General features: G+C 50.9%; 3 protein-coding genes and 1 pseudogene across 4 annotated transcripts; 2 read left to right on the forward strand and 2 right to left on the reverse strand.

Moving 5' to 3' along the window:
• Window positions 1-919: 919 nt before the first annotated feature.
• On the reverse strand, window positions 920-29,593 carry Coro2a (coronin 2A). Its single transcript, XM_032904138.1, has 11 exons — window positions 29,377-29,593; window positions 12,681-12,797; window positions 9,938-10,087; window positions 8,655-8,834; window positions 7,809-7,925; window positions 6,183-6,287; window positions 5,454-5,550; window positions 4,325-4,437; window positions 3,968-4,058; window positions 2,624-2,895; window positions 920-1,493 (listed from the first exon to the last, which is right to left on the reverse strand). Exons 1-11 carry the CDS (start codon window positions 29,575-29,577, stop codon window positions 1,362-1,364), a joined length of 1,575 nt encoding a protein of 524 aa, XP_032760029.1. The 5' UTR covers window positions 29,578-29,593; the 3' UTR covers window positions 920-1,361.
• Window positions 29,594-54,784: 25,191 nt separating this feature from the next.
• On the forward strand, window positions 54,785-58,795 carry LOC116898848 (serine/arginine repetitive matrix protein 1-like). The gene is made up of 3 exons (XM_032900242.1): window positions 54,785-54,790; window positions 54,898-55,977; window positions 58,692-58,795. Exons 1-2 carry the CDS (start codon window positions 54,785-54,787, stop codon window positions 55,618-55,620), a joined length of 729 nt encoding a protein of 242 aa, XP_032756133.1. The 3' UTR covers window positions 55,621-55,977; window positions 58,692-58,795.
• Tbc1d2 (TBC1 domain family member 2) lies at window positions 58,789-105,975 on the reverse strand. 2 transcript variants are annotated; one of them, XM_032904161.1, is made up of 13 exons: window positions 105,420-105,975; window positions 101,334-101,475; window positions 93,097-93,241; window positions 85,683-85,816; window positions 84,056-84,252; window positions 74,574-74,954; window positions 70,183-70,293; window positions 68,952-69,136; window positions 67,876-68,352; window positions 62,619-62,739; window positions 60,208-60,393; window positions 59,668-59,789; window positions 58,789-59,262 (listed from the first exon to the last, which is right to left on the reverse strand). In XM_032904161.1, exons 1-13 carry the CDS (start codon window positions 105,780-105,782, stop codon window positions 59,055-59,057), a joined length of 2,772 nt encoding a protein of 923 aa, XP_032760052.1. In that variant the 5' UTR covers window positions 105,783-105,975; the 3' UTR covers window positions 58,789-59,054. The 2 variants fall into 2 exon arrangements, with proteins under 2 accessions (XP_032760052.1, XP_032760061.1); XM_032904170.1 differs by lacking the exons at window positions 93,097-93,241; window positions 101,334-101,475 and having other exon boundaries at window positions 84,056-84,255; window positions 85,683-85,879; window positions 105,420-105,577.
• Window positions 86,277-86,740, forward strand: LOC116901924 (annotated as a pseudogene).
• Window positions 105,976-116,625: the final 10,650 nt, after the last annotated feature.

Consider the following 116,625-nt stretch of genomic DNA (forward strand, 5'->3'; position numbering starts at 1 on the left):
GGGGGTGTGAATGGACAACGTGGGTCGAAACCTGTTAGCCTGGATGGCCCTTGCAATTCTCCCTTGAGCTCCAGCCTGACCCTGAGTGATGGGGAAACACTATCTGTCCTGGGGGGGATGGGGGTGGGGGTGGGGGTATCTACTGTAAACCTTGTCTCAAGTTCTTCTCAGGCACCAGCTGGGCTTGCTGTACAACAAGAAAGAAAAGAGCCTCAGAATTGGGCACAAGACACACAAGGGAGGGCTGCAGGCTTTCAGACCAGGTGCCATCTGGACCCATTTTCTCACCCAGTGCAGTCAAACAGAGCCCTTACTGGTGGCTTTGTCACATCCAGTACTGGACACCCCCCACCTCCCAGAGGATTTTAGATACCCTGGGTGGAAGTATGTTTCTGCCCTCCTGGAGACAACAGACATGGACACAGCTCTGAGGGTCTGTGTCCCTACCTATGGAACATTCTACCCACACGTGGCTGATTCTGGTTGGAAGGATGGGTTTGGCCGCCTGTCTGTGGTTTAGAATCGGGCTAAATCTTCACTCATTCCTCTCAGATTGAGCCCCTCTGCCAGAGTGAATTTCTGCACTCAGTTGAGGTCATCACGTCAAAGGATACGGTCAAAATCTAGTCTCTGGTGGAAAGTCACAGAGTGGGCAGCTCATTCGAACCTTCCCCTTGCTCAAATGGAAAAACCGAGACCAGAGAGAAAAGCATTCGGTAAGAGGTTATCAGATAAGTCCGGACACAGCTGCAGGCAGAACCAAAGGATCTTAGTGGGGACTGGGAACAGCATTGTCAGACAGACCCAGACGGACAGGACCTCAGTTCAGCCCTGCCAGGAAACAGATCTTACTTGTCTCTCTCTGGACCTCAGTTTCCTTACTATAAAATGACCAGTGCAGTGGTTTTCAAACTTGTAAAAAATAATTTAGCTGTCAAAGTAGCTATTCCAAAGCCGGCTGATGGAGCCGGGGGTATCTTCTGGAATGAACCCACTGACCAAAACTGCCTCTTGTCTATGGCCGGAGTTGCAAACCACAGGCAGGTTGACCTACCCAAATCCTTCCAGCTCTTTCAAGTTTTTCCCCTCTGGGAGGTCATAGCTCCTCACCAGCCCTTAAAATCAGAATTCAGCAGAAGGTAGGGTGTAATCTAAACCAGCCAGGGCAGGAACTGCAGCTTCGAGAAGGCGACAGGAAAGCGGCACCACGTCCCAGTGGGGTCTCTTTCAGAAACAGAGTTTTGTTTTCCTGGTATAAAATATAGAAATAGTGGTTGTTCTCGGGGACCTGCGGTTTGGTTCTGGACCTCTCCACAGAGCCTAGCGGTGTCCCTGAGGGCAAGGATGGAGGAGACCTCTGCTCAGAACTGTCCTAAGACCATCCGCAGGTTTTTGATCTCCAGTTCCAGCTGTTTGGTCTGGACCTCTCTCTGGATTAACAGCTCCCGGAGCCTCCGGATCTCCTCCTGTTGCCGGTAAAACATCTGCAGCAGCTGCGGAAGCACAGTGCAGAGTGAGGTCATCTGGGTGGCTGGGATAGGCAACGGCCCAGAGGCTAAGCCGCAAACTTTTGACTTGGTGACAGAGGTTATATTAACAGGGGACAGCCATTTCTCAGCCGTGGCGAAAGCCTCGATGGCTTTACCCAACAGTGAAGTTCAAATAACACCGTGTTTGTATCCTATTTCTCCTCCCCAGATCCCTGAGGGGTAGAGCAAAGGGCATTTGGACCCGAAGCCTGAAGACTTGGGGTGGTTTGTCTGTTTTCTTCCATCACAAGACTATGTGGCTAATATTAACCTATCGGGATCTAGAATCACCTATGGAGTTTCTAGACCGAGTTAACTGAGAGGGGGAGGACCCACCCTAACTGTAGGTAGCATTAATAAATGGGCTGGGATCCTGGGCTGAAAGTTGAGTGCCAGCACCCGTCTCTCTCTGCCTCTGGCTTGTGGAGGCCACGCAGCCCGCCGCCCTGAGCTCCTGCTGCCGTGCCTTCTCCACCATGCTTCCTTTAAGTTGTTTCTGCCAAGCCTTTTGTCACAGCAGCAGCAACAACAACAACAGTAAGAAGTTGCTAATACCCAGGCAAGTCACCTCACCTGCCCTATGAGTCAGTTTTCTCCTTAGGGAAGTGAAAACTAATCCCTTACCATAATTACCACTGTACGAAATAGCCCTTAGGTGCTGGCGAGGGTCTCTGCTATTCCCCAAAATGCTTGTGATAGCTCCTCAGGGGGGCAGTGTTAGTACCTCCCTTTCCAGTGTGGGAACTGAGGCTGAGGCTGTTCCCATTAGCAGCCTGTCCACAGCGGTTGTCCACCAACCCAGCGTACAGCAGAGGCTGAATGCATGCTGCCTCGAAACACAAGTCCCAAAATCTCAGTGCAGTACTAGGACCATAATGGCACCAAGCCATGCCCTTCTGCATTTCAGAACGTTCTCACCACTGTATTCTACACATCCATCATCTTGGTCTATGGCTGCTGTTCAGAGCCCATGTGGTGATTAAATTCCCCAAATGAGTTAAGGCCCAGCCCAGGCCACCCAGCTACCTGCCCTTGTCCTCATTACCCTCGCAGCCCACCACCCTCTCCCATTCTGCAGGCCTCTCCCCTCCTACCTCATTTTCTGTCTTTGGTGGCGGGCATTCGAAAATGTCAAAGCCGTTGGTGAGCCAGGACTTCTCCTCCAGCTGATGCTCCGTGGTCCACTTCGTTACCTTCTCTTCCAGTAGAGAGAAGGGTGCCTGGTCACCATCTTCGGCCGGCTGTTTCACGGGTTCTAAGGGCTGAGGTGAAACTTGGACCACAGAATTGGAGAGGAGTCTCTCCGGAGGCAGTGCCTGAGGATCCAGCAGCTCGGAGCCGGGTCTAAGGGACATCATGATAGGCCCTGGGGGTGGAAGCAGGAGGCTGTGAACTGACTGACCATGGGTAGATGGCGTGGACACAGGCAGGCACTTAGAACCATGACAGAGGCTTCTGAGGATAGTCGCAAACCCATTCTAGGACAATCAGGTACCAACATGTGAAGCACATGTGTGGGAAAGGAAACCAGCAATGTACGAACGAACCGAACAGCATAGCGCACGTGCACACCCTGGAGCTGCCTCCAGATGCTTGAGTTCCTCAGATGAAGCCTGGCTTTCTCTCTCCCTTCTACCCCTAGACAGGGTCTTGCTCTGTAGTTCTGGGTGGCTCTATACTCAGTCTTCTTGCCTCAGCTCTCCCAAGGGCATGAGCCACCCTGCCTGGCCTTGGCTTTGCTTTGTAAGGAAAAGACCCACTATCTTCTGCTATCTATCAAGCAAAGTAGTGGTTTTGTTTTGTTTTGTTTTGTTTTTGACATCTTCAGACAAGCGTTGTAGACACAGGAGATTAGGGGCTGGTGGGGGGGACGAGCAGGGCCTACGGAAGGGTCTGAGAAGAGGCATGTAGTAGTAGGCCTCCCGTGCTCTAGGGATGCGTGAAGTAACGTGGGGGCGTTGCAGAGGTGCAGACAGAGCCTGCATTGCAAGAATGGGGCAGAATCCAGTCAGGCAGTGGTCTATTGCTTAGAGAATCTTGGACCACAGAATAAACCAGAGGAAATGGGGAGGATGGAGGAGTGTGGCTGAGGCACCCAGACACTCTGCAGCCACAGTGGCAGTTTTTCCCCCTTTTTTTTTTTTTTTTTTTTTTTCTTTTTTTCGGAGCTGGGGACCGAACCCAGGGCCTTGCGCTTCCTAGGCAAGCGCTCTACCGCTGAGCTAAATCCCCAACCCAGTGGCAGTTTTTCTATGGAGTGACGTCCTTTTCACCAGAAGGGGTTTTAGGGACCAGGTCACAGGGTTGGGGGGGTGGGGCAGGGCTGGCCGACCAGGACACAACAAAATAAAGATCCAGGCCAAATCTCTCAGTTGCTTGGGACCTCAAGGACTCCATTTTCCTACCCTAGTAGCCTGCTCCCAGCCTCCTTCACTCACCTCTGTTCATTCCGCTGAGCCACTCGTGGGCCGTCAGGGAGGGCTGGGCGGATGCGGTGGGTGGGTAGATGTCCTCTTGGTAGGATTCTGACTGCAGAGGAAATGGGGACAGTGAGGGCTGAGCCTTGGAGTCTCTCTCTCTCCCTCTCCCCCAAACCCTGCTGTGAGGAGTCCAAGCAGGGACACAAGGGCACAGCAGAGCGGGGGATCAGACTCAGCATTCCAGGTCCGAGGGCCGTTCACACTGACCCCGAGAAGAGCTCCCACAATATCGGACTGGGATCTGGGATTCTGACACCCCCGGGCTCTGTGCCCTTCTAGGTGAATATGTCCCTGAGACAGGCCCACATCGCTTACCCTCCGGGGTACAATCATGGACACCGGCTCGATGAGGCTTTTGGTTGTGATCAGTTTGTAGAAGCGGAAGATCTCGCAGGAAGACACATCGAGACCTCTCTTTGGCATGATACCTGTGGCCAGATGGGCAAGGAAATGTGAGAAATCCTGGCACGGCTAGGGCTGCAGAGACCCAGTGGGCAGCGCGAAGGCAGACTGCATGTCTATGATCAGAAACTGCCCTCCTCCCATGTCTCTCCTCTGTGGGTAGCTCCTCGCCAATAGCTGAGCCGGGCTGCCCTGAGCCCGGAAACAAAGCGGGATCCCATAATTATGCAGAGCCTCCATCTTCAAGGTTTATTATTTTATTTCTTATTTTTATCATTTTAGCTGTATCCTGAAGCCGGTCTACTCTGCTCAAAGGCCCCTACTTCCATCCTCACAGAACCTAAATGCTGACTTTGTATTTTATTTTTCGAGACAGGATCTCATAGAGCCAATGCCGGCCTCAAACTTGTTATGGAGCAGAGAGTGCCTTGAACTCTTGACCCTCCAGCTTCTATCTCTTGACTGCTCGGATTACTGGTAAATACAACACAAACCCTCATTTGTTTGGGTTTTTTTTTTTTTTTTTTGAGGCAGGGTCCTGCTGTTATATAATCCAGGCTGGCCATCACCTTCTGATACTTGGGCCTTGGCCTCCTGAGCCTAGGATTACAGATGTACATTGCTAAACCTGGCTTTCTAAATGTTCCTGACATGGCCACTCCAGTTCTTTTTTCCCCCTCTTTTTCTTTTGTTTGTTTGATACAAGGTCACAAATAAGCCTGCCATGACCTTGAGCTTATGATACAGATATGGATGACCTTGACCTCCGGATCCTCCTGCTCCCATCGGCCAAATGCCTTGCCCTGCCTTAGGAATCTGGTAATATGAGAGGCACCGCCAGTGGCAACCCTCTTGGAATTCTAGAGCCAAGAGCCCCAACATGCCAAGCTTGTCCCAACTCATCCGAGCTTCAGTACCGACACTGGCATCAAGAAACAGATGGATACAGCCCACAGACCCCTTTGTCACCCCCTGATGTTTTCCTGCACCAAGGCCTAGCCCTGGTGCCCTGACCCCCACATGGCTCTGGAGTGCCACTCACCGATCCCCTTCTGTGGGTTGTAGGAGCGGTACTCAGTCAGGTAGGTCAGGTGAGGCTTCTCAGTGCTCACCTCATAGTAGCGGATGTTCCCGTCTCCCTGGGGAGGGCAACCCAGAGAGTCAGTGCTGGGCCACCAGTGCTGCACCGGCCCTGGTGACTAAGTACCAACACCCTGACTTTCAGAGTGGACAGCTGGTGAACCCATATCATACAGGGATGCCGGGAAGCATCCTTTGCCAGTTGCCAAGGCTAAGTCCCTGACCAACAACCTGGCCCACCTACGTTTCTCTAGTGCAGAAGCCCTAGGAAAATTCCCACATGACAACCAGTCAGGATGACTGGCCTCAGAGACCACCCTGGCTCTCAGCCAAGAGGACATTTTACATTGTCAGAGTCACTCGGAAGACTGAATAGGGAAAAGGGATTCTAGATACAGGACATCCCCACCCATGGAGAGCTACTCTGATTCAAATTCAAAGACTCCCCATTGAGAACCACCATCTGGACCATGAGTTTGGGAGGAACAAGCTTGAGTGGGGTCACACCAAAGCCCCCGGTTCAGGTGGCCCTAGGGGAGCTAGGAAGGAAGGGAAGGCCAGGTGTCTTCTCCACCCTGTACCTCCCAAGGACCCTAGGATGTTCTCTGACCATCCCCGGAGCTAAGCTTAGCATATCTCATCTGCTGTATCAGCGGTCCAGAGGACTGCCTCCCTCCTTGGCCAGACTGACCTTCCCCACAATGTACAGCATGCTGGTGTCCGAGTCGAAGAAGGGAAATAGCACACCAGAGGAGCCATCCAGATCCTCCTCTGTGAGGGGCACAGAAAGGTTGTCCTGCAAGGGAAGGGAGACCATCACGTCTGGAGGACCACTCCTGGAACCCCCCCATTGGTCCTGAGATTCTAACTGCTGCCCTGGCTGCCGTGGGTGTATGAGTGCAGTTGTTTGAGATAGAAAGCTTGCTGTTCTGTGTGACAAGTGTTGGAAAGAGGTCCTGGTCTTCAAGACAGAGTCTGTGGATTATTCTCTGGAGGAAATGATATTTAGGCAGCACTTCCCCACCCCACAGTCAGCCTTTTATAAAAATATTTATGCATTTTTTTATTTTATGTGTGTGGGTGTTCTGCCTGTATGCATGTCTGTGCACCATGTGCATGCAGTGCCCGAGTAGACCAGCAGAGGGCGTCAGACTCTCAGAAACTGGAGTTACAGTTGTGAGCAGCCACATGGGTGCTAGGAACCGAACCTGGGGCTCTGCAAGAGCATCAAGTACTCTTAGCCCCTGAGTCATCTTTGTCAGCAGTTTTGTTCTTCACAAATCGTTTTGAAAAGTATTTGATACGGGGCTTCACTCTGTAGTCTACATTAACCTTGAACTCAGAGCAATTCTCCTGTCTGGGATTGTAAGCATGACCGACTACACCTGGCTGTTTTTTTGTTTTGTTTTGTTTTGTTTTTTTCTCCTTTTCTTTTTTTCTCCTTTTCTTTTCTTTTTCCAGCATTGAAAATTAAACCTGGGGATTCATGATATTGGGAAAACACCCCGCCACTGAGCTACATCTACACGTCTCTTTTAAAATTGAGAACTGGGCTGGAGAGATGGCTCAGTGGTTAAGAGCATTGACTGCTCTTCTAAAGGTCCTGAGTTCAAATCCCAGCAACCACATGGTGGCTCACAACCATCTGTAATGAGATCTGGTGCCCTCTTCTGGTGTGTCTGAAGACAGCTACAGTGTACTAACATACATAAAATGAATAAATCTTTAAAAAATAAGAAAAAAATAAAATTGAGAACTGAGAGGTGGTGTTGAGGCTAGCCTTGAACTCACTGTCCTTTCAAGGCACATAAGTTTTCACATGCTGGACTTAACTCAATATGTAGCTCTCAGTCCTCCTTCATCGCTAAGTGCTAGGTCCAGCTACCCATTTATTTTAACAAAATGAAGGAGACAGATCTGCTTTACCGCAGGTAGGTGGGAGGCCCTGCATTCTGTCCCCAGCTCTTGAAAACACAGAACAGCCCTGCTTACCTTCCAACCACAGTGGGCCTGTGCAAGCCCTGGACCTGCTCTCCGGATGTCCCCCGCCTTGCTTTAGCCCCTCCCCAGAGCCTCTCTTGGGACCCCACCTCCTTCCGGAATCAGGAGATGTACAAGCCTGGCTGGCTGGTACTCATCCCTGGCCCCCAGCCCTGCTGCCCACTGACTGAGTGCGAAGCTGAATGAAGAGAGAGGTGTGTGTGTGTGTGTGTGTGTGTGTGTGTGTGTGTGTGTGTGTGTGCGCACGCGTGCGCATGTGAGCAAAGGGAGGCGGGGCTGGGCTGCAGGGTGATGGAGAGGCCAGGTACAAACTCACCTGGTCCCACAGGGCCATCTGCCGGTTGTTCCAGCGGGACGTACCCGTGGATAGCAGCTTCTTGAGGTTCCCCAGGAACAGTACTTTGTTGGCCCGATGCCCCTTGTAGCTGGCTTCCTGGAGGTCAGTGGATAGGTGTGGTCAGTGTTGGGGAGCTGAGGGGAGGGGACTCCCAGCTGCAGGTGGGGTTCCTGCCTCCCTCTCCACTTGGCTCCTGCTGCAACCTTGCTGTCAGGTTCTTCCTGTCCTCAAGTGAAATCTCTCATTCTACCGAGAGCTGCTTCTGAATAGAGTCAGGCAAACCTCTCCCCTCTCTGCTCTTTTCTTGACACAGGGCCTTGTGATGTAGCCCAGGCTGGCCTTGAACCCTCACTCCTCCTGTCTCAAGATTACAACATGTGCCATCATACCCTGCTCCACAGTGAGCACTTGCCCTGAGCCAGGCAGGAGGGCATGGTTATGTACTGGCGCTCGAATTGTCCTATTCAACTTCAATGAGGAAGGATGAGTGGACCACTGCAGCTTCTGAGCAGAGGCTCAGAAAGCAGAAAGTACTGGCCTAAGGTGGCCCCTGACCCCTGGCCAGTGACAGCGAAGAGGCACATGACCAGCTCTGAGGTCAGAACAGGTTCACAGCCCACCTCTCTACACAGGCTAATCATTTCCTTTCTCTGGCCTTAGTTTTCTCATCTGTAGAGTGGACACAGCATATCTCAACACCCCCCCCCCTCCCATGATGCTGAGGCCAGCTAGGGAGGCTGCCTCCAGAGGCTGAGCCCAGCTGCTGACAATGCTGTCTGTCACCCCATTCCCAAAGTATCCCTGGAACCTCGGCCCAGCACAAACCTGGAGGACAATCCCTAGTCGGGGGTCAACAATGCGAATCTTGCGGTCCTTACAGGTGGTGGCCAGCAGGCTGCCGTTGGTGTTGAAGGACATGGAGAGGATCACATCTTGGTGACAGTTGATTGTCCTCACCGGCCCAGAAATTACAGAGTCCTTTGTGTCCAGGTTCCACACCATCACCTGCCCGGCAGAGTGCTGTCTCTGAGCACAGTGGCCCTTCCTCCCAGCCCCCACATCCACACAACAGCAGGTGGCAACAGTGGCAGCAGCAGCAGCAGCAGTGGTGAAACACAGTACTCCCAGGAGGGAAGGTGCAGCTGGCAGCCAGGGCACTCCTGAGGGGTGTGGCTGAGGCTGTATGCACAGCCGGGATGCTGCTGGGAGTCAGGCTGTCTAATTGAAGAAAACCACCACCAGCCTTTGAGCAACAAAACGTTTATGTTGGGAGGACCTGGGCTGTGAGGTTTTGTCAGGAGTAGTACACCTTGCTTTCTGTTCATAACCAGGGATGTCAAAGGAGCCTGTAGCCACAGCCTAAGGTGTGAGTGGCACTTCCAGAGATGTAGCCACCACACACACACATCTCCAACAACAGATAAACAAGCCTTTCTGACCTGAACCTCCCAACAGCTTCTGCCTCTTTTGGATCTGAGAGGTCCCTAAGGTGCTTCTGCAAATCCCAATGGAGTCAGCAGAGAAGAAATGAGAAACCATTGCAATGGCCCAGCAACCCGCTGTGTGCAGACTGGGGCTCAGGACCCTAGGAGAACCGTGGGACATTCCCATGTGGGTCAGAGATGAGCTGCCAAAGGCTCTGAGAGTCTCCGGTGCTGGGAATGGTGGGTCGTAGTCACCATGGCCCATGACCTCTGGGCACTAGGTGGAGATGGGGGAAGTGTCCGGTGAGCCCAGCCCACCCCCCTGAGGTTGACTGAGTGCACTGAAGTGTGTCCTGATCCTGTCTACCTAGAACCTCAAATGGGACTGTCTGTCAACAAGGTCTTGACAGATGTAGTTAGTAGACAAGAGGTCACAACAGACGAGGAAGGGTTCTCAATCTAACAGTGAGAGGAAGCAAGGACACACACACACACACACACACACACACACACACACCACACGCACACACACCACACTCACACGGAGGCAGTCAACAGTAAGGCCTGTGGAAGCAGTAGGCTGCCAACACCTTGCCTGAGTCTTTCTAGTCAACAGAGCTCTCAGAGAAGCTTCTAGAAGTGCCGCTGTGTGTGGTTTCCTGTGTACGGGAGCCTCAGACCCACCTTGTAATCATAGCCAGCACTGAAGAGAATGTTGGCAGTTGTGGGGTGCCACTCCACCAGCCCCACCCTGCGTGCGTGACCCATCAGCTCCTTCCTGTAGGTTGTGAGGTTCCTGGTCAGCAGCTGCTTGGGGATGTTCCAGATCTTAATCTGGAGGGGAGACACAGGCAGGAGTGTGAGCTGGGGGCATCTCGAGGCTGTTGCTATCATAAGCCAGAGAGTTACTAGCGCCTGGCAGAAGGACCTTGTTGTTGCTCTCCACTGGGGCCCCGACTGCAGGGTGAAACTGGAGACTCCCCAAAGCCCTCCACTTATAAGCAGGGCTGATCTTGACTAGAAGACAGGCCTTACTCTCAAACTTGCCCCAGGGGCTTTGACCATCACCATGACCTGAGCTGAGCAAGCAGGGTGGACCCAAGATGGAAGGGGCTACAGGGCAAAGGGTAAGGTCACGGAAAAATACAACACAGGACCACAGGGAAAGCATAGGACATGGAGCCCAGGAAACGCACTCGCTCTCTCGTGTTCTGCTGGGTTCTCGCTGGTGTTCAGATCCTATCCCAAAGATACGCAGGTTTCCCATAGAGCTTTGCTTGCAGCTCAGGGACATTTCCTGGTGTTGGCCATGAACTCTACCTGCTCTGTGTGTGGGTCTGGAGGGAGACAGGTTCTGGGCTTAGGAGGGGGAGGTGTGTCCTGAAGGAAGTGGCACCTACCGTGTCCTGGGGAGGAGGGGCAGGGAGCACTTTGCAAGGATTCGTTTACATGCAGTGGGGGGAGCACTTTGCAAGGATTCGTTTACATGCAGTGGGGTTGTAGTCACCCAGTCCCCCCAGTCCCCCTAGCCCCCCATCCCCCACCACCACCCCTGCCCCAGCATCCTGTTCCTTCCCCTCCCCCAGAGCACGCAGAAAGAAGCCTTTCAGGAAGACCTGGTAGGGTGTGGTGGTTCACGCCCGTGATCCTAGCACTTGGGGTCCACAATGGGAGGATTATAATTTTAAGGTCAGCCTGGGATACGCTGTGAGACTCTGTCTCAAAACACCCCCCCCCCCAGTTAAAACAAAACACCCCATTTCTAATATCTTTTAGGGGGATTTTTGGAGGTTTGAGGAGAGCAGCTGTGTTTTGCATAAGCCTGAGGGTTGGAGACCAGCCAAGTTCTCAGGCCTGACCCCAAGCTCCTACCTGGAACTTTCTGCTCTGAGACAAAGTCTTGCATACAACTGAGGACGAGGCTGGCCTTGAACTTGAGATCTTCCTGCCTCAGCTTCCTCAGAGCTGGGATTCCAGGTGTGCACTACCAACCAGCTTTCTCAGTGTTCTCTACCTCCCCCCACCTTGCTTCCTTCCATAATAAAGTCTCTTTCTCTTTTTGCCTCAGCTGTCGAGCAGCCCTGAGTTAAATTTAGGAACTCAGTGGCTGCATCCTGCAGCACTGACATTTCTAGCAGTCCATCACTTCTGCTCTATGTGGTCATTTCTCTCAAGGGAAGCGGCGCAGTTGTGGGACAGAGAAGAGGTTCCCAAAGTCAGACAGGCCTCAGTTTGAAGCCAGTTCTGCCACCTGTGCTGTGCAATGTTGGGAAAATTGCTGTGTCTCTCTGATCCCCAGCTTCTCTATGAAACAGCCTACTCAGTAGGGTGCTGGGAAGACAGAGTGATAGTCAGAATACAGCAGGGTGGGCTGGAGAGATGGCTCAGTGGTTAAGAGCACTGACTGCTCTTCCAGAGGTCCTGAGTTCAAATCCCAGCAACCACATGGTGGCTCACAACCATCTGTAATATACATTAAATAAATAAATAAATAATATATATATATATATATATAATAAAAAGAATACAGCAGGATGACAAGAAAGGCTGACTGTGGCTTTTATCCACACCCAATTACATTGCCCTTATTTATTGAGTGTGTGAGCATGCACACTTTTGCTTGCTGCTGGGTTTATGGAGTTCTGTGGACTTGTCAGTTCTCTCTGGCCACCATGGGAGTCCATGAGATGGATACACGGGGTTGTCAGGCTTGGCAGAACCCCCTCACTCCCCACCCCCGTCTCTCAGGACCATCCATACTTTAATTATTGGCTTATGACTGCGCCCTTTGTTTTAAGTCACGACCACTGTATCTTTGAAGTGGGTACCAGAGGGACAAAAACAGTGCTGAACATTGTGTGGAAAAGTGTGTGCTCCTGGCCTGGGCCATGAGCGCAAGCTCACTGGGGGCTGGGTGTATCGAAGACTGCTGTCTATGCTCCCAGCTTCTCAGGAGCTCGGAACACGATTGCTTGACTCCAGGAGTTTGAGATCACCCCCCAGGGACACAGATTTGGGATTGGTTGGCCTCTTGGGATGGTTTTGGGTCTGTGTTCACATAAGTCCCTTCCTTGTCCTTCATTCATTCATGGCCCGATCTTTCTTGGTCTCCTCACAGCATCTCCAAATCCCTAAGGGTCGAGCTCCCCTAAGAACACTAGTCTCACTGGGTCTTCATGAGATGGGCAGAAGCTATTACAGCCATTGCATTTTACAGGAGGGGAAACTGAGGCCCTTAGAGAGGTGCCATGGATCCCAAGTCCCGCACACCCACAATGTCGCCTCCAGCTCTCACTTCCTTCCTGTGACATCACCTCAGCCTAGTGTTATGGAGACCAAGCCAGGACTGGTCTCTGAGGGCAGGCTTGGGTACCTGCCTTCCATTCTCCTCCTGGCATTCCTCTGCCCCTGACGTGTTGGCACTCACCGTGGCATCTTCTGAACAGGAGGCAATCTCAAAGTCATCAAAAGGATTCCACTTGATGTCCAAGACGTTCCCTCTGTGCCCACAGACCTTGGGGTAGTGAGGGTCCAACTTTCCTGTCTGTAAAACAGTGTCACAGGCATCAGGAGACTGTCACAGCATCACAGGAGGCTGGTAGGATGGACCGTAGCGTCAGTCAGATAGTCATCACCAAGCAAGCAGGAAAATGTAAGGGGAAGAGTCAGGGCAGCATACCTTTCCCATGTCCGCTGTGTGACCCCGGGGAAATCATTTAACCTTTCTGAACCTTCCCATCCTCCTTGGCACAGGGTAGGATGTAAGGGGTGTTTCACAGGCTGGACTGAGGACCATGGGAATGGTCTATCCCAGTGTCCAGTGCCCAGTAGGTGCTCAGTCTGGGCCTTTTCCATCCCATGCAACTGTTGGAACTAATGTGGTACAGACATTTCTGAAAATGGCATGGTTATTAAATGCTGAGAGGTACCGAGTGACCCATCAAGGACCTAGATGCATCCCTGAGAGAAATGAAAACAGGGGTCCACTTGAGACTCATCCATTAGCATCTACAGCAGTACTGTTTATGACAACCAAAAGGAGGAGGCAACAGCAGCATTGTCTATGACAACCAAAAGGAGGAGGCCACCCAGATGCTCACCAAGTGACATGTGGGAAACGCAATGCAGAGCATGGTTATTATACAGTGGAATTTTATTCAGCTAGAAAAAGGAAAACGGTGAATGAACCTTGAAGGCATCAGTCCAAGTTGAAAGGCTACTTATAAACAGGAGAGGTGGCACATACCTGTGACCCCAGCACTGGGGAGGCCATTTTGGACTTAAACATAAAATCAGATATTAGTTAGGCCTTGGTCCTACTATCCCAGCCACTTAGAGGCTGAGACGGGAGGGTCTCTTGGGCCCAGGAACTGAAAGGAAGCCTGGACGACGCAGTGGAATGGTCATGCACACATGGGAAACAGGGAAATCAGAGGCAGAGCACCTGCCCGGCATGCTGAAGACCCTGGGCTCAGTCCTTACCAGCATCGAGGAGGAAGGACGTGTACACGCGCGCACACACACACACACATACACACACACACACACATACACACACACACACACACACACACCCCAAATGGGAGTTGTATCATTTGCTAGTGTTGCATGAGGCGATAGAAAGGGTTACCATGCTCAGTTAGATGGCTCTGTCTCCATTGTTGGAAGCAACAGCCTCCTGGACAGGACAGGCAGGTCATGTCCCCTAGGCCTCCTGTGAGGGACCAGTCTTAGCTCTTTGCCCAGCCTCTAGGCCATTCAGTGCACAGTCCCCAGAGTGCACTGGGTTCCCCAGCCCACCACCTATATATGCTGTGTTGCTCAGGCTGGCCTTGAACTCCTGATCTAGAAGGCATTTATAGATAAGCACCACAACTGGCTCTCAGGGTGAGGTTTTGAAAATTAAAATCCAATCACGTCCTCTACCTATTTTCACTCCGCGAGGCCCTTCCTCAGGTTTGAAATGTAACAATCTCTTCCTTGTAGGACTGCAAAGGGTTAAGTGAGAGAGGAAGTGAGAAGCACAATCAGGGAGGAGCTGAGGTAAAGGCTCAGCACTAGTAACTATGCCCAAGGCAGAAAATCTGTATCTCAAGGCTGAGGAAAGGAGGAGGAGGAGGAAGAGGAAGGGGAAGGAAGGAGGAAGAGGAAGAGGAGGGAAGGAGGAAGAAGGCAGGAGGAAGAAGAGGGAAGGAGGAGGAGTAAGTAGGAAGCAGCAGCACTAACAACTGTAGTCGTGTGCAGACAATGGAAACATGGACTTCTTTTAATCATTTTCTTTCCCCCCCTTTTTTCTTGAGATATAATCTCTTGTAGCCCAGGCTGGCCTTCAACTCATCATACAGCAAATTTTTTAAAATTTATTTTATGTATATGGAGCTCTATCTGCAAGTGCATCTGCGTGCCAGAAGAGGGCATCAGATCCCATTATAGATAATTGCGAGCCAACATGTGGTTGCTGGGGATTGAACTCAGGACCTCTGGAAGAGCAGTCAGTGCTCTAAACCACTGAGCCATCTCTCCAGTCCCTAGTTTTGTACTTTTAATCCTCAACTCTGCTTCCTATGTGCTGAGGTTATAGGCGTGACTACTATTATTCTTTGAAAGCAATTTTCCGTGTTTTTGGCACAAAACAGAAAAGGCATTTATTTCTGTAATCCCAGCACTTGGGAGGCAGAGGCAGAAGGACTGAGTGTCCATAGGCTGAACACAATCTGATCTATATATCATATCAAGTTCCAGATCAGCCAGGACTATGAAGTGGGAACTCATAACTACATTTCTGAACAGATGGTCCTTCTAGGGTTAGCTGAGGTTTGGTTCTCGAGTTCAAAGCATTTTCAGGCATGTAGGAATGGTGAGCACACAGGCCAGGCTTTCTAATGCTATACCTGTGGCAGCCATCACTAATGGATCACAATACTCTCAAGCAGACTAGAGGAGGGACACTTTCAGGGCCATTGGGACTCAGAGGAACAGAGCCAGGCCTCTGTCCAACAAGTCGAAGTGAACTTCTGGTGGACTTCCTGTACTCTGAGGAATGATTGCCCTGGCCCTGCTTCCTACATTCTTTCCCCACTTCCTGGGTCAAAGGGTACAGCAATACAGAATCTTTTGCTATAAGTCTGATTGCTCTGGGCCTTTATCTTTGTTCTCTGGCCCAGAGCCATGGCCTTATTTCTGCCCTGCAGGTTTCTCAGGAAATGCCAATTGCAAGGCAGGTCTTGGGCTAATCCTAGGCAAGCAGCCAACAGGCCACTTACACCACACCCTCATCCTCACCTCCTGTAGAGTCTGTTGCTTCAGGGCTAGGTTGACCATCAGAGCTGGGCTCTTCTGGGGGGGGGGGCCCAGAGCCGAAGCCACATCAGCCCACTCTCCTCCCACTCAAGACCCAGAGCATTAGTGACATTAGTTGTCTGAAGCTATTGACTGGGCTGCTAAAAGCCTGTCTGGGAGGCATTCACAATTAGGAGGCTGTTTTTACCTTTCTGTCCATTAGATCTGCACTCAGCCAGGGAGAAACTTCTGGTTTATTGGAACACAAAACTTTAAGTCAGGGGTGAAAGTGCTGCCTCTCTCAAACCTCAGCCAGGCCTGGCTGGTTACAGGAGCTGGCTGCCAAGACTGTGTAGAACTACAAGTCAATGGGGGCTGCCCTGAGACAGGTGGAGAGGGTAGAAGTTAGGATCCCTACAAGGTACAATAAACAGCGCGGGTGGGACAGCTACAGATCCAGGTTCTGGGATGGGGAGAGCTACGGTGGGCCTGGGAGCATGGCTCTACCTATTACAAGAGAGCTTACCGCTTCAAGCTCCTCCCAATTACAAAGTGGAGCCCGAGCGGCCTGGGTGGGGGAACAGAGAAATCACACAGTATGGCTGCAGTTCAGTTGAGTCCTGTTTCCTGGGTTTGAACCTCTGCTATACCACTTTATTACTGTTCAAGCTGGGCCTCTGAGCTCGGCCCAGGGCCTTGGTTTCTTCCTCTACAGAATAGGGGAATTGAAAAATTCACTTGCAGTGTGTGTGTGCGCGCGCGCGTGTGTGTGTGTGTGTGTGTGTGTGTGGTGTGTGTGTGTGTGTGTGAGAAGTGTGTAGTAAGGACTGAGAATTTGCTGGGGCATAAGGCTCTACAAAGCAGCCTGCATCGGTCCATCTGAAGCCACTGCGACTATCCACCCACAGTTTTGTAGGGTGCTGGGGAGGGAACTTGGGTGTCATACATGCTAAGCTGCCTTGGGCTACACCCAAAACACACCCAACTTTAATTGTTGCTTGGTATGTTCCAGGGCCCAGGGATATACTTAGTGTGAGAACAAACTGTTCAAAGTGGTGGGGGTAGAGTCAAATACCCACACAGACACACAAACTTACCCACCAATATACACATGAACACATGTGCACACACACAAGCACATACATGGATATATGCAAACATGTGCATACGCACATACATATACTTTTGCATATACTTGCATACATGCACACAGAAGACACACAAACAATGCACATGTATGGAAAGACAGACACATGCACGCAGATAAACACACACACATGCACACACACACACATGCACACACACATGCGCACACACAAATGTACATGCGCACACACATGTGCACACACATGCGCGCACACACACACACACACACACACACACACACACACACCACTTCCTATACCAGTTTAAGAACCCAGTGAATGGTCCTCTCCATTTCTTCTAGACCAGCACTGTTAAGGTGATCATTTGGACCCCAAGTCCCAAGCTCCTTTGATCTGGTCTTTGTATATCAGTGTCCCAGGGCCTACCTCCTGGGCTCTGTCTGTTTTCTCCTTTCTTCTTCTATACCTCACCCAAAGTTCACATCCCTCATGCCCTGGGAGGCTCTGTCTGGTACAGGCCCAGGCCTCAAAGTCCAGACCTTCTATTCCTGTTTGGAGGTTCCAGGCAGCTTCTGCACACACCTCGCCATTCCCCTTTGTACCCCAGCAGGCTTCAGTTGCCAAGGCTGCAGGGTAGGTTGTGAAACGCACCCTTCTGGCCTTCTTCCAGAGGCTCACTGCTCCGTGCACAGGGGAGAGGCACCTTGCCTGAGGTGGCACCCTTTCTAAGCCTTGAATCTCTGCGTGGGAGACACTCTGGTAATATCTAGGACAGGAGGCTAAGGCAAGCTGCGCTCTGCCCTGCACTTTCAGTAGGGGCAGTGGGGCTATACTGCTTTCACTCACCCTTGTGCCCACACTTCTCTGGGCCTGGCTTGGTGGCAATCTCTGAACCAGAGAGATGCCAAGCATAAACAGGCAGTGAGCTGCCGCTGCAGCAGGGAAGGGTGGATTAGGAGATCAGGAGACTTTCTTGCCACACCCAGCCCCAGGGTTCTCATCTATAGCTCACAGGGCCCCAGCAGCCCATCTAGACAATGGGTAATACTTTTTCCAAACAGGCCAGTGTCGGTGAGGCGCCAGTATGTGCAAATACCCTACATCTACTATGCTAAAGTGGCTGCTATGCTGTTGACTTCTAGGAAGCAGGGCACTGGTGGGTCCCCATCCCTTTCTCTGCATTTAGTGCCCGTTCAGACTTACTGGATGTGGCCAGGTGTGGTGGCTTATGCTTGTAATCTCAGTCTTTGGGAGGCCGAGGCAAGGAAAAACACCAGCTTGAGGCTAGCCTGGGCTACATAGAGAGCCCCTGTCCTAAAGATATATTAAAAAAAAGAAAGAAAGAAAGAAAGAAAGAAAGGAAGAAAGAAAGAAAAAGGGAAAGAAAAGAAATATTTATATTTCAGATCCTCAACAAAAGGTGGCTCACACCTGTATCTGAAGCACTTGAAGCTGAGGCAGGAGGACCGCCTCCACTTCAAGGCCACCTGGGGCTACCTGGTGAGCTCTGCCTAGTCTGGCTGGGTGCGATGGTAGACCTCATCTCAATATCCACTTACCCACCAAAGAGGGAAAGAGTTGTGAGAAGTTTAATCTGTTTCGGTTTTAAAGATGAGGTCTTACTCTGCAACCCAGGCTGACCTTAAACTCTGGGCAATCTTCCTGCCTCAGCCTCTGGACTTCTGGGGTTACAGGTGTATGCCGGCACACCTACCCTGCAGTTTCTAAGAGCATTAAGTTCATGGCTCCCTTATGATGCGGCAGCCGTCTTTAGCGTTCACAGAGGAAGTGATCACAGAGAGGCAGCTTCACTCAGAACAGCCCTGAACTGGAATCAATCAGACGCTTGGCTTGCTTGGTTTGTTGCGGGACAAGGTGTCCCTGGGTAGCCTGGGTTGGGGTTATCCTTCTGCTTCAGCTTCCCAAGTGCCACAGGTGTGGGTAGTAGTTTTAGACTACCAAGTGTGTGTGTGTTGTGTGTGTGAGTGTATGTGTTGTGTGTGAGTGTGTGTGTGTGTTGTGTGTGTGCGTGCGGGTGTTGTGTGTGGGTGTTGTGTGTGTGAATGTGTGTTATGTGCATGCATGTGAATGTGTTGTGTGCGTGTGTGAGTGTGTGTGTGTTGTGTTTGTGTGTGTGTGCCTGTGTGTGTGTTTTGTGTGTGTGTGTTGTGTGTGTGTGTTTTGTGTGTGTGTGTGAGTGTTGTGTGTGTTGTGTGTGTTTTGTGTGTGTTGTGTTTGTGTGTGTGTTGTGTGTGTGTTTGTGTGTGTGTGTGTGTGTTGTGTGTGTTGTGTGTGTGTTTTGTGTGTGGAGTGTGAGTGTTGTGTGTGTGTTGTGTGTGTGTGTGTTGTGTGTGTGTGTTGTGTGTGTGTGTGTGTTTTGTGTGTGTGTGTTTGGTGTGTGTTGTGTGTGTGTTGTGTTTGTGTGTGTGTGTGTGCCTGTGTGTGTGTGCTTTGTGTGTGCCTGTGTGTGTGTGCTTTGTGTGTGCGTGCCTGTGTGTGTGTTTTGTGTGTGTGTGTGTGTGTTGTGTGTGTGTTTTGTGTGTTTTTTGTTTTTTGTGTGTGTTGTGTTTGTGTGTGTTTTGTGTGTGTTTGTGTGTGTGTGTGTTTTGTGAGTGAGTGGTGTGTGTGAGTGTGTGTGTGTGTGTGTGTGTGTGTGTGTGTGTGTGGGGTTTGGCCCAATGCCTCATGTATGATAGGAAAGAACTCTCCACTGGCTTTATCCTGCCTCCTACTAGGTAGCTTTTGGTGGGTGAATGGTTAAATACCCTATTAACTGCAACTGAGGCAACTTAGAAAAGCATAGGAAATTAAGCGCACAGGAGAAGATAGCAAAGCCCCTTCAAGATCTAGTTTGTCTTTCCTGGTGGCCGAGAGTCAAGAAATGTCCCTCCCCCCCAAAAAAAGCATGACGCCAAATTGCCTACAGGGATAATGTATGTTTTCTGGAAAGCATCTCGAAGGATGTTAAAGCAACAAAGAGAAAAGAAGGAAGAAAGGAAGAGAGAGGGAGAGGTGTGGTAGTACACACACCCACAGTCTCAGCACGTGGGACGGAGAAGCAGGAAGATCACAAGTAGGAGGCCAGGCTGGTCTACACAGGGTGTTCCAGGTTAGCCAGGGCTCAAGCCGAGCCGAACCGAACTGAACCGAACCGAACCGAACCAAATAAAAAATGCAACAACAAGCTGGGCGTGGGGCACTTTAATCCCAGCACACACGAGGCAGAGGCTGGATCTCTGTGAGTTCCTGGCTAGCCTGGTCTACATATGGAGTTCCAGGTCAGCCAGGGCTACACCGGGACCCTGTCTCAACACCTGGAAAAACAAAACAAACAAAAGAAAGCGAGGGCAACAGCCAGTGAGTTCTGTGTACTTAGGGCCGGAAAGTATCTGGCCTTGACTTTAGTATTTCAGTGTTCCTTCTTCATTTTTAAATGGTCTTCCTCAGAATTGAATTTCCAAGACAAAATTCTTTAAGAAAAATAAATAGCCCAGCTCATATAGCTTACTTAGCTTTCAACTTCAAATCTTAAGGTCTGCTTCATCTTTAAATCTTGTAAATTACATCCTTTGAGAGTTGTAATGGCACAAGATCATATACCCAGCTGCCGTGAAGACAGGTGAGGGGAAGTAACTTTCTCTGAAAAGCACGGACAGTGTCGGGGGCTGTCCTGTCTTCTGGTAGTCACCCAGCCCATACAGGTTACAAGGTCCCTAAGTCTGCCTCACTCTGACGGACAGGAAGATCAGCTATCTCTGAGCAGAGGTCTGGGGGTGTAGGGAGGGGAGGGTTGTAGTGGGCTGTGCCTCCCTGCCTCTGCTGACCCAGCACCCTGGATGGGTTTACAGAGAACCACACTCCTAAGTGAAAACAGGCGAGTCCAGGTGCAGCTCAGAGCTACCCCAGCTGAAGGACTGGGGGGAGCTGGGAGGGGGGCCTGGGTTGAGCTTCCAGTGCTCCAAACTCAAAGAACTGTCAGCCGTATTAACACAGCCTTAAAGTGATAACAGCAATGAAATGGGGAACAGATCGGGGCCAGTCAGGGGTCACGGAGGAAGTGGGGGTGGTGAGGAGTGGCTGTGCAAGGGAGGGGCAGGGAGAGGTCTGTGGGGTGGCACTTACGCCCAATAGTGACCTGGACATCCTTATCAAGGTTGTGACACCGAACTGCAGTGCTATGGGTAGCAGATAATCAGTATAAAGTCACCCAGGACCCCACTGTATTATTTTATACGCTTGCTTATGAATCTGCGAGCATCAAGAATGAAGAGTGCAAGGCCTCCAGGATCGCAAGCGATAAGAGACCCACTTCCTCCATATACGTGCTGTGGCAGAATCGTACACACACACACACACAGAGAGAGAGAGAGAGAGAGAGAGAGAGAGAGAGAGAGAGAGAGAGAGAGAGACTGGAGAGAGAGTTCAGTGGTTAAGAGCGCTGGCTGCTCTTCCAGGGGACCCAGGCAGCTCACAACTATCTGTAACCCCAGTTCCGGGGTACCTGACACCTTCACACAGACATACATGGAAGCAGAACACCAATGTAAATAAAACTTAAATTAAAAAACTCTGTGTGTGTGTGTGTGTGTGTGTGTGTGTGCGCGTGCGTGCGTGCGTGCATGTGAAAGTGCTTGTAGTTAATGTGAAATACTCTAGCTGGTTGTCACGAGTGCTGGCAGCTCTGGAGTAGGCTGGGAGTGCCTGGCTACACTTGAACCTTATCTTTATGGTCCCACCACGGTGTGATAGGCTCACAGGTGGCACTAGTTGTTGTGCCTGTGTTCACGGACGTCTGAGACATGTCCTTGAACTATGCGTGAGATTGCAAACAGCCCAAAGGACCTTAGGTGTGACGATACACTCCTATAGTTCCAGCACTTAGGAGGGTGGGGACAGCAGGCTCAGAGTGCAGGCCGGTGTGGGCTGTGAGGTTAGATGAAGGATTCATAAATCTTATCTAAAACCAGGCTGAGTTTCAGTTCCAGTGGCTTCCCACTGGAGTCAGATAATCCCAAACTTTCTGTGGCTCAAATCACCTTCTTGAGAGTCTCAGCATGGCTCTGCCACACTCTTGCTCCCCTGCCAGGGTCTTTGCCCTTGCTTTTGGTTCTGCCCGAACGCTTTCCTTAGAGTTGAAGCCATCGTCTAGGGCTACCTCCCCAAGAAGGCCTTCCTGGACCATCCCGTGTGATGCAGGCCCCTCCCCTAATGCATATCATCACTCGTCACACAAACTTGATGTCTGTTGTCTGAACATGTCGGGACTCTCATCATCAGCTCATGCAAAGTACAAAGAATCTGAGTAGGAAAACCCAGGAACCAGCTACTTCATTCTTTTTTCAACTCTGGGAATCAAACCCACGGCCTTGTGGACTCTACTAGCCAGCTACATCCCCTGACCTAATTAATTCCTTAATTAGGGAAGAACTCGGCTCATTTGATGGACAGAACCTCTTACAGGTGCTCAGGGCTTGGGAGAGGCTTGCAGGAAGTGAGGAGCATCCGAGCCTCTCTACCTCTGACCTGTACCCAGTCTCCCAGCAGTGACCAGCAAGTCTCACTCTGACTCATTCTTCTCCAGCTCCTGAACCTCTGTTTCCTTGGAAACGCATTTTCTGTGTCTTTCCCTGGCAGTCAAGGCCCGTCTCAAATGGCCCCAGTCTGCTTCTCCAGGGCTTTTCCCTGCTTTGCTTCCAAAGACTGCTCAAGCGTTCTAGTCAGACCGTGGTTCCACCGCGCAGCTCTCTCAGGCCCTTCCTTTAACCACTTAGAATCACACTGCCTAGCACCATAAACAATGGTTAGATGGTGTGTTTAGTCCATGGAAATCTGTGAGTCAGCAACCAGTACAGGGGTAAACAAAGCCCGGGCCTCTCCCACACCGTTCTAGGAGGTAGGAGCAGAAGCAGTGAGAGACCAGGGCACCGAGCCCCAAGCAGGAAATGCGTCGTGCCCTGTATCTTAGGAAGGGACAATGAATTGGGCCTCGGAAACAGGCCTGTACGTAATCTCTGAACAGGGGAGGTGGAGGCTGGGGCTCGAGATTCACTTTAGCCCCAGAGTGGTTATCCATGAACATGGGATACATTTCCCCTTAATTCATATCCCCTTCCATGAGTCCTGTAATGCCCTGTAATTCTCTAAGTCTGGCTTGTCCATTCGTAGGAATGTTTGTTGTTGTTTGGTTGGTTTTTTTGAGACGGGATCTCACTGTGTAGCTCTGGCCACCCGGGAACTCACTCTGTAGAGCAGGTTGGCCTTAAACTCACAGAGAGCCACCCGCCTCTGCCATCCAAGTGCTGAGATTAAAGGTGTGCGCCACCATGCCCACATGCGGTTTTTACTAGAAATGCTTAGTGACCTTCTCCGTTTCCGGGAGGTGGAAATGAACTCATTTTTTGAATTCTGAGTCCTATATTCATCTTTCTTCCAAATGCTGTTTTTGAATTGGCTACACAATCTGTTTAAAAATTTTAAGATCATATTTACTCATGTATTGCATGTTTGGACACATGCTGCAGTACACGCCACGTGTGGGAGTCAGAGGACATTTTTCAGGAGTGGGTTCTCTCCTTCCAGCATTTGGGTGCCAGAGATCGAACTCAGGTTGTCAGTCTCGACAACAGTCACCTTTATGCACCGCCATCTCACCAGCCAGCGAGGGCTATTTCTTTTCAACAAGTGGCTCACAAATATTCCCTTGAGTGTTGTCATGTTGGCTTTATTTATCAAAGCTAACAGCCCAACAGCGGCAAGAGGACAGCCTTGTCCCATGATGCAATGAACCAGAAGGGCACAAATGAGTGTATATAGTATTCCTGACCCCCATACACAAATCACAGAAACAACCTGACAAATCTAAATTTAGCCACAGTCCACAAAGTTGCTATTCTTTGCTCCTTGAATATAAAACATTTAAGATCTTCAAATGAAGACAAGGAGATACAAGAACTAAACATAATGTGTGATCGCCAATCGGCATCTCGATCAGATTGAAAAAACGGTGTAAGGACTGGTTGCTCTCACACCATCACGGCACATTAAATTTCCAGTAAGTAGTTATCGAGAAGAATGGCCCTGTCCTTGCAGTATATGATAGATGGGCATTACTTAGAGGTGAAAGGTCAGATCTGTGACTGTTTCCAAGCACACGTACAAATGCATGCACAAACGTGCAAGCACTTATCGCAAGGTGGCAAAGGTTAACTACTGGGAAGCCACATCCAAGATAACCAGGGCTTCATTCAATTGCACTTCCCAATTTTCTGTGTAGTTTACAGAGCTACACAATTACCTTTATTCCTACGGCTACACTTTGGGTCTTAAAAGTCCGTGCTGTGCAGACGAGGACCCAGGGAAGTGTGACTGTGATGTGGTGGAGTCTTAGGAGGAAGAGCCTAATACGTTGTCGTCTTCAGGTCCTGGGGAGCAGTGGTGGTGCATGCCTATAATTGTAGTACTCAGGAGACTGAGGCAGGAGGATTGTAAGTTTGAGTCTAGTATGGTCTACACAGGGAGATCCTATCTTAAGAGAGAAAGGGGTGCTGGGATTGTGGTATTTGCTTACTGGTGATGTGGTGAGCAGAATTACCTGGCATGTGCTTCCCATGTAATTATTCACCTTCCCTAAGGCCCATATGTAACGGGGCCAGTGGATTATGGGCTGGAACCACTCGAATGGAGTTTTAGCTGCCTCTTTCTGCATCCACGGGGATAACTGCAAGTGCCTCCTTTCAGCTGCTAAATGATGCTTTTCCTAGCAAGCCACCGTTAGATTCTGGAATAAATCCACTTTGACCCTCTTGTAATCCCACATGTAGCACCTCTCTCTCTCTCTCTCTCTCTCTCTCTCTCTCTCTCTCTCTCTCTCTCCCTTCTCCCCTGCCTCCTTCCCTTCCTCCCTCTCTCTCTCTCTTCCTCATTCCCTCCCTCCCTTTTATTGAAATACTGTCTACCTCATATATCCCAGGTTGGCCTTGAACTTGCTCTGTAACTTTAGAGTGTGGGCCTCCTGCCTTCACCTCCCGAGTGCTGGGGTTATAGGCATGCTCCACCACACCCAGTGTCTGGGGTATCAGGTGCTGGGATTGAACCTGGAGCTTCATGCACACCAGGCAAGCGCTCTTCCAACTAAGCCCCACCCCCAACCAGCTGTCTTCTCTGCATGGGAGGCACCTTCGCCAGTCAGGTTGCATTTCTGCCTGGAGCACAGCTGATCCACACATTTCTCTTCGTCTGTCCTTGTCTGCTTCGTTATAAAGGTTACGGGCTCCCAGAACACCAAAGAGGGAGGCCCCTTTTTCCTATTTCTGGATGAGTCTATAACAGTGTAGAGCAATCACTTCCTCGAACACTTTGTAGAACTTTTATTTTAAATGGTTGCCTCATTTTTCTTTTCTTCCTTCCTTTAGTTCCTTTCTTCTTTTCTTTTTAAGATTATTTATTTATTTATTTATTTATTTATTTATTTATTTATTTATTTTTGCATTGGTGTTTTGCCTGCACGTATGTCTGCGTGACAGTGCCACATCCCCTGGAACTGCAGTTATAGACAGCTGTGAACTGCCTTGTTGGTGCTGGGAATTGAACTCAGGACCTCTGGAAGAGCAGCCAGTGTTCTTAACCGCTGAGCCTCTCTCCAGCTTTGTAGGACTTTGTGGCCGTATCTAGGCCTGATGTTCTAATGTGTATTTATATATGTGAAACGCAGCAAACATGTTCCAAAGTGCATGGACTGAAATGTACAGCCTCACGAATGCTCGGGCAGTAGATCAGCAGAGCAGTGGGACAGCGGGACAGCGGGACAGTCCTCCCAGGTCCAGAAGCCATCATTAGCGGCCAAACCACTGAGGTGTCTGACTTCACAGCCACGCCCACTTAACTATTCAATTCCTGCAGTACGATTGTTTCTAACTTCAGGGGATGGGATGATAGAATCTGTACTTTGTTATCTCAACATGAGGTCGGGCCGTCTGTAGCCATGTGCTGTGCATGTGAAGTACGGTGGACAGGAACTTATCTACTGATAGACGGGGTTTTCCAGCTTGGTAATAACAGAAATAATGCCCCTAAACTCGTTCACTTGTTTGCTCTTTTTTTTTTTGGACAGGGCCTTATGAAGCCTAGGCTGGCCTCAAGCTTGTGGTAATCCTCCTGCTACAGCCTCCCAGGTGCTAGGATTACAGTCAGAACCAAGCTGTCTGGTGCCTGGCTTCAGGAAGTGAATTTTGGTTTTATTTCCTTTTTTTTTTTTTTTTTTAAAAAAAGGTCTCACGTAGCCCAGGCTGGCCCCAACCTCCTTATACAGTCAAGGATGGATCTTCCAGACCTGGTGACCTCACTTCTTGTTACTGGATTACAGGTGTGTACAACCATGCAGAGTTTATGCCGCACTGGGAGCAAAGCTCAGGCAGGGCCTCATGTCCAACAGAGCCGAATCCCCAACTGCACGAGCGGCGTTCTTCACTAGGTAAGCACCCTCAGCTGGGTGTGGCGGCTCACACTGGAACCCCAGAACTCTGGAGGCACAGGCAGGCTGACTGCTGTGAATCTGAGGCCAATTGAGGCTGCAGAGTGAGACCCTGTCTTGAAATGTGGGGAGGGGTAGTGCTTGAGAGATGGCTCAGTGGTTAAAAGCCTAGACTCCTCTTGTAGAGGACCGGAGAGCTTAGCCTGCAGCTAACAACTACAACTTGCCCTCCAGAGGAACCGTTGCCTCTGGCGTCCACGTGCACAGACACACGTACACAGCACACACACATTTTATTTTTAAAAAAGAGAATATGTCTTTTTGATTTCACAATTTACCACCTCTTTCCAAGATTTCTGTGAGGGAAGTGTTTTAACGCTCTGTTTGTTAATGGTCCCAGGATCACACAGGCTGTGGATCCCTACTTGAGTCAGTAATACAGGAGTCTGCCCGTTTCATCCATGCTTTCAGGCCGCTGATGTCGGCAACCACTCCAGTGGCTCCTCTGGCTCTCACAGCTCTGCTGCAGGCTGAGCTGCCTCTGCTGCCTGAGGACCGTCTCTTACTGTCAGTCAGTCTTTCCAGAGGCCACTCAGTTTATCTTTCAATTTGTTTCCATTTAAAAACATTTTCTAATGCATTTTTGAATTATCTTTCCTTGGTTTCTGCTTTTTTTTAAAACTTGCATGTGCACATATGCACGAGAGCATGTGTGCATGTGTGTGTGTGTGCATGTGTGCATGTGCGTGTGCGTGCGTGTGTGTGTGTGCGCGCGCGCGCGCGCGTGTGTGTGTGTGTGTGTGTGTGTGTGTGTGTGTGTAGCTACCTGTGGAGGTTGGTTATAGGCACTGTGAGTTGCCAGAAGTGGATGTTGAGAATCAAATTTGAGTCCTCTGGAATTGCATCATGGGTTCTTGGCTGCTGAGCCATCTCCAGCCCTGAATCCTGCCTTTTATCACCTTTTCCCCCTTGAGTTTTCTCTAGGCTTGCTCTATTTGCTTACCCACTAAGTTCTTAGGTTGGATGTTTCCTCACTAACTTCAGCCTTCTTCTCTTTTAATGTAAGCATCGGTACTGTGACTCCCTGTCTGGATTACACCCCCGAGTGCCAGGTGTTTTTGTGTACATCTGATGGTCACTCAGTTCCACGTGTTTTGAATTTGCATTTCATAGGGGTTGGGGGTAGAGTGGCTGAGCACTTACCCAGCATATACAAGGTTTGATCTAGCTATTAAAAAAAAAGAAAAGGAAAGAAATTGGGGCTGGAGAGATAGCCCAGCAGGTAAAGCACTACCTGTATGTATTAATCAGCATTCTCTAGAGGAACAGGACTGACTGAATTACACACACACACACACACACACACACACACACACACACACACACACACACAGTAGTTTTCAGGCTGTGGTCCAGCTGGTCAGGAGATCCTTTAGGGCATCACTTGGTGCTCCCATGTCCTGTGATTAAAGTTAATGGGAAACTACAACAACACAATCCAGGCAGGATGACGAAGGGCCTAGATGCTTCCGGCTGTGCAAGATTAACAACGTGAATTTAATTCCCAGAAGCCACTTAAAAAGCTAGATGTCGGGGGCTGGAGAGATGGCTCAGCGGTTAAGAGCACCCGACTACTCTTCCAGAGGTCCTGAGTTCAATTCCCAGCAACCACATGGTGGCTCACAACCATCTGTAATGGGATCCAATTCCCTTTTCTGGTGTGTCTGAAGAGAGCTACAGTGTACTTATATATAATAAATAAATAAATCTTAAAAAAAAAGCTAGATGTCCTGGGTATGATGGCCCATCCCTTTAATCCCAGCACGCGAGAAGGACAGGCAGGTGATTAAGGCTAACCTGGTCTACATAGTAGGTACCAGTCAAGCCACGGCTACCTTGGCTGTAACTTCATGAGACCCTGTCTACAAAAACTAGATAAACAAAAACAAACAAGCAGCCCCACCTAAACAAACAAACTGCTGGATGTGGCAATGCTCAGCTATGACCCAGCACCTGCATCCTAGGAAATCGGAGAAGGAGACAGAGAATCACCAGGCGTTGGATGACTGGCTGGTCTGGAGTAAGCTGCACAGTGCTAGAAACAATAATGAAGACCCTGCCTCGCCTCATGAGGCCCGGGGCGGGAACTGACTCCTGGAAGTCACCCTTGGATTTCTACATTTGCATTGTGGCATGCAAGTGCCTCCCTTAACTCCCCCACGGAGGAACACATACACCACAAATAAACAAACAACAATAAAAAAATAAGCAAATCTTCATTTTGGGTCCCCCTTTGACTCACAAATTATTTAGAAGTGTGGCACACAACCGTAACTCACGGTGAGGAGGTGAACTTAGGAGGATGAGGTCAAGGCCAACTTGGCTACATGGTAAGTTCCAGAGCTGGACTACAGGAGATGCTGTCACAAGCAAACAAGCAAGCAAACGGTCCACACCAGTGGGCACACGGGGCCTCAGTTAGCTGGTCTGCTGTTACCGGCTTCTATACCTGAGGTACTGTGATGAGGGAGCGGTCTCTGAGCTCATCTCCCTCCAGGCTTTGACCGCACGGGTCCGTCAGTGCTCCAGGGCTGCTTCTGGCCTTTCCTCAGACTCTCGATCGCCAGTCTTTGTGACTTCCCAGGGTCCTTATCTAAGGCTGTGGGCTCCTTTCCTGTGGCCAGGCTCCCCGAACACCTCTCGTGACATGAGTAGGAACACAGCCTGGGATCACCTCTCTCCCAGGCCTCTTCATGAGTTCTGCTGAAGGCAAGCTCAGCTCTTGGATCCCACAAAGATCCCCTTTAGGGTAGATCTATATGAAGATGTCACTCCATGGGTCCAAACACTGGGCAACGGCGATAGTTCCCGGGGCAAGCATGCTCTCACTGCTGGCTCTAGGGATAAGCATTCTCCTTTCTGCCTACTGCTTTCGAGCCTCCCACTCTCACCTCCTGACAAGAGGAGGTGGCTTCCGCAGTCTCCCCAATTTCAGTTGAGCCCAGCTAATTGTTCTAACAAGCATATCTCATTCAAGAGAGAAAAAATTGGAGCGAGCACTATTCTTGCGTGGATAAGAGACGGTCCTCTAAGTGGGCTAGCTGCTGAGAGCCCAAGAAGGAGACCAAGGGTCTAAGAACTGGCTTACGCGAAAGCTCACACAACTAGGAAAGCAGGCCAGTCTAGGTCTTCAGTCATATCAGCACTGGGGATCTGGGCTTCCCACCTTGTCCATCTGTCCTGTAGGCCTCTAGAGGCTGGGTCCTTACCTGGTGCAAGGGGATGACAAGGAAGGCGCCCCCGCCGGCACATTCAGTGACCACAGCGATGAAGTGGGGGTTCACGGCACAGAAGTGGTTGTCGTGGACGCTGCGTGTGATGGGCACAGAGTCGTAGCAATTCTCCTTGCTGGCGGGCTTGCCGTAGACGTGTCGGAACTTGGAGCTTCGGTACTGGGGGTGCCATGACATCTGCAGGGGATGGAGGGACCGATAGTATAAGGCCCACCACCTCATCACGGAGCACAGTAGAGAGTACTTAACAGGCACAGCCTGGGCAGTGGTCTGGTCTCACTGCTGATTCTTTTTGAGGCAAGGTCTTAGATCAGGCTAGCCCGGAACTCACTGTATAGCCCAGGATGGCCTTGAACTCATGATTGTTTTGCCTTAACCTCTTGAGTGCTAGGATTAGAGGCTGTGCCACCAAGCCTGGTGTTAGTGGCCAATTCTACAAAGGTCTGCCCTGAGGGACAGCCAGGGGAGCAGGCTATCACAGTGGTTATAGAGACTATTGGTCATTACTATTCATCCGTTTGCCGATCCATTACAGCCTTTCAGTTTTTTTCAAGTATGAACCCCCAAAACAGAGGGACCACGGAATATTTGCTACAGCCCCCTCCCCCCACTTTCCTCACCAGACGAGCTCTCCTGCCAACCAAGTGAGAACCAGTGTTGTTCTCTGAGGCTAGCCAGTCTGGCCTCCAGTTCTAACTTTGTCTCACGGTGACTTAACTCTGATGACTTAACCCTCAGAGTCTCCGTGTTCTTGTCTGTAAAATGGGACAACACAAGTCTGCCTCATAGACTTGTGTCTCCCCTCTGGAAAGGGAGCTGTTGGCCCCCATGAATGAAACCACCCAGTCCAGAGCAACGTGACCGAGACCGTCAATACCCATCTGCCCCACCCCAGGCTTTATTTCTATTGCCAAGGTTTGTCCAGACCTTTGAAATGGGGGAGAGGTCACAGAAGTGAGGGAGGATGGCATCTAGTAAGGTCAGGGCATGGGAGTGTCTGTATGGTGTGACCATGTGTGCATGAGCCTGGCATTCGTCCATCACCGAGCTCTTGGGTGCTGGCGTTGCCCCAGGAGTGTCTGGGACCTTCTGCTCAGGGACCCGTTTGCACAAGGCTTTGGTGACTCAGCAACTCTGAGCAATGGTTTCACTTCCCCTGCCAGCAGGCTTTTGTCTGCCCTGCAGGCAGGGCCTACACCCCTCCACAGCAGCCTTCCCACCTCGTCCGTCTGTCGGTAGTCCTGTGGCTTTATGTCATGGCATTAGGCTGGGGGCTGGGAACCGCCACCCTGAGAAGGCTTTAGTTGGCCCTAGGCTTAACACTCCTAGGAGTCATTTCTCTTAAGTCTGGTTGTGGACTGGCTGGAGACTGTCTCATCCCCTACAACCCTCCTGAGGTGGGGGCGTACTAACCGTATCTGAGGATGGGAAATGGAGGTGCAGGGGAAGCTACGTGATAGAAATGGCACTGACATGAGCAGCAAATTGAGAATTCAAAGTTTAGCTATCTTCTTCCTGTGGGGCGAGTGTGCATGTGCACGTGCATGCGTGCGTGTGTGCGTGAGTGTGTACGAGAGTGTGTGTGTGTGTGTGTGTGTGTGTGTGTGTGTGTGTGTGTGTGTGTAAGGGTACTGTTGTGGGGTAAGCAACAGGTTTTCCTGCCTGCTCTCCATGGCCCTCTTCTTCACCCAGCCCAGCAAGTAGCTGATGTGGAACCCAAGTCGGGAGGGGCGTGTTCCCTGGTGCCACTGCGGGTGGCTTCACCGTGAGTAGGACATTACCTGATTTGGTTTGAGCAGAGGTGGGCTGGGCCGGAGTTTGCTGTTGCCATTCCACATCTGCTAGCTCAAGTTTTTCTTTTGTTTCTTCCTCTTAAAATCTGACCTTGTGGGCACAGAGGCCGCTCCCTGTAAGTGCTTTGTGGGAGGGTCTGAAGCACCACCTTCTAACATAGCCTGGTTGATAGAGGGAGATTAGAAGGGCAAGATAGGTGTGGGACAGCTGCTCATAATCCCAGCGTGAGGGCCAAGAGTTTAAAGTCAGCTCCAGCTACACAGTGAATTCAAAGGCCAGCCTGAGGTACACAGCAAATTCAAAGACTAGCCTGGGCTACTCAGCAAGAACCTGTCACACAGAACCAAACCAAACCAAACCGAACCGAACCGAACCAAACCAAACCACACTACTTTATTTGAATGTGATCTTCAAAGACCAAGAATTAGTGCAATAAAACCTGATTAGAGGCGCACCCCACGCGGAGCCAAAAATCCTTTGCTCTTACCCACACAGAGTGCATCATGGCCCTGACCATGTATGCTCCAACCCAGATGAGAAATCTCCCCAGTGGGATCAGAGGACAACTTTTGGTAGATGATTCTCTCTTTCCAGCTTGTTGAGGTAGGTGTTTTATCTACCATGATGCCATAGTGGCCATCTGCAGGCCACAGTGGCTCTCAAGCTTCCAGCTGACTCTCCTGCCTCTGTTTCCCATCTCACTGTAGAAGTCTTGGCATCACGGGTGTGAGAGCTGTGGCATCTGGCTTTTCACAAGGGTTCAGGCATTGAACCCAGGCCACCAAGCTTGCAAGGGAAGCTATTTTACCTGCTAAGCCATCTTGCCAAGTCTCTTTTTTAATACACCCAGAATCCCTAGTGAAGGCCCAATCCATACCGGATGGGGTGGGACAGCTAGCCTGTGGAGCCAATCAGAAAGCCTTAGAAGTCGACCCCTCCCCCCAGGTCAAGGCTATGTACTAATGCCTCTGCTTCCCCTCCCCCAGCCCCCCAAGTTCTTTCTCATGGTGTCTTTCCTTCTTACAAGGAAGAAGGAAGAAACCACAGGTCCTGGCTCCTGGTAAACGTCGTTTTCTCAATACAGAGTCTCTCAATCTGAGGCCAAGCCCTAACTGAAACCACAACTTCTTGGCACAAGACATTTTCAAATTCTGTCTTCTCTAGGCCAGCAATGAGCTCAAGTGTCACAGGGATCAGGCAATTAGGACCTCAGTTTCTGCCCCCCTATCTCAAAGGAACAAGAGGCCTGGTTCCTCCTCTACCAGTCTGCCAGGGACCATGGACAAGGAGGAGTTCTTGTGCTATAACTATGGAACCAAGGTAGAAGGATTTCAGGTTCAAGACCAGCCTGAAAAATGTAGTAAGCATCTGCCTCAAAATAAAAACACCAGAAAAAGGTTGGGTGTGGTAGCCTGACATCTGGATTCCAACACTGGGGAGGCTCAGGTACGACTGCCACAATTTGAGGCTAGCCTGGACTACACAGTGAGAGTCCCCTCTCAGGAAACAAACAGAATGACAAGAAGGGTTTGGGAGGACAGCTTAGTGGCAGGATACTTACCTATCATGCGCAAGTCCCTAGGTGTAATGTCTAGGACTGCAAGAAAAATGAAAGCAAACCTAAAACCCCAAACCTGAGGACATTCCAGACACACAGGGACAAGTTCGTCGCTCTACCACAGGCTGTGGGTAAGTCCCCGAGAGTTCTGACTTTGACGACTCGTCTGTGAAAGAGAAAGCTATGGAAACGAGCGAGTCCAGCATCCTAAACCAGAGACTAGAACATTCTAAAGCACAAAGTTCCAGAAGGTCTGTAAAGAGGTGACTATGATTTCATTCAATCACCAGTCCCTACCCAAGGGCTGGCTCAGGGCTTACTTAGTACCCAGGGCTGGAGGGCAAGGAATGAATGTCTGGGTTACTACTCTCATGTTACCGTTCTCTGAGGTCGTCCATTTTCTGGAAGTGCCATGTCTGAGAGGAGACGTGGATGGTGAACCCGAGGGCTGACAATAGGGTCGGCATGGCTGGAGACTCAGAACACTGGGATCGACTGAATTCTACCACTGGCTGGACATAGCCGTTCAAGCCTCTCTAATTCTAGCACTTGAAAGGCTGAGGTGACAGGTACACAAGTTCAAAACCTGCCTGAGCCACAGAATTGCCTTCCCTCCGAAAAAGTAAACAAAACAAAACAAAACAAGGAAACCAATCCAGCGCACCCTCAGGTCCCCAGGAGATTCCTGTGTGTATTTAGTATAAAGATAACAGAGACTTACAGGGACTGGGGACACAGCAGCTCATGGTAGCCTCCAAAGAGTGACATCACCAGAGAGCTTGCCAAAACCTTATGTTCTTGGGCCCTGCCCCACCCTACCCAGACAGAATCTGGCACCCCAGGATGCAGGGCAGAACCTGTTGTATCTTAATTAGTCTTCCCCACGGCCTCATGCTCTGTAATCAAGTCTGAGGCTTAAAGATATAATGGAGCCCTGAAAACACGGGTCAATCTTAGCAGCACAAGAGCTAAAAAAGCAGCCATTTTGTGTCCCGTTCCTTACAAAGAGACCTTGCCAAAACCCGAACCCAGCGCCAAGCAAGACAGGGCTTCTCTGTACACTGTCACACCAAGCCGGGCGAAAGTGTTCACCAGGAGGCAGTTGGCAATCTCCGGAACACAGGAAATCCTGTGGGTTGAAATTTCAAGCAACTCGAAACGACTCAAAGAGCTACACCGAAGGACCGAAACTATAAAATGCTTTGAAAAACAAAAGACCAAGCTCAAGGTACTAGATTTGGTGGTGACCAAAAGCAGTCAACAGGAGAAAAGTCAAACTGGACTCAGGGGTCTTAAAGAACATGTAAAACACTCATGTATCAGGGACACTATCGGTCGGGTAAGGGCAGCAGGGATGATGGAGAGGGATCTAGGACGAGGACTTGGAAAGGGATTGACAGAACAAACAGAATCCCTCAAACCCAACGACAAAGAGGACAGAGAGTCCACCTGGCTTGGTGGCAAACACCTGTAATTCCAGCACTCAGGAGGCTAAAGCAGGGGGATTGCTGTGAGTCGAGGCTAGCCTGGGCTACAGAGTGAGACCCCCGTCTCAATAGAGCAAAACAAAAGTGTGAAAAAAACTGCCCGGTTTTTTCAACAGGTGATAAGGCCAACGGAACTGGTCCAGACTGGAAGAGGCTCCATGGATGGCATGCCACATGGAGTGGCAAACCAGAATCCTGATCCACAGCATCCTGCCACAGAAACCCAGTCTGAAGCAGCTGAGCAACTGGACTGACAGTATTAAGTGATGTCACTAACTGTCTTCAGGGGTGATGGCAACACCGTGGCTGTCAGCCTGATCTCAGAGATGTATGCATAAGAGTCACCGCTTAAATAGCACAGCACCGGGGGCTGACTCTGAAACAGGACAGGGGACTGGAGAAGTGGCTTGCTTAGCACGTGCAAAGCTCCGGGTCCCATCCTCGGCACCACATAAAACCTGGTGTGTGCTACAACAATATTCCCAGTGTTCAGCAGGTAAAAGCAGGAGGATCGGGAGTTCAAGGGCAACCTTGGCTAAATCCATAGTTGGAGGCCAGCCTGGGGTATTTGAGACTCTGTCTCAAAAAAAAAAATAATAATAAAAGAAATAAAGGCTCCAGGCTCAACCCCCAGCATCCCCACAAATTATAATCAAGTAACCCAGTAGGAGGTGGGTGACAGACTGCAAGATTTTCATCCAGACTCTAAGGGCTCTGCCCAACAGAAGCCTTTAGAAAAGTATTCTCAACCTGTGAGTCGTGACCCATTTGGGGAGCCCAAACGCCTTTCCTCAGGGGTTACCTAAGACTATCAACACAGATAGGTACGTTACAGTCCATAACAGCAAAATTACAGCTATGAAATAGCGACAAGAGTAATTAATGGTTAGGGGTTCACCGCAGCATGAAGTCGCAGCACCAGGAAGGTTGAGGACCATTGGATCTCAAACCGTACAACTTCTACACTAGCGTGAAAACTCACCATATTAAATAAAACCCCAAACTCAACTGGGCAGACACAGCAGCCACGCCCTCCAATGCTCAGTGGCCACACCTGTCTCTGAATGGAGTGATCACAGGATGTCACCACCGTGCTATCTAATGGCACTGTTCTCCCACCTCCTAGCAGCTAACACACACGTTTCTTTCCCCCATTGGTAACATCAGAGCTGACAACACCCTGCGATAAGGACCGCTTACCCTTGTGTCACGTGTTGGGGGTGTTCCAGGTATACACACGGCCCTACAGCAGCCATGGTAATGAGATCTCCTCACTTTACAGATGAGGAAATCAAGACACCGAGAGGGTAAGGCTCTCCCGCCGGGCATCACGCAGCTAGTTAGGGACTGAGCTGGAATGAGAGGCTGCGCCGCTCATTATCAGATCCAACACTTCCGTAGGGCTGGCCTGAGATTCACACATAAATCACCACGAAGGGATAACTGACGCACACCCAGCGCTCATCTAACAAACCTTGGTTGAGACCGCAGCATTTGGGCTATAGGCCAGTCACCTGACTTAGTCCAGGAAAGGTTTGTGTCCAGCTCTGAGCATTTAAATCTGAGAATATTCAGATTGGAAAGTGGCCTCTATGCACGAGCTGCTTGAGGGTCTGACCCTTGGCACCCCACACAAGTATGGACACACAGACGCACATATGTTCGATGCTAAGGAACAAGCCCCACTGGTCAGGAAGAGTTCAAAGATGGAGGCTGTACCAGCTTCCACCTGTGCCCTGAGGGCTTCGGGGAGATGCTGGGTTAGGGAAGCTCTCCCGCTTGTCTATCAGCACAGCCTAGGGCGGATTCTGGGATCCCTCCAAGGCATCGTGCATTCTAGTACAGGCAGGGGCATCCTGCAGCCAGCAAATGCACACAGAACCCAGCCCAGTCCTCGGGTCCGTCCGCTGCCTCCCCTCCCCCTCCATCCTTCTGGTCTGGCACAGATGCCTGCCACAGGCCCATAGGAAACACAGATTGAGCTGGCGGCAGCCAAGAGAGAGCCTTTCTTCTTGATGAGATTAGGCTCATCAGGAGAGAGAGCCTCCCCCTCCCCCTCCCAACAGCCCAGAGCTGGGGTTAGCTGGCAGGGCAGCTCCAGAGATGACCAAGGCATTCCACAAGCTGAGTCCTTCTGTTCACGCCCTGCAGCTCCAGTTGCTGTGTTCTCGGGGAGGGGTCTGTTCTCTCACATGTGAGTTCCCATAAACCTCACCATGAATCCCCCTTATTCCTCAAAGGCTTCTGCTGGACTCGGGTGGTGGGTCCCATGCACCCCCACTCTCGTGCTGTCTTCCCTGTACCCCTGAGCACTATGCCTTTTGGATACCCAATCTTGGCACATACCTCTTCTCCCTGAACGGTCTAGAATAAAGATAATAAGGGCCAGGTCTTTGGCTGGCGCGCTCTGGGCTCCGAGGATGCCCCTGCCTCTTTTCCTCTGTTGCTCCAAGTTCCAGCATAACACCCCCACTCCAGATCACCCCATTATATGAAAAACTCATCTTCATACTGGGGGTGGGGTAGCCAAAGCAGGGAGAGAGGTGCCAGGTTTAAGACTGTACCCTTTTAGTGGGCCTACACTTAGCATCTCCCTGCTCTGTTCTGCCCCCCTACGTTTTTTTTTTTTTTTTTTTTTGGACAGGGTTTCAATATGTAGCCCTGGTTAGCCTGAAACTTACTATTTAGACAGGCTGGCCTTGAATTCACAGAGATCTTCTTGCCTCTGCCTTCTCAGTGGGAAGTGACATTATGTCCTGCTTAGCATGTGCTTCTTAACAGGTTGTTCTAAACAAATCCTGGTAGCAATCTCAGCTACTTGCCAGGAGGATCAAAAGTTCAAGGCCTTAGGTTGAAGAGATGGTTCAGGGGTTAAAATGTGTGCTCTCTCCCACTGGATCTGAGTTCGTCTCACAGTACTCACTTTGGTGGCTTATAACAGTCTGTAACTCTAGCTCCAAGAGATCAGGCCTCTGTGCATCTCTGTTTCTGTCTCTCTGTCTCTCTGTCTCTGTCTCTCTGTCTCTGTCTCTTTCTCTCTCTCTCTCTCACACACACACACATATCACTTAGGAACATCTCTGTCTCTGTCTCTCTGTCTCTGTCTCTCTGTCTCTGCCTCTCTGTCTCTCTGTCTCTCTCTCTCTCTCACACACACACACACACACACACACACACACACACACACACACACACATCGCTTAGAACAACCAACAGTCCTACCAAGCTAGGACACCTATGAACCACTTCAACGACCACTGCAGCATACCCTGTGCAGTAGTGGCACCAATACCTTGGCTGTAACCAATGGTTCTCTAATTGGACTTACCCAGTTAAAAAAAGGGAAGCCATGCCTGGTACTGGAGACCTAGCTATCTACTCAGTGCCAATGAAACCACTGTTATTACATAAATCCATGGTTACATAGAAACCATTGTTATTACATAGATAAAGTAACATTATATTGCTGTGGGAGGCAAATCTACAACCACTAATTTACTAAACCAGTGTAATCTCTCTAATGACAACTTTAACATTTGTCTTTATACCCATAGATAAGAGTATTCTCCATTCCTTATCAAGGAAACGTCTCTGTTTGATAGACTGAGAGCGCCACGTAAAACCACAGCCAATCAAAACGCAAAGTTGTGGAGCCCTGTCTCTATGGATACATCTCCCAAATACCTCTGTACTTAAGGCTCAGGGAACACTGTGGAAGAGGGGGCGGAAAGGCTCCATGAGACAAAGGACCAGGGACTTTGCTCTCAGATTATATCTCTTAGTAACAGAAGAAGTCACACCCATGAACTCTCTGCAACATGGCTGCTCGAGCCTGAGCTAGACAAAGACGACACTGACGAGCGTTCTAAACCCAGCGGAGGAGACCTCGATGCTACACAAAGCAACCGAGGAGAGCTGGCAGTGGAGGAGTGGCTCTCCCCAGGGAAGGGCACACTGGATGTCCAGTGCCAAAGGGCCCACCTGAAAACATACATAAAGTAACATTATATGGACTCAACATATATGTATATGTGTATGTACAAAAACACATACGCATGAAATAACAACTAGTGACAAAAGAGCCATGATTAAAAGGAGAGTGGAGGGATTGGAGATTTAGCTCAGTGGTAGAGCGCTTGCCTAGCAAGTGCAAGGCCCTGGGTTCGGTCCCCAGCTCCGGAAAAAAAAAAAGATTAAAAAAAAAAAGGAGAGTGGAGATGGGTATATGGGAGGGTTCGGAGGGGGAAAGAGAAGGGGGAAACATAGTAATTAAATTACAATCTCATTTTTTTTGAAAAATAAAACTGAACACAACAAATATATATATATACATATATATGTTCACACACACACACACACACACACACATATATATATATATATATATATATATATTTGTTTTTGAGATGGGGTTTCTCTGTATAGTTCTGGCTATCCTGGAACTCACTCTGTAGACCAGGCTGGCCTCAAGCTCAGAGATCTGCCTGCCTCTGCTCCCTGAGTACTGTTATTAAAGGCATATACCACCACTACCCAGCCACAAATGTGTACACACACACACACACACACACACACATACACACACACACACACACACACACACACACACACATTTAAAAAAAGCGAGCTTGGACTACAGAGTGATTGAGGTCAAAGCCAGCTTGTGAAATTCTGTCTCAAAAAAGTAAAAAGAGGGCTAAGGACCCAGTTTGACAGTAGAGTGCTTGCCTATGTGTGAAGCACTGGGTTCCACCCACCGACACACCTATCTTGTTATTTGTCTCACAGGCAAGAGAGGCTCTGGGCCTGTACCTAGAGGTTGGGGTAGGGAGTGCTGCAGCTGGCCAGGGTGCTGAAGGTCAGCCTGGGACTTGGTGTGTAGAGGAAGGGGTCATCAAGATTTGTAAGTGGAGACGTCATGTGGTCAGAGCTGCAGATGTCCAGCTTGCCTTCAGAGGGCTGAGAGGGGATTTTTCTTTCCTCAAACCAGGCTGGTCTAAAGAGAAACCAGCAGGTTTTGCCTCATGTGGACTGGTTGCTGCAGCTGCTGCAGAGCGCAGAAGTCTGAGGGCATCCTTGGCTATGCGCAGGGTGACCTGGGACTAGAGACCCCAGATCTGAACACCTCAACCCTCAGCTCCCACAAGGAGGGTGATGGGAAGTTCTTCCCTGCTTCTCTCTCACCTGCTTGTCACCATGGTGATAAATGCTGCTGGTCAGACTTAATTCCCCAGGCAAGCCTGCGACAGCTGACAGCACCTTCTGCTTCCTCCTCCCAAGCTCCACCCAGATCCTTCCAGCAGGCTGGGCCTGGAGACTTGGAGGCCGGAGGCCAAACAGCATTGCCTGCCAGATTCTAACTGTTATCAGCCAGGACCTGGGGGTGAAGAGTTCAGGAAAAAAAGAGTGTTGCCTGGAGGAGGTGTTTCTGCCCCAGGATAGCAGGTTAAGTGTGTGTGTGTGTGTGTGTGTGTGTGTGTGTGTGTGTGTGTGTGTGTGTGTGTGTGTGACAGCACTTGGTTTACATGTGTTTTCCGGGGCCTGAAATTTGAAACCCCTTGAGAGCTGACTCTAGCCATATGGACACCCCACTCTACAGTTTCTGACTCAGGGTCTGGGAACCCACATTTCTAAGCTCCAGCAGCCACGAGGCAGCTGGTCTGGGGACCATACCTGAAGGACTGCTGCTCTGTGTCCTGCTTAGGATCTGGGCGGTCCCTCCAGATCACCGTCCATCTTTCTCTTCACCACCGTCCTAGGAGGGCAGAGCTGGGTCACACCCAGTCTTCCTTGGTGGAGGGGACAGCGTCAGTCTTCCCACCTACTTCCCTGCTAAGCTCCCAACTTCCAGCTTTTCCTGGGCCTCTGAGCCAGTTCCTAATGGGCTCTTATTAGAGGTGGGGGCTGGGACAGGCCGCTCCTCACTGAGACAAAGCTCCTGCCTTTGTCTTCCCTGCTACTCAGGGCTTGGCAGGGAACTTGGCACAGGCATCCTGGTGGCTGAGGTGTCTCCTCTGTTGCAGGACATGACAGAGGGACCTCCCCCCCAGGTCCAGGCAGTAATGGCTCCTCCCAACCACTGTCCACCATTGGAGAAGGGCAAGCCCTGCCTCCTGTACTCCATCTAATAAAAGAGAACAAACAGCATGGAGTATCCAGGCCCTCCTGAGCCTGCAGGGAGCCTTGTGAAGGGAGACTGGGCGGAAAAGGGCTCGATTTACTTAGGAAACGGTGATCCTACCAGGACTCAGTATGCCGCCATTAGGGAGGTGGCTGGGAGCCCACCTGCTAGGCTCAAACCTCATCTCACCATGCATGGGCCTAGAGACCTTCCTTTTCTTCCTCTTACTTGGAAGACACTTTAACATCTGTCAAGCCCTTGGCACCCTGCCTGTTCCAGAGTGACTCCTGAGAACCTCCTGTTTTAAATAAGGGACCACGGGCAGGGGCCGGAGCTCATTTTGGCAGGGTGTTTACCGAGAATGCACGAAGCCCTGGGGATTGGCCACCAGCACTGCTGAAATCCGAGTGTGGTGGTACACATCTGTCATCTCAGCCACTTGAGAAGTAGAGGCAGGAAGGTCAGAAGTTCAAGGTCATCCTCAACTATACAGTGAATTCAAGGCCAGAAATTTAAAAATGTAAGGAATGGCGAGTTTTACCGAGTCCTTGCTAAAAGTCAGGCTTGGCTCTAAGGGGTTTGCAGTAAAAGTGTCCTAGGCTCTGAGAAGGGCTGGAGTAGAGCAAAAGTGTTCATGCTGCTTTACTTCTCAGGGTGGCACTTGTATATGTGTGTGTGTGTATGTGTATGTATATTGTGTGTGTGTGTATGTGTGTGTATGTGTGTGTGCAGACGCACATGCATGTGTTGGGGGTGGCGTGTCACATGTCCCTATAACTAGGAGAAATCAGAGAAAGTTTGTTGTATCCTGCAGCCTACCATTGCTGACTCAGAACCTCTAACTCTTGCTGAGTCTAATTCTCTGCCAGACCCACTAGCTTTTCCTCTCAGATGGGCCTGGCACTGCACAAGGAGGCATGAGTACGGCACACAGAGTTTCAGAGTTGACCAGGCTCAGTTGAGGCCAGCTTGGCTCCCTGCCTCCCTTTCCACACCTTCTCAGCTCAACTCTGAGGTGTTTGGCTTGCATCCTCCCAGAGATAGAGAACTCACTCCTTTGGGAGGGCAATTTTCTGGCTTCTGCTGCTATCAGTCCCTGGAGCCCCAGCAGCCATCTGTGGCTTCCCCAGTAACAGCCTCACTGGCGTCGGAGGTCCTTGACCACGGACTACGGGGATGGCTGGGATGGAGGCTGGAAACTTCCTTGTGGGACTTCCTGTTTCCTCTCAGGTTTTCCCGCTGCCTATGGTGTGTCAAGCCTCACCCAGTCTGGATCCACACACTGTAGGGTGACTGAGGACCCTCAGTACAATAAATCCTCCACAACTTAGAATGATCACATGGCAAGATCCAGGAGGGGAAACCAAGTCAGCACGTTATTGACTACCAGGGCAGAACTGGGAACAGAAATCAGGCCTTAAAGTCTTCTAAGACGGCGAACAAAGTTTCCTTTCATCCTGTGCCTGGTTACAGCACCAAATATTTCCCTCTTATCTCTACCACTCTAAGTAATAGGGGAACTTGTTTGTGGAAGGACAAATTCCAAGGATGGCTGGCAAAGGAGAAAAGGCCTTATGGGAAAGGTCAGGGGTCATTCCCATTATCAGAATCCTCTCAGGAGTCAGAGCTTCTTTTCCCTTTAAAGGAAGGGCCTCATTATGTGGCCCAGGCTGGTCTTGAACACACACCCTTCCAGCTGCAGCCTTTGACATTTTGGGGTCAGCTGGTGTGTGCCACCTCACCCAGCTTCGCCCTCAGGCCTTTGAAAAGTGAGGTGCTCTGACAGAGAGAGGCTTGGATTGGAAACATGGGGTTTCTGGGGGGCTAGGAGAGAAGACAAAACCAAGGATTTTTCCTGTTGGCCAGGCCAGCAGTCCTAAGTGCCATGGGGTGAACCCGAACCCTGCTTTAACCAGCTTCTTCCTGAGGCTGACAGATCAATGTTAGGTAGGACTCTATATCTACTCCCAGTAGGCAGTGCATGTGTGTCTGCGTGTGCACGCACACACTTGTATACATGTGTGCAAGCGTGTAGCAGAGATCCATCTCAATTATGGGGGCGAAGCCGAGAGGAGACCACAGGTTTAGCACAGGCTATGAGTTTCCTGTTTGCTTGTTTGCACCATGTTCTCATGCATCCTGGGCTGGCCTCAAATTCACTGTAGTAAACACAGGGTGACTTTGGAGCTCTGCTCCTCGTGTGTGTTGATACTGGAGTTGAGTACCACTCTACTTCCAAACTTAAAAGAATTGTTTTAACATATAGGTGTTTTGTCTGTGCACGCCCATGTACCATGTGCAGGCCGGAAGAGGGAGTCAGATCCCCTGGAACTGGAGTTACAGGCAGCTGTGAGTCTGTAACTCCCGTGTGGATGCTGGAATCGAACCCCGGTCCTCAGCATCAGCAGCCGGTGCTCTTTCTTAGCTGCTGAGCCTTCTCTCCAGCTCCAGTTTCCACATTTTCATCATCCCAAAGAGCAGAACCCCTGAGACTCCATTCAAGTGTTTTATATTTATTTTTTTGTTTTGTTCGAGAATGTTTCTCTGTGTAGTCCAGGCTGGCCTTGAACCCAGAGACCTGCCTGCCTCTGCCTCCCAAGTGCTGGGACTAAAGGCCGGTGCCGCCACCACCAGGCAACCAGTATTTTATATTAAGTTCCAGAGCCCACCAGGAGGAGATATGAAAAGATGTGACACAAGTTTTAGGGACATTCCCAGCTATTCAGAGTGGCTGTCAATCTGCTGTCCCCAAGTTTCAAGCCCACATAGATGGGTGGTTGGGACAATTAACCTATTTTTAGTTTATTTTTGTGCAGAAGGGAGGGAGGGAAGAAGGGAGAGGGAGAGAGTGACTGTATAGCACAGGCTAGCCTCAAATTTGTGCTGATCCTCCTGCTTCAGGCTCCTGACTATTGTGATTACACGTATGCATTACCACACCCAGCTCTCTTTAAACCACTCTCCCTCAGGGGGCCAGCAAGATGGCTAAGCATGTGAAGGTGATTGCCACCAAGCCTGACAATCTGTCCTCAGTTTAAGTCCTGGGACCTCCGTGCTAGAAGGAGAGGTGGCTTCCACAAGTTGTCCTGTGATCTCCACACGCATGCTGTGATACATGCGTATCTATCCATACCAAAAACATAAATAAAATTCAATTAAACAACTTTAAAAAACGTGTCCCTTGGGGAAGAGTTAGTTAAGTTATATAATGGGCAGTTAATATAGTCTGTTAATCTGCTGGGTTAGTTTGGATTAATCAACCAGGTTAACTAACTGGGATATCCTGCTAAACAGACCAAAGAGTAGGGGTCCCACTCACCCCTTTTCTGTGTCCTCCCTTTTCCCTAGAGATTCCTGGGTCATATAAGACAGATCTGCTAGATACTCACTGGGGGGCAGGTGTCCACACCTGACAATCACGTGCGAGCCTAACTCTTTCCTTTTTGGTGTGGAGTGGAACCCAGGGCCCTGTGCATGCCACATCGCTCTTCCACTGAGCCCACACTGAGCCCTGAGCTCTGTTCTGGTTGATGCAGGTTATACGTTGCCTGCTTGAAGACATCTCATACTGCACACCTCACTCCTAAGCCCCTGGAGTAGATGACAGTGTCACAGAGGGTATTCATGCTACAGGGGCAGGACCCACAGTCCAGGCTGCTTCTCATGCTTCACATGTGAATACGAGAGCCAGGATCTCATGTGTGTGGGTGAGTGTGGCAGGAGGAACACTCCTCTCCATATCTAGAGACCCAAAATGGCAGCCCTTGCCCCGCTTTAGGGCTCAGGCCACCAAGTTAGTCTTCTTCCGTCACTGCAGGAGGGTCCCTGAATCTCTACCTCGGTATCCTCCCTGCGAGTCCTCACCTGTGAAGCAGGACCCATCCCAGTGAGCTTGGGCTGCTGCTGTCAAGGGGGCCTAGAAGGATCGGTGACGTCTGTGGACTGAGAACTAGGGTGCCTTCAGGACGCAGACGTCAGCTTCTACTGCCAATGGCGTCAGTAGACCCTGTTAGGATCTATCTTCCTGGGGTTCTGGCCCGGGGCAGCTGTGGGCCCAGACCTGATGAGACAAAGGCCCGAGACCTGCTCCTGTTTCCACAGCCCTCTTCAGTTCCTTCCTTCGCCCTCTGGGCTGTCCAATCCCCAGCGCCTGCCTCTCTGAACCCTCCCATGGGCTGCTGTCAGGGCAGCATCCTGCCCCAAACCTCCCCACTGACTCTCCACTGGGCACTGAAAGCCAAGGTGTGGCTTATGAGGATATCTGGAGGGTCTAGGAGAGAGAGGAAGGGAGAGCATCAGGGAGACGAGCCAACAGCCAGAAAGAGAGCCAGAAGGGGGCATCTTCTATGGAGAATTTCAAGTCAGTGACAGTGCTGACCCGAGTCCAGCTTCCCATGGTCATGCATTTCTGGTCTGTATCAGTGAGCAAGCTCTCCTTGGTTGCTAGGGTGATGTACTTAGCATGCGAGAGAGAGGCCCTGAGTTCATTCTAAACACCCAACATAAATAATAACAACCATAAAAAAACAAACAAGCCAAAAAACCTCTCCCTGCCAAAACAGCCTCTTCCCGCCCCATATAAACCAGAGTATAAACCCAGCCCCCATCCAGGCTGAGCAAGTCTTGCTCTCCAAACCTGACACAGCACAGGACATTCCCTCCAGTCTCCCTCCTCTACGCAGCCTCCTACATGTCCATTTGTGTGTCCCCAAGACTCCCTCCCCACCTCCTGACTCCCACAGTGCGGACTCAGCCAGCAGCAGTTTCCCGTCCCAAAGGAAAATGTAGAAAAGGGACTCGCAGCACCCTGCAAGCCCTGCTGCCTCCCCGAGCCTCTTCACCTCGAGAAGTGTGCTTCATCCTTGTCTCTTGGCCTTGACCTCCTATCTCTTGGGCAAAGGCTAAGCTTGGTCTGGAGCAGAAGTTCTCAACCCGTGGTTTGGGACCCCTTCAACCAACCTCTATTTCTAAAAAATACATTACGATTCATAACAGTCATAAAGTTACAGTTATGAAGTAGCAACAAAATAATTTCATGGCTAGTGGGTCACACGAGGAACTGTATTAAAGGGTCACAGGGTTAGGAAGGTTGAGAACCACTGTCCAGATGAATAGAACACTACATGCTTTTCTAACAGGAGCCGACCCATCACGGGCAGAGCCCCATCCTCCTGCTCCACATCAGAAACACCTCTTACGACCTCTCTAACTTTTCACGCACCGGTGTTAAGCCTACCTCTCCTCTGTTTCCAGATAGAGCCCGTGGGTCTCCTACATAATGAGATTACTGAGCCTAAAGCCCCACACAGGCTCCGTCCGTCCGTCCTTCTGCTTTTTGAAATGTCTGGCTCTAAGCCTCTCACCCTCCAGCCCACCTTGCTCAGGGAGCTGGGCTGCAGATCTATCCTTTCACCCGCAATCATCCTTTCCTGCTGCCTCAGGACTATCCAGGCTGTTCTCCTGTCCATTATGTGCACCCTCACCCGAGAGCCCCCCTGCCCCTTATCGTTAAAGTTCTTTCCTCAGGGCAGCCTTTCAGTTTTCTAGGGAAGTGTTAGCCACTCTATGGTCCATGGGCTCTTTATCTCCTTCCCTCTCCAGGTCCCTACCTCAGATTTTGTGGGACTGTACAATGACTCTTTCTGACATCTTTAGACCCTGAGTCTATAAGGGCAACACCTGGATCTGTTTGATCCACTCAGAGTCTCTGAGCCTTGGTCTACACAGCCAGAAAGCTATGACTATGGGAACAAAGGTCCCAGTCAAGATTTATACTGAAAATGAAAAACAGCAGCGGGTGGTGGTAACACACACCTTTTATCCCAGCACTTGGGAGGCAGAGGCAGGAGGATCTCTATGAGTTCAGGACTGTAAGGGGCTACAAAGAGAAACCCAGTATTGAATAAAAACAATACCCCAAAACAAACAAACAAAAAAGAAAAATAGCTAAGCACAGTGGTTCATGCCTTTAATCCCAGCACTTAGGAGGCAGAGGCAAAGGGATTACTGAGTTCAAGGCCAGTTTGGTCCACCACGCAAATAAGTTCCAAACTCGCTGAGGTCACAGAAATGAGATCTTGTTTCAAAAAAAACCAGAAAAGAAAATCAGTAACAATTTAGGGAGTAAACAGCTGATCTGGTCTGGGCCGAGATTCCAGCACTGAGTGTGTAAAGTGGAGCTCTGTACCTTTCTCCAGACTGGCCAATGGCCGAGCCACTGTGCGGAATGGTTACAGTAGGGCTGAGGCTAATGAGTGGCCAGTGTGCTCTCCAAACCTTCCAAACTCCTTTGGCCATTTACCCCGGCCCCTGGGCAGTCTGAACTGCCCCGTGGTGCGGGCACATTCCCCTTTGCCTAGCTTGGGTGCCTGCTTTGGATGAAGAGGGAGGGGACCTGGTGTGAGCAGGTGTGAATCCAGATGTGCCCCTGAGCCAGCTACAAGGATGAGAGAGGAGAGGACACACACTGAGAGTCTAGACGTGGGGCTGAAGAGAGGGTGAAGCAGTTACGAGCACTGGCTGCTCTTCCAGAGGACCCAGATTTAATTCCCAGCCTCCACATGGTGGCTCAAGACTCACGACCCTGTAACGGCAGCACCACTCTTCTGGCCTCTGTAGGCACCAATATGGGTGGGAGTCAGGCACGGTGGCACGCAGCACCACTGCAGAAACCGAGGCAAAAAGATTGGCATGTGTTCCAGGCTAGCACTCGTTCTATGAGTAGTGTGCATCTGCCGGGGCTATATAGCGAAACTCTGTCTCAAAAGTCAAACAAAATCAAGATCGTAGCTTTGCTTCTTTATTTACCGTGCAAAGTGGCTGAAAGCTTGAGTGTGCTGAGGGCAAAGACCCAGACCCCATGCTCTTCAGACAATGCAGCCTCCCTGCTGACGTCATCCTGGGTCCTTAACGCATCAAAGACCCCAAGGCTCTGAGCCCACAGATCGGTCCCCAGATCTGTGCTAGCTATCTCAGCACCACTTAGAGGAGAGCCGCTGTGGCGGGACCCTCACCTCCTGGCTCTGGGCAGTCTCATTTCAGGGCCATCAGAGTCTGTAGCACCAGAGCTGTGAGACCTCTCCCCTGAGTATCTCCATGAGGCCGTCCCGGTCCCTGGGAACGGCACCCAGGCCTCTCTGTGTGCCCCATCCCATCTTGACCTGAAGGGTACATCACCTTCTGGCCTGCTGATGCTAACTTACTGCTCGCTGTGGCTTGTGGTACAGCCACACTCAGCACCACAAGCGCAGAAGGGAAATGTGCGTGGGTCTAGGAGATTTAAAACATAGAGAGCACAGCCTGGCCACTGAGGGTCCCCAGACAGATGTCTGAATACTCTCTCTCTCTCTCTCTCTCTCTCTCTCTCTCTCTCTCTCTCTCTTTTTAAAGATTTATTTGTTTTATGTACACTGTACACTGTGATCATCTTAAGACAGACCAGAAGAGGGCGTTGGATCCCATTACAGATGGTTGTGAGCCACCATGTGGTTGCTAGGAATTGAACTCAGAACCTCTGGAAGAACAGTCAGTGCTCTTAACCACTGAGCCAACTCTCCAGCCCTCTCTCTCTCTCTTTTTAAGATTTATTTATTTACTATATATAAGTACACTGTAGCTGTCTTCAGACACACCAGAAGAGGGCATCGGGATCTCTTTACAGATGGTTGTGAGCCACCATGTGGTTGCTGGGAATTGAACTCAGGACCTCTGGAAGAGCAGTCAGTGCTCTTAACCGCTGACCCATCTCTCCAGCCCCTGAATACTCTCTTACCTCCATCCTTCTACCCAGCATGCTGATGACGGACCCTAGGGCCTCTTACATGCTAGGTAAGTTCTCTGCCCACTGTTTAACTTTAGGAGACAGGAACTAATGTCTAGGCAGACCTTGAACTTGCAATCCCTCTGTCTCAGTCTCCCAAATGCCCAGGATTACAGTTTGCACCAGCAAGCCTGGCTTGAATGTTTTTCTGTATTTATGTGTGCATTGCTTTTTTTCATATCTGAACTCAGACACGCTCCTTCTGCCCCGAGACTGTTCTTTTCCCAGTGGCATGACACCTTGGGCTTCTTTCTGGTAGACCAGTTCTCATTGTGATGACAATGATACCCCATCCCTGAATCTGGCAGCTCCCACAGCAACTCAGGCAGGTTCTGGAGGTTTTCAGCGGGGGTGGGGTGGAGGGTGGGGGTAGGGGAGGTGGGTGGGTGGAGGAGTGGGGAAGCCATGGGGAGGGGTGGGGAGAAGCACTTTGGGCCTAATGGGTCCCGTTGGCACAGATGGCTCTCTTCCCCAGAGGGGCTGTGATTCACGATTGAGTGGTGGCTGCCATCAGGGTCCCCTCCAAGCGAAGGGTAAGCAGACATTCCCTGGAATGGCTCTATCAGGTGGTGTGAGGACAGTGGCGGCCATTTGTCTGGCTGGTTGTCCCTGACTGGTTTGATCACAGAACTTTCACAACAGCCCGGAAGCGCTTCCTGCCCAGATGCCCAGTCGCAGTGGAGGGGTGCCTGGTGCTGTGCCGCTCACAAAGCACCTCCACATCCTTCAGGGTCTGGGGTTCTAATCGAGCCCGTACGCTTGGCGGGCAGGCACTTAGCAGCAATCTCCCCTTTCCTCAAACAGTCTCGTGCATCCCAAGCTAGCCTCAGACTTGCTCTACAGCCTTGAACCCTAAGATCCTCCAACCTCTGTCTCCCGAGTGCTGGGATTAGTGACACAGTCACCACACCCAGTTTATGAGGTGCTGGAAATTGAACTCAGAGTCTCTTCAAGCTAGATAAGCACTCTGGCAATTAAGCCACATTCCTGCCCAGTCACCCCCATTCTGTAAGGGAAGAGACAAAGTCTGGAGGAGTGGGTGAGGCCCTGACCTTTATAGGTGGCTGACTCCACACCCCACAAGCAGCTCGGAAGGCCCCGCCTCTTCCAGGGTGTCTCCCTAGGCTCCCGCCCCACCCAGGCTGGATTGGAGGTCCTAGCTAGAGGATCCCCGACTGAGTCCTAGCTTTTTGATTATAGCTATGGCTTCCCCTGGAGTGCTAAGCTATTGAGGGTTGAGTTGATTCTGGGTTATGCCTCCCTCCCTCCAAACTCAAAAGCACCTCAGTGGATGGCTGCTGGGATGGCGGAAGACCGGAGGAAAAAAGTTCTCCTTTTCTGGATGGGGACAGAGGCAAAAAGAAGGGACGGGGTTTGTTTAAAGAGCAACACAGAGGCAGGGCCAGGGCCCTTCCTTAGAGTAAGTGTTCCTTCCATTCCACTGATTCTTTTTTTTTTCCTTTCCTTTTTTTTTTTTTTTTGGAGCTGGGGGCCGAACCCAGGGCCTTGAGCTTGCTAGGCAAGCGCTCTACCACTGAGCTAAATCCCCAACCCCCATTCCACTGATTCTTTATCCACAACCTTGAATGCTGATGCTCAATCTGAAGCTCAGGCTTGCACAGGCTGGGACCTGTGTGGTCCAGCTCACTGGGAAGGGAGCTCAGTCCACCGGCGTGGCCACCACCCTGGAGCGGCCCATATGTTGAGCTCCCACAGTCACACCCGTCCCTGACGCCAGTGGCTGGTGCTATTATGATATCACTTTGCAGGTGGACAGGGAAAGATCCTGGCCTACGACCAGCGAGCGGCTGACTGTCAGAACGTGCTGGCACAGTACGGGGAGTAATGCACAGTCAGGTTGCGGGAGAAAAGTCCTCAGGGAGAGGGGTAGTGTGGCCTGGCAAAGCCCATCCCTTTCCTGCCACCTGTCACTTCCTAATGAAGCTGAGGGAAGAGACTCTGGCCTGGGCCTCTTTTAAGTCCCCAGTACTTCCAGGGATCAAGCCACTTGCCAGCCGTCTACAAGCAATGGGCCCAAGGCCAAGCCAGAAGCAGCTGTCATGAGAATCCCATATAGGTTCTCCTAGCCCCGATTTCTCTTTCGAACGTGACCCCAGTCATTCCTGAAACCCTGGGCGAGGTCCCACTAGCTTCACAGCTAGGAGTAGGGTAGGTAGGTGGATGGTAGAAGTGACTCAGTGAAACCCACCCGTCCTGGTGCTCCGGAGTTTGCCAGAGAAGAGCGACATATCTGAACTCTGCAGGCAGATGGCAAGGTGGGAAAGCGAGGACCTAGCCAACATGGGGCCTGAGCTTCTCATCCGCAGAACGCGAATGGCGGTGTCCAAAGAATAGGAAGGAAGCTTCCCCCACTCCCAAGTGTTCACACTGATCTCCGCAGACAAGAAGGCATGAAACATTTATAATTTTCTATTTTTTATCCTTTTCTAAAGTTCTATCCACCATCACCAAATAGTCATAGCAGAAGAACCAAACGTGTGTTCTTCATAAGTTAACTTTATTGAGATACAGTCTACCTACCACGAAATAGATCCATTAAAAAAAAATGAGACTATAGATAGGGTGGGTGGTTCACACCTGTAATTCCAGGGAAGACTGAGGCAGGAGGACTGCTGTGAGTCCAGGGCTAGCTTGGGCTACAATACTGAGTTTAGGGCTAGCCTGGAATAGAGAGTAAGACATTGTCTCCAAAAAAATCAAAACTGAAGCAAAGGAAACACAGGGAAAGATAAACAGGCCCTGGTGTCTACCTCCAACCTGCCCAAACCCACACCTATGGCTTCAGAAGGCTTCGTGAGTCTGAACTCTTCACCTGCCCAGGGCACAGACAGTTCCAACAGGAGAACAGTCAGGAAGCTGGGCCAGCCTGTCCCACCCCTGTGACAGCCATCTGAGTCCTGTAACTGGTGGCCCGTGAATCACACAATGTACTTCTCACAGTTACTGGAGCCTAGAGTCCAAGATAAGGCTGAAGACTAGGACTGTGCAGGAGAGCGGGCTTCCGGGTTCAGGGAAGGGTGCCTGATGTGTGTGTCCCCAGGGTAGAAGGGGTGTGTCTCTTGGGACTTCTTTTGCAGGGACATGAATCCTCCTCAGAAGTGTTCTGCTTTCCCGATCCAACCAGCCCCTTCTGTGCCATCACCGGTGACAGGAACAGATTAACCACAGCAACCCCATGGAAACAGCGGCACGCAGAGGTGTCTGTGCCCTGGCCCTGTTCAAAAGCCTGGTCCATGGCTCTCAGGGCTTTGGGCCAGGAGCCTCAGCTTCCCCCTGAGACAGTGTTGCAAGTTTCTAAGCCTCTCTGCACCTGATGCTTTTCTAAGCCCAAAAAGAGACTTAAAAATAGTACCTCCTTCTCTAACTTGTAGGATTGCACCCTGCACATGGGTGGGGGTGGTTTAGGTAATCAGGACGTGGCCTCTCTCTGCCCTTCTCTTTCTACTCTTTCCTGCTCTTCTTAGCACTGTCCTACCTCAGGGGCTTCTCACTGGCTCTCCCTGGCACAGTTCAACCCTGTTTGGCCAAGTCATTCTCTCAGAGTCCCTAAGCCACCAGCCTAGAATGGCTGTCCTCTTCTCTGTGGTCGCATTCCTCCACTCCCTCCTGTTTGCCTTTTCTTTCCTTTGTCACCTTCTGCCTTCCCCATCAGACAGATTGCAAACTCCTTCCAGGCCTACTCTTCGGTGAAGGTGTTTGGTAAACACCGGGGGATGCCCTGGGGATAAGGCCTGGAGTAAGTAGCAAGTGGTGGTCAACAGACCTGTGGTTGCCATCACTGTTATTGATCAGGCTGCCTCTCAAGACCTCCTTAAGTCAAATCTAATCACAACTACCACACCTCATGGCTCTCTTACAGTAAGGAACAGTAATTACATCTTTAATTATATCCTTTTCTACTTATGCTGAACCACATGAAATTATTATTATTGTTATTATTTGTTAAAAAAGGTTTGTTATATGTCTTTCTGGAGTGGTTTAAGCTAATGTATAAGCCCCTTGTGTTAGGGTTTAAATCTCGGCCAGTGCCCGGATAGAACACACCAAGCCAACATGGTTCCACGTGGAGAGGTTTAATGAGAGAAGAAGAGTAGGAGAGGGGAGGAAAGGCGGGCCATGAGCACTTGGAGGGACGGGGGAGATGGGGAGAGATGGGACAGGGAAGGGGGAAGGAGAGAGCAAGAGGGGAGTAAGAGGGAGAGGAGGGGGCCAGCAGCCCCCTTTACAGTCAGGCACAGCTGGCTGTTGCCAGGCAACTGTGGGGCGGAGCATGCTGCTGCCAGGTAGCTGTGGGGGTGGGTGGAGCTGAGACAGAATGCCAACACCTTGTAGATGCCCAGAAGACAGAGAGAGGGGGAGAGACAGAGAGGGAGAGAGAGAGAGAGAGAGGGGAGAGAGAGAGAGAGAGAGAGAGAGAGAGAGAGAGAGGGAGAGAGAGAGAGACAGGGGGAGGGCGGAGGGGTAGGTCTCCTGGCCCTTCAGATGGAGTGAGTGCCAAGTGCCTCCCCACTGTACTGAAGAAGCGCCCCCCCACCAACAAAATGAAAACTGTGGTATCATGTAGGGTGTGGTAGAGAGGAGGGAAAGCTCTCCAAGGTCTGATTCAGGGCTATTTGAAAAGAGCAAAAGCTTCAAGCGGAACGGGGAGGGGGGGGATCTGGCTGCCCTCCCCGAGGGGGCGCACTTATCTCTGAGGAGGGAAGGAGGCACAATCTCTGGTTGTCCAGAGCACTCTGCTCCTCCTGTGGAAGGCTCCATTACTGAACCGTGCAGACTGAGTCGCCACCAAGGCCACACCCACTCCCCAGATGAAGAAAACAAGGTGGAGACCAGCAGGGCAGAGACCACAGAGGGGGCAGGGTCTGTGTCTGCCACCCGCCTCAGGGTCTTTCCTCCAGACCACCTGGGCAGTAGTGGGGTGGTGGTCTTGTCATTTAGCCACTGCCTTTTTTCCTTGTTCCAGTGGCCCCAGCTTTGCTGTCAGGACACTCCATTGTAGCAGTGACACACCCGTGTCTCTCTAGTAACCTCCTTAGGGTAAAGTCCCTGAAGGAGAGGCCTCGGAGCAAAGGGCAGACCCATTTCACAGACTCTTGTCTCTATGTTTGCCAGATTACCCTACAAAATGGCACGCCTCGGGCAAGAGCTCCCCAGCAGTTTTAAACCTTTTATGTTTCTATCTTGCTACTTTTACAAAGCAATGAGACTGTTTCGTTTAAGACCTGTTTTATAACCCCTTTTAAAATTGGAGACAGGTCTCATATATCCTGGGCTATCCTTGACCTCCATTTGTAGCAGAGGATAGCCTGGCTTCAGTGGATGGAGTGTGAGTGCCAAGTGCCTCCAAGTGGAGGAATTGCAGGCGTTGAGTCTCCAAGTTCAGTCTATTTGGTGTTGGAGACGGAACTCCTCTGCCAGCAGAGCTGCACCTAGCTTCTAAGCATCTGATTCTCGGAGTCAGGACTCTTGGATGCTTTGCTGTGTGGCCTTTTACCAGTCACACCCCCTCCAGGGACAGGTGATTATCTGCCCATAGAATAAGGGTGATGGACAAGATGGTTTCTAGAGACCCTTTCAGGTCAGCTCAGAGAATCCACAACTCCACAGGACATTTTTAAAAGTACGGGATGCCTCTGTAATAACCAGAACCCGCCTTGCTCATGCCCCATCCACAGTGGCCTCCCAGATCACAAACGCACACAATGACAGGGGACTCGGGTGGTACTTAGGCTTTCAAGCTGGCGCTGGGCTCTGGCAGCCACCCTTATACTTAGTGTCCCTTTACGAGGGGATAATAACACTCATTTGCAGTGAAGCTTCAGGTTGGGGCCACAGGGCAAGGTCCCTGCCACTCTGCTTCAACCCTGGAATCCCATAGCACCCTACAATGCCCACCCAGCCCTCTGCCTGTATGCTTGGATGACACAGGGTTCACCACCGGCGCTGGGGCAGGGGGAAGGAGGAGGGTCTCCTCTTTTAGCTCCAAGAAAGCCCTTGGGTGAGGAGGAGGGAGACAGGCGATCAGGAGGTGCTGAACCTGTTCCTTAATTGGGGCAGATGTCAGGAAATGAGGCATTAGTGTCCAGGGGCGGGCCCAGGCCTTTCTCTCCCTCCACATCCTTCAAGAGATGTCAGGAGGTGAGGGAAGCATAATGACATATTCCTATGCTGAGGTACAGGTGGTTATGAGCAAATGCCTGAACCATTCGCAGAAGAGCAGGTTCTAAGGCAGAAGGGCCACATGCTATCCCACTAGCAGGATTACAGCTGCGGTGGGAACAGAGACCCCAGTTTCAGCCAGTGAGATTCCCCATCTCGAGAAGAACGCAACACAAGACCTTCATCAAGAGGCGTCTTACAGAACTTCCCAGTCCTACACCACAGGTCTTCAAAGACCCTGGAGCCACTGCACCCTTAGACACATGCTCAGTCCCTCAATCCCAGGAGACACTATGCTCCTGGCAAGTGGACTCTCTGAGGTCTGAGTGTGGCAGTGCCAACCCTGCCCCACCATGCTGGTACACTGAACTGGGATCCTGCAGCTGGCCAGGGTGCGGACCAGGACATCCTTCCCCATTGCCCGAATGCAGGTGGGTGTCTGCTCGGCTCGGGTCCAAGCAGGTCTGAGACTGAGCTCTGGCCACTGCCAGCGCAGGGCTCCTCCTCCAGCTCCAGGCGGTGAGGCTGGTCTGGGTAGCAGACTGCTCGCCCCACCCGCGCGCCCAGGTCGCCTCAGCAGGAACGCCGGGATGCTTCCTCCTCTACCGTTTCCCGGGACTGGAAGCTGAGGCCCCCGCGAGTAACCCAGCCAGGAGAGGAACAATCACGACTCGGGTCCACGGGACACCTGGGCCACACCGGGGCCTGTCGGGACTGGCTGCCGCGCCCAGGGCGGGCCGCTCACCGCGGCAAGAGGCACGAGCGGTGCGGACTAGCCCCTAACCTCTGGAGCCCAAATCTGGGGGTCGCTGATCCTAGTCACACACTGAGTAGGCAGCCGCACCACTATCCCGTTGGGGAAACTGAGGACCGGAGCGGGACAGAGCTTTGTGTGAGGTCGTGCGGGGGTCTGGAGGATAGGTCTCCGCGACACCGGGGGCAGCATCCCTCCCGCCACCGAGCTGCAGCCCGGGCGCAGCGAGCGTCTCGCCCTACCTTGTTGGCTGCCGCGCGGTGGCGGCGGCGGCGGCTCCGGCTCCGCTCCGCGCTTCACGCCGCCCGCCGAGTCCCGCGCCCAGCGCCGCCGCCTCCCCGCGCAGCCCGGCGGGCGGGACCGGGCCGGGCGGGGCCTGGGCGGGGCGGGACGGAGAGGCCCCGCCTGTGCACCGCCCGTCGCCCGCAGCTCGGATCCTGTCCCGCGTGCACACTCTTGCCTCCTGCACGGTCTCGCCGCAGGCTTTGGGTGGGACCCGGGTCCTGAGCCTCGGTTTCCCCTTGCTGAGATGGAGACAGTCACCGCGCCTGCCTCCCACGTGTCTCTAGGCTGGATCCCGCAGCGAGCGCTCTAACCGCAGCTCCGCAGGCGGCGGGAGAACCGGAGAGCCGAGGGCGGCTGCGCATCCGGGAGGGAGATCCTTCCCACTGCTGCCAGTAGGGGGCGCTGCATCCAAGCCTCTCCCGCTTTTAGCCTGGTGCTCACTGAATATGGAAGCTAGGACGTCATGTCTTTCATAATAACCACGCCACACCACCTGTCTTGGAAAGAGTTCTTCGTGTCTTGTAGCGATGTATTTGGTGGTGGTGGTGGGAGCGGGACTAGCACGGTACCTGGCACATGGTAGGTATTGTATATTATATTTGATCTACCACCACCTTCAATCTAGTCATAATAATTCTCCCATTTCATAGATAAATTAAGACGTTAGCTGAGTTCTTGGCAGGCGCTATAACTAATTTAATGTGTATGTATGCATTTGTGACGGTGGGATTGAACATTAGGCCTTTGCTTGTGCTTGCCAGGCAAGTATTCTAACATTGAGCTACACTGTGAGGCCTCTCCTCTTTTTCTGAATCAAGAGTTCACTAAATTGCTCAGGTTCCAGTAGCTGGGAGTACACATCCACCACATTCAGCTCTCGTGAGTCCTTAGTCACTTTAGAACAGCTAAGGTCTTCCTTTGGCTCCTGCTGAACCACAGTGCCCTGGGCCGTTTTCTGAGCTGTGGGTTTCCCACATCCAAATTTCCCCTGCATCCCCAAATTCGGCCTCTTGGGGCTTTGGAAAGTTGGCTCTTTCCTCCCATCTTATTCTTGGCTGGCTGTCCCTGACAATCAGGCAATTCTCCTGCCTCCCATCTCCAAGTAGGAAAGCTGCATTCAGCTTCTTACGTGGTTCCTAGGGACAGAACTCAAGCTGTCTGGCCTCTGTGACCAACACTATTGTCCTCTTAGACATTTTGCCAACCCATTTATTAATTTTTTTGGAAGGTCCCACATAACTATCTATGAACTAAAAAGAAACTTTGATCTCATCCTCCTGTCAGATTCCCAAAAGCTGGGGCCCCCCTGCTGGGCCCACTAAGGTGTTTCTGACTTGGCTTTTTCTGGAAGCAGGCTGACTCATCTGGATGTCCCAACTCAGTAAACACTAAGCCAGGGGCTTTGGTGGTCCTCTCTCTCAACATTACCCCCACAAGCCTCTGCTTCCTTCACCTCCTTTGGAAGGTCTCTTTCAGAATTATTTTTGAAGAAGCTCTTGTTCATGGTTACCAGGTCACTTGTCTGCTGGGACAGGCTTGTTTGACAGGGAGTCTCTGGGGAATAAAGACCTGTAAATCAGAGGGGACTCCTGGAACCTGCTTGCCTCTCCTGTGTCTGGGGAGGGGCCTCCCTGTTTCCTCTTACCTTCTCCTAATCCTGCCTCAGGTATAGAAGGCAGCCCCTGACACAATGAGACACAACCTACCAGGGCCTGGTCAGATACCACAGGGTACATGGTGGGGGACACCACTGATTGACCTTCTATGTTCTTGTCCTGTAGAATGTGGCGCTGTGTGTGTGTGTGTGTGTGTGTGTGTGTGTGTGTGTGTGTGTGTGTGTGTGCACTGTACTGGGAGAAGACAGCCCCTAGGGCAAGGGTCTATTTGAACAAAGTAGTCTGGGAGGGAGTGTGACCCTCTCACATTGATTGAGTCTTTTGGGTCCCTAGGCCCCAGTCCCTTTGTTCTCTGTGATAAGGCCTGCTGGTCAGGGGTGGGAGGGGTTGAACATGGAGTTCCATCTCTGTTCTGGGTAGGAAGGTGGGGCTGTGGGATCAGATCCTCCAGCCTCAGAAGCAGTGGCCCCTGGGGAAGGGGCAACAGCTGTGGGGCGAGCAAGGAACCTGACACTCGGGGTAGCCCAGGCCCCCAGGCCCTGAGGGAGGGGCAGGCTCTGCCCCAGCAGCAGCCCAGAGAGTCTCAGGCTCACCCTCACCCCTTCATTCGTTTCTGTTCCAGTTCAGGCAGCTCAGTCGTTCATCGTTTTCCTCTTATTTATTTGGTTTTGGAGACACTGTTTGGCTGTGTAGTCCAGTGTTGGAACTGCTGGGATCAGAAGTGTGTACCCCACACCTGACTCCCCCTTTTCTCTTCCTAGTGTTGATACTATGGGTGCACCCCACAGGCAGTCATGGCCAGACCTGCCCTCCCCTCTGGGTGACACTGGAGCTCGGTCTGGTCTGGGCGGGAGGAAGCAATTAGTCCCAGAATGCTCACCCCCTAGGGCTAGTAGACCGGGGCTCCAAGAGCCACAGAGCACAAGGCCCAGCACTGCTGGAACAAGGTGCAGCTTGGTAAGAAAGCTGCTCTGGTCCTCCAAGGAGGAGCACAGAGCACAAGGCCCAGCACTGCTGGAACAAGGTGCAGCTTGGTAAGAAAGCTGCTCTGGTCCTCCAAGGAAGAGCACAAGTGCTTAGGCAGAATTCTCTTCTAGGGAGAGGTGAGGAAAAGGAGAGGTGGGGGCCTTGGCTTGGTGAGGGGAGTGGTAGAGAGGATACTGTTTATGCAGCAGCCCATGCCCACAGTTTGACCTGTTTTTGGCTTTTTGGTGGTTTTTGGGAGAGCTGGTCTCTCGCTAGGCATGTCCCCTCCATCTGCTTACCAACTCTCTCTGCTGAGCCAGGCGGTTTGCTGCCATGCTCGCCCTCCCAAGCCTACCTCATTGGCCCCACATGACGGGGGCACATCAGAATGGATGCCTGCCCAGGGCACACTGTCCAAACCATATCAAGTACCTCAGGGTGGCAGGCAGGGGTTCCCCTGGGATATCCCCAGTGGGCTGTAAACAGAAGGCAAGTTTTAGGCATGAGGCTGCAGATAATAGTCTCCATAAGCAGGGTGGTCTCAACACAGATCTAGGTGGCAGCTCAGAGGGGCTACTGCCTGGACAGACAGATGAACTTGGGGTGCCACAGGAATGGTAGCCAAGGCCTTGAGCCAGAGGGTGCCAGTTGGAACATTCCCGACACCTTGTGCCCAGGAGCACTGGTAATGAGACTGCTTTTGTCCTCAAGTGGGAGAGCCATCAGCCACAGGGACGTTGCTGTATGTCGACATGGCTCTGACAGGAGGATCCGAAGGTCGGGGCCACGCTCAACTGCATAGTCTCCAGGGTCAGCCTGAGTCCCAGGAGGCCTGGTCAGAAGATGAAATCCAAGCCAAACTGAGACGGCGGTGCCTCGGAGACGGTTCCGGGTGACCCAGAGTGTATCCCTGCCTCCTTCCTGTGTGTTAAAGTGCTCTGTGGGGCTGTGATACAGGCTAATGCTGGGAGAGGACAAGGCCTTGTCCGGGGTCACACACACCTCTGGCCCATTACTGAATTCTATCTTCCTGACAGCAGTGGTAAGCAAGGCTTTGGGGAACAGGGTGGTGGGTCAGCTGTCGCCTTCTCCTTCGTCCTCGCTGACGCAGCCCTCAGGCACCGCTCTGCCCCTGGATGCCCTTCTCTCCAAGTACTCAGCCTTCAGCAGTTCCAGCTCCCGCAGCTCAGCCTCTAGTCGCTCTTGGTGGGCTGCCCGCAGCTGCCGCAGTTGCTTCATGGGAAAGGGGTTCATATCATTGAAGGCAATGCTTGTGAGCTTCCTGAAAGGAAAGGTACAGTCAGCCAGGGCATCTGTCAGCCCTAGAATGGTGACACTCCCCTGCGGAGTGCTCCTTCCAGGGGAAAAGACCATGCCCACCTGGAGGGGGCTCAGCAGGCACCTGAGCCAGTAGGGAAGGGCTGCTCAGGAGGGCTTCCTGGAGGAGGGACATGGGGGGCTTAGCTTTGGGGATAGGGACCAGGCTCAAGATGGTGGTGGCAGTGGAGGAAGGAGCCAGGAGGCTCCTAGTAGGAGAAACTAGGGGCAAAACCAGCGGTGGGGTTGGTTGTCCCACACCCTGGGTCTTGACGGCAGGCACGGTGAAGGTGGGCTGTAGAGCTTGCTTGCCGTACAAGGATACTGAGGGAGGGCACGGGGTGGGGCAGCAGAGGGCCGGGCAGCTCACCGGCTGTCGCAGATGGTCTTGGTGAAGAAGCGCAGGTACTGGTAGATCTCCAGGCTGTCCTGGAGTCGAAGGATCGCTTCCTCGTTGTACTTGAAGATGGCCAGAGCATATCGGAACACCACCTAGGGCACAGTGGGATTCAGGTGGGGTATAGGCCCAGGCAGGTACTGTTTGGGCAGGCTGGAGTGGAAGCCTAGGGAGGGGCAGCCAGAGGGACAGGTGACGGGGAGCCCTAAAGAGAGCACAGCTTGAAACACTGCCTTATGCCTGGCCTCTGGATGCCTGATCTCTATACATGAAGAGGCCCTGCCCGCTGGAGTCAAGGGGGTCAGCCCCAGCAGCCATCTTTGCTGGTGGGTCACAGGCAGGACTTGGCCCAGACCCAGGCTTCAGCGTCAGGGCCACAGCTTCCTCTCATATTGCACAGAGCACTTTGCAGTTTAAGGAGCTGAGCTCTTGGGTGTCGCAGATGGCTCTGACAGGTGGCCATCTTCCTATACTGTGGGGCCCGGCTGGGCAGCTGGGCCCAGGCATACTGACCTTGGTCCCTTCGTATAGGAAGGCATCCCAGACTCTCAGGAGGATGTCACTGATGAGAGAGTCGGCAAAGATCACTAGGAACCAGTTGAACGTGATGAGAGAGAGGTCTACATGGCGCTGTCCCAGGTGCGCAGTCAGTCGGGGCAGCTTCTCTGAGAGGAGGTCCTGGAGCACCCGCTGGTCCACCTGGGGGGCAGAGGAGGCCCATCACTTCCTCTGCCTCCCTCTCTGCCTGCTTGTCAGAACCCACGTCAGAACTGCTGGGCAGGCCTGTCTCATACTGGGGAAGGTGTGTGTGGTGTGTGTGTGTGTGTGTGTGTGTGTGTGTGTGTGTGTGTGTGTGTGTGTGTGTGTGTGTGAGTGTGTGTGTGTGTGTGTGTGTGTGTGTGTATGTGTGTGTGTGAGGTGTGTGTGTGTGACTGTGTGTGTATGTGTGTGTGTGTGTGTGTGTGTGTGTGTGTGGTGTGTGTGTGTGTGTGTGTGTGTGTGTGTGTGTGTGTGTGTGTGTGTGTGTGTATGTGGTGTGTGTGTGAATGTGTGTGGTGTGTGTGTGTGTGTGACTGTGTGTGTGTGTGTGTGACTGTGTGTGTGTGTGTGTGAGTGTGTGTGGTGTGTGTGTGTGTGTGTGTGTGTGTGTGTGTGTTGTGTGCAGCATCACCATGGCTCCCCACACTTGGGCAGAGCAACGGGCTTTGCCATGGGTCTCTCGATGGGTAAGTCCTTGGCCTCTTCACCTGGCAATTAATTTGTCTCCTGTTTTTAGGAACAAAATCGAGGAGTGTCTTTTCTAAGCTGCCTCTCTAGACCCATAGTGGCCTGACTCTTAAGATGCTTGGTGGATACTCAGGGCGGGGAGAGGCCTGGGACAGATACTGGTGGGGAGGAACATCAGGTAGCAGGAATCTAAAGCAGGAAGCTGCAGGCCACAGCTGCTAGTGACCTCTCCTGGTGGCTCTGCCTTATTGAATTCGGTGGACCTGGCTGATTACTCCCTGGAACAGCTACCTCCTCCTTGGCAGTGCCCTGATCTATGTCCCCTCCTGTTCCTCCTTGCCTAGAACCATGACAGTCCTTCCTGTGCAAGTCAGTCTGGGCTTCAGTGTTGTTGGTGAATACTCGGGGATGCCCTTCTGTCCATCTGTCTGTCCATCCGCCTGTCCTTCCCTTCCCTTCCCTCCGAGGCATGCAGCATCAGAGGCCATGGCCAGCCCAGAGCCCTGTGTGAACCACCAGATCTGTGATGAATGGAACCAAAGAACTGCGTGTGATCCACAGCACGGCAGGCAAGGCAGGAGGGGCAGGCTCTCCCTCTGCTGGTGATCAGGGACACTAGGTGGGGTCCCAGGCTGCCTATCTTCTCTGTTCTGAACCTGGCCAATTCTCCAAGGTCAAAGTACAACCAAAAGCAAGCTTGATGCTGGTGCTCAATGTATCTCCCTTTCAGAGATGTTCAGCTGCAGCAGTGAAATACCGTATTTCCCAGCCCACCTTACAGCAGGGGACACACCTAAGACTCGGCTCTGACCAAAAGAAAGCAGAAAGTAGAAACTGCAGACTGAAACTCCAGCAGCCCACCTGTCTGCTTCTGTCGTACACCATGGCCACAGAGGGGGTTGAGGGTGGTAGAGCCCTCTTGTAACCAACTGGTGACAAACATGAGGGCGGTAGAGCAGGGGCCTAGGAGGAGCCTGACCCGGGCTGGGAGGAGCCTGACCCTGCGGCATCAAGGACCATACTTAGCCCCTCCTCTCCATGAGGCCAGGTGCCGTCCCTTCACCGACCTGACCTTCTAAGTCTGGGTTGGCTCTCTCCTTGCAGCTGCACCTGATCCCTGCCATCCCAAAGAGCAGCCCAGGAGGAGCGGTGGGTGTCAGACAAGACGCAGACAGGAGGGGAGAGAGCTGAGGAGGGAGGCTGGGAGAAGGAAGGATGGAGGCTGCCTCAGCAAGAACTGGGTAGGGGACGGGGACGTGACTTTGCACTGACCTTATTCCTATTCTAGAGTAGGCCGGCCGGGGGTGCTTTACCCACTTCAGAGCAGCAGTGCTCCCCAGGGATGTGGCACACATAACCACAAGCATGTGCACGGATGGCGGTCCTCACCCCCAGCACACTGCCCAGTCCACCATCCTGTGGTCCCTCTCAGTTCTTGACTCGGAGATGGCAAGGGACATAGAGTTCTGTCTCTCCTCCCTAGCAAGCAACTCTTCCCGGTCATCACCACTGGACTAACTTGCAGGTGGGCAGGACCTCACAATCTTACAGGCCCTCAGTGTAGGGAACCTCTAGCAGTCAGAGAGGGTTCAAAGGCCACTGTGTAGGAGAGGCAGAGACCCAGGGTCTGCTGGCCTGAAGGAACTCCTCTGGGGTGGGGGTGCCTCAGGGGGACCATGTACCACCCCCCTGCTCACCTGGGATGCAGTCAGTGTCTTGCTGTAGTACTCAGCCGGCAGTATGGTCTCCACAATGGCCACCAGGCACCAGAAGGCACTCTCCTCATCCTCTAGGACCAACAGGGCGATGGCCGCCAGCCTGCACAGGGGGGAGGAGCCTGGGGTGACCCACAGCAGTTGCAGTACTGTATGACAGAGGCAGCATCCCGGGTGCTGGGTCAAGTCCTCCTATAGGGCATTGGGCTAGCCCTAATCCTGGACCAGGCTGGTAGCCATGGCGCCCGGGGTGAGACACTGTTTAGAGGAGGACACTCAGGTTTGCTTCCAGAGCCGTGAAGACCAATTCAGAACAGAGACCCTGAGGCTGGGTTGCCTGGGTGGGAACTATGGTAAGAACTGTTTTAACCTATCTCGGCCTCAGCCTCCTCATAAGCTTCAGGGTTGGGTGAGGACCAACGGTCAGCCCTGTTGGCTATCTGCCCAGAGGTTGGCATGCAGTCAGTGCTTGTAAGTACTGGCTACCTTCACTTCATGCTGGCAAGCTCTGAAAACCTCTCAGGGACACTGCCCTCCTGTCAGACATCATGCCCTACCCGCTGGCACACCCGTGTGAGCACACACAGCCTTTCCTCCTATGTGCCTTCACCTCAGTTGTGAGGCCCTACTGAGACCAGGGGCAGACAGACAAGTCTTGAGCTGAGTGGGGACATCTCCCTCAGAGAAGCACTCTGCTTCTTCAACCTTCCCTGAGGGGACACATCCAGGCCAACGCATGGATCCAGTACACTCCCTGGTGTGTCTTCCATGGACCCTGGTCCGAGGAACAACGCACATCCCAGCCACTCTTGGAGGCTCACAGTGCTTCAGCAAAGCCTCAGGACATTCTGTAGCAACAAGCCCAAGGGAGACTGATGCAGGGGGGTCCTGGGAACCATGGAGTCTCTTCTGTATGTCATACGTGAGGTCTGGGAGCAGCTTTCTTCATGGCATCTATGGGAGAAGGGGGCTGCACTGGAAGCCATGGGCTCTCTGTGGACTTATAGAAGCTTTGATTTTTATTAAAAATTTATTATTATTATTATTATTATTATTATTGTTGTTATTGTTGTTTTGTTGTTATTATTTTGAGACAGTCTACTATATCCGGGCTGGCCTAGAACCTGCAATCCTCTGGCCTCAGTCTGCGGGTGCTGGGATTACAGGTGTGCACCACCCCAGCCTGCACTGCAGAGCCCTTTCAGAGCCAGGTGTTTATGCGTCTTGGGGCTCTTTATGGATTAGATTCAGGACCTCCATTTTCTTCTGAGGTTCATGACTTTTAGAACAGGACTGTTTCTCAGCCAATCGGGAAAGAACCGCTCCTCCCTCTGGCTCTACTGTACATGTTTGCACAAACTCTCCTGGCTCTGAGCTGAGTGCAAAAAGAGAAAAACAGCCGCAGGTCTCCTGAGACAGAGGAGGCTCTTGGAGCAGGGGGAGGGGACCTGTAGAGGTCACTGGGTTCAAGAACAGACAATGTCCTGTGTGTCAACTACCACTCTGTCAGTGACCAGGGGAGGCATATGTAATTGATCATGGAACTTTTTGCTGTTGAACCTGGACACTACCCCAGAAATTCCTTCAAGCAGGTCTCTAGCAGGTTTTTCTTATGGGTTAACTCTGCTCAAGGAAAACGTCTTAATGCACAGATGGGGACACTGGAACTCAGAAGGCAAAAGTGGCTATCACTTACGACCATCTTGGCAGAGCAGAGGGGACCCAATCCCGGATGCACAAGTCTAGCCTGCTACTGTCTATCCTAGCCCATCTTTTCTCACAAAGCCCAGGATGTCCTCAGATCAGGAACTCCAGTCTGTATTGTTTTAGACTTCTGCAAACAGATGGCCAGTTACTGGAGGCTAGTCTCTACTGAAGCTTACCACTACTGGGCGGGGTGGGCTAAATGGGGCACCATCTGAACAGGCCTGCAAAGGCATGTACATAGAGGGGCAAGAACTGCATTTAGTGAACTCGAATTATTTTCATAGGGAAGTGGACTTTAAATGCTTGCTCTGAGTTGGCAGCACACATCTCCATATTGTCTGTTACCTCAGGAAAAGGCTGCATTTTGTTGCCTTAGGTGAACTGTTTATTCTGCATGCAGTTCTAAGTTTGACCACTAGATGGTGACACAACCAGCCATACGGGGCTTGCAGTTGTAAAAACACTACCTCCCTTGAGATCCAGGCATGCTCTGGTATATACATAGCTTTCTATTTAAAGCAATAGTATAAATATTTGTGTGGATACCAATTACGTGGGCTTGCATATCAATCTAAGCCAAGGCATTCTCGAGAGAGACACTGAGAGGCACCTGCTCCTTTTTGCTTCACATGTCCCCTGTGGCCTTCTTGTTGGCATTGTTTCCCTCTCCACTGGGCATTCTACTCCTGAGTCTGACTTTAAGGCCCTCCTACCACGACAGCTTCCCCCGTCCCTTAGTCACTGGCCAACCTCTGGAGTTCAGAGCCCCTGTGCGGCTAAGGCCCCCCTGGCCTCCATAAAGGACACATTAGATCAGAAAAGCTTTGGGGTGGCCCAGCATCCCCTCTGGCCCAGCTCCCACTTGGAGGGTGGGTTGTAGGAAGGACTGGGTATGGGCCAATCCAGGGCCAGAGGCTGCTGGGCTGCCACGCATAGTGAAATTCTAGAACTCTCAGATCTCAGCTGGAAGATGGGGTGTCCATCTCCACCTGCAGGGTCAGAGCTTAAAACTCACCACTCACCCAATCGCAGAGCTTCTCTGGTCCCTCACAGATTCTGCTTTCATTTTTTGGAGAGTTCTGGGAATTTTTAAACCCAGGGCCTTGCGCACATTAGGCAAGCATCCCATCACTAAGACACACCCTCGGGCATGCAAGCTGTCCTTGAACTCTACTATAGTCCAGACAGAAAGGTCTTGAACTTGTGATTTTCCTGCTTCAGCTTCTTGAGTAGCTAGATTATAGGTCTCTGTCACCAGACCCATCTTAACGCCTCCTACTCTCTATTTCTGGTCAAGAATTCATTAGCATTTACTGCTTTACTTGTTCTATATTTTTTTTTAAATAAAAAAAGAATCACTTAGTATTTTTATGTGTATCCGTATGTGTTCTTACATGAGTTTTTTGTGCACTGTGTTTATACGCATGTGTCCATGAAGGCCAGAAGTGGGCGTCAGAGCCCCAAGAGCTGGAGTTATGGGTGGTTTCAGGTCACCATGTGGCTGCTGGGAACCAAGTCCTAGTCCTCTGGAGGAGCAGCAAGTGCCATCAAACTGTGCTGGTGTTTTATCAACTGGGCACGGCTATAGCCATTTGGGGAAAAGGACTTTCAAATGGGAAAAAAAACCCTCCCAGACTGGCCAACAGGCAAGCCCGTGAAGGCTTTCTCTTCATTAGCCTTTGCTATGGGAGGGCCTCGCCTGCTGTGGGCGTGGGGCCACTGCCTTCCGGGCAGGTGGTCCTGGGTGCTATAAGAGGGTAGGCAGAGCAGCATGGGAGCGCACCAGCAAACAGCACCCCTCCATGGCCTTTGTGACAGCTCCCACTTTGAGTTCCAGCCAGGACTTCCCTGGATGGCGGACTAGAGACCTGAAGATGGAATTAACTCTTTCCTCCCCAAGCTGCTTTTGGGCATGGTGTTTTTACCACAACAACCGAAACCCTGAGATACCATCTCTCCAGGCCCTCTTGAACTTTTTTTAAAAATTGCATTTATGTGTGAATATGTCTGCACGTGACAAGTGTGTGGAGACCAGAAGACAGCTGTCGAAGCTGATTCTCCCCCCTGCCACGTGCGTCCCATATGGAGTTCGAGTCCAGATCACTAGGTGTGGCGGCCACCCCTTTACCCTCTGGGCCACCTCGCCAGCCTCTTCACAGCTATTCCCAAAGAAGATTCACACATGTCCCTTCTGGGGTTTAAGGCATTTGGAAAGGACTGCACAGTCGTGCTGGGCTGGTAATGCGTGGGCAGGCTGTCTACAGATATCACTTGTCCCTCCCAGGCAGTTCAGCAATGGGTCCTGACAGTCTTGGGGGTGGGGGAGGGGGGGACGACGACCGAGAAACGTGACTGCTGGGGGTTCATCTCACAAATCCCAGAAATTACACGCACATGCTCAATTTCATTCCCATTTGGGCTGGAAATAAGAATACAGAAAATCTCTGCCCTTGGGACCAATTGAAATATGAGCGAGGACACTCCGAATGCTGATTCTGTGCTAAATAAATGTCTCGCATCACCTGTTCTGAAGGGAGAGTAGACAGCCTATGTAAAGTTTGCCTGAGGATGTGCGTGCTCGAATTAAATTGAGTCAGACTTGCTTTGGGAAATATCTGAGACTATGCAATTTCTATGGCAATAACTAGGGTACTCATGAGAGTTCCTCAGTACTGGAGGGGACAGCCACCTCTACCAACTGAGTAGTTCTATCCTCGGCGTGATCCCTCTACCTCTGCTGTTGACTGGAGTCAAACAGGAGTAACCCAGGCTGTACCACTCACACTCTGCTTTTGGAATTGCAGGCCTGGACATGAGGGGTTAAGGGAGGACTAAAGTAGAGAGACTCGCTTCTGAGCTGACGGTGCTCCTGCAAACATGGTGAACATCCCTAAGACCCGCTGGACATTCTATAAGAAATGTGGGAAGCACCAACCCCACAAGGTGACACAGGACAAGAAGGGAAAGGGTTCTTTGTATACCCAGGGAAAGCGACGTTATGACAGGAAACAGAGTGGCTATGGTGGGCACTCAAGGGCTGAGGTCAATGCTTAGTCAGCCCTGATGGAACCTACATGTCGGAAGAATGAGTGGGAGAGGCTGCCTTACTGAGAGGTGTGCAGGGCAAAGACGTGAAGAGGGAGAGACCAGAGCCTGTGTGGCCGCAGAGGGGTGGTAAGGGCAGGCCCAAGGAGGAGGACCGTACGCACAAGAGGCACGCAACTTACAAACTCCTGTTTGTCTGGGCTCCTCTGGGTGGGTTTCGTCTGAGCACATGGTCTTGACCCAGCCTGTTTGGTCACGTGTAAGCCACACTGGCTACAGAGAACCACTCCTGACCGCTGGTCCATGGGTAGAACCTCTCAAAGAGACATCAGAGCACACAGGCCAAGGGCCTGCACCCCAGTCTGTCTCAGCCATGAACACGACCTCTCTTGTCAGGGGGAGAGGGGCAGGACTTTCTGGGTTCTGAGCTACAAAATAGAGCAGTGCTGGGAAGAAAAGGCTACATTCGCACCCCTGTGGGGCTCACCTGTTCAGGCCTTGGCAGTAGCCAATGGTGGGGTTCTGCCAGGAGAAGGCCAGGAGCACACGGCGGAGCTTGTCGGGGAAGCTGGAGGTAGGGCAGGTGAAGTGCTTGTTGGTGGGGAAGGTCCTGTTGAGGTCCAGCTCGATCTGACGAGCAGCAGGGTGCTCACATGCCCGGCCCCGGGCCAGAAGCTCCTGGTAGCAGCCTAAGGAGTGCAGGTGCTGGACACGGCGGTGGACCAGCCACCTCCAGACCCGTGGGCGGTGCTCTCGGGGCACACCTGCCCGTAGCAGCTGCTTGAGTTCAGCTGAGGGCATGAGCTCGGTCAGAGTAGCCCAGCGGTCCCGCAGTGGCCTCTCCACGGCCTCGAGGGCCAGCAGGTGGTGGGAGCGCACCTCCAAGGCCTGGATCTTGGCTAGTAGTTTCAGGTCTTCCACCTCGTAGTCTGGCACTGTCAGGAAGCCGTAATCATCATACTCGCTGTCGGCAAAAGGGCCACGTTAGCACGGCTGTCCCTGGGTGGGCCCCCACCCTGGGTGCACTGAGATCACTCTAGTGCCCGGCCTCAGTTTGCTGATCTGTACGTGGAGATGAGGGAGATCCCCTTCGTAAACAGAAGAACTTATATGCAGCCCAGGAGAGATGCATTTACTGGCTGCAAGTCACTGTGTGTGCAGTGTGTGTCACCTTACCCTTCCCCAGGCTCCCTGGGAGGTGGGGCTCCCCACCCGCATTATGTGGGGGCTGAACACAGAGTGCAGAAAGGCAAAGTGACCTGCTTAGGGACGCAGAGCAAAACCGGCAGACTCCTGACAGTGACCCAGGAGCCCGACTGACAGGACTTCCTGCTTTGGCTGTGCTCAGCCAGGGTTTGGCTAGAGGAGCCATCTTGAGTAATTGTGGGCGTGGCGGCTATGTGGTTTGTGGGCCTCCAACAAGCCCTCCCCTCTCAGCTGTGTGCACGCATACTATGTGCCTGGGCCTGGGGAGTCCACTGCTGTGGGGTGCTGGCATACGTGGCCAGAGACACACGATCTCATCGTGCCCGCAGCCCCTCCCTGGTTGCCCACTGGGTTCACCTGACAGGGCTCAGCCCCACGCTGTCGGAAGCCTCTCCTGCTTCCCACTGCAGTGCCTCCTGGACCAGCTGCTGCAGCAGCTCAGGGAAGTCGCCAGGCTCAGCCCCTGCCACCTCCTGCAGCCTTCGAAGTCCGGCCAGGTACTTGCTTTCTACCTGGCAGTTCCTGGCTTGGAGGTAGGCGCACTGTGAGAGTGGAGTAGCTGGTCAGGCTTCTGGGCTGCTTAGGCGGCCAAAGCCACGCATAGCTTTGGGCCCTCCCAATTCTGCTTTCCCTGCCCACCCCTCTCCTGGACCTGCAGATAGAGAAAGGAGGCCATGACTTACAGCGGGGAAGTGAGAGAGACCCAGGCCTAAGGAGGGAGCTGGATTCAAAAGGAGGGGAGGGGAAGAGAGGGGCAGATATAGCACAGCGCAGGCGCGGCTTGGAGTCTCATTCTGGATCAGACACTGTGGCCTGTGATAAGTCAGCTAATACGCCAGCTCACCCTGCACCTCAGACTCTTCATTTGTAGAACAGGGGTAACACGGGGGTCTCAGGATTCTGGCAAGGATCAGTGAGACTCATGTAAAGCACTGTCTGGCACTAGGCACAGAGACAGTTCCGCAAGTTCAACCTGCAGGATACCGTCAGGGCTCCCTCTGCAGGTGTGACCCACAGGATGCCCTCAGGCTCCCCCTGCTGCCCTCACTGTGGACTTCCCTTCCTACGGCTTTTGGGGACCCTCTTCCTCTGCCTGGAGTGTGCCCCTGCGCTCCCACCCCATCACCACTTCAGTGAACGGTCAGCCGGCTGTGGGTGAGTCAGCTGCGCTCCCTGGGCCTTGCGTTTTGTCTCTGTGAGGTGGAGAGGGTGGAATTTCGGCATCTCTGCTGGGCGAGCTTAATTCTCATCTTGGCCTCAGGGCTGAAGACGCAAACGCTAGTCCTGCCCAGGGCCACTTGTATGCGTCTATGGACACTTCAATCCAACCCTCTGGGGAGCCTCTGGCCTTCTTCCCCTCCTGGTTTCTCCCCGTCCACCTCTTTCCTTTCACTGACAACTTACTGTGTCTTGTCTTCAATGCTGCAGGGATTTGGGGTAGGGACCCCAGACCGCTCCGTATGCCATGCCTACCTTCTGCAAATCTGCCACCACAAGAGTGACAGGCCTGAGAGATTAGGGAAGCGGAGGTGGGGAGGCAAGGGGCAGGGAGTGGAGGAACACGGATGTGGTCATCAACCCCTTGTACCTTGGTCAGCAGGGCTTTCTCCTTCTCGGCCACCTTCCTCCAGATCTTGGTGACCTGGTGGATCTCAGAGTTGAGGAAGCGGTTCTGAGTCCGATATGCCTCCATGTCATCCTGGAAAAAAGCAAGGTGCGTCAGTGGTGGTACTGCAGGCATCCTGCTCTGGAGAAGTCACCCTCGAAGGAACGGCCAAAGATCCTTCCCAACAGACACAGAGAGGGAGTCTGAAAGACTTCTCCAGCAAGATGTGGTAGGGAGAACCCTAGATATGGAGTTCAAGATGGCTGCCATCTCTAGACCTTTCTTAGCTGTGAAATGGCAGATATGAACCTCCCCTTCAAGGGTTGGGAGAGAACAGGGCTAGCAGGTAACAGCAAACGAGTGACAGAACCCAGAAAAGCACTCAGATGCTGACCTTCTGCTCCGTTGAGACAGGGTCTTAGGTAGCTCGGGCTGGCTTCCAGCTCACTAAGTAGCAGTAGACGGCCTTGAATTCCTCTGCTTCCTGCCTCCCTCTCCCACATTCTAGGATGAGGTATGGCCTCTCCCTGCCCTGGCTGTTTTTAAGTCAGCACGGAGCGTCAGGTATTGCAGCTGTGTGGATTGCTTCTCCTTAAGTATCTCTTTGTACACATGACGGTGTGGTGCTCAAGGGTTTTGTATACTTTCGACCAGGCGACTCAAACCCAGCCTGTGTGGCATCCGAGGACGGGGTCTGCCCACTGCCAGCCCCTTCTTTTTCTTTTCTGTTTTTCTTTCTGGTATTGTATGTTTGTTTGAACAGGGTCTCATGTGCCCCAGGCTGGTCTCGAATCTGCTACATAGCTGAAGATAGCTTTGAACTCCAGACCCTGCAGCCTCTGTTTCCCAAGTGCTAAGACTGAGGCTGTGCAGAGTGGATGCAGACCTGAGCAGAACCACGTCACGCCGAGACTCATGGGAGAGGCAAGGCTTTACCCTGGTGCGGCTGAACATAAATAAACCCATGCCCTCACCAGCGCCGAGTTTCCAGGCTACTGGTGCACAGGAGCAGGCTGGCCGTCCCGGCCCAGCTTTTCTGCACATGTCTATCCTTTCTTCCTTCCTGAGTTGTCCCTGTTGGGTCAATCCCAAGGCTGTGCAGGTCTTGGCAATGTGCATATACCACCACACATGGCTTGTCCTTTTCTTGAGGTGGTCCCATTATGTATCTCAGGCTGGTCCCTAACTCACCCTCCTGCTTCAGCCGCTAGAATAGCTGGGATACACAGGTGTGCGCCTCCATGCACAGTTCCAACAGCTATTTTTTTTTAACCCTACTGGGAAATTTTCTATAGCTAAGTTCTCTCTCTCTCTCTCTCTCTCTCTCTCTCTCTCTCTCTCTCTCTCTCTGTATGTATGTATATGTATATGTGTATACACACACATATGTGACTTATATATGTCACACACACACATACAATATATATATATATATATGACAGCTGCTGTCTGAACAGAACTGAAGCTGGGTGAGCCACTGGAAGGAAGGAGCTGGGTGAGCCACTGGAAGCTTCCATACAGAGCTATAGCTGTCACTCACAACCTTCATTTCCCATTGAGAACATTCCAGAAGCCATCCAAGCATACTGTGCACTCATATCCCCTGAGAGCCCAAGCCTTGCCTTTCCTGCTGGGGAAAAGTCCCAGGCTGTTAGTCACTGTGTGTGACCGACCGCCACAGCCCATCTGTCCCCTCAGTCTGCTTGCTGGAACTGATCGTGGGAATTCTTACCCAGTACCTGGGATATGCCACAGGCACCTAGGTGAGGGCTTAAAGTGTCTGTCAGCCCTGCAGTCCCACTGTGTGCTATCTGAGGGTGATGTGTTAAAGTAGCATTGTTCCCATTTTACAGATGAGGAAACAGTGAGCCCCTCAGTGATGCAGCTGGCGTGTAAAAGCGAAGAACCGAACCTGGGGATGTTCAGCCCACAGCAGGCACCCAGCAAGCAGCACTGCCCACCCAGAGTCACCCAATCCGGCTCCATCTTCCCACCCCTTCCAGACCCAGGCTCGGCACAGGCAATTCGGACATTGAGAATATGGATTTGTCACATAGGGTGGCCGTTTCCAGGTCAAAGAGAAGGCAAGAGGTGCCCAGGCAGGGGGTTGGGTGTGAGCACCCCTTGGAGGGATGCCTTGGAGGCGGCTGGGCGGCCTCCAATCAGCTTGGTACCCTACCTTGGGTGCTCTCCTTGGCTCAGAACTGTAGGGAGGAAAAAGAGAGACCTCAGAGAAGAAAAATGCCACACAGAGTCAGAGCAAAGCAAGAGGACAGCATGCAGGAGGAGCCCAGGAGAGGAGAGCCGGCCACCACCAGGCTCAGCGAAGGACCAGACATCACAGATTGTCACAGGAAATGCTTGTGTGGGAGGACCTGAGTCTACCATGATGCCTGCTGCTCCTGTGATCCGAACCATCTCCCTCTCGTGGCTCAGCTGTCCGCGCTGGCAGTGCCCCAGCTGGACTAGACTTCCCAGTCTTCCCAGCCTGATCCCCTCACTGTCCCAGCTAGGACTTTATGTAGTCCGGGCTGGCTTCAATGGATGCCGAGGGTGGCCTTGAATTCCTAATCCTCCTGCCTCCACTTCTCTCCTAGATACAAGAATTATGAGCCTAGTTTGGTGGTGGTGGGCTCCCCTACCCTAGCTTTGACATCTAAGAGGTCAATGACACTACTCTTGAAAGGACAGGGTAAGAAGCCCTTTCTCTAAGACTGGGTGCCCTGTCTCAGGCAAGCAGGAAGTGTGAGCACTCTCTGGGCAGCTGCTGATGAAGGCCGCTCAATGGGCCTTCTGAGAGCTATGAACTAAGCCACACTTGGCCCATGCAGCTGTCTCTGCCAGGCCCCTGTACAGGGCTCTGGAGCCGGATCTACAAGCGTAAGATCCCAGGCTGGTGAGTCTCCTCGCCATGGACCTCAGTGAGAAATGATCCTCCCACAGAGGTGAGTGAGGGCCACACTCTGGCTCCAGGGGCGGCAGGATAGCAAGTGGCCCTTGGCACTCCAGAGCCATCCGGGTGACCCGTGTTTCAGCACTGTGCTGATCTATTGAGTCTAAACCCACGGACTCCCGAGGAGGGAGGAGGCAAGGAGAACCGTGGCATATAGGGCAACAAGAATCGCTCCCACCGCCACATACATGGCAGGGGCTTTCTGGCAGGCCTCGGGGGCTTGCCCTTCTGCTGTATTCCTAAATAGCATTTGACTCCAGGCTAACGGCCATCCTGCCCCTGCTAGCTTGGGGTACGGGTCTCAAGTCCCCTTCCTTCACCCAAAGGAAGAGTTAGGCCACTTCCCACAGAGGAGAGAGAACTTGACCAAAGCTAATCAGCTAGCAAGGCGCAGAGTGCAGGACTCGGCTCTGGGGTTAGCTTGCTTCGCAGGGTGGGCAGTAACCATGCTTGAGCCCCCTGTGCTTCTCCCAGAGGCCTGCCCCCCCACTCCCCCCTCTCCCTCTCCTTTCCACCACCCAGCAGTTCTTTGGCCCTAGTTACAAAACATGGGAGGTCATGAGAGGCAGTGTTTGGGACCAGACTGGCTCTGGTTCTGTATACTGTCCTTAGAGACAAGAGAGTGAGGGTCGAAGGCACCTGTCCTTAGCCTCAGGCATGCTGCTGCTTGGGCAGCTCCTGTCACAGCCTTTACAGAGACCCTGTATCACAGAATGGTGTCCCCAGCGCTTCCGTCACAGTTGGTCCCCGTGAGTTGGGATGGTCTGAAGAGAGAGATGAGGACGGAGAAAAGGAAGCCGAGCGAGGCATGAAGTGGTATAGAGAGGCTGGGAGAGCGTCTCTGCAGAGCGGGTAGACTAGTCACAGACCTGAGCTCCAGCCCAGCCCTGCTCCCACCTCTATACCAGCTGCCAGGCAAGCGTCTTTACCCCGAGCACTCGAAGCTAGAAAGTGGGAGGTCCCCATCGGTCAGCCACTGCCTTGCGGGGCTGGCACAGGCCAGAGTGAGCTGATACTTTATTAAACACTGCCGGCAGTCCTGGCATGTGGGGAGCCCTCAGTGGTGTCTACTGCCCTTGCCTTGGACCAGCCACAGGGCAGCTTGGGAGCCTTGGGCCTCCTGGGTAACAGAATGGCATTGAAGGAGGCTGTACCACCAGGCCCCAGACTGGGCTATGCTGGGGCTCTTTCGGTGATAAGCTGGGAGCCTGTTCATTTTCCAGAGGCCCAGCGCAGCATAAACGGTCACACTGCATTGGGTCTTCACAAAGAGAGGGATGGAAGAGAAATTGTCCTATTACTACGTAGTTCTGGTTTGAATGTTCCAGAATGAGGGGTGATTTCTGTCCTGACTAGAAAACCACTCATGGTACCCTCCCCAGAGGCCAGGAAAGCATGCTGAGTGGAGAGGGGGGCCTACCTTCAGATGCTCCAACCTCTCCTGCTGGCTCAGGAAGTCACCATTGGTAGCATCAGCAGGCTGGGGTTGTGCAAGGTCTTCCGTGAGCTTCTGGGAGAGCTTGCAGATGACCTGCTGCTTGGCCTGGTTCTTGTCCATGAGCAGCTGCACGTGCTGCTGAAGCGCCTGCACCTGCTGCTCCCGCAGGCCAGCCTCATGCACCAGGCGCTCACGGTCCTGCTCCAGAGCCTCCACCCTCTGGTTCAGCTCCGCGATCTGCCGCACCTTGTGCCGGACCAGCTCCAGCCGATCTCTGTCCTCGGTGGCTGCCAGGTACGCACTGGAGGCTCGCTTCTCTTGCTGGGCAGCCTCCAGGGCCTTGTGTAGGATTATCACCAGCTCCTGGGTGGGAAGGGAACAGCCATGAGTGCTGGGGAGGGAGGCATGCACTGTCACATGCTCTCTCTAAACTCGGAGATGCCCAGCAGCTCCCCTGGGCATCCCAACACTCCGTTCTGACTTCCCAGTCAACACGAGGGGTAGCTAAGCACAGGCTATCTGGCAAAACAAAACAAAACAACAGAAACCCTCATGCCACAGCAAGTTCTGCCTTAAAATGAGTGAGCAGAGATGTGGGCAGCATCTGGGTCACGTGAGACCGCTAGACTCACGCTCCCTGGGTCTTGTTCCCTTTCCTTCTGGCTGGGAAGCAACTGGAAGGAAGGGTTACCCAGTCCCCAAAGCTGAAGTTCATGCTGAGGATAGGAGAGCTGCCCACCTTCACCAGCTCAGACTTGCTTACTGTTACCTGGACTCCACAGTGCAAGAGGGAATAGAGATTCTACGGGCTATAGCATTCTGAGGCTTCTCTGTCAGAGGAGCTGATCCCTCACTCTGACTTACACATGTCTACTCTGGAGAACAAACTGAAGCCCAGGAGAGTTCAGGGCCATAGCAGTCAGACCCCAGGGCCTGAGCTTAGTAACGGAATTGGGGTGTAGATGTGTGGCATGTGAGGTACGCCTCTTGCCTCTCACTCTGAGCCAGCCAGCCATTGCTAACGACTGGGGCATCCCTTTTCGCCATGGTAGTTGAAGCTTCAGAATCCTCAAGACGGTGTCTGTGATGGTTCATCTTGATGGGATCTAGAATCACCGTGGAAACAAACGTCTATCTGGGCATGCCTGGGAACCAGTTTCTAGGTTAGAGGTTAGCTGAGGTGGGGAGACCAGACCCACTTTAAATGTGGGTGACATCATTCTGTGGGCTGGGGTTGTGGACTGAAACCAGAGAAGAAGAAGAAGAGGGAGGAGAGCTGGGCAGGCATCAGCCTCTCTCTGCTTCCAAGTGTGGATGCCAGGTGAACTTGGGCTGCCTCGAGTTCCTCCTGCCAGGACTTCTCTGCATTGCAGAAATGTAACTTTGAACTGTGCTTCAAAATAGCACCTTTCTTTTAAGTTGCTTTTGTTACAGCAACTGGAAAAGTAAGAAATACAGCATCCAGACAGCCACGTCCAAGCAAGCTGTGATGGGGCTGGAGGAGAAATCCAGGCCACTCAACCAGGCAATCTCTTCGTGTCTAGACTTCAGCCCAGCAATGAGAAACAGTGCCGGCAAGGCCGGTCCAGGAAGCAAGTGCTAGCTGGTGTGGAAACAGCACCGGCCTTTCCTCCTCTGACCTCAGGTCCACAGCACTTCACAGTGCCTGAGGTCTCTAACTTCCCAGGACTCAGGCCTGCTGTGCCCAAAGAAGGAATGAACGGATCCTGCGATCCGAGCTTCGGGAGCCTGATACGGGGAGGCCCCACAGGTTACTGTCTGACCCCGATAGTGTGCTTGGAATACAGTCTCTCAGTGACACCTTAACTGTGCCCACGCTGCAGTGTTCCAGCAAGTGGATCAGCTGGATGGAATTAATTACCAAGCATGACTCCATTTGGGAGACCTGCTGGAGACCATGCCTGAGCGGTTGGTAAGACCACCTTGGGTCTACCGACAAATCTCTTCTCTAGTTCTGGACTGTTTTGAGACAAGCCTTTACTATTAACTCAGGCTGGCCTCAAACTCATGACCCTCCTGCCTCAGACTTCCAAGTTCAAGAATTAATCACACACCATCATGCCAGGTGGTGACAGTTCCCACTTCTGAGGATGGCAAAGACTGGGAGTAAAGATGGGCCACTGTAGTGGAGTGGTTGGCTGTGAGATGGGGGCGAGTGGGTTTGGTGGGGCACAGTGGCTTCTGCCTGGGATGGAGGTGATGAAAGGCCCTTACACTTGGTAAAACCATTCATAAACGTTGAGGAATGAGGGTGAGAGGTGGTCTACAGCTAGTGGGACATGCAGCTGGGGCGGCCTTTCCAGGCTAGGCCCCCAAAAGAGAGCCCAAAGATAACCCAAGCAAAGGCAGGGGAGCAGAAAGGGCAGGCTTGGAGCCTTGGGAGCTCTTGGGTGTGGTCAGCAGGTGGGGTGGGGAAATGATTGCACACCAGACCACTATGTCTGGAATGTTCCACAGTGGAGTCACAGCTTCCTGGGGCTCTAGTGAGAGATTAACATTCCTGTGGCTCCAGGGTCTAGCTGAGACTTGGAGATGGCCCTGGGTCACTGCTGGGTGAAACAGGCGCAGACGCCACGGCTGGGTCTTGCTCTGGACCAGAAGCCCCTAAGTATCTTCCTCTCCGTCAGGGGATCTGGACGCCAACTCATGACAGCCAGAGAGCTCCTTCCCTCGCTTGGTTCCCAGCATCTCCAGACAGGTTTCCAACCACCCCATCGCTGCACTGGAAGACATGCTTGGGGGAAAGGGACCTGGGGAGAGGAGGCAGCCTCACAGGAAGTTCAGATACAGGAAACCTGGAGGCCAGAAAGACCCTGTGGTCAGACCTTCTGCCCAGACACTGGGCTGTCACACTTAGACTGAAGCCCAGGGAAAAGCTATGACTAAAGGGTCAGTGGGCTAGAGGAGAGGGCTCCCAAGTCCCAGGTCCAGAGCCCTGGCTTCTCATACCCCAGTACACAGGCTCTGCAGCAGAATTCTTTCCATTTAAAGTGGAAACAGGCCCCAGAAACAGCGGATAGCCAAGGTCCAGGTGTGCCAGCTTCTGGAAGGATCGGAGATTGGAGGCCAGCTACACCGCGAGACTTCTTTGCTACAACCCCATAGGCGTATCACCAGTGAACGGGCGGTAAATCACGCATGTTGTATAAGTACAAGGGGATATTATTCAACCTTCGAAAGAATGACCTCTGGCCTACTTTATCACAGGGATGGGTGCTTTCTTTTCATGAAAATGTTTTTAAAATTTCAAATGTTTAGTTATTACTTGTCTATGTGTGTGTGTCCGTGTGTGGTCGTTTGTAGATAGATGGGGGTTGGTTCTCTTTCCACTGGAGGGCGGAACTTAGGTCATCGGACTTGGCAGCAAGTGCCTTTATCGACCGAGCCACCTTTTCAGCTCTAAATAGCGCGGCACACTAAGCGGAACGAGCCAGTCAGTCACGAACACGGCTGTGATTCTGGAGGTCAAAGGTAAACTAGAGTAGTCAAGTCGCTGAGCTGAGAACAGTGGTCCCCAGGCTGGGGAGCAGGAGTGGAGCTGTTGAATGGCTCAGGTCTCCTGTTACCTAAGAGAGCAGACACAATGTTGTAGACCCGAGTGCTTCAAAATGGCTGCAGGGTGCCACAAGGTGGCAAAACTTGTAGTTGTGGCACTGGGAAGGAGAGACAGGGAGCTCACAGACAACCAAACCAAACCAAGTCAAACCAAGCCAAACTGCCAAACGGTAAATTTCATGCTACCTTTTTTTTTTCTGGTGGCACTGGACCTGGAACCCAGGTTCTTGTAGACGGTAGCTAAGTGTTCGCCCCCTGAGCCACGCATCCAGTAGTCCTGTTCTATGTTTTTTCTGTCTGTCTGTTTTGTTTTGTTTTGTTTTTTCTTTTTCTTTTTTTCGGAGCTGGGGACCGAACCCAGGGCCTCGCGCTTCCTAGGCAAGCGCTCTACCACTGAGCTAAATCCCCAACCCCGTCTGTTTTGTTTTTTAACTACAATTAAGTTGTTCGCTTGGGCTGGGGTGTAGACGGCACTGGAGTACTGGCCTCTCACGGGGCCGGTCTGGCTCTAGTCCCAGCACTACATAGTATAGTTGTTAAAAAGGGACACGGTCACATTGCTTTTTTTCTGACCAAATACTTCATGCTTCTTATGCAAAGTTTTGATGACTTGAAAAAAATATAAAACTACCGTTTGGAACCAGTATTGATTGTACTGGCACAAGTGGCTCAAACTCTCGCCTTTTAAGAAACTAGGATGCGGACGTGTCTGGAGGACCCTTGGTAGATGGGCCTAAGCGGGTGCACAGTGAGAGCATGCTCAGTGAAGGCTGGAAAGTGGACAGAGACGGATAGGCTTGGCAATGCCGTCACCATAGGACCTGCCAACTACATTAGCCACATGCTAGGCTTATACCCATCTCGTGGAAACCACTCTTCACATACGGACCTTAGAGAAAGGCTGAGGGAGGTGTGTGACTCATCACTTCTGAGACAGCCTCTCAAGTAGCCTCAGGAGTTTGCTGTGTGACTAAGGATGGCCTTGAACATCTGGTCACTCTGTCTCCGTCTCCTGACTGCTGGGATGGCAAGGGTGTGCTTCATGTTAGACCTGCACGCTACTGGCGTGGGCTCCACCCACTGCAATTTTGAAGTTAGCAGCACCCACATGGGACATGCCAGGGACCCAAGGATGGATGTGGCGAAATTCCCTGCATCCTGGGCCCCCGCGGAGGATGGTTCTCAGTTTCCACGATTGTAAAATCATAAGCAATGCCTGAGGACCACCTCTAGGAAGCAGAAGAACTGTGTCTCAATTCTATTATTGTCTGGGTCATCTCAGATGTTCAGACCTGGTCATGAGTGGTTTTATTTTCCTTTTTTTTTTTTTTTTTAAAGATTTATTTATTTAATGTATATCAATGCTCTGTTTGCTCATCTGCAGGCCAGAAGAGGGCATCAGATCCCATTATAGATGGTTGTTGAGCCACCATGTGGTTGCTGGGAATTGAACTAAGGACCTCTGGGAGAGCCGGCAGTGCTCTTAACTGCTGAGCTATCCCTCCGGTCCCCTTATTTTCCTTTTTAATTTTTTTTTTTTTTCCGAGCTGGGGACCAAACCCAGGGCCTTGCGCTTTCGCTAGGGCAAGTGCTCTACCACTGAGCTAAATCCCCAACCCCCTTATTTTCCTTTTTAAAAGCCAATATGTCATCCTTTTAAATCAGCCTTTATTTTGCTGGTTTGTGTGCATCCATATGTGCATGACTACGTGAAGTTCAGGAGAGTGGCTGGGAGCTAACATGGGCCTCTCTCTGTCTCATGTATTGATTTGTGGTCCCACTGGAAGCTATTAACAGGCAGGAAACAGTCCTTGGGCCATTGGGGCCTTTGAGAGGTGCTAGCAACAGATAAGGTCATGAGGACTTTATCTATACTGCATCCTGTTGGCAAAGAGGAAAGCCAGAACACACACACACACACACACACACACACACACACACACTCCTTGTGATGCCATGTGATGCCCTGAATTACCTCAGAACTCTGCCAGCAAGGCCATCCCAGCTGTGGTACTTCAGCCTTAAAGCTCAAGTTGATAGGGTGCTTACCTAACCTAAGCCAAGTGTGGTTGTGTGCACCCCAGCAATGGGAGGAACCGTGAGACAAGGCAAACCTTTTCTTCACAAAGCAACCTGCCTTAGGCGTATTGCCACAGTCACATACAACAGGCTAACGGATCTGAGGCAGGTGCCTTCAGGCTGGCCACTTCACAAGTCTAACTTTCTCATAATTAGCTTAGTGATAAAGACCTCAGTTCCAGTGCCAAAAGCTTCTCCTCAAATGTGTCAGCCAAGCTGCCCCCCAGCTCTCCTTCCAAGTCAGGGCCAAGCCCTGTCTGAAGACAGGCACTCTGAAGTTCTAGGGGAAGGGCGTTGCAGGATTGTCCCTACCAAGTTTCCTAAACAAACAACCAAGATATCCCAAGTGAGTCTACCTGGTCCTATTGGGGCCCAACTTTCCCAGCACCTGACAGATGGCCAACACCAGTCAACAGTCAGACATCTGCCAGGTCAGACAGCTTTCAAACTGGGTGTGACTATGAGCTCGGGGGCCTGAGGCACCAACTCGCCACCTGGTGCTGCGTCCTCGAGTCTGAACCAACCTCTACAGGTCCAGCGATGGGGGTTGCCAAGATGGATAATGAGTTAATGGGTGTCAGTCCCCAGTGGGCTTATCGACACAGGGAGGCATTGAGAGAGTGCGTTCCTGTTTCCCAAGGTCAGTCCTGGTACTTGTGTCTGATGCTAGGCCATGAGACTGGGGAGGAGAGGAGGTAACCCTGGCTGTGGATAGCATCCTAGGGTTGTAGCATCAGTCCTCCGGCAGGGAAAGGACTGAGTGGTAGTGGTCAATAGATCAGACTCTAAGCCCATGTTTGACTCCTGGGACACTCAGGTTTGGAGAGCTCTCGGGCCCTCAGACCTTCCGTTTCCTGTTCAGGAAGGGAGGGCGGTATCTGTGGTAAGAAGTACAGTTGATGCTCAGGCCGCCCTGTGTGCTGGGGCCACGACATGTTAATGTGCCCGTTAGCAGACTCTAGCTTCCCTGCCCCATAGGACGGCAGAGCCTTCCAGGCCAAGGGTTTGCTCCCAATGTGCTTTCCACAGCAAAAAATTGAGGCACAAATTCTCACAGGGCCACTGAATTCATCTACTGTCTATGGTTCTCAACCTTCCTAATGCAGTGACCCTTTAAAACAGTTTTTCATGGTGTGGGGACCCCCAGCCATAAAATTATTTTAGCTGCTACTTTATAATTGTGATTTTGCTATTGTTACGAATCATAATGTAAATATCTGTGTTTTCTGCTGGTGTTAGGTCACCCCCAAAGGGGTCATGACCTCCAGGTTGAGAACTACTGACCCACATGGTTGGCTGAACTAAGATATATTGCTATTTTCTCCTCATGCTCGAACGCTTTCCTACTCAGGAAAGCGTCTCTGGGTGTTGCCCCTGGGAGAGCCAGGAGCCATTTTCCTCCTAAGGGACTCTGTCACAGTTAGCTTCAGATGTCATCTCGACAGAGACTCAGTCGCTGGGAGACAGGGAACTTCAACTGTCCAGATCAGACAGGCCTGTGAGGCAGGTGAACCTAGACCACACACAGAAGGTAGCTGAGCCAACCAGTGGAGACAAACCAGAAAGCGGCGTCACGGCCTTCCTCTCTCGTTCTCACTTCAAGCTTCTGCCTAGAGCTCCTGCCTCGATTTCCTCAGTGAGGACCCTAACGGGTAAGATAAGATAACCCCTTTCCACACGATTTGGTCATGGTGTTCACCACAGCAACAAAAAACTAGAACAGACACCAAGGGTCTGAGATGAACTTCTCTCTACCCAGTATTTCCAGTGCCAGGTACCACCCTCCGGGTATCACTGGGGACCCAAGGCCTGGCTTCTCTGCTCCATCTGCCTCTGGCCACCTTGGTGTCAGCAGCTGGTTTGCTGTCCTTCTCTCCTGTCTTCGGTGTCTGGATGACTCGTAAACACGTAAGAGCTGGCTGAGTCCTGTGACCTGAGCTCTCACATCACTGTTAGGCCAGGAACACATTTCCTGGAAGCTCTGACAGGGTCACTCCAGCCTCTCCTCAGAGCCCAGCGGAGCGAGCCTGCTCATTGTAAGGCAGGAGGAACCCACACTTAGGGCTGGGAGCACCAAAGAGCCTGATGGCCATACATGCAGCTGTGGGGCACTGTGGGTTGCCAGGTATAGACCCAGGCCTCTCCAGAAAGAACGGCCATAACTGCGTTTACTATGAGGATACAGGATGGGAGGTTACCAGACACGTCACAGTCAGAATGTAGACCAGCCTGCTCTGGGAGTCGCTGCTAGCCTGCCATGCATGCGTGAGACGGAGAAGTACACTCCTACTATAAGTCAAAGGCTAAACCACAAACCCTTTCTCCCAGCCACCTTTCTGAACAAAGTGAAGGTTTCCTGGAAAGTTACTCATTAAAAAAAATCCACATTTTGATAGGCCCAAACGACTTCCTCATGACCTTCTCTGTTTGAACGGGGCATTTTCTGGCAATCCTTCTAGGCCTCTAAGAGTCTTGCCTTCGTTTTTTTGGAAGGAAGGCAGGGAGCTTCCAGAGGTTCACAGGTCTCCAAGGGCCTCCTGAGTACCTCTGACCATGTTATGCCTTAGAAAGAAAGGCTAGGTAAGGGGTGAGCTACCCATGTATTCTAGGAAGAAGGGACATGTGGCAACAGGACAGGCGGTGTGTACAATCGGGGTTCCTTTTCCATTTTCTTCCAAGTTTGGGTTCGGGGCTTCAGCTACATGAATCTAGGGATCTGAAGCCATTACAGTTCAACTGAATACCTTCCAGTGACAAGGAAAGGAGGAGAAGACAGATCACTGGGCTCAAGAAAGACCTGAGCTCCCAGATCACTGCTATATCCCCACCTAGGACATCACATGCGGCAAGTACACACCTGAGTGTTCATGTACCCCGCAGCTGCTCTGCTAGGCAATGCATGTCTGGGCTAGGCCTGTGACCTTTACTCTCTTCCTTTCCAACACCAGCATGCTGCATGCACGCTAAGGGCCTGAGGTGAAGATGCGTGAATGAAAGAAACCTTCCAATGGCCATCTACTTCACTAACTGTAACTGGGGCCTGTTGTGAAGGGGCGAGGCTAGGAAGGCAGAGAGTGCTTTTCTCAACTGCCTTCCCCCAAACAGGGCAGAAAACACAAGAAGAATCACAGGAGGGAACGGAGACCCAGCTATACAGAGCACATGCCTCACCCCATCCTGAGTCCTGTGCTGCAAGGGTCAGAGAAGGAAGCAGGAAGGGGCTCAGGCAGCCAGAGCTCAAGCACAAGCTTCCGCCTTCCTCACAGGGGAAAGGAGCCCACCAATGCCTCATCTGGGCTCTGCCATAACAGCTGTGAGACCTTCACTGTTGTTCCGCTAGAAAGCATCTCCCTCTGTAACTGCCACAGCCAACCTCTCACGTGAACACTCAATCCCCTTTCCTGTCACTGCATTCTGCCGCGTCTTGCCAGTGTTCTCTGTCCTGTGCCAGTCCCCCAGGTATCTGCATACAGTCTGAAGGTATGAACACACACTGGGGATCCCTCCCAAGACCCTGCATCCAGACAGCACTGCCTTATCCTCCGTGTTGGGTCAGACTACCCAAGTCTGAGAGGCATCCAATAGTCAATTATTAAAGGAGGCTACCTTTGGTGGCCCCCTACCGTCTAGTTTGTGACAGTGTGCTTCTGAGTTACTGACAGCGAGGTACTTCTGACCTCTATAGCTGTCCTTTGAAGACCACCAACTACCGGTGCCGGGTTGGGTCGATGCACCGCACAGAGCGATTGATCGGTAAGGATCAAAGGCCATGTGGCACAACGGAGCTCCTGGGAATGGCTGGGGCTCACCTTCTGTGACTTGAGCTCTTTGGTGAGCATCAGCACCTGCTGTTCCAAGGCCACCACCTTCTCCTGGGCTGTGCGGCTCCGAGCCAGGCCGTCGGAAAAGAACGGGAAGGTGTTGCTTTGCCGCTTGGGTTTCTGCATGGGACCCGAGGGCACGCAGGGCCTGGGTGCAGACTTGGGAGGATCCTCTGGGTCCTTTTCTGCTTGAGGAGAGAAACACAGACGTCAGGACGGGCAGACCTACGGGTGCCTCATCCACATCTTCAGGCAACAGCATCTTTCTGCAACTGGAAAGGGGGAAATACACTTCCCTTATTTATGACTCATTACTAGGGATTCTGTGGGAAAAGTGGCACTCTGGGGACAGATGGCAGTGACAGTCACATAACAGCGTGAGTGCAGATAACGCCACTGAATGGTGTAATGGGAAGTAATAAAATGGTGAGTCTTGTTATGTATATGTATTTTACTACAATAAAACATTCTAACCCAGTGGTGCACACCTGTATCCCAGCTAAGGAGGCAGGGGCAGGCAATTGCAGGTTCAAGGTCATCCTCGGCTATACAGCAAGTTAGAGGCCTGGGATACATGAGGCTCTGTCTCTTGGGGAAACCGACCAAATCCCTTGGTCTTCACCTCTGGAGCCTGAGGAGGGAGGGGAGCCTAGTGAGGCTCTCAGCAGGTAAACAAAGGAAACTCATCTGGAGAACAGAAACTTGGAAGATTCCGGAGGGCGCCCCTCCCCCAGCAGTATAAACCTGAGTGACCTCTGCAGGGGGAGGAGGCCGACCAACCCACCTACAGAGAGCGGAGAGGTACACTACGGAGCTGCTTGCCCTGAGCAGAGAGCTCCAGACAGGTCTTCTGGGCGGCTTTCAGGACCCGGCATCTATGGGCATTTTTTTGGTGATCCAGTTGCTTTTTTGAGACACCCCTGACCTTTTTAAGAACCCCCACCTGCCCCTGTTAGTAACCCCAAATAAAAATTCACTGGTTCAGTCAACATGGACTTTGGTGTAATCATTATTTCGGTCTGTCATGGGTGCCCTTTCTGGAGTAAATAGACGTGTGTGTGTGTGTGTGTGTGTGTGTGTGTGTGTGTGTGTGTGTGTGTGTGTGTGTGTGTGTCTGGAGTATATAGACGTGTGTGTGTGTGTGTGTGTGTGTGTGTGTGTGTGTGTGTGTGTGTGTGTGATATCTCCCCAAGAAGAGTCTGTCATACAACACACACTGCTAAGGACTGAGTGTTTGTGTTCCTATAGCCCCAGGCTGAAGCTCTAGTCCTCCATCTAGCTCTCCACTAGGAGGCAGGGCCTTAGGTAATTTAGATGAAGGTCCAGCCCCACCATAGGGTTAGTGGCCTCAGAAGAAGGGGAAGATGAGAGCTGTCTCGCCCACCTGAGAGGACACAGCATTGCTGCCTTCAAACCTGGAAGAGACCTCTCCTAGAACCCTACTCTGTAGCACTCGGACCTTGGACTCCTTAGCTCCCACCTAACTATAAAAACCACAGTAAGTGTGTTCTGCTACACACACACACACACACACACACACACACACACACACACACACACCTTTTTGGAGGCAGGGAGGAGACAGGGCTTGGTCTCAGATTTGGACAAAGCTCACCTGGAATGCTGGGATCAGAGATCAAGGGCTGCTCCCCTCTTTGAGGCTCTGCACTCTGTGACGACTCTTCCACGGGTGGCCCATGGGCTGTTGCTTGGGCCTGCTTGTTGCCTCGGATGTTGTACATGGTGTTCCTGAAAGGAGAAGCGAGGAGCATGAGGCCAGCAGCGTCTCTGCCTTCTGGCTGCCTGCGGAGTCTGGCCTCAGCAGCAAGTTTCCAATCATTCCAATTGGTCTCCTCAGCATCCTGTATGCTGCAGCCTCATGTCCCCAGCCCCATCCAAGCCCCTCACCCTTCTTACATAGCCCCTTCTACACTACACTTCCCTACCCCTTTATTCTTGGTGAATTTCACACATACATACAGTATATCTCCATTTCTTTTTAGATTTATTTTATTTTATGAACGTTTTGCCTGCACATATGTCTGGGAACCATGTGCACTTCTGCTGTCTGTGGTGGTCAGAAGAGTGCATCAGATCCCTCAGAAATGGAATTACAGATGGTTATGAGCCATCATGTGGATGCTGGGAATTGAATGGGTGGGGGTCCTCTACAAGAATAAGTGCTCGGGGGGGGCCCTAAATAGGGGCTGTGGCGGTACGTGGGATTACGGCTGCGGTGGCTGCGGGACTGGCTAGAAACTAGTAAGTTCCTCTGGGATCAAATAGAATTTTATAAGAACACAATGGATGGAGAGGAGAAAACCTATGGTGGCTGTGAAGGCCCTGATGCCATGTATGTGAAATTAATATCTTCTGATGGCCATGAATTTATTGTAAAAAGAGAACATGCATTAACATCAGGAACAATAAAGGCCATGTTGAGTGGTCCAGGTCAGTTTGCAGAGAATGAAACCAATGAGGTCAGTTTTCACATGTGCTATCAAAAGTGTGCATGTGTTTTACCTACAAGGCCCGCTATACTAACAGCTCTACTGAAATTTCTGAATTCCCAATTGCACCTGAAATTGCACTGGAACTGCTGATGGCCGCGAACTTCCTAGATTGTTAAATAAAATAAATTATAATAAACTGCTAATTTTTTTCAGTATTTAATACCTGTAGTTGTTAGTAATTTTTTCACATATAGCATGTTGCCCGTATGAAATTGAACTCTAAAGTTAATTGTTGAGCCGATTTCTTCTGTCATTTGCATAGCAAGTTGAAATTTGTTTGCTACATCAACAAATTAAGGAAGTTTCACAAGCCAAAAAATAAATAAATAATGCCAGTTTATAGTGGTTTGCTTTCTCCTTTGGATGTGACCTTTAAAGTTATACCTGATGTAGCAAATCCTGGAATGTAAGTGTAAATGAATATATTCTACAGGTAAATACAGGGGCTAAGGATTTTTTATGTTTTTAGTGTTTTTTTAAGAACCAGTTCTGATCTTAATCCACTGAGCATTATTAGAGTTATGCAAATAATTACATGAAAAAACATGTTTATAACTTAGCCCAACCTTGATTTTTGTAACTCAAAGAATAAGAGTTGAAATTTTTTATGTGTTTTTGATAAACTGCAGTATTGTTTAAAAAAACAAAAGAATAAGTGCTCTGAACCACTGAACCATTTATTTCCCCAGCCCCCTACAATGTATCACGACCATATCCTCCCTAACTTCCCCCTCCACTTCCCCCGCCCCCTCAACAAATGCCCTTACCACTGAGTCCAATTACTGCTGCCTGCTTGAGCAAGGACAATCTACCACTGGGCACAACCCTGAAGAACAATGGCTCTCCCTTCCCCAGTAGCCACTAGTTGCTAGTAGTGAGCCAGCTAGTGGTGGAGCCTCACGAGCCCCTCCCCCATTGGTGCTGGGATTACTGACTGGCTAGATCTTGTATAGGTCTTGTGCAGGTAACCACCGCTCAGGCAATGGCTGCTTACATAAGCTTGGTTTCTGTAACCCCAGCCCTGCTGGTGAAGTGTGTGCCCCACGCCTGTCATTCTGCTTATTGCTAGACTTAGAACAGAGCCTGTAGTAAGAAATTGCTTCATGTTTGTTGAATGGACTTGCTAACCTAACTTCCCCAAACCCTGGAATCCTCCGGCCTCCTAACCACCATGCCCAAAGGCCATCGGTGGCTCCCAGCTCTGCCAAGGTAAATTGTTAACATTTCCTGGCAGCTTTCTGCCTTTGCTCTCTTCTTAGACCCAGACCCACCCTGCCTTGCAGGCTCTACTGACTCAAGGGGCTTACGACACCAGTGGCCAGGAAGCTTCAGATTACAACGGCTTGTTGGGGCTGAGGCCCCAGTCCAGAGTCTAGACTTAACAACCTCTGTGTGCTTTACAAAAAGAAACCAGGTGGCACCAAAAGCTGTCCTGAAGCACAGACTACAACAAATTCATGGTCCACCAGATGAAGAGACAGCTCAGGGGCTCCCATTCAAAGAGATAAGACCACATCGATTCAGAAGTTAGTAGCAAGAGAGAGAAAAAGAGTTCTCCATGTGAACTGTTTGAAACTGCAGGCTGTGCAGAGAGAGACAGCCCATGCAGCACGAGAAGAAACAGGCCACCAGGAGGCACATCTGAACAGGGAGGGCAGCTATGGCTTGTGGCAGAGAGGATGATGGCTTCTGAGAGTCTGCCTCGGGCAAGCGTATTTCTGGATGGAGTTTTGTAGGAGGGGTTCTGAAGGCAGGGAGACTTAGCCATTGGTCTTTGAAATGTCCTGAGATCTGTTTCATGCAGACACAAGAGGTGGAGGGATCCAGTGCCTGATTTAGATGTGTGTTGAATGTTCCCATTTGTGATCCCACAATGACCTTACAACCAAAACCATCTGCCACGCAGAAAAAGGCTAACCTCGGCTCCAGCCCTACCCCTGTGTAGGTGTAGGGCGCGGGAGAACGCTGTTTTCTTCATTCACTATGCACTTTAGGTTTTTTTGAGACAGGGTCTCTCATGGAACCCAGAGCTTGCTGCTCAGCTAGACTGGCTGGCCAGGGAGCTCTGGAGCACTTCCCGTCTCTGCTTTCCCTGTTGCTCCAGGTATAGATGGTACCTGAGGTCACTTACCACTGAGCATCTCTCTAGTCCTTTCTTGGAATTGCTCTCGGTCTTGGGACAGAGTCCCATGCACTTCAGATCACATCTCATACTTTACAGATTTACTCTGTGACAGAGGAATGACTCTGGACGTCTGACCTCTCTGCTGTGTGGCACCAGGGATCAAGTGCAGAGCTCTACTGAGTCTGAGAGGCAAGGACCCCACCTGAGCCCTAGCCCTAGCCCTATACTTCTCCTGACCCAATCTTACTCTGCCAACTAGCACAGAGTAGCCATGGACGTGTTCTGCCGTACATAAAGGATAGGAAAAACAAAATAAATTTGATTTGATATGTTGTCTCTCTGTGTGTGTGTGTGTGTGTGTGTGTGTGTGTGTGTGTGTGTGTGTGTGTGTGTGTACTATGGCCAGCTACCATTTTGGGTTATACTGCAGCTGGAAGGCATTTACTAAGCAGCAGCCGAGTGGGGTGGGGTTGGGTGGGGTGGTCAGACAAGAGGACAGGAAAGGCAACAGACCCTGGCTGGGTTGTGTTGTCCCTGTGTGAGACCCATCCTTCGAGCAATATGATAGACAAGTCACTCTGGAAAACCCTCATTCCTCAAATGCTCAGACTGTGGAGAAACAAAACCTCGTTTTGCAGACTCTATTTCAGGTCTCAGAAAGGGGAGGGGGTCAGGGACCGAGCCTAACAATGGTGGTGAAACTTGGGAGGGGAGAAAAGGAATGTGAGTGCAGGGGGCACAGCAACTCTTCTCCAGATCCTGCAGGACTGTCCAGGGAGGCCATCCCACCCCTTCAGGCTCTTTACAGACTAGTTGCCGGGTCCACTCACATTTCGAGTTCTTTTTCAATCAGTCCCGGCAACTTGTGTCCTTTTACGACTTTGTCCATCCCAAAGTTTTAAACTCTGTTGGCATTACAGTTTCTAACAGCAATCCTGAACTTGTTTACTTTTTGACAGGAACTAAGTAGCCCAGGCTGACCTTGAACTCAGAATCTCCTGTTCTCAATCACCATGCCTGGCCCTTACAATCCTTTTGATATCTGTAAGGTTGGTAGTAATGACCCCCACCCCTTTTTTTGGTCCCTAACTTTGGTAATTTGAATTTTCTCCCTTTTCTTGACCTAGCTAGAAGTTGTCAATTTTGTTGGATTTTTAGAAGAAAAACCATTTTTATTTTATTCATACATATGCCATGGCACAATTGGCGAGGTCAGAGAACAATTGAGCTTTTGAGCCTCTATTCTCTCCCTCCTCTAAATGTGTCCCAGGGATCAAACTCAGGTCCTCAGGCCTTTATCTGCTGAGCCATCTCACCAGCCTAAAATTATTCTGAACGTTTTATTCAGTCTGCTTGCTTTTGGGTTCAGGGTAAGAAAAGAATGGGGTTGTATTTTCATGGACTGGCAAAGACTATAGTCATCAGTCAGATTAAGCTCAGCATTAGGATCCTAAAACCCTAACCTTGCATTTGGTTACAAAGGAGCCCTGACTCTTGGTCTGGTCATTTCCCTTCTTGGTTCTCATCTGAAAATAAATGCAAGTGGGAATGCTGGAGAGATTGCTAGCCACCACGATGGGGATTAGGCTGCGCTGAGCACTGCTACCCATAGGTCTCAAGGGTGCAAGCCACAGAAGTTGGGGGAGGACCCAGGGACACGTGCCACAGCCAAAAGCACTGGCTAGTGGTGTGACAGTCACCACTGCCCACACTTCCCTCTGTCAGAGATGAATTTCCCCAGCATGCCACAGGGCTGTGACTAGTGGGCCTTGCATATGGGAGAGCAAGAAGACCTCAACTTGAAGGCAGGAAGGGAGCCCTTCTGGTCCTGGCTGGTGGTATCTCTCTGGGATAGATGCTCTCTACCTTTAACCACTGTCCAGGAAGCTGTCACTGGGGTGAGCCATGTTCCCTGGAGGAAGCGTCTCTTCATCAATGTTGCTTCGGAGCACGGGTTGCTCTCCCTGTATTGTGGCTGGCTTCTAGGTCGGGCGATCTCCAGTGTGGGCTTTACTAGGTCCGAACCACTGTGGAAACGCACTTCTAAGTGTACCCCTGAGGGTGTTTCCCTGGGAACCTAAAGAGAGCTTTAGCTGAAGGGAAGACCCCTTCCTTGAATGTGGGCAGCGGCATCCACGGGCAGGGAGGGTTCCAGACGGAATAGGAGGGAGCTTTAAGCTGAGCTGTTAATTCATCTCTGTTTCCTGACGGTGAATGCAGCATGCTCGGCTTCTGCCTCTGTGTTTTCCTGGACGTGGTGGAAGCCCTGCTTCCTTGAGTCACTTCAGTTAGGGATTTGGTCATAGTGGTGAAAAGAATACCTAACTTAGCTGTGTTCTGAAAGGCTTGGGCAGCACAGGGGTGATGGCCACCAAGAGGGCCAGCACCAAGCAACCCATCATCCTCCTGGGTCGCCTCCTGTGATGGTTTGTTTATGCTCAGCCCAGGGAGTGGCAGGATTAGGAAGTGTGGCCCTGTTGGAGTGGGTGTGTCACTGTGGGTGTGGGTTATACACTTCTCATCCTAGCTGCCTGACAGTCAGCCTTCCATTATCAGTCTTCGGGTGAAGATGTAGAACTCTCAGCTCCTCCCGCACCAGGCCTGCCTGGATGCTGCCATGTTCCCCCCTTGATGATAATGGACTGAACCTCTGAACCTGTAAGCCAGCCCCAATTAAATGTTGTCCTTTATAAGACTTTCCTTGGTCATGGTGCCTGTTCACAGCAGCAAAACCCTGACTAAGACAGGGCCTCTGCCATGGGGATTAGGAATAGAGCCACAGCATACACTGCCTGGGGGTGTCCCCTGGGCCATGTTCTAAGAGTGACAGGATGATGTAGTCCACTCATTTTACCTTCATGACAGCCCAGGAGGTGAGTGCTATACCGTGTCCCGATGGACGGACAGGAGAGCTGAGTGCCAGGTCTGACTGGAACTCGCAGTGGCTCGCTATAGACTTGTCCCAACAAAGCCTGTGGCGGTGCTCAGTATCCCCTTATCCTGACCCCGCAGCACACACACACACACACACACACACACACACACACACACACACACACACGAGCTCAAGGCCTGCCAGGGCCTGTGCCCGGCATGCAGGCAGCTCTCATCTCAGCACGCTCGCTGTTTGGGTTTCCAGGAAGTGCAGGGAGCTCATCCTGCAATGTAGCCATTGCCCTGTAACTGGGCTCTCACAAGTGCCTGGAGGGCAGTGCCTGGGCTATGCTGTGAAACTTCCTTTCTCAGTCTCCACAAGTCCCTCCCCTGTTCCACTTCGGTGGCTGTGGCCTCCCTCAGGTACAAACCAGCTGCCTTGGCCTTCCCAGGCTCCTCTCCCCTTTAGCATGTTCCCGACACCCACACTCCTGAAGGATAAGCCCTGCACCTTGGGTGCTCACTCATGCTCTGTGTCCCCCAGGCTTCTCTTTCCAGCTCAGACTGGGCTCCATGTGCCTCTGTCCAAATGGCTGTGGCTTAGCTCTTCCTCCAGCCAGCAGGCCCCAGAGGACACACCTCATCTTTTCTCTGTTTCTCTCTTGGAAAGGACAGCACTACCCTCTCAGACATACGTATACATAAAATAACAAAATAAAAAAAAAATTTAAAAAGCAGCCAGGACCTAGCATGGTGGTTCATGCTTCTAATTCCAGTACTCAAAAAAGCTGAGACTGGAGGACTGCTGCAAGTTCAAGGCCAATGGGGCCACAAAATGACAGCCAGCCAGGCTAGCCTGGGGCCACAGAGTAAGACTTTGTCTCAACACTCTCACCACAGAGTAGCTGACACGACTGACAAGACGGAGTACATGTGTTAGAAGTGAACAGTTTGATATGAAATCGTTTGGTGTGATCTCAGCGTACATGAATGTATAGAGCTATATACACCTGCTAGGCAAGGCGAGTGATAAAGCTATGGGGAATTTTTGATGCTTTTCCTTTTAAACTTTTATTATTAAGTGTGGCATGGTGTGGGTTGGGGCGGAGTGTGTCTGGGCAGGGTAGGGTGGGGTGGGGTGTGTCAGGGTACAGTGGGGTGGGGTGGGGTGGGGTGTGTCAGGGTACAGTGGGGTGGGGTGGTTGGTGCTTAACCACACAACATGTGGGTGGGGACAGCTCTATGGAGTTCCTTCCATCTTTATGCACACATTCCGGGAACTCTGGTGACCTCGAAGCAAGATCCCACTGTGTAACTCAGGCTGGCCTAGAACCCATGACACTCCTGCCTCTGTCTCCTGAGTGCTGGGACTTTTTAATTAACAACGTGACTGACTGAAAATAAGCTCATGACCCACCCTTTTCCCACCTCTCTCCCCAGGACCACACCAGAATGAAGCTCACAGAAAAGGGGTGCTGGTGGTCTGGCCACCCACTCTTATCCCCACTGGCACTTACTGTATCTCGGTTCCCAGATGCTTGAGGGAGATGTTCTGTAGGGCTGAGGGCATGGCAGGGACAGGCTGCAAGGCCGCTGCTGTACCCACAAGTCCAGGGGGCGTTTTCACAGGGCACAGGAACTCCTCCAACTCCTCCTCTTGTTCTAGGAGCCAAAGACAGTCAGTCAGCACTGGCATGAACCATCGTACTTCGGTAGGGATGACTTAGTCCTGGACCATGGGCTCATCTCTGACAGCATTTGGGCTGCTCCAGCTACCCAGCTAGTGAACTTGATGCAGGTTAATGGCAGCGAAGTGGCTGCAGAATGATCAGTTTTGCTGCTGAAGCCTTCACAGACACGCAGGCCACAGGTATCTGCTGTATCTGATAAGCCATTTGTATCTTGATGTGCTGAGGCCTAGGTCTATCCTAGGGTCATGTGTAGTACCTTAAAGTGGGAATAACCTTTTCCAGGTTTGTTGTTGTTGTTGTTGATGACGTTGTTTTATTTTTAACACGTGCATGTATGTATTGGAGGGAGCATATATAACATGTTCACATGTGTGTGGACACGCATGCAAATGCGTGTGCTTATGTGTGGTGGCCAGAGGTTGAGGTCAGATACTTTTCTCGACCACTGTCTTTATTCACTGATATGGGGTCTCTCACTGAGCCCAGAGCTTGCTGATTAGAACAGTCTGTTTATCTAGTGATCTGGATCTCCTGTCTCTGTCCCCAGGAATATAGGGAGCCAGGGACCACGCCCACCTGAATTTACATGAGTCCTGGGGACCTGAATGTTTTTTCTCAGGCTTGTATGGCAACCTGTTTTCTATGGAGCCAGCTCTCTAGGACTCCCTTACTTGGTAGAGTCTCACTAAATTACTCATACTGGCCTTGCTCTTGTTATCCGCATTTCAATGCTCAAGTACCTAGGACTACAGGTGCACACAACCAAGCTGGGCTGGGAAGGAAGATTTTACAACCCAGGAGGAGGCTGGGTAAATCACGATGCCTCCACATAACTGTCCCTCAGCTACGTAAAAAATGTTGACGAAAGACACTAGAGAAGTGGGCAGCATGATTCATCTCTGGAGGCTGAAGCGGGAGAATTGTTCTGAGTGCCAGGCCAGCCTGGCATACACAGTGAAATCTTTTCCTCTAGAGAACATAAAAGAACAGACATAGAAAACAATATTAAATGGAAAATGCTAGATTGAAAAAAGGGAGTTACATGTTGGGCATGGTGGTGACACACACCTTTAATATCAGTACTCAGGAGGCAGAGGCAGGTGGATCTCTCTGTGTTTGAGGCTAGCCTGGTCTACAAAGAGAGTTCCAGGACAGCCAGGGCTACACAGAGAAACTGTGCCTTGAAAAACAACAAAAACAAAAAGAAAGAAAGAGAGAGAGAGAGAGAGAGAGAGAGAAGAGAGAGAGAGAGAGAGAAGGAAGAAGAAGAAGAAAAGAAAGGAAAAAGAAAGAAAAGGAAGGAAGGGAGAAATGGAGTTGCAGTTGGTCTCCATCACAAGACTGTGGGTGAGGGGTGTCGCCGAGATGTGTAACCTCCATAATTCAAGGTTCCAGATCTCAATCAAAACAAACGACTTGACCTTAAGAGCGTCTGGGGCCACCCTCACTATGGTGGCTACAAACAACCATGGTGCACATAGGAACAAGATTTAAGATCCGTTAGCAGCAAAGACTTCTAGTCAGCCATCACTGGGCATCCAATCATCAGCCATTTATCACGGGGCAGTTCAAAACTGAAAGCTAAGAACAATCCCTGGGGTTACAGGGTCTTAGTGCCAACCAACCAAGGGACACCAAGCAGGTTATTTTACAACCTCACTGAACTGATTTGCTACCCGATGCCAGTCTCTCTGATCATTGGTGTTTCTCCTGCACTGATATGTAACATTGCTAAGTGGAAAGATCGTAGGCTCCTGCCTGGGCACCACACACCTTACCGGGATTCCACGGCACAATGTGGATAAAGGGCATACGTTTCACCACATGAGTCTGAAGCGAGAGCCTCTGCTTATGCCAGTGAGAGGTGGGGCATGCCCTTAATCTTAGGAGGCAGAGGCAAGAACTCGGCATCTTTGAGCCTAGTCTATCAAGAGGTTCCAGGACAGCCATGGCCACACAGAGAAACCCTGTCTTGAAAAACCAAAAACAAACAAACAAACAAACAAAACAGCCAACCAAACAACCAACCTTCTGCCATAAAGGACATTTCTAATAAAGGCAGTAAGTGGTTAAGAGGTTTAATATTCTTGGGTAAAATATGTCTCAGGCTAGAGGTCTCTTTCCGGTTAAGGCTGGATTTTTCAGATTAGAACAGAGGGAGCTCGGTGACTCACTGTTCTGGAATCTGCATGACCTTTAACTGCGTTAGCTTTTGAGTATCTTCTAGTTTTGGACCTGCCGACCTGTCTCGGCTAGCTCTGTAGACAAACACCAAACAGCATGCCCTGATAACTGCGCACAGCCGTTATGTAGCCACGTGGAGGGACCCTTGACCTAACTTGTCAAATGCTCGGATCCTTAAGCGTGGTTGGGGTGGCATGATGGGATGATGAGTGAGCCCGCTACTCTCAATTTACTGTGCTCCTCACCAAATTTGCGACTGTAAAAATTTTAGGTCTAAGTCCATAACTCGAAAACAAATTTATATTCATTATAAATAGGAAGTTACAAAGAAATCTTAAAACATGGAGAAATGTTACAATCACAACCCTAAATACTGAAAAGCAAAGTACAGCTGTTTTGCATTGGCATGTGATCCAAAGTACACTAACAGGAGAGGAGGAGGAGGTCAGCACAGCATTAACACTGGCCGTGTCTGTAAGATGAACTATGGCTACCTTTTCTTTACTGCCTCCCCCAGTATCCTGACAAGAATCCTTTCAGAGCAAGTGACTTCAAAATGTTTAATGTTTCTAGGCTAAAAAAACCACCATTCGAAGTGTAAGAGAAAGGATGTGGCAGGTCTGCAAGTTAATAGGGAGTGTTACAGAAAGTGGGAAAATAAAAAAAATAACCACATGACTCTAGGATTTTATCTGTGTGTCACATCTGTAAAGAAGGCGCGCATAGAAAAGCACCCATCGCCACGGCGGTGATCTCGGGAGGTGGGTAGTGTGTGGGTGGAGGCACATGCAAGAAAATCTGTCTGTAATCCCTTAAACAGTAGTAGGTCACAGGTTGCTAGTTCCCAGCAGGCCCTGTACTGCACTGGCTGGTCAGCTGACTTGGCAACGGCACTCAAAGCCATTCTTTCGAGGCCTCCTTTCCACTCCCCCTCTCCCCAGACAGGACCTGGGCTTTCAGGGAGGGCGGGAGAAAGCGAGGTGAGCCACAGCTGCCGGATGCAGATAGAGAGGCTGCGGAGAGGCCAGCGAGAGGAAGACATCACAACTCCAGACCCAGGCGGGTGGGAGCTGGGGCAGAGGGCTGTTCTGGGAGGCTGAGACAGTCCTTCCAACTCAAGCCAGAGAAGACTCCCTCAGGGAGGAAGGGTGTGGCTGTGAGGGCTGAGAGTGTAGCCAGAGCCAACTCCTGATTTGCATGAGGAGTGAGGGTTTGGGCACCAGAGCCCAATCTGTGGACAAGGACCAGGAAACTTCATGGGAAGGCCATGTGTGGGGTGTGGCTAGGAAGATGGGTCACAGTGTGTGTGTGTGTGTGTGTGTGAGAGAGAGAGAGAGAGAGAGAGAGAGAGAGAGAGAGAGAGAGAGATATTGGGGAGAGTATGTGTGTTTGTACATATATGTGAGAGGAGATTGTGTGTGTTTTTGTGTGTATGTGTATAGATGTGTGTGTATCTCTGTGTAAATGTGTGTATGAGGGGGAGTGTCTGTGTGTATGTGTGTCTGTGTGTGTGCACGTGTGTGCGTGTGTGTGTGCTTTGTTGTTCAGCAAAAGCCTGAAGTGCTAGACCTGCCTTGGGTTGGAAAATTGGAGGCCAGGCCTTGTTTCCAAAACAAGCAAATGAAAAGTCAAAATGGCTGCTCTCCACCCTGTGTTCTTCAAGGTCAGAGGACATGGAAACAGAAAAGGATGAGGCTCTGTAATGTGCACTCCAATCTTTCAGATTTTGGACAGATTCAATATAAGATTTTCTCATTCATCAATACTTTAACCACCTTCCCTCTCCCTCATTCAGAGCAAATAAAAATCAGTTTTTCTGACATCCGAGTTTCTTAGTTTGTGTTTCTCTTGCAGTGTCAGGTCTCTCACACCCTCTCGCCTGTGACCCGTGATCAACTCTGAGGTTGCACTACGCTGCCTTGGGTATCTCCAGTAAGAGCAGCTTTGAGAGGTTAAGGTCTGTGGTGAAGGCCAAAGCCAACAGGTGGTATGAGCTCAGATGTAATCTGGCCACTTTGCCTTTTCCACTCTGTTCACTCTGCTCTGGAGATGTGGGTGGTGTGCCTAGAAAGCCACCACCTGCTGAAGAGTAAGAGGGACAGGCACACACGGTGGCCTAACCATGCTGAGACTGCACTTCCCACTGGAGGTGGACTTGATGGTGTGAGGCCTCAGCTCCTCTGCCCTGAAGGAAGGACCCAGTGAGGGGGCCATGCTAGGCAGGCCAGCAGCTCTCCAGGGTTCTCTTCCCTGAGGGCTTGGGCTCATCACTACAAGGAAATCCCTGCCCACACAAAGAGAGGGCTGCTGCTTCCCTGGGACAGCCCTGAATGCCCCCTCAGTCCTAAGGTGTGAACTTGTAGGCTGCAGCTTGAATTTTAGTGTGGGAAGTTCCTTACCTTTGCTTCCTCTCCTATAAAAACCGAGAACAACACCTGGGAGACAAAGGGTTAAACGGGATGGCGCATGTTCGTCCATGCTCAGCCATGCTAGAGCAATACTGGTAAACGGGATGGGAATTTTTGATGACAGACACTTATGAATGTCTCCTGTAAGCTGTGACTTCCTCTGGCGGTGTGCAATTATAGGAATCTGTCCGTTTTCCTGACTGTTCTTGGCTCTCTGAAGGCCGCTGTGTAGGTGAAGTACACACTAGAGATGGGAATGCTAAAGAGCTGTGGAGAACACGCCTTCGTGTTGCTCAAGGTTGTGACAGGACTTTTTTTTTTCCCTCAGGACCCAGCCTCTGTGACTCAAAGTCAGGAGTGGATCAGGAGGCCTTCTGCTTCCTCAGGAAGGATGGGGAGGGGCTGAGGTAGGGCGGGCATGCTCCAAACAGCTAATGTAAGGTTCACCAGCTTGCTCAAGACTCTGGGAGGGTGGGGCGGGGAGTCAGGCAGAGTAGCATATGTGATCACCGAAAGTTTAAAGCCAGCCTGGGCTACAGAGTGACACTGATGCTATCCTGGGCTACAAAGCGAGGAACCAAACCAACAACGGAGTCCATACAGGCCGTTCTGTGTGTGTGGGCATGCGTGTATGAGCGATGCAGGAAGTTTCCCCTCAGGCTTGGCTCCAGCAGGGGTGGGTTTGCTATAGGATGGAAAGGCTGTCAGAAGGGAAATCCATACATATGTTTCCAGAATCTCAGTCAGTGCTCTCCCTGGGACACCATCACCTTGGCTATAGGGCCAGCATGTTGCCTGCCCCATGGACAAAGCTATGCTGACCTCAAACAGGCCTAGTCACGTGTACCAAAGGAAAGCTATAGAACTAAGAATGGGGACCAGGTCTGGCACAGGTCAAGAGGCCAACGGGGTTCCACACCATGCCTTTACAGCCTAGTTCTTTCTGTTCGACACCCAGGAAGGCAGGTCTCTCCTCAGCTCCTCTCTGAAGCTGATCACAGCAACTCTGTCGACTCAGGCTATAATTTTCCACACAGACAAGGCTGCCTGGCTGACTGGTAGAGGGGGTTGGTAGGAACCACAGGAGAAGGATAGGTGCAAATAAACCCTTCAAAACCCCGCCGGAAGCTGGATTCGGTGGTATGTGCCTGAAATCCCACGCCCTGGGGAGAGGAGGAGGCGGGAGGCTCAGGGGTTCCAGAACAGCCTCAGCTACAGAGTGAATTCAAGGCCAGCCTGGGCTACATGACACATCGTCTCATAGCAAAAACAAAAACAAAACAAAACGAATAAAAGGCTGCCCAAGGAAGTTAGTGGCTGTTCACAACAAGAAAGGAGCAGCTGTTACAGAGTGGTGATCGTGGGTGTATGTACTGTCCCGGCAGCAGTAGCATGTAGGTACGATTATGATAGCAACAGCATGTACATGCTACTACGATAGTCCTGCACAAGCATGCACAGGTAAGAATAGCATGAGTGTGTTCTCATGACAGAAATACTACTTCTGTGCACCATGGACTACTGTGCACAGCATGGACTACTGTGATAGTTAGTGTTAACATACATGCTATGTTAGTACTAGCATACATGTGCTTGAAGGTTCCACAGTGAATAACAGCCTCAGGCCTCCATGTACGAGGCCTGTGTGCCTAACATCACACTTTACAGTCCTTTCCTTAGTCATAAAGTTCGATGTATTTACCCTCACATTCACTCTGCAAATAACTACCGTGCCAGGCTGAACACTATGGACCAGGTGACGAAGGACACAGGTCACAAAGAAATAAATCGTCCCTACTCTAAATGGCTAGTGGGTGGAGATTGACAAGGACATGGTCATCAGAGCACCACGGGACTGGTCTCTCTGCAGTGTTTGAAGAAGTGTCAAGGACCTACATTGAGTCTAGGTGACAAAGTCCAGGAATGCATCCAAGGAAAGGTTGACAAAATAAGCAGACACTGGCCTCACCTTACAGAATAAGCAGGAGTTTACCAGGCAAAACAGGGACACGAGACTCTCCTTCTAAAGCACGGGCACAAAGTGGGTTCTGAGGGGCTGGCAGGAACGTAATGAGGGTCAGGGGGCAAGCCCTAAGTAACGGGCAAGAACCTGCCCATCTGGGTGGGTTATCATTTTAGAAAGCCCACTCAGACTACAGAGGATGGGTTCAGACACCAGGCTTGGGAGAGGCCACTGGAGATGAGGATGCTGGAGTTTTCTGAGAGAGCTAACCTAGGGAATAATAACTGACATGCAGCTCATGGGTAAGAGGCCAGGGCAGTGTCTAATTGGACTGGCTGGTAGAGACTGAGGAAGGCTAGGGTGTGGCCTGCTGTTATGAGATTAACTGGGCGCCGACCAAGGGAGGGGGAAACTCTCCTAGACAGGTGTACTCAGTGTCGGACATGTGAAGCACCCGGGCACTGTGGTCCAGGAGGCGTCTGGCCCCAGCCCTGCCCTGGCTAACTGGCCTGTCAACTGAAGTGGTTGCATTTTAGACACTGACTCCATACTGGGACCTGACTCAGGCTCTGGCAGTGGCAGCTGTGGGGTGGTCCAGCCACAGCACAGTGGTTGGAGAAAGGCTGACTCCTCAGGCTTCTCCATGTTGGGACATTCTACAACTTGGGATCTAAAAAGCCTTCGCTCACAGCAAATGGTGATGGCACAAGTTTATTACACTAGTGCTAGGGAGGCTGGGGTAGGATTGAGAGATTTGAGGCCAATCAGGGCTACACAACAAGATTCTGTCTGTCCCAAATCCAAGGGTGAGGGACGGTAGCTTAATGGCAGAGTGCTTAGCTAACATTCATGAGGTCCTGAATTCAACTCCCAGTAAATACACACACACACACACACACACACACACACACACACACACACACACACACACACAGAGAGAGAGAGAGAGAGAGAGAGAGAGAGAGAGAGAGAGAGAGAGAGAGAGAAACTTCACTTGTAGGCAATATAGGACAAAGAGCTTTGTTCTCTGAAAACATCAGGGTTAACGTAATGGAGACATCAGATCATCACAGAAGTGTGTGAGAAGCCAGCACTGCGCTTTCTCATTGACCCTTCTCACAACTGAGCAGGTGTAACTTCCTGAGATGTCCTAGGGGTATGACAGTGTTCTGGGTTCTGACATTGCAGACATTGCTCTAAGCATGTGAGGCATGTGGATTCAGCTAAGCCTCAGAAGAATGCTAAGATGGATACAATTTTTTTTTTTCACCTCATTTGGAAGGGAAGGAAACTGAATCCCAGACAGACTTGGCCACTTGCCTGAGGTCACCCGTGGCTGAGACTTGAACTCAAGCAGCCAGCCCATGCTCCTGTCCTAACCAATCCTACATCCCATTCATTCCTGGTTCTGCTTCTTGGCAGAGGGCTCCTCCCATGCTCCCAGCAACGGGGGAAAGGCCTGGCTATCAAATGCCTGGGTATGTGGCTGGAGACCATCCCCTCGGTACCTAGCTTGAGGTGCAGGGTGGGCCCATTCTCAGTCAGGGCGGCAGCAGGGGTGGCAGGAAGTGCAGGTGGGCTGTTGTGGAACTCCCAGCGCTTCATCTGCAGCTGCTGTAGCCAGTAGAGCATCGCTTGCCTGGTGGCAGCCTGAGAAGCACGAGCATTAGTTAGTAAGGTCCCGGGCCTTAGGATGGCACTAGGCCTGGCCTTCAGAGGTCACAGAAGGTTTAGGAACTCTGCCATCAAAAAGGCATCACCATTGTGTGTGTGTGTGTGTGTGTGTGTGTGTGTGTGTGTGTGTGTCTATATCCACTTCTGGAATGGCACAACAAAAGAATCTGGTTTGCTGCTTAGGGGTTCCTCAATGTCTCTGTGTGTCCATTTCCTCAGTTGCTTTGTGGTGAGGATGCTACCAATTTTAGACAGTGATTATGAAGACAAAGTAAATGAAATAAAGTGCTCAGTCCAATGCCTGGCACGTGGCAGGTACACAAATGCATTCCCTGGACAGAGAAAGTGAGGTGCCATGAGGGAGAAGAGAGCTTTGACTTGTGACCTGGAAGGGCCCAGTGCCACGGCTCTCTTTGAATGACATCTCCAAGTCTTCAATGCCTTTCTGTGGGAAGGAGGTAACCTCTCCTGTTGCAGAAATACACCAACTCACGACCGTGAATCGGGGCAGGAAAGCTACGTATATATTATGATAACATGGCAGTACCCGGCACCACTGCAAACAAGCGAGCCTGATGTCACTCAGTAGTTTCCCAACTGATGGACTAAACAGATGTTTTTACATCCATTAGCTTGCTGGATCTTGTAGGAAGAAGGCAGGAGAGAACAGCCCTTTTCCACAGATGGCTACAAGTGGACCAGACTCCAGAAACTAGGTCTCTCAGTTGTAGACTAGAACTTTATTTTAAACATAATTTTAAAGGCACAGGCTTTGCTGGGCTTAAATGATGGGTGGCTTGCTGGAGTAGACAGCCTTAAGGCTACAAAAGGATGGCAAAAGGCTACAGAGCAACCAGGGCTAGCTCATTCTTTCAAGAGGACCACAGATGTGGTGTGACCTGGGTAGGGCGAGAGGCTGTCACAGTGAGCTTCAGCTGTCAACACGACACAAACTGAGACTCACCTGGGGAAAGGTGACTTAATCAAAGAACAGTCTAGATCAGATTGCCCTGTAGCCATGTCTGTGAGGCGTTTTCTTAGTTACAAATTCATGTAGGAGAGCCCAGCCTACTGTTGGTGGTGCCATCCCTAGGCAGGCATGTCTAGGTCAGTGGTTCTCAACCTTCCTAATGCTGTGACTTATGTCGTGGTGACCCTCAACCATAAAATTATTTTTGTTGCTACTTCGTAACTATAATTTTGCTATTGTTATGAATTATAACGTGGATATCTGATATGCTACCCCCAAAGAGTTTGCAACCAACAGGTTGAGAACCACTGGATTCTAGGCTATACAAAAAGGAAGCTGAGCAAACCAGAGAAAGCAAGCCAGTGAGCAGTGTTCCACTAAAGTCTCGGCTTCCAGGTTCCTGCTTGAGTTCCTGCCCCTCAGGGACAGACTGTGGTGTGTAAGGAAGCCAGATAAATCCCTGCCCTCCCCAAACTGCTTTTGGTCATGGTGTTTCTCAAGGAAACAGAAACTCAACCAGACCACAGGCATTTCTATGAGAGTCTCTTGATCTGTTACTCAGATATCAATGAGACAGAATGTTATCTACCAGTCTTCTCTCTCCACACTCTGTTCCTCAGAAACTCCAGTTTCTCTTAGTCTTCACCATAACCTGAGAGTCCCTGGACAAACACAAGCACCTCTTTTTATTCCTGAACTCGTCTGATATGTTCATGCCTGGCCTCTCTGACAGGAGGCTCTGCTAATGCTGGAGACCCTGTGACAGGCCAGCACATGTGGTCTCAGTTCACACTCAGGTTCATGAGGTAGCCCTTAGGTCTGGCCAGAATTTACTTCAGATAGCACGGATCCGAGTATCTCTTCACTGTGAGCTCTCTTCTGTCAGAACTACTGCAACCAGGCCAGCAGCCAATGGCTATACCCTGCATCTACTGACCTAACTCCCCTATTGTCTGCTTTTTCTCCAGGGCTGCAGCTCCTGCTCAGCCATCGTTCCCTCCTGAGCTCTTTGGTAACCAGCTTCCTCCTACCCCAATTTGTTCTCTGCCTAACAGCCAGGCTGAGCTCTCGGAGCATTCTGATCTCATTGTACTCACTTGGCTTAAGGCTCAGACAACTTCTACAGCCTAGAGCCAAAGTCCAGGTGCCTGGGCCTCACTCACCAATGTGTCTCCCCCTTCACCTCCATTCTTTGGGCACTTACGTGTGTCAGGTTCCTGTGGTTCGCCTGTAACATGTAGTCACACTGTGTGTCCCCACCTGTGCACATATGCTCTCCCCTTCACCTCCATCCTTTGGGCACTTATGTGTGTCAGGCTCCTGTGGCTCGCCTGTAACATGTAGTCACACTGTGTGTCCCCACCTGTGCACACATGCTCTCCCCTTCACCTCCATCCTTTGGGCACTTATGTGTGTCAGGCTCCTGTGGCTGCCTGTAACATGTAGTCACACTGTGTGTCCCCACCTGTGCTCATATGCTCCCCCCTTCACCTCCATCCTTTGGGCACTTATGTGTGTCAGGCTCCTGTGGCTCGCCTGTAACATGTAGTCACACTGTGTGTCCCCACCTGTGCGCATATGCTCTCCCCTTCACCTCCATCCTTTGGGCACTTATGTGTGTCAGGCTCCTGTGGCTCGCCTGTAACATGTAGTCACACTGTGTGTCCCCACCTGTGCACATATGCTCTCCCCTTCACCTCCATCCTTTGGGCACTTATGTGTGTCAGGCTCCTGTGGCTCGCCTGTAACATGTAGTCACACTGTGTGTCCCCACCTGTGCGCATATGCTCTCTCAGCATCACCCATCTTTCTCCTTTGCATGTCAAGAAGCCCATGGTTTTTTATTTAAAGTGACGCTTTTCTGAAAAACTCCCCTCCTCATCTGGAGGAGCCAATCCCTCTGTCACCACACTGATGCTGTCTGAACTCTTCACAGAGTCTCCATTAGGCACTTAACCGTGCCTGCCAGTTTTACCATCACACCTGGAGCTGTTCGAGAATAAGGGGTAGAGCCGGGCAAGTCTGACTTGTTCCACGCCCCAGAGCCTAGCACACAGCCAGGCATACGTAAAAAATCATGTGCTAAGGGACCCTGTCCAACAGCACTTGCCTCGTGGAAGGAACACAAGACCTAAGCCCATACGATCCTGAAAGTGTCCTTTCTGGTCTAAAAATTGGATTCCAGCCTAGCCACACTCTGCCAGGAAGGGAGAACTAAACCTATGGGTGTCCTTATATCTGCACAGCTACAGGTTGAGGACCTAGGGAGACCAGGCAGTGGAAAGGAAGACCTTGCACTCCAGGGCCTAGAGAACTAAGACCACACCTGTCTTCCCAGCTAGGGGACAGGACACTTCACCTTAACATGATAGATAGGTTCTGACCTGTGGTTCGATCATTCTGTGTGTGCAAACGTGTTTATTCAAAGGGCATTTACTAAGAACTCACTAGTTCAGACATGCCTGGATGAACCATTTAGGCCGATCAGTGAACTTACACATTCCCCTTCCTAACCCCTGCCCATGTCTGCATTCACTCCCATTGGCCAAAACACCAAGACATGAATCAGATCCTGGCCTCAAAGAACGCAACCACAGTATCTTCACTGCTTCAGTACTAAGGAAATAAGTTAAGGAAACTGGGTAATTAGGCACCACCAAAGTTTTGATACAGCATGGAAGATTCCAAAAAGTGAACGACATCGTTGTAAGTGCCCGGGTTGAGCCATTCCCCTTTGTCTATGACTCAGTTTCTTGATGCATAAAAGGAATTCCTCACTCTTGCCTTTGGGAAGGCAATAAGGAAATGGTGTGAAAGCTAAGTGGGACAGCTCCAGGCTCTGGGCACTTCATGGTGATCAACGTCCGGGTCAATTTACGGTGACCATGCATTAGCCCTGCAAACTCGCTCGAGCTGTAAAAGGGATTGGAGGGTGGGGAGTTCCACTTACCTTGAGGGTAATAACTCGGCTAGGAGTCTTGATTTCAAAAGTGCCCTCCTCCTCAGCGTCCGCCTTACAGTCAAAGGTGGCACTGGAGAGATCGATGCTGTCCAAGTGGTTAGCATCCTGAGCGGTGCGCGAATAATACAGGTGGCACTTCCTCTCATCGTAGAAGAACCAGCGGCATTTCCAGCCTTTGATGGGTCCTTTGCCGCCAAACTTACTTAAATACCCACAGAGTTTCTTAGGGGCCGGGTCTAGAGGCCGGGCGCAGCCCTCTGAGTCCCCGGGAGATGTCACCTCGGGCTCCCTGGCCAGACCCGGAGGCTGTATGGACTCGGAGGAAGGAGTGCGCTCGGGGGCGTCCTCCATCGCTGCTGGCCGCTGCACAGGCCTGCGGCACTGGAATGCCGGAGGTCCGGCGGGCACCTGGGAACCGACGACACCTGGCTAGGCGGAGCCGATGCTGTCCAGCCCCCCGAAGAAGGCGGAGAGCCCCGCGCTGACGGTGGAGAGAGTGCCTAGGACACTTGACTGCAAACCCAGCCCCGGCGGCAGGCCCCGCCCCTATCACGCGAGGACCGCCCCCAGACACCGCCCATCAAAGCCACTTCCGGCTCTTCCTCCGCGCAGTCGGCCATGTTGCTTCCTTCGCCTGAGATGCGTGCCGGCGCTTCAGTTTAAAGACAAGGGTCTTCTCTGAGGCGCTTTAACCGTGGGGAGGGATGCAGGAAGACGTGCCAAACTACTTGGGCGCTGGGTTCGCGTGGAAGCGTTGGAGGATGGCGTCCTCTACAGCCGCCACCCTATGGGTGCTGCGCGAGCTACCGCTGGACGGCGCATCGCACAGCCATTGGCTGAGTGCACGCGAGGCGGGGAGCTCCGTTTCCGGCGCTGCGGGGCGCCGCTCTTGAACCTAAAAAACTTTGGAAGTTTTCCCAGTCACCTCCGGCCTAAGTAGGCCACCACCCCTGCCCTGGCTTGCATTCACCTTTACAGCTCCAGTCGCCTTGCCTCGGGCGTCCTGATGCGGGAACTCAGAGCACATCTAGGATGTAGCTGAACTTTAAATAAAAGGGCCTAGGATCCAGCCAACTCCCACAATTTCCTGCTTCAGTTTACTACTGTCCCAAAGAGTATTTCGCCCCTAGAGTGGTACACCTTATTCCGGTTTACCTCTCTTCTGGAGCATCATCTTTCTTGCCTGTTACTTTAGCCCATCACCTCAACTCCCTTCTACAGTCCGTTTACAGGCAAGGGGTTTTTAACAGGGCAGAAGTATGGCAGTAGCGACCACTCCGAGTATCTGTATATTTTTAAGATTCTCTAGAGTTGAATGACTTTTACTACCAAGGTTTTCTTATGTAAGGATGTAGTGATCACACCTACACTCCATTCCACTACAAGCGAATTTATGGTGAAACTAAGGAGCTCTCCTAGACTAGCAGAGGCCAAATGGGGAAGGTTACAATCAGTATTGTCTACTAAATAAATACCAGGGGGATCTCTTTATTGGTAATAGCTTATTTTCTCATCCCAAATCAACATTGGCCATCGTACTTAGTTTTCATAATTTTACATTTTAAAGAAATCCTTCAGTACTTCCTCGATCCACAGCTGTCTATCCTTAGAGTTGTTTTTCTATAATATGCAGGAAGCTCTTAATACATAAAGTAGAAAGGGGCGAGTCTTCAATAAATGTTAGCTGCACCTACAGGTCAATAAACGACTTCAAAGCAGTAAGCCACCAAGAGGACAATAAGGTATTTAGCAGAATTCACACCACTGAAAACTGGGAAATGTTCCAATGTCATTTTTTTAAAAGAATTATTTATTTAATTTATGTATATGAGTACACTGTCGCTGTCTTCAGACACACCAGAAGAGGGCATCAGATCCCATTGCAGATGGTTGTGAGCCACTATGTGGATGCTGGGAATTGAGCTCAGGACCTCTGGAAGAGCAGTCAGTGCTCTTAACTGCTGACCCATCTCTCCAACCCCATTTTTTTTTCAAAGATAGGATCTCATATAGCACAGGTTGGGTTCAAGCTTGCTGTGTAGCCAAATATGACTTTCAGTTCTGAACAGTTGCCGTGGCAATAGAGCCAGACACAAGAACTGTGAGTTCTCTTAAACTTTTAGGGACCTCAACCCTCATGAAACTGAATCCTCGCCTTTATTGCAGAAACGAGCTGGGGCGGGTGAACCAGTATGAAGCAGAATTGCAGTTTATTAGAAAGGTGCTCAGGGAAAGAAGGCACACCCCAGAGTATGGGTGTGGACTTCTCAAAGTCCTACTTCAGTGTCTTGGCTCTAGCTGCAGGTACTATTTTGGTGGCTTCAAGTGACATCTCAAAGGATTGCTAAGAAATTTACTTTTGACATCCTTTTCAATAGTGAGAGATAGGCTGGCTCCGGAGGGACCTCAGCTGGAATTACAAACTGATAAGATAAAACCAGGATCAATTAGAGTTGCACGAGGGAGTTAGAGCATCTCCTACCTCAGAGGGGGTTTCTAGTGAGATTCCTAAAAAAATTGCAGGTTTACCGCTAGGAAGAGAGAAAGGCCTGAAGCGGTTCCTCATCTCGAGAGTCTCACCAGCAAGAGACTTCAACCAGACTCTGGAGTGAAGGGCTGCTTTGTCTTCCTGTATCTGAATAATGTTCCCACTCGCTTCCCCTTGCCCTCTTGGGCCACTTCCTAATTGCTGAGATTCTAGGAACGCACCTCCATGCCTGCAATGGGTTTTAGTACTGCTTTTAGCCTTCGTGAGAGTTCATAGAAAGGAAGGAAATAAGTAACAAGAATGCTGTAATAAGGCTGACTCATAGACAGCAGACAGTCTCTTATGGTAGAAAGAGAATTTTGGTTTTCATAAAGAATCTGTGCAAACACTTTCACCCAGTGACATCATGTGTGAAAATAATACAAACAAGTTAATCTTGGGCTCATAAGATGGCTTGGGGTGCTTGCTGCCCAAGCTGACGACCTACCTGAGTTCTGTCCCTGGGTCTCACACGGCAGAAGGAGAGAACAGGCTCCGTCACTTGACTTGGTGCAAGTCCACACACACACACACACACACACACACACACACACACACACACACATATAGTATAAATTAATAAATTATAAAAAGTTAATCACAATTTCCTCAAGATTTTGAAATAAAATCAAATCCCCTACATAACTGTTCAGTACAAGAAGACATAGTGCTGGCAGGGTGCTCGGTGGATAAATCGCTCACTGCACAAGTCTGACTGAGTTGAGATCCATCCCTGAATCCCACAAGCTACATGGAAAGAACTGACTCCTACAAGCCCACTGACTGACACACTCGAGTCATCCACTGGTGCACACACATCCACAGTCCCCACCACCAATTATTTTAAAAGGTAGAAATGGCCATTATAAATAATTGGGCGGGGGAGGGGAGAAGCCAATAAAATGCTGTTCCTACCTAAAACCACCTCCAGGTAAGTCATTAGAGTTCATAGACTCTGCTGTCAGAATTTTGGCACAATGACAATCGTGAGCTTTGGGAAGCCATTTAATTTTTCTGGATTGTAGTTTTTGATTTGCATATTAGGTCTTTAAAAGTCAGAAAATCCTGTTGGTTTTTGTTGTTGTTGTTGTTTTTGTTTTGGAACAGCCTGGGTGAACTTGAGCATTATTCTAAGAGAAAGAAGCCAAGTTCAGAGGGCACATATAAATTAAAATAGTTAACTCACGGAGACCAGGTACAGAACAGTGGTTGCCAGGGTAACAAAGAACAGATTTTTTTTAAAGGTTTATTTATTATTATATTTATATGAGTACACTGTAGCTGTCTTCAGACACACCAGAAGAGGGCATCAGATCCCATGACAGATGGTTGTGTGCCACCATGTGGTTGCTGGGAATTGAGCTCAGGACCTCTGGAAGAGCAGTCAGTGCTCTTAACTGCTGACCCATCTCTCCAACCCCAACAGACAGATCTTAAGTGACCAATGAAGTCCAGAAATCAAAACATCCCTTTGCTCACCTAATTAACATTGCCCAATTACAATTAAAACCTCATCCTAACACAGGGTTTCCTCTTACACTTTTATAAACTGCCATTTTCCTATGTGTAGCCTCCGTCTCCTCTCTATCCAGGGGCAGTCCTTTATCCTCCAGAACAAACACCCCTTACCCCTCTTTCTTGATCATTTCCCCCCTTCCCCTCCCTTTGTTCCTTTCCCCTTCTCCCCCATCTGACTTTGTCTCTTATTCCCTCCATTTCCCCCTCTGGGACAAATAAATACCCTTTGTGCAGAGAGCTTGGTTCTGGGGCCTGTTGAGCCAGTTTCGAGATTCTCTACACTGTTAATGTTTAGGATAGGCTGAGTTTATGTCTGCGAGTACTCTTCTGATGTTCATATTTCTGTAAAAAAGACCAGGGTGAGGGTCTTGACTTCCTAGTTAGAAGCTATTGGCCTCTTTGCTGCCCATCTTTATAGACATGAAGACTATCAGACAGGGAACTCAACTGTCTCCATCCTGAGCCGGCAGTCTGGAATACTTGAGGACACCTTGAGACATCTATGCAAAAGGCTGCAGTTGATGGTGCTTGGGCGGTAGGGGTGGGAAGAAGAGGCGTTTAAGGCTAGCCCACTCCATAGCAAGTCCAAGGGTAGCCTGTGCTATAGATGAGTTGTATTGTTTGTGCCTACTTCCTCCTGTCAAGGAGAAAGTGGTGTGTGTGTGTGTGTGTGTGTGTGTGTGTGTGTGTGTGTGTGTAGGGGGGGGCAACATGGAGAGATGGCTTCATGGATAAAGCACTTGCCCTGAAAACGTGGAGGCTGGAGTTTGGATTCCTAGGTCCCATTTAACAGTAAAGGCTGGGTAGATGTGATGTCTGCCCATCATTCCAGCCCCTGGGATCGGGGACTCTGGCGAAAGCTGTCCAGATAGGCATCCAGAATCTGCGTGTTCTGAATCCAGTACGAGACCTGCTTTAATAAAGTGGAGAACAGTTGTAGAAGACAATGAATGGGATCAACTCCAGGCCCCTACAGGCATAATAAGTGCTCACACACCCCACATATACAGGAGGAAGCAAAGAAGGGAATAAAAGAGGAAGAACAGAAGGATTGAAGGAAGGATTGTCACAGATCATCCTGGCTCTAGAAGGCACAGACTTAGGGCTGTTTGAAACACTTCATACCAGGCCTTTGTGGTGACAGCTTGGACAAACCATTTCTGCTTTAGCCAGAGGGGTAACACTTCTGGGCTGTGATTGATTCAGACACTTTGTGGACTATACAAGTGGTCAAGGGTTTGGGGAGGTAGCTCAGTTGTAGAGCATGTCTGGTGAATGTGCATGCACCCCCCAGCCCACTGGGCCTGGGTTCAAATCTCCAGCACCATGAAATAAACCCCACAGACAGTCAGGGGCAAGGGTCACACATCAAAACAGGCTAATGGCAAACTTTTCTAAGAAAATGAATTTTTTTTAAAGATTTATTTTTTTTAAATTATATGCATGTGTCTCTGTGTAAACACGTGCTCTTCAGTTGTAGACGCACCCAGAGGTCAGAGGCACTGGATTCCTTGGAGCTTGGGTTGCAGGCAGCTGTGAGCTACCCATATGGGGTCTCTGCACTTAGCTGCTGAGCCAATCTCTTTAGCCACTCTTAAGAAAAGAAATTTAGGTATGTGGACATGCTGCCATTGGTAGAGTGACTACCTTGAATGCACAGGACTCTGGGTTCAAAGTTCTGGCCCTTGCTTCCACCTCCAGAATTACACAAACCAGTCACAGGAGGAGTACATCCATGTAATCCCAGCAGCTGAGAGACAGAGGTTGGAAGAGGGAAGTTCAAGGCATCCTCAGTTATAAGGTGGATTTGAGGCCAGACTGGAGTGCAGCAGATTCCATCTCAAAAAAAGAAAAAAAAATCAGAATCTATATCAGTGTCTATATATGTCACCCAACATCTGTAGCACAGGTGTAAGGACAGCCCAGGAAATTTCCCTTTCATGGGCATGCTGGAAAAAAATAACTCAGGTTTCTCACTTCCCAGCCTGCTGAGGGTTGAAATATATCCTCTCTTTAAATTCATGAGGTGGCCTGCCCCGTAGTGCCTCGGAACATGGCTATAATTGAGGATGGGCTTTAAAGAGTTAAGTTACATAAAAGAATCTAATTGACTAGGAAGGGCCTTATGAAATGAGCTTAGGAGACGCACGCGCGCGTGCGCGCGCACACACACACACACACACACACACACACACACACACACACACACAGAGGGCAGATCATCTGTGGATTCAGAGAAGACAGCCAGGCAAAGGGAACGTCTGAGAGGAAACCCACTGACACCTCAGCTTAGGACTCCCAGACTGCAGAACAGTGAGGGAACAGGTTTCTGTTGCTTTAACCACAGCACCCACGCTCCACCCACCACCCTAGCCAAAAAAGAGTGCATCTCAGAAGCGGCTCAAAATGGCTTAGCACACCCAGGAACTTTCTTGGAAGCCACGTCGAATAAGCATAAATGTGAGTCATATCACACAACTTAGTTTAGAGCATTCCGAATTAATTTTCAAATTGGAGAGGTTGAATAGATTCAGCCGCAGGAATAGGGATGGCCGGAGGAGACACATCCAGTGTTGTGCAGCTGGGTCGTCTATGTGCGAGGGCAGGAAAGACGCTTCTAGGAACGTTTTGTCCAGCTGGAAAATGGAGCCCTCAGTCCTACAGCTGCCTGGAATGGAGTTTTGCCAACACTGCCTGAGCCAGAAAAGGGACTGCCCATGGCGAGACCTCCAGAGACCCACACCGGGGTTCTGATTTACAGAACCAGGCTGCTGTACATCATCAGGTTTTCCTGTCGCAGTCTGGGTGGGTTAGTTAGATCAGGAGGAGCCAAACGGCCAGATGGCATCTTACTGGTACAGCCATTTGTAAGCCAGGACTCTGCACTGGGCCCCTTGATCTTGGAATCCTTGGTTTCCAGAACAGGAGGACAGGAGGACAGGAGGAATAAAGATTGAAAGAGAGTAGGGGAGGAGGGGGAGAAGAGAGGGAAGGGGGGAGGGGAAGAGGGGGAAGGGAGGACGGGAGGGAGGGGGAAGGAGAGAGGAGAGAGGAGAGAGGAGAGAGAGAGAGAGAGAGAGAGAGAGAGACTAAAGCTCCAAATAGTAAAACCATCTGCACTATAAAATGGACATCAGGAGGTCCGGCTGTACAAGCCCCAGCTGCCCAATTGGTGTGTTGGGGGCTAGGAAACTGGGCCTCCAGAATTTAGTTTAGCAGCGACATTTTTTTTCAACCTTAGTTCCCCAATCCTAAAAACAGGGATCCTGACATCTGCTGCAGACAGCCCATGGACTGTTACTACTCTATGTCTACTCCAGGGAAAAGAGAAAATGGTACAAGAGAGGTTTCTGCCATGTGTTTAGAAACAGGAGGGAGTCCCTGTTGATCTAGAGGTATGGGTGTAACTTATTCTAGTGCATGCATCCTCCCCACCCCACCTTAATCAGGTCGAAGAGTCATCAACAAGAATCCTCATGGTTCCTCCCACCGTTGGGTTGATTGTAAATAGGAACTTGTCAGAAAGCGACCCTTTGTGGCTTTTGTGGGTACTGCCTCCTTGCAAAGTTTTCCTAAAAATCTTTTGTTAAGTACCTAAAAGCATTGGTGTGTAACCTTTTATCCACAAGTATCTCACACAGACAAGCCACTAATTTAATTTCTTAAAAACCTTTAGTATGGGGTTGGGGATTTAGCTCAGTGGTAGAGCGCTTGCCTAGGGAAGCGCAAGGCCCTGGGTTCGGTCCCCAGCTCTGAAAAAAAAAAAAAAAAACTAAAAAAAAAAAAGAAAAAAAAAAACCTTTAGTATATTCCCACCTCATTTATTTAGTGGAAGACAGAGAAACTTTCTATCTAAATCACATGTTCCTGTTTAGAACTGTATTATGTGTATTTTCATGAAGAATTTAAGTCTGTCTTAGATCCCTTTAAGATGTCCTTAATCCCGGAAGAAGAAAAGCAGGGTCAGGCAGAGCTCTGTGTTCAAGGTCAGACCATCTACTAAGAGAGTTCCTGGACAACCAGGGCCACCAAAATGACTAAGGTAATGCCATCTTATTTTAACTCCATTTTGTGTTTGTTTAGACAGTTCTTGGCTCTATACTCCTCTCCCACGTAAGTCACCACTGCCTGTCAACACTTTCGAAATTGTCATGGCTTTGACTGTGGTTCAGATGTATTAAGCAAAAATAATTAGGCTAAAATAACTAAAAAAGATACGAGTAAAAAATGTAATGTTAGGTCTGAAATAATCACTGTACGTTTCACTACATACAGAGATTTGCCTGAAAAGAACCAAGAAAAAAACCTTCAGATTATTTGAGGTTATCTTTTATGTCCCTTTTCTCTTTTCCTGGTATGGAATAGGAGTAACTTACATGAGTGTGATTATACAGCATATTACAATGTTAAAAACCATCGGGAGTACAGCTTGATTTCTAACTTATCTATTTTTTAGTAATATCCTTTTTTCATGGTTTGTTTTTATTTTATGTGTCTTGGTGTTTTGCCTGCATGTATGTGTGTATGACGGTGTTGAATCCCATGGAGCTGGAGTTAACAGTTGTGAGCTGCCAGGTGGATGCTGGGAATTAAACGTGGAGTCTCTGGAAGCAGCAAGAGCTGATCCGTCTCTCCAGCACCAGGAATACCAGTTTTTTGTTTCAAAATTTTTATCATGTAGTGTGTATGTGTGTGTGTGAGTGTGTATGTGAGTGTGTGTGTGAGTGTGTATGTGAGTGTGTGTGTGAGTGTGTGTATGTGTGTGTCTGTGTGTGTGTCTGTGTGTGTGTCTGTTTATGTGAGCGTGTCTGTCTGTGTCTGTATGTATGTATGTGAGTGTGTGTGTGTGTGTGTGTGTATAGTGTGTGTAAGGGGGAGAATACATGGGATCAGAGAGGGCAACTGGCAGAAGTAATTTCTCTCCTTTCTACCATGTGGGTCACAAGGATTGAGCTAGGCCACCAGGTTTATCAGTAAACGCTCTTACCTGCTGAGAATCTCACTGGTCCCTCTTTCTGACCTTTCCCCTCTCTCTTAGAGAATTAACTTCATAAGCATAGTCCTCTGCAAATAGATATTGTTGGCAGGTGTTCTGTAAATATTGAGGAGGTAATCAATGGCCACTGGAAACGGAGGACAGAGAGTCATCATTCTCTTTACTTGTGTGCTCATGGCATGATAGGACCCCAGAGGACAGGGTGGGCTCCCTGTGCTACCTGGCAGGACCGTAGATTACAAATGGCAGCTCCGTCAGCCCAACCTCACTTCATTGAACATAATGCAAACTGTTCCACGTGTCAGCCTCAGCATTTAGCCACAGAATCTTGAAAGAAGCTACCTGATTTTGTACACATGAGCACACTTCCATTTTATATTTCATGTTGAGGAATGTGAAATACATTCTGCAAAAAAAAAATCTCAATATTATTTCGTATTATATACACACATAGATTTTTAAAGTTATTTATCATTTATTTGGTGCTCAAGTGTCTGTGAGTGTGTGTATGAGTGTGTGTGTAATGAGTGTGTGTGTGTAGGTGTGTGTGTGTCTGTGTGTGTGTGTGTGTGTGTGTGCGTGCGCGCGCGCGCGCGCGCGCGCGCCCACATGCTCATTTGCAGCACAGTAATCTTGCTGGTCCTATAGTTTTTTGTTTTTGTTTTGAGGCGGGGCTTCCTGTATCTCAGATTGGCCTCAAATTTGTTGTGTGGCCAAGGATGACCTTGAACTTCTGATTCTCCTTGCTTCTGTCTCCCAAATGGTGAGATTACAGGTGTGCACCACCATTCCCAGTTTATGTTTTTAAGATCTCTCTCTCTCTCTCTCTCTCTCTCTCTCTCTCTCTCTCTCTCTCTTTCTCTCTCTCCTCTCTTTCTCCTCTCTCTCTCTCCCCCTGGTACTGAGGATTGAGCCTGAGGCCTTTCATATGCCTGGAAAGTGTTGTGTCTCGGAGCTACAGTCTGCAGCCCCTTATTTTGTATTTTCAAGAGTGAGAAAATGTGGAATCCATTGTTAATTCTCAGACTTCATTTCATTTCACAAAACAATGAAAACTCTAGACTTGTGTGCTCTATGTTCTTGGTCTACTTGGCAAGAACTGCAGTAAGGCCATTTACTGAGAGAGGATGGGAAACCTTTGCTTCTGGGTAGAGGAAAACCTCAAATCTACCTTTGACCACTGTTCAAACTCTCTTGTTTGTATTCCAGACTAGAGAGCTTTGAACTGTCTTAGAAGTCAACCGATGTGACAAGGAACACGGTGCCCTGATGTGAAGAATACCCCCTCGCCAACTAGGAACTAGAGCTAAATTGTAGCTTCATGACCTTCTGTCAGCTCACATCCCAAGAGTCACCTCTTGGGTTCTGTCTTCTGGGAGCCTGTCTCCAGGGCCACGTGCTGACAGCCTTCTGTGTTGTTCACACACGCCAAAAAGCAACAAGGCGTGCATGATGCTAGAGTGCAGGGAGCGAGGGTGGGCGGGCTTGCACACAGCTCCCCACGGTTGTTTTCGGGTGAAGACTGAGAGCCATAGACCAGCAAAAGTCACTGCTTACAAGAAGGCAGCTGTCTCTCGGTTCAGCAGGCTGGTGTGAGGAGACCAGCACAGGTGGAACGCCAACTGGAAATGGCTGCTCAGATGTGGGTATTAACACACACCTCACACGTGCTAGAAAAGTCACCACTCCCCATGTTATCCATGAGAAGAATTCAGCAGAGACACAGAGTGTAGAAGATAGGCAGAGTTTGTTATGGAGTAAAAAGTGCTTTGAAGGGCCAGAGAGATAGCTTAGAGGTTAAGAGCAAGCTGCTCTTCCAGAGGTTCTGAGTTAAACAATTCCTAGCAAACACTGGGCTCATAACCAACTATGGTGAGATCTGGTGCCCTCTTCTGGCGTGAAGGCATAATGCAGGCAGAACACTGTATACATAGCAAATCTTTAAACAAACAACAAAACAAACAAACAAAAAAAGTGCTTTGAAGGGAGAGTGGCTAAGGAGACCGCTGCCTTCCTTGCTCTGCATTCTTGTCAGGTTTTAGACAATTTTCTAAACCCTCTACAATAAGAGCCTTTCCTGAGAGACTTTGTCCAGGCCAGGGATGGACAGCCCGTCAAGAAAGTGCAGTGGCATGCCATTGTCCCTCACCCAG

This window comes from Rattus rattus, chromosome 1 (genome assembly GCF_011064425.1).
Source record: "Rattus rattus isolate New Zealand chromosome 1, Rrattus_CSIRO_v1, whole genome shotgun sequence".
NCBI lineage: Eukaryota > Metazoa > Chordata > Mammalia > Rodentia > Muridae > Rattus > Rattus rattus.

Coding starts and splice junctions, on each gene's coding strand:
- Coro2a (XM_032904138.1), bottom strand. CDS start 29,577: ATGTCATGGCACCCCCAGTACCGAAGCTCCAAGTTCCGACACGTCTAC. Junction 12,798..29,376: donor TTGTCATCCCCTTGCACCAG/GTAAGGACCCAG, acceptor ACTGTTTTACAG/ACAGGAAAGTTGGACCCTCA. Junction 1,494..2,623: donor CACCAAAGACAGAAAATGAG/GTAGGAGGGGAG, acceptor GTGCTTCCGCAG/CTGCTGCAGATGTTTTACCG.
- Tbc1d2 (XM_032904161.1), bottom strand. CDS start 105,782: ATGGAGGACGCCCCCGAGCGCACTCCTTCCTCCGAGTCCATACAGCCT. Junction 84,253..85,682: donor CTCTGATCCCAGCATTCCAG/GTGAGCTTTGTC, acceptor CTCCTCAAGCAG/AAAAGGACCCAGAGGATCCT. Junction 68,353..68,951: donor GTGGGGCTGAGCCCTGTCAG/GTGAACCCAGTG, acceptor TTTTGCCGACAG/CGAGTATGATGATTACGGCT.